Source organism: Sminthopsis crassicaudata, chromosome 1 (assembly GCF_048593235.1).
Source record: "Sminthopsis crassicaudata isolate SCR6 chromosome 1, ASM4859323v1, whole genome shotgun sequence".
NCBI lineage: Eukaryota > Metazoa > Chordata > Mammalia > Dasyuromorphia > Dasyuridae > Sminthopsis > Sminthopsis crassicaudata.
The window spans coordinates 122,688,413-122,832,591 of NC_133617.1; positions in this window are offsets into that span (position 1 = coordinate 122,688,413).

Genomic DNA, 144,179 nt, shown 5'->3' on the forward strand with positions numbered 1-144,179 from the left:
AGGCAAAAGGATTCACATTTTCAAAAATGCTTGAAGCAGACTTTTTTGTAGTGGCAAGAAACTGGAAATTGAGTGCATGCCTATCACTTAGGGAATGGCTGAATAAGTTATGGTATATGAATGTAATGGAATACTATTATTCTATAAGAAATGATGAACAGGCTGGTTTCAGAAAAGCCTGGAAAAGCTAAACATAAACTGATGCTGAGTGAAGTGAGCAGAATCAAGAGAGAAAATATTGTTCACTGTAACAAAAGATTATATGACAAGCAACTGTGATGAATTTGTATCTTTTCTAAAATGAGGTGATTCGAGGTAGTTCCAACAAACTCGTGATGGAAAGTCATGTTCATCCATAGAGAGAACTATGGTTACTGAAAGTGGATCAAACCATAGTATTTTCACCTTTGCTGTCATTATTGTTATTGTTTGATTGTTTTATTTCTGTGTCATTTTTTCCCCTTATCTCATCTCTCTTGTGGAGCATGATGACTATGAAAATATGTTTAGAAGAATTGCACATATTTAACCTGTATCAGATTGCATGCTGTCTAGGGGAGGAGGGAGAGAAGTGAAAGGGAGAAAATTTTGTAACACAAGGTTTTACAAAGGAGAATGTTGAAAATTATTTTTGCATGCATTTGCACAAATAAACAATTTAAATAAAAATGCTATCTATTCTCAGAGAAAAAAAAAACTGATAGTGTTTGAATATAGACTGAAGCCTTCTTTTTAAACCTTATTTTTCTTGAGTGTTTATTTGTCTATATTTTCCTTCACAACATGAGTGTAATAGAAATATTTTGCATAACTACACATGCATGACCTATATGGAATTGCTTGGATTCTCAATGAGATGGGGTTGAGTGGGTGGAAGGAATACAATCTGGAACTCAAAATTTTAAAAACAAATGTTAAAAATTGTTTTTATAGGTGACCATGGAAAACATAGTAAATTATATTATCAAAAATACTCACAAATTACATATCAAATAGCTATGATTCTACAAATGATAAAAAAAACCCCAGCACCTAGAATGATGTCTGATACTTAATAGCTCTTTAGTAAGTTCTTGCTTGTTGAGTAATTGAAATATGTTTTAAAAAATCAATAAACTTCTATCTTGTGCAAAAAGAAGAAAAAGAAGACTACTTTATCCTGATAAATTAAGTATAATCTGAAAGGTGATAAAATTTTTGAAAAGAACTTTTAATGGAATAAAATATGTTAAAATTTTTCTAATGAATAGAATAGGATGGAATACAAATTTCAAATTTTTTCAAGTCAAGCAAAAAATGTGAAATATAAAATTTTTTAAACAATTTAGATTACATAATAATGTAGAAATAATATTATATGGAAAAAAATACATTTTTCTTAAGAACTTTAATAACTTCAAACAATACTGTAAGAAGTTTTTTTTTTTTTTTTAAGATAATCTTGAAGTAGTGGTAGTGATAGTAATTCTATTATGAGTATATTAAGAGGGGGAAGAAAAGGAAAAAGGGATACTCATATCCCTTGTGCACCTTTTATGGAATCGAAGAATTTGAACTATTTCTGATGAAAACAATAACACTGAATACTAACTTCAAATGAAAACATTGTCAAAAGTGGAACTATATGATTATTTGATTAATTGGGATTAGTCATTTCCTTCTCCAAAGAATTAAGACAAACAGAGGTTGAGTGACTTGTCCAGAGTTACACAATTAGTATGCATCTGAGGGTTATTAAACTCAGGTATTTCAGATGGAGCCATCTTAAGACCCTAAGAGGCATGAATTACCCACATTTCAATAGAGAAATAAAGACCTTAGTTTGCAAAAAAGGGCATATATTTGGGGACATGGCTAATGTTTTAATTTTTTTTGATTAATTATGTGTATTTGTTAAAAATTATTTTACCCCTTTCAGGTTTTTTTTTTTTTTTTTTTTTTTTTTTTTTTTTTTTTTATGAGTATGTGAAAAGAAAAGTTGTGGTGGTGGTGATACTGGTGTGGTTCAAAAATTTCCAAACTTTCAATATAATATTGTACCTCAGGAACATAGATCAGTAAAAAAAAATAAATAAGACAGGAGAACAGAGATCCTAATGGAACAAATCAAAAAGGTCCAAAGAAAGACCCCATGACTCAGTATTACAAGAAGCTAGGAACCTGGGCTCAGACCTAATTAGGCTCAGAAAAAGCCTCTGCCCAAAGCACAGGAACTTTTCCATCCAGGACAGCATGGGGATTGCTAGCCTAAATCTGAGTAGACTGAGAAACTGATTGGGAACACCAGACTCAGCAGTACTACAAGCACAGGACCCCAACTGAGAAGAAACCAGCACATGAGGCAAGGATACTGCCATTTGTGAGCACTTTCAGGAGAGTGTAGCTATTGGTTTGGAGTTCCAGCTCAGAAGGGAGAGCTAAAGTAAAGCTAGAAACACTATTCTAAGATTAAAAGTATGTATACTAATAGTTCTCATCCAAAACAAATATGAACATGAAAAGAAGAAAGTACCCAACAATAGAAAGTTATGATGAGAATAGGGAAAATCTTCAGACAAGAATAGAGAAGTTTTTAAGATTAATAGAAGGGGAAATAAATTACTTCAATAGCCTCATTTTAGAAAAAGAAATTGAGGGGCAGCTAGATGGCGCAGTGGATAGAGAACCAGCCCTGAAGTCAGGAGGACCTAAGTCCAAATCTAACCTCAGACACTTAACACTTCCTAGTTGTGTGACCCTGGACAACTCATTTAACCCCAATTGCCTCAGCAACATAAACAAACAAACAACAAATGAATGAATAAATGAATAATTAAATAAATAAATAAAAATAAAATAAATATAAATAATTTTTTTTAAAAAAGAAAGAAATTAAACAAGCTATTAATCAGCTCCCTAAGAAAATAGAGGACCAGATAGATTTACATCTGAATTCTACCACACATCTAAAGAACAATTAATTCCAATACTATACAAACTATTTGGGAAAACAGAGAAAGGAGTATTACTAAATTCCTTTTATGACATACATATAGTGCTAATACCTAAACTAGGTAGGGTCAAAACAGAGAAAGAAAATTATAGATCAATTTCCTTAATGAATATTGATGCCAAAATCTGAAATAAGATGTCTGCAAAGAGATTATGGCAAGTTATCCCCTAGATAATACACTATCATAAAGTGGGATTAATGCCAGGAATACAGGGCAGGTCCAATATTAGGAAAATTAATAACATAATTGACTATATAAATAATAAAACTAACAAAAATCATATTATTATTTCAGCAAATGCAGAAAAGCATTTGATGAAATCCCAAAGTCATTTCCATCAAAAACAATAGAGAGAATAGAAATAAATGGAGTTTACTTAAAATGATCAATACATTTATTTAAAACTATCAGCAAACATATTGGAGACACAATTGATAATTTCATCCAAGAGAATGATAATAGTTAGACAACATACCAAAATTAATGGGAGGCAGGCAAAGCAGTTCATAGGTAGTTTTTTTATCTCTAAATGCTTACTTGAATGAATTGGAGAAAGAGAAGATCAATGAATTGGGCATGCAACTAAAAGAGCTAGAAAAAGAACATATTAAAGGCAGCTAGGTGGCACAGTAGATAGAGCACCAGCCTTGAATTCAGGAGGATCTGAGTTCAAATCTGGTATCGGACACTTAACACTTCCTAGCTGTGTGACCCTGGGCAAGCCACTTAACCCCAGCCTCAAGAAAAAAAAAAAAAAAAAAAAAAAAATATATATATATATATATATATATATATATATATATATATATATATATATATATATATATTAAAAAACCCCAATTAGATACCAAATTTGAAATTCTGAAAATAAAAGGGTAGATTAATAAAACTTAAAATAGGAAAGCTATTGAATTAACAAACAAAACTAAGAGTTGGTTTTATGAAAAAAAATAATAGGCTAAGTTCACAAGACACTAAACAATAAGTATTGTAATCTAGTGTTTGGTAAACCCAAAAACTCTAGCTTCTGGGATAAGAACTCACCATCTGACCTGATGAGAAAATTGGAAATTAGTATAGCAGAAACTAGGCATTGACCACATCTAATACCCTATAACAAGGTTGAAATGGGTTCATGATTTGGACATGAAGAATGATAATATAAGTAAATTGGAAAAACAAAAGATTGTTTACCTCTGAGATCTATGGAGAAGGAAAGAATTTATGGCCAATGAAGAATTGGAGTACATTACTGAATGAAAAAATGGATTAATGTAATTATATTAAATTAAAGAGATTTTGTACAAACCAAACCAATGCAGACAAGATTAAAAGGGAATCAATAAACTGGGGAAAATTTTTACATTCAAGGGTTCTGATAAAGCCCTCATTTCTAAAATAAATAGAGAACTAACTCAAATTTGTAAATGGTAAATGGTCAAATGATACAAACAATTTTCAGATGAAGAAATTAAAACCATTTCTAGTCATGTGAAAAAGTGTTTTAAAACAGAATTGATCAGAGAAATGCAAATTAGGACAATCTAAGGTACCATTAAGCAGCTCTTGCATTGGGTAAGATGAAAGGAAAAGATAATGAAGAATGTTAGAGCAGAGATGGGAAAACTAGGACACTAACAATGCTGGTGAAGTTGTGTGTGAATTAATTCAACCATTCTGGAGAGCAAATTGGAATTATGCCCAAAAGGACTATTAAACTGTGCATACTCATTGATCCATCAGTATTTCTATCGGACTTGTATCCCAAAAAGATCAGAAAGGAAGGAAAGGGAGCCACATGTGCAAAAATGTTTGTGACTGGCCTTTTCCAAGTGACAAGAAACTGGAAACTGAGTGGATGTTCATCATTTGAATAATGGCTGAATAAGTTATGTTATATGAATGTTATAGAATATTATTTTTCTATAGAAATAATCAATAGGATGACTTAGAGAAGCCTGGAGAGACTTACATGAACTGAAGCTTAGTGAAGTAAGCAGAACTAGGAGATCATTGTACACAGCAACAGAGTTATATGATGATAGACATGGCTATTTTCAACAATCTGATTCAGGCCAGGTCCAATGGTCTTGTGATGAAGAGAGCCATTTACTCCCAGAAAGAGGATTGTGGGGATTGAATGTGGATCACAACATAGTATTTTCACTCGTTTTGCTATTGTTTCTGTACATTTTTTTTCTTTCTAATTTTTTTTTCTTTTTTGATCTGATTTCTTTTGTGCAGCATGATAATTGTGGAAATGTGAATAGAAAATGGCATAAGCTTAATATATATTGGATTACTTACCATTTATGGGAGAGAATGGGGAGGAGGGAGAGAAAAATTTGGAACACAAAGTTTTACAAGGATAAATATTGAAAATTATGCATGTTTTTGAAAAAAAAGTTATAATAATAAAATTAATAGAAAATTTGAAATATAAGTAATATAAGAACTGGGAGAATAGATCAAGCAAATATAAGAATAATTCAACTATCTGAACATTGCGACCCACAAAAGAACTTTGATACAATAATATAAGAAACAATCAAAGAAAATAGTCCTGAAGTGAGAAATCAAGAGGGGGAAATATGAATACAACACAAATCCACTGAACACTACCCCAAAGAGATCTTACAAGTAAAACACATCTTTATGTTCAGGAAATAAATTTATTGAGAAAAAAAAAGTAGGATTAGTAACCTCTGATCTCAAAGCCAAACATAAAGATTCAAACAAGAAAGAAATATTCATTATGTATCAGTCATATCAATATTGACTTAAATGAATGCTTATGTATTGAATATGGATATGTATATATGTATAAGTACTTGTGTGCATGTGTATATACAGATACAGGTATATATGTGGGTTTTTTGTATGTGTATATATTTATACATATAGATATACACACATAGATATGTACATTTGTGTATACATTATACATACATACATATATATATATATATATATATATATATATATATATATATATATATATATATATATATATATATATATACTTAAGTGTAGTCTGCTTAGGGGAGATGAGCAGATAAAAGGGAAACAAAAAAAAATAACCTATAAGGAAGCAAATAAATGATGGATAATAATAACTATAATGTCTTCTATATCATTTATTCTTTCTTGAAGTGGAAATTTATTGTTATATATTTTTTATTCCTTTCTGATATTCACTGGGCACATGACTTTGTTTTTGTTTTTGTTTTTGTTTTCCTCTTTTTGTTTTTCTTTTCTTATTTTATAACTATGTTTTAAATAAGTAAATTAAAAAATAAGTACTATGAAAAAGAGAGAGCAACATAAACATTTTAAAAATGCACCAAATAGAATGGAAAAAAATAAAGAGAAGCACTATACTTTTGAAAGTAATCTGTGGTATTTATTATATACATTTGTTCTTGTTTCTTTATAAAAATCAAGTGCTCTGAAATGATCTTCCCTGTAGTGGAAATAATACACTTTTTGTGTCCTCTGCTTATTGACAATTTTATTTTGGAGTGTAGATTTATGAGAAAAAAAATTAAATTAAAAAATGAATGAACTATTTTATTTTTTATTCTAAAAATAAGAATTTATTTTTAAATTATATTAACACATAAATTATACAGTCATATATTAGAGATGGTGCTTGAACAAATAGTAGGAATTCTACAATGTGGAGAAATTGACATCAGTGTCAAAATTTATTCATTCTAATGTATTGATGTATTACCTATTTCATGTGGTCATTTAAATGTATTTACTGACTAAGTTTAAGTTATGTAATTTTAGCTATACTAACCTACACAAAATGAATATCATAAATGATACTTCTTGAAAGAATTTTTTGATTGAATAATAAATATGTTAAAACTGGCAAGAAACAAAATAATAATAGAATTGATACTTTTATTCCTAGTGTCAACTATCTGTTAATTATATAAAAAAGTAAAAATGATGATAATTTAAACCATTCTAAAAAAGTTGGCTGAAATATATATATACGTATATATGTATATATATACATACACATACAATATCTAGATAGATATAGACATATACAGACATATACATACATATCTAAAATATACTGATATAGATATATATCATACACACATATATGATTGTGTATAGCAAGGATGGTGCTACATGTATGTATATTTATAATGTATATTTATATAGATACATGCAGTACTATCCCTATTATTCTTTTATATTACTATAACTAGTATCATTACTTGTGAATTTTTTTGTAAGTATGTTTTGTTGCTAATGATAGCATAAATCTATAGAGATGAGCAAGGCAATTAAAACAAAGATTTTTTTTTTCCCTTCTGAAAATGTGTCACTTTAAATTTGAAAATGGAATTTCCTTATTAAAAATTTCAAATTAAGGTCTAAAAAAGGTTTGCACTCATTTGATAAAATCTTTATAAACATATAAAAATGAATGAACTCACAATAATGATGGTTTTATATAAAAATTTCATCCCAACAAAATCTTTTCCCTAATATACAAATAAGAAAATTATTAATTAGTAAATGTAAACATCAGTGAATTTCTCCCTTGGGCCAGTACATCTTTCTGAATTATAATCATGTAAACAAAATACCAGAATTGAATTTAGTGCCATAAATTTCAAAAAATAATAACTTATATGGAACTACACTGCATATATTAAAGAAATAATTGATATAGAGAGAACAACTTACTTCTGCTATGAAATAATAACATTATTTTTTCCCTTTTACCTTACTTTTAGATATGTATGTATGTTTATATGTATGACTATTTCTTATATATACAGTTATTGTAACTCTTCAGTCCTTATTTCTTGTTACTATGATTGTAAAATAAAAAATCACCTGTTGAAGGCCACCTTAAAGTGAAAAAATGATAAAGATAAAATAACACAATATTAGGATGGTGAATCATTAAGTGAGAAATACACAATATAGCTGAAATTTTTTTCAATGCCATCAGCCTGGTACATATTCACCTAAATAAATCAGTTCAGCATAGGGCATATGGTCAGTTTTCTCAAGTATTAGAAATAACCATTTATTGAACAGAATATACTTATGCCAATGCAAATAGCTATAGACTTCATTATGTCAAATCAAATTTGATCTGCGAAATAATTCAGGTCAACAAAGTATTTTTAATAAGATAAAACATAGTTTCTTTACTGGATAAAATGCCTTAAAAGCTGATTATGATTCAAATAGTCTATTCATATAAACATAAACTTATGTTCAACAGAAATTGCCCCAAAATATTAATTTGTTCAAGAATTGTCACAATATTCCTGTGACAATATTTTCCCCTCTTTCCCTAATACTAGAAAACTTGCCTAATGGATTTATTACTAAACTTGTAGTCTTGTGCAAAAATAACGGATTTCAAATTCTGCCTCTGATATAGCTGTAAAATCATGATCAAATCACATAAGTTTTCATCTTTTTTTTTCTCAGAAAGATAATGTTTAATTTTTCTGGGTAGTTGATTCTTGACTGTAGTCCAAACTCCTTTGCCCTCCAGAAGATCATATTACAGCCTCTTTGATCTTTAAAGTGGAAGCTATTTGGTCTTGAGTAATTCTGATTGTGATTCCTTGATATTTGAATTTTTTTTTTTCTGGTTGCTTTCAATATTTTCTCCTTGAGCTGATAATTCTGCAATTTAATTACAATATTACTTGGAGTTTTCATTTTGGGGATCTCTTTCGGGAGATAATTGATGTATTCTTTCAAAGGCTATTTTATCTTCTAATTCTAGGGAATTAGAGTAGTTGTCCTTAATGATTTTTTGAAAGATGTCCAGGTAGTTTTCAGGTAGTCCAATAATTCTTAGATTATCTCTCCTGGATCTATTTTCCAGGTCAATTGTTTTTCTGATGAGATATTTAACATTTTCTTCTATTTTTTTTTCTTTTTGGTTTTGTTTAACTGATTCTTGATGTCTCATTGAGTCATTCACTTCCATTTATTCAGTTCCAATTTTTAGTGACTTATTTTCTTCAGTTAGCTTGTTTACCTCTTTTTTTAATTTGGCCAAGTGAACTTATAAATGATTTGTTTTCTTCATTGGATTTTTTCCCATTTCACCAATTCTAATTATTTTAGAGAATTATTTCCTTTTCCCATTTCACCAATTTTGTTTTAAAGGAAGCATTTTCTTTTTCCATTTTTCCAAATTTATTTTTATGGAGTGAATTTCTTCATATCATTTCTTTGTTTTCTGCACAACTTTTAAACTTTTATTTCTGTTCCCCATTTTCCTCTGAACTCTCTTTTGTGATTCTTTTTTAATTCTTCCAAGAGAGCCTTTGGAGTTGGAGAATAATCACCCTTTGAGACTTCATCTGGGGATGTTTTGCCTGTAGGGTGCTCAAGTTTTGAGGCCTGCCCTGTCCTGTGTTCAAGGTATCAATGGTTTTGCTCATTCTAAAGATTGAGATCTGCTCCTAGGACAAAGGGAAGATTTTCCTAAACTTCCTCTACAAGCAACAATGGTTTCATTGTGCTCATGGGCTCATACTACTGGTTTCCTTTCCAAGGTGCCAAATTTTACTGGGCTTCAGGGGCTCCCTATTTTCCTCTTGTAGTTGCATTGGAGATCTCACATAGTCTGATGATCCACTGGCTTTGAAACGGGAAAAAGTAGCCAACGTTGCTGTATTTTAACTAAGAGCTTCCCATTAAATTCCCTTGGAAGATCTCAGAGGACTCTCTGCCTTGGACCTCCCTGACTGCACCTGCATTAGACTATGTTCCCCATACCTTGTGACAGACATTTTCCTGAAGTTTTTCAAAAATATCTTCCACTAGAAATTTATCACACTCCAAATATTTGTGGATTCTGTTACTCCAAAACCCATTCAGAGACCTGATATGATGTTGATGCTGAGGGAAGACAGGAAGAGCTCAAAGACTGTCTATTTTCTGCCATATTGGCTCCACCCCATATATGTTTTTACATCCTGTTTCCTCATCTTTAAAATGGAAGTAATGATAATCACAACAGGGAAAAAGGATCAAATGAGATTGTATGTATGTGTGTGTATGGTGCTTTGAAAAACCTAAAGAAACATATCAATTTAAATGATTAATTTTAGATTTCCTCATAACTTGCCAAATATATTCTAATTTTCTTCATACATTATTAATGTTATTGTCCCTGCCAAGAATCTAGATGAAATATACTCTCTGGTGCTGAGAAGGAGAATGTGATTTTTAAATTGCTGTTGGTGATCTTTGAAAGATTGTAGGGTAGTGAAGAAGCAGCAAAAAGCTGGAGCAAAGATATCATATTTTGTGAATGGGAAATAGGAGAGTCTATAATCTATTAATTAAATTGACTTTTATCTTTGAGTTGCTTTTAAGATCCTTAGGTTTGTGAATACTTGAGAAAAAAAGAAATAAAGGCAATATCTGGCCTAGTTTAAAAGAGAATGGGTCATCCCAAAGTAAATCCTTTTCTAGTTTTTGGTTTTGGACTGGATGATTATATTTATAGATGAGGGTAATGTAATAAGCATTTTGAAATTTAATTTGAGTGATATATTTGACAGATTCTTCCCATGTTCTTTTGGACAATTTGGATAGTAACTGGGTAAAGGAAAAGAGAGATTAGTAGATTTTGTACCTACTAAATGAACAGACCCAAGGAATAGTAAATTTACTTAAGGCAAAATGAAACCATTTTGAGATATGCAGTGTTCTTTCCTTGTTTCTGTACTAGACATAATTTTTATCCAAGATTAAGAGGAAGCCAAAGGAAGTATGTCTGTGAATATAAAATTTTTGGTATAACTGTGCTGCATAAACAACAGACTATGTGACAGAAGGGATTCAAAAATATTTGAGCAGGTAAGGGTCATAGGCTGAATCAAAAAGATAAGATAATCAAAGCACTATTATTAAGAAACTATTTGACAACAGAAATTGTGGCCTAGTTCATAGATAACTGGATTTGAAACAACAACAACAAAAATCTGATTCTTTTTTCTGACACATGCTGATCATTGTAAATTCACCTTATCTCTCATGATCCTAGGCAACTCTCTAGCATGACAAATTGCATAAAAGGTGCTGAATACATTTTTAGGAGATTTTTTTTTTCATATTGTGAAACACTATACCAATGAAATGATAGATATAGTTCCTATCCCTATATTATTGTAATACTGTTTTTAGAACTATATAAAGACAAAAACAAAATCTTTCCTGCTGTTAAGGAGCTCATATTATAATTGAAGAAAATCATAGATTTCAAGACAAAATCTACTAGAAGACAAAAAATATAGGAGGGAGAGAATTCTGGGAATGAAAATAATTATTGGAAAAAATGGAAACAGGAGGAAGAATAACATGAGACTTGTTTCATAAATAAAGTGGTATTACCAAACTATTAAGTACATGAAATAGACTAAGTATAGGGGGAAAATAGAAAGGTAAGAATGTCATTGAATGTGAAAATATTAAATGCCAATAAGTAGTAAAGAGACTACAGAAAATAAGGGTGATGTCTTCAGAATTACTCTTTAGAAAATTCACTTTTATGGCTATATTGAAGATGTATTAAAGTGGGAAGAGATGACACCCAGACACCAAATAAAATACAATTTCAATAGTCAAGGTGAAATATAATGAAAAAGTGGCTTTTGGGTGGTAGATATCTGATAAAATATAAGTTATATGCAAAAGCTATTGTGAAATGATAAATGATGAGATTTGGCAGCTGATCAAATATTAAGGATAAGTGATATTGAAAAGTTGAGGATGACATTGGGCTTGGTAGGCCCAAATGTTCTGGAGCAAAAACAAAATAAAACAGAACAGTAATACACTTCAAGATTACCATACGTGTTTTCAGGCTGTTCTGTGTAGTCATACTACTCAGGATACAATTCTAATGGAGGAAATATGTCCCATGTCCAAATATTGAACCACTGCTATTGATAGAAGAAGCATGTCAGTGTCAGTGAAACAACAAAGGAAAAAGGGGGAGAGTCAGGTGAAACTATTGACCCCAATCTCCCTTGGGCTATGCTCTTGGGGCAGCCCAAGATCCTAAACACAAGAACTCCAGGAATATCAATAACTTCGGACCACTCATCCTACTTCTAGTGTAAGACTACACAGCTGCTTTACAAGCAAATAACTCTTGGGGAGGTAAAACCTGTCAAATGAAAGTTGCTGCATAAACATCTTCCTTGCCCTTCCCACTTCTTCCACTTTACATAAATATCAAGTGATATTTACACACACACACACACACACACACACACACACACACACACACACACACACCCCTGCACAGTAGCCATTCAATCACCAGAGTTATTGAAGACTGGAAATGAAAGCTTTTGAAAGAAAAGTTTTGGAACAGTCAAATAATTCAAAAAATTTTAAATGGATTTTTTTCAATACAAATGACACTAAAGTGGTTGAATTAGTCTCTGCTTTGCTAATTGGATTTTCTATCTACTTGCCTTTAAAACATCCTATAAAATGTTTCAAATTCTCCAGGCAGTTTTAAGTCATTGATATATTAGTAAACTACTAAAAATTAAAAGTGCACTAAAAGTTTGATAATATCCTGTAGTTTTGTCATACTATAAAAATGTCAGCTCCTATTTTATCTATTTGGAAACCAAGTGTATAGGATGGCATTTTGTTTATAGAAAATGTTTAAAAATTATTTTGTATTCATTGTTTCAAGCATTCAAGAGAAACTTAAACTACCTCTCTTTTATCAAATGACTTTGACTCCTATATTATTGGCATTGAAATCATTTCTTCCCAAAATATATCCTCTTTAACTTTCTCATTCTTTTTAAAAATTTCATATTTAATATTCTCCTTTAACAGCTACTCTTTCTCTGCCAGTTTTTAAAAGAATGTGTCTTATGTTTTAAAACAAAATGAAAATCAAATAAACAATATAATAAAACTTCCCTGAACTATCTCAACATTAAACTACCATTTTATATATCTCCTTTAAATCAATTCTGTTTAGGAAGTCGACAACTATCCTAACTAAAACTGTAGAAATTTTAATAGGACAAAATATACACTTTAAAAAAACCTTGGGTTTATATTGCTTGATCCTTTGATTTAATAAGAAAAGACAAAAGAGAAAGTCTTTTCAATAAAATTGTCCTATGAAAATAACATAATAAAAGATTTAATGAAATACATAGACTGTGGAATGGTTCTCTTTAGTAGTATTTCTTTGAGTTACTCTTTCTTGTAATGAAGACCCTTTAGTGTACCTACAGAGATAGGTGATAATTTTTTTCTAACCTTGAGAGTAACCCCTTTTACCAAATTCAGTGATGCTCTTAGAAGATTGTTACTTAGGTTATTTAGCTACAGTAAGTTGTTTGCAGTACTTAAAATAATGCTGATCTCATTGTCACATTGTGCTTTCTATTCCAGTAAGTACCTCTTTTGATAGAATTATACCACTGGAAAAACCACAATTGTTTGTCTCTTTAATGTAATTAGCAGAACTACTACCATCTCAGACATACTGAGAGAATGTCAGGAGAACAAGCTGACCTTATTGGTTAAGGTATCTGATCTAGTTATATATCTAAGATGTGCACCACCAAGATTTTCTATTTTTCTACCTGATTAATTTTGTTTCTAATACAAATTCAAAAATAGAGGAATGACTAGTAAATAGTTAATGATTAGTGGGCATATCTGATATTTACAATTGTAAATGATTAGCTAAACTTCCCCTTAGGGGAAAGTGTAGAAAATACATATGAATGCTATTTGGAAGTAGAGCTGTAATCTGTGTTGTTATAATTAAAATGAAACATATGTTTCATGGATAACAAGCAAACAGTTATATTCTTCTGGCAAATGATCATAGGATCATATTTTTCACACTGGAAGAAATATCAGGTGTCATCCCAAGCTATCCCTAATTTGCGGAGATAAGGAAACTGAAGCATAGGCATTTTAAGTTACTTGCTACATTGCTTTTTATAATTAAGTAAGTAGATATAAGTTGATGTAAACTATTTTAGACTATCAATTTACTAATGATTAACTAGATGGGACTATGAATTGAATACTGGATTAGAGTCAGAAGACCATAGTTCAAATTTGGCCTGTTACCAGATTTGCAATTGTAAGTCACTTAAACTTTCCTTAGACTGTTTCCTTAACTATAAAATGTGGTTAATAATAACAATTATCTTACAAGGTTGCTGCTAAGGTTAAATGACTTGTTATTTATAAAGCTGCAAAAAGTTTATCTTAATGTTTAAAAAAAAAAAAGGAATAGGATCCTAGATTAAGTAAACAAGTATAATTCATCAGGCAAAAACAACATAGTTTTCTGAAGAAAAAACAAGCTTAATTAATCCACTCAAAGTTTTGCAGGGGAAACATAAAGATGTGGTCAAATGTCAAACTTACAAATATAATTCAGTTAATTTCTCAAAAAGATTTTGACATATTTAAAAATTAAAATCACTCAAAAAGAAAATAATGCTTGGATTAGAATATTAGTTGTTATGGATAAGAAAGATGCTTTAATCTCAGAAACAAAGCGAAAAAGGAAATAATTGGAAAAATATGAACAATTGGGCCTTTCAAAGAGCAGTACTGAGATTTAATATTTTTATACCAGATATAGACAAAGAGGTACTTAAAGAAACTTTTTGGTTTTCAGATAACACTAATGTCTTCTAGTAACTGAACCTAAAACTTGACAGAGATACAATTAAGGAGGATTTTGTAAGTATCTTGTGAGTGATCTCACATATTGAAGACAAGTTTCAGTGTGAAAATGAAGTGGGAAAAAAAAATCCAGATATTACCAATGTCAGTTGTGGCACAAAGCACCTAGTACTTTCCAAGTCAAAAGAATGCTTACAAAATATATTTGCAGTGAGGAGTTGGGGGCAGATGTTATGTAATATTCAAAATCAAGCAACAGATATTTATTAAGTAAGGATTTATTAATTACAAGATCTGGGGTAAGCACAAGAATATAAACATAAGTAAAAATAAAGGATTTGCCCTAAAGGAATACATGTTGTAATGGGAAAGACAAACACCTAAAAGGAGCAAAAAGTAGGTCAGGGATATCACCAGCTAAGTAATATGTTGCTAAAATTTAAAGAATGAAGAATGCCTGATCCAGAAACTTCCTAAAAATGGAGCTATAGAAAATAATTTACAATTAGTAAATAATCAATTTTTAAATATCTCCTATATGTCAGGCACTGTGTTAATGCTAATAATACAGAGAATAGTAAAAAGATAATCCTTGCTATAAAAAGGGACAATGTGAAATATCTATTTAGAGACAGGATGTATATAGACTAAGTCAGTAATAATTTCAAAGGGAAGACACAATGATCATTGAGGAATAGGAAAGTCTTCTACTAGATAGTGATACTTTGTAGCAGAGTATTGAAGGAAGCCAGTAAAACAAGAATGAAGTGATGAAAAGGAAAATAATTCTAAATATGAGAGATAAACAGTGACAAAATGCAGAATTAGGAAATGGGATATTCTATGCAAAGAACAAAGAGATCTCTTCACACATGAGTATGAGCATATTAAAAAAAAAAAAAAAAAAGAACCACATCTTTAAAAGGTAAAGAGAGAATTTTTTTTTCTTTGACCATGTCTTTAAAAATCAAACACAGATTTTTATATTTGATCCTTAAGTCAATAGGAAACCCTTGGAGTTGATTCAATAAGGAGAAGAGATAGTTTTATACTTTAGAAAAATAAGTTTGACTGGTCAAAGGAAGATTGACTGACTTGGGGAGAGATTTGAGGCAACTAGACTAACTGTTAGACTATTGCAATAGTTTGGGTTTGAGAGAGTAAGGTCTTCTATTAGGGTGATAGCATTGTTAGAAGAAAGATGAAGGAGAAATACTTAAAATATGTTAGCTATGTAGAAATGGTATATGTGGATTTTTCAGAATAAGTGAGAATATACAGAGTCAAGGATGACACCTAAGTTGTGAGCCCAGATGACTGGAAAATTGAGAATTGATTTCAAGGGACCTGTTGACACCAAGTGAAATAGTACCTATAGAGAAGAGAAGATCCAAGATAGAGCCTTTCAGACACTTAAGATTTAATGAGATTAATTTGGTTGAAGATCCCAAAAAGGAATAGATAAGAGAAAACTCAGGAGATAGAACTATTAAGAAAATGTAGAAAGATGAGAGTATCTAGGTGTAGTAAGAGAATTATTGTTGTTGTTCATCTTTCATTCTTGAAATGGACTATAGTAAAGAATACAGAGGAGACCTGAAGGATAAGAATTGAGAAAAAGTTATTATATCTGTTGACTAAGAAATCATTGGTGGAAAAATGCTAGACATATACAGAAATGCAATAAAAAAATATGTAGATAATTCAATCAGTATATTACCTCAATTTCATGATGGCATGCTTTCATGTGCTCATGATAATGAAGGACGTTCTCAAACTTCCCCAGTTACCAATGTAGTGAAACAAGGTTGTGTGCTTGTTTCCATTCTTTTTAGTATGATATTAGAAGTTTTCAGTGAAGATAAAAATAGCATCAATTGAAAAATGGCATAAAAGTGCCCTCCTGGCAGTTACAATTACTAGTCTGTCCAAGGCCCAATAGAATACCTTTGACCACTGACCTTTGCAATGTCAACTCTACTCGGCTCGCGTCCTCTGAGGCCACAATTTCTTGAATAGTAGTTTAATAACCAATAACATGCTCAAGAACAGCCACGTGTAATCTTAAAAGACTTTATTATACCTACTCACATAATGCCCTGACTTAATGCCCTGACTTGTTAGCTCCCTAGTGAACACCTGGTCTGAAGACCCAAGTGTTCACTACCAAATTCCTTACCTCTCTTGGCTATCCATCAGCCAAAGACTAAAAAGACATTTAGCAAAGACTAAAATGAAGCAATTTATAAAAAAATTCTTAGATGATTGTGCACTCAGTGGATTGTCTGAGACTGTAAAAGAAACTGCAAAAAAGAATCGATCAATTCTCAGTTACTTATGCTAATTTTGGCCTAACAACACTAAGAAAACAAACACAGGTTCTTCACTAGTCAGCACCATATTATTCATATGTGGAGCCATCAATTATTAAAAATTGAGAAAATGTGATTACTGTGGATAAGTGCATTCACCCTGGCAGTATACTTTTCAGATATGAACAAAAAGATGGTGAAAATGTTGACACATTCATTGCCAGAGCTAGCTAAATATTTGGGAGACTGAAGCAAAGTGTGGGAGAGAAGAGATATTAAGCCATATACCAAAATGATTTCAGAGCCATTGTGCTGACCTCAGTGTTGTATGTCTATGAAATCTGGACAGCTGACCAGTGCAATGCCAGGAAACTGAATTACTTTCCTTTAAATTATTTTAGGAAGATTCTGAAGACCACTCAGCAGAATAAGGTACTAGATACTGAGATCCTTTTCTTAGACTAAACTGCTAATTATTTAAACTCTACTGCAGAGACCAAAACTTCTAGGCTGATAATATTGTTTGAATATCAAATGTTTAAAGAGAACTCAAGCAAGCAGGCAATTCACTGACATGGAATTCAGAAGAAGCAATACAAGGACACTTCAAAGTCTCTCTGAAAAAAATTTTGGAGTTAATTGCATTACATGGGAGACACTATCAAAGGAGAATCCATCATAGCACACATGTATCAAAGAAACCATTGTGTTCGGTGAGCAAAGAAGAAATCTAGTGGATGAAAAGAAACATAAGATGCACAGATACAAAGACACCTCCACTCCAAATGTTCATGTGGAATGTTTTTGAACAACCAGTGGTAGAGCCTTTTGGATTTATATTGATCTAATCAACCACAATCAAATCCCCTGTACCATGATTCTAACATATGATGTAATTTTGATCTTCTTTGAGAAGGAAAACAACTAAACAAATTTGGTTCATAAATTGCAATTCTCTTGCCTCCATTAAAAATCTTAGTTCTTGCTACTTTGGCACTTTTATTTGTTTAGGGGTTGCCACTGGCATAATAACAATCATTCCTGCAAGATTTACATGACTGGCTTAAAAGAGATTTAAGTCACATTTCTTGGAGCTGTATTTCTTCACTGCTCTGGAAAAGAAGAAGTTAATTACAGGATTAAAATTGAAGGGTGGTGATTTTGTTGTTGTTGCTATTGTTTTTTGTTTGTTTTCTTTTCTTTTGTTTTTGCTGTTATAAAGGGAATTTGAAGTCTTTCTGGAGAATAGCATGGAGAGTGAGAGAGAGAGAGAACTGTGTAGAGTAAGAAGCATACTGAGACAAAGAAGTTGAGAACTAAAGACCTGAGTTTGAAAGAATAAGTAGCAGAAAGAATAATAAAAGGACAAAAAAGCACAAGATCTGCATCAGGAGTTAGAGACAGGGATCTTAAGTGCATTTTAGAGCAGCAAAGTGGTTTGAAGTCATTAACTTTTAAACCCAACTTTTCAATAACTGAAGGAAATTCTGAAAAAGAAACTGAATTAGTAAATAAAATGTAATCTATATTGCTGGATAAATATAACCTTCAAATCTATCAATTGTTAATGACTGAGAATTTATGGGAAAGTTTTATGAAACAATCACTACACAGCTTTCTAGGAGAGAGATTCTGGAGTATGAGCTAGATCAGGAGTGAAAAGTATGGAATGTACCCCTCTGACATTATATGTAAATATGTAGGCATAAATATATGTACATATATGCATGTGTATGCATATATGCAAAAATCTTGTAAAATTTAGTTATTGTTGTTTTGAATTATTCCTTTTCTTAGAGCTTCCGTTAGTCCTCCAGGCAATATGTAAAAATATTGACATCAATTTGAGCCTTCTTCAAAGCACCTATAGAAATGATGACTCTTTAATTTCCACCTTTTCTGTTATACCTTAGTCCTACTTTTTCTTTATTTTTTTCCTAGAACTTCTGGCTTACCTTTTAGTACACAAACCTTTTCCACTAAGCTGTAAAATTTGAAAATCTCTTCTCATTTCTGAAATAGCTTCAGCTTTTATCACAAGGTTTTAAGGATGTGACTGGATCCTTTAGTCCCCAAGAAAAGACTTTCTATTAAATCTAATTGAAATATCAATGACAGATTCAGAGGTACCTAAGCAGAGTTAATACATTAATCAGAATACTTGATTCACCTATGTACTTTTACTTAATAGAGATAATTGTAATTAAGTGGGGTGGGGTAATCAGTGGGTTGACCCTGACAAGGACCAAAGATTCAGACCTACTGGAAATCTTAGAGGCATTTAGTCCTTTTCCCTCTCTTTTTACAGATGAGAGATTTGAGGTTCAGAGAGGTTAAACTATTTGCATCAAGTCACAGAAGAATTAAGTTAATACCTACCAGGTCTGGGATTCAGTTCCTTTGATTTAAAATCTTCTTTTTTTTTTTTTTTTTCTTTTTCTGAGGCTGGGGTTAAGTGACTTGCCCAGGGTCACACAGCTAGGAAGTGTTAAGTGTCTGAGATCAAATTTGAACTCAGGTCCTTCTGAATTCAAAGCTGGTGCTCTATCCACTGTACCATCTAGCTGCCCCTCCTCTCATTTAAAATCAAGAACAGTTCCTATTGCATCACAAAGCTTTTTCAGTGACAGATAAACTTATTGACTGTTAGGGGAAAAAAAAAAGACAAGCATTTTTACTATAAATGAAGCTAACAGACAACTTCATAAATAAATGGAAAGATGATTTTCCTTGGAATGGTAAATTTAAAAGGTGGTAGATTTGCTTTCATTATATATTAAAGCAATAGGAAATAAAATATTCTATTACGATCATCCCAAAATAAAAAATCTCAGGGAGATCACAACCAAAATTCAGAGTTTCTAAGTCAAAGAAAAAGTACAAAAATTAGACAAAAGAAAAGAATTTAAGTTTTGAGAAGTCACATTCAATCTTGTATACAATCTAATTTGTAACCATTACAAAAGAATAGGAGCTTGGGGATAAAATATTTGAGAAAGCAAAGTACATGGGCTTTAATGTCAAACAAGCAATGTACCACTGAATATGAATGTATTCCTATGTAACTGGGGGAAAGAAGGAACAGATCGTAAATGAAATATCAGACTTCTAATATTTCCTAAAGAAAAGATTATTGCTAAAAAACAAATTAACAAAAAACTTGGAGTGCAAAAGCAAAGAAACAAAGAAAAGTATGAAAAGGTAAAAATGAGTAAGGAACTAAATGACCATAAACTGTTATCTTTCTATTAAAAGAAGATGATACATATTTTCCTTCAGAATTTTATCTTCATCAGGGTCATTGAAAAAGTCTAATTAGACAAAAAGTCTGTGAATGATCCTGTTATGTGCTGATGATATAATATAAAACAATAGAAAAGAGTTAAAGAGAAATAATCTTGGTTGGTGAGGAAGAGAAAATCATTTCACATAGGTTGGGTATGGAACTAGAAATATAATACAGACAACTGAAAGGAGTGGGCAGTAAGTGTGACCATTTAACCTTAGTGTCATATATACTAATTAAATGATGGAAACTTATAAAAACATGGTTGGGTACAGAAATATATTTCACACAACAGGAAAACAGGGAAGAAAAGAGTAGAAGGGGAAGAGGATAACAAAAGTATATATAGGTTATGGAGGTTTTATTCCTAAGTAAAACAAACTGTAATAATATCTTAAAATATTTACAAATCTTTTTTTTTTCTCACTATGGCATAGAATTGAAATTACAGAAGTACCTACCTGCCAAATGGGAAATGGTAGGACAAAAGATGAAACAAAAATGTGATACTATTGTGCTATAAGAAATGATGAAAGAGATGGTTTCAAAGAAATCTGAGAAGATTTAGAGTTAGATAAACAGAACTAGAAGAACAGTTTATATAGTGACAAATATCATAAGGACAAATAATTTTGAAATGCTTAGGAATTCTGGTCAGTGCAAAACTAATGAGAGAAGAGTGTGTATAATGTTTCTTGAAAAAGCAATCAATAAACATGTATTAAACAATTACTGTGTGTCAATGTCATTGTTAAGTACTGAGGACAGAAAGAGAGGCAGAAGGCAATTCTTGGCCGTAAAGAGCTCACAATCTAATAAGGGAAGATAACACATAATAAGAAGCTGAAATATGGCTGTTAGTAGAAGGCAGCAAGAATATGGGATGTGATAAAAACTAGCAACCCAGTTGGAAATGATGAAATGGCTACTCTGAGCCACCTGCCTATATGGAGGATTTGTGAAGAACTCTTTAATATTTGCCTTCCACTCTTTCCATGGGGAACAAGGGAGAAATCCCAGGGCTAGGGAGTACTGAAGAGCTATGAAGAATTTCTATAAGAAGACTATCCATACTTACAAAAAGATGGCTTCTGGAAACATTGTGGTAAATCTTATTCTCCTCATCTTGATGCTCATCTTGATGTTACTAGTTGGCAGTTAAGTAACCTGATAAATAATCCTTGCTAAATATTTTTTCAGATTACCTTCTGCCTTATCATATATATTTATTAGTGAAACATTATAAAGTGCCAACTTTATGTATTCATTTTAGAGTAAGCTAAGCGGCTCAGTGAAAAGAATGGTAGACCTAGAAGAAGGAAGATCTGACTTCAAATCCAGCTTTAGACATTATTGTGTCAATGTGAGCAAGTCATTAAACACTATTCTTCAGTTTCTACATCTATAAAAAGGGAATAATAAAGTGCCTATTTCCCAGTATTGATGTGGGAATAAAATCAGATATTTCTAAAATGCTTTGCAAACTTTAAAACACTATAATTTGCAGTTACTATTATATATACATATATATGTATATAGACATGTATATGTATATATATATACAAATATGTGTAATGTATAATAGACATGTATATGTATATATATGTGTGTGTGTATATATGTATATATATATATATATATATATATATATATATATATATATATATATATATACAAACATGTGTAATGTACATAAACATATGTTCCCTGCCCTAATTTAAATATGTTTCGATATGGACATTTTTTTGAATTGGTAGTAATAAAACAAGACCTAACATATTGTAAGTGCACTCAAGAATCTAAGCTTGCTAAAGGAAATTTGGGGCAAAACTTTATACCATCCTTCATTTCCTATCCCATGCATAGTAAATGTAACATCAGCTGAAATGATGGAAGTTTAAACCTTTAAAGATAGATACTTGCGATATTAAGTAAGATTTAACATGCAGTAGATGGGGTTTAGTCACTGGAGGTATGTTATATCACCTCTCTGGTCTTACAGCTCTCACATTCTATAATGCTGTAAAACCAATTTTAAATCTGTAACCATCCTAATCCATATCTATATTTTCCTGCATGATCGTTTCTCTCATTTTTAGCCAATTAAAGTGATGATGCACCAATTTTTTACAAACTATTCCTATTGTACTTTATGTTCTGACTGGAAATATGGTGTCATAGTTCCAATTCTCTGGAGGCTATTGCTTAAAGTTTGTCAGTCAGCACTCCCTGTTGCTGAGTCTTTTTCTGTGATGTGCTTAAATGTGACCACTGCCCCAGGCTCTCTGAAGAGCTGTGAAAATGTCAATCTAGAAGCTAAAATTTTATAGGAAGGGGAAAAAATAATCAGTACTCCACTTGTGTGTGAATATGTCTGAAAATTGGTCCAGCAAAATGTTCTGAAAGTCAAAAGAGTAAGTGCTTTCCTTTGTAGCAACAGGAACTCCACTGAGAGATGAAAATCCTCAGCAAATACATTTTACCTCACATCCACCTCTTAGAATTCCTAGCATCCTTTATAGTTCAAATGTCATCTCCTATGAAAAGGTCTTTCCTGAACTTCAAGCTTCTAATACATTCAACAAAGTACTTATTCATTTTTATATTGTTTCTTTTAATAAATCCTAGTTTCTTGAAGACAGGGACTGCATTTTTAAATATTATTTATACTCAGCATACAGCACAGTACCTAACTCATGGTCCACATTTAATAAATATCAGTTAAGGGATTGATTGTTCTCTCCATCAAATGAAGTTAAGAAAGACAGATTAAAAATTACAGATTAAAAAAGACAAACCAAAACCAAAACAAACAAACAAACAAACAAAAAAAAAAAAAACAGATATTAGATGTTCAATGTCACCATGCTGAAAGGATTTCCTGTGGAACATCCTAGGAGTGTATACATTTGTCCTTACTTTTTACCTTTTTTTTTCCTAAACAAATTAAATGAATGCATATATGGAATGCTTATTAAGTCTATAGGTAATAGGACTATAAGAGAGAAAATTAACACTAGAAAATAGGATCTATTTTTTAAAACTCTTGGCAAAATGAGACATTGCTTAAGATGTTCAATAACATAAAATTTCATAATAAATGTTAAGTGTATCCTTCAGTAAAAAAAAAAAAAACAATATTAATTTTGTAAATACAAGATAGAGCAGGGATAGGTCATGATTAGATAAAAACTCTAGGAGATAAAAACAGAATCTTGGAAATTTTGGTGGACTTTACTTTCAATTCAGAGCTTTAATGTATCAGAGAAATGACCTAATATGATATTAGGTTTACAATAAAATAATGTCATACGGGTGAGATTACTTCATATTTACAATGTGTAAAACTTGCAAATACATTGTTGCTTGGGTGTTATACTGTATATTAGAATATGAGCTTCTTAAAGACAAGAGCCACATTTTTTTGTTTGTTTTTTGCCTTCCTTTTTATAACCAGTGTTTAAGGCAAAGCCTGACATATAGGAGACCTCTAATACTGATGTACTGGAGAAAATGCATACTATATTAGCTAGGATGGTAGAAACCAGTTAATATTATAAAAGACTTGTCTAGCATAAGAGAGAGCTTGTGTCTTCTAATTAGAGTTTAGTGTAGAAACAATGCTTTAGAAATGTCATGAGGTCAGGATTATGCATTATATAGGGCTTGAATTAAAGAACATTGAGTTAGGTAAAGAGGATGTCAAAGCAAGAGAAGAGAAAGTATTAGCAAGATTGAAATCAGTGAGAAGAATTAGAGAGGAAGAATAAGAAGGGTGCACAAAAGAATATGTCATCAGAGAAAGCATCTCCCCTGTATGAGAGCCCTTAAGACCCATGAGCCTCAACTTAAACATGACATACTCAAATTATGCTTCTGGACTTTGTATGGGGTCAGAGCATGGATAAAGAAATAGGTTCAGAATTATATAAAGAAAGAAGCCTCTGATACATTTAGCCTCCAACAGACCATATGTTCAGAGAGCAAGTGTCACCTGAGTTTCAAGATCTGACCTACTTGTATCTCTCCTTAACCTGTGAAATCAGAATCACATCACAATTTTCATTTGTGAGAATCATGATTTATATGATTTATTGGAGGATTTTGAGTCATTCTGTTAGTGAAAATATGTCACCTTCCCTTGCAAGTTTGTTCAAATGTAATAGAAAAATTGATGGGATAAACCATTTGGCATTTTTTTTCTGGAAAGCAGTAAGTGTTAAAAAGGTTCTTTTGCTCTGTGGGAACATAATGTGGCTAGTGCAAAGACTGACTTTCCCAATCCCAAAGGCAGCAAGAAGAATATTGGTTTTACTCTACAGAAACATTCAAATTGTTGGAAGCTGCTCATCATTTCTACCCAGAGGCAGATTTTGCATACATTTTTTAGATAAATGATGACTGTTTAAACCAAGAGTGTTAGCTGATAGCATAACTATTTCTTATTATCTGTCTTTTTCCCTATGTGTAGCAAAATATCATCCAAGATTTTTGGGAGGAGTGGTTTTTCCCATTATCCTCTTGCTGCTACTACAATACTTTTAGGATTAAAAGTAAGTTCTTTAGCTCCCAGAAAAAAAACAAGATCATTTCTTTAACTTTGATATCACTGTGGTGACTATTTTTGAGATATCTATTTAAGAATAAAGAGTTGTAGAGATTCAAAAAATAAATAAACAAAGAAAAACAAAATGCCATTTAAGGATCAATTGAAGGAACTAGAAATATTTAGCCTGAAAAAAATAAGTTTTTGGGTTTAGGATTGGAGGAAATAGAACATGATAGTTTTTTACAAATATCTGAAAGATTGCCATGTGAAAATGTGCTTGCATTTGTTCTATTTGACTTCAGAGGGAAGATTTAGGAACAATAGGTTGGAAATATAAAGAGATACAGTTAAATTTAGTACAAAGAAATACTTGCTAACAATTAGATTTTACATAAATGTCAAAATGGAATGGACTGCCTTTACAAGTTATAGGATAATTGATATAATGTTCAAAGAGAAATGAGATGCCATAGAATATAGCTTCCTAATTTTAGTAAAGAGAAAACTAAAGTCCAGAGAAACTAGATAATATTCCTAAACTTTGTTTCTCTTCACTGGAACAATTGATAGATTGACAGATAAATTATAGAGGGGATTATTGTTTATGGGAAAATGAAATAGATGCTCATATGTTATTTCTATGATTCATTAAGCAATGATAGATTCCCTATCTCTCTCTGCTTATGGCAGAGACAAATAACATCCAAGTTGAATTTTATATTTATATGAATGAGAAATAAAGCTTCACACAAATTTTATCCACAAACACTGAAATAAGCTGGCTAATGTTTCCAGGTTTTTTTGTCAATGTTTAGAATATCCTAGAATGTGGTTAGAGATGGTGAATGCACAAACCTCTCTGATTTGATGCTAGTTTTGAGATTCATTTGAAAATAAGTTTATAGCCTTATAGCTAAAAGAAGCTTTAGAGACTAAGTCCATTCTAGTAATTTTATATGTGAAGATAACATACTTTTAACATCACAAAATAATGCTTAATATGAAATTTATAGAATGCAGAGTAAATATAGATTGGAAAAAATCAACATATTAGACTTGATAAGACATAATCTCAGTAGTTTACATGTCTTTAAAATGAGGTAGAGGGATTTACTCTTTTTTAAAATTCCTTAAAGATTTAAGTGATATAAATAATTATTTTTGCCCCAATATTAGCCAATAAATCTGATAATCTAAGTGAAATGGATGAATTCTTTAAAAATATACAGATGGCCCAGAATAGAAGGGGAAAAAATTACCTACACAGTTCCATTATAGAAAAAGAAAATTAACAAATTATCAAATCCCTAAGAAAAATTTTTCAGGGTCAGATGGATTTACATGTGAATTCTACCAAACATTTAAAGAACAATTAATTTCAATACCATGGAAATGATTTGGAGAAATAGGAAAAGAAGGCGTCTCACCAAATTCTTTTTATGACACAAATATGGTGCTGAGCCTAAACCAAATATGGTCAAAACAGAAGAAAAAATATAGACCAATTTCCCTAAGGAATATTGATGCAAAAATTTTAAATAAAATATTAACAAAGAGATCACAGCAAGTTATCCCCTGTATAATACAACACCAACAAGTAGGATTTATATCAGGAATGCAGAGATGTTTTCGTATTAGGAAAACTATTAACATAATTGACAATATTAGTACCCAAACTAACAAAAATCATATGATTATCTCAATAGATGCAGAAAAATCATTTGACAAAATCCAACATTCATTCCTATTAAAACCACTAGAGACTATAGGAATAAATGGAGTTTTGCTTAAAATGACCAGTAGCATCTATATAAAACCTTTATCAAGCTTCATCTGTGATGAGGATAAACTAGAACCATTCTCATTAAGGGTGAAACAAGATTGTCCACTATCACCATTACTATACAATATGGTATTAGAAATGTTATCTTTGGCAATAAGAGAAGAAAAAAAGGTTTAAGAAATTAGAGTAGATAATGAGGAAACCAACTTATTACTCTGCAGATGATATGATGATAAACATAGAGAATCAACTAAAAACTACTAGAAACAACTAGAAACAACTTTAGCAAAGTTTCAGGATACAAAATATGTTCAAATAAATCATCAACATTTTTATATATTATAAGAAAGTCTAGCAGCAAGAGATACAAAAAGAAATTCCCTTAAAATAATGTAGATAATAGAAAATATTTGGAGTCTACTTGTCAAGACAAAGTCAGGAAGTATATGAATACAAATACAAAACACTTTCCAAAAAATAAAGTCAGATATAAACAACTGTAAAAATATCAAATGCTCATGGGTAGGGTGAACTAATATAATAAAAATGACAATGCAACCTAATTTAATCTACTTATTCAGTGCCATGCTAATTAAACTCCCAAGATATTATTTTACAGAGCTAGAAAAAATAATAACAAAGGTTGTCTGGAAGAACAAAAGGTCAAGAATTTCCAGGGAATAAATGAAAAAATGTAAATGAAGATGACCTAGCTGTACCATACCTAAAACTATATTATAAAGCAGCAGTCATCAAAACCAATTTGCACTGGCTAAGAAATAGAATAGTGGAATAGGTTAGTTTCACAAGACACAATTGTCATTAATTTAGTTTTCTTATTTTGTTTTGTTTTATTTTTACAAACCCACAGACCCCAGATTCTGGAATAAAAACTCACTATTTGACAAAAATTGTTGAGTAAATTGGAAATTAGTATAGCAGAAGCTAGATGTTGACCCATACTTAACATCCTATCCAAAGATAAGACTGAAATGAGTTCATGATTCACACATAAAAAAATGATACCATAAGCAAATTAGAAGAACAAAAACTATCCTGCCTCTCAGATCTGTGCAGAAGGAAGAAATTTGTGACCAAAGAAGAACTAGAGTACATTATGGAATGCAAAATGCATAAATTTAATTATATTAATTGTTTTGTACAAATGAAACCAATGCAGACAAGATTAGATGGGAAAACAATGAATTGGAATAAAAAAAAATTACATCCAGACATTCTGATAAAGACCTCATTTCTAAAATATATAGAGAATTGACTCAATTTTATAAGAATTCAAGCCATTTTCCAATTGAAAAATGATTAAAGATATGAACAGATAATTTTCAGATGAATAAAGTAAACCATTTATAGGCAAATGAAAAAATGCTCTAAATCACTATTGATCACAGAAATGCAAATTGAGACAACTCTGAGATACCATTATACATTTCTCAAACTGGCTAATGTGATAGAACAAGATAATGATGCATGTTGTAGGGGATTAGGAAAAACTAGGACATGAGGTGTGGATTTATCCAATCTGTAGAGAAATTTGGAACTATGCCCAAAGGGCTATCAAACTGTGCATATTCCTCAATCCAGCAGTGTCTGTACTGGACCTATATCCCAAAGAGATCATAAAAAAACAGAAAATGATCTACAAGTTGTAAAAATGTTTATAACAGTCCTTTTTGTAATTTCCAAGAAACTTGAATGTGAGAGCAAGCAAATCATTTGGAGAATTGCTGAATAAGTTTATGGCATATGAATATTGTGGAATTTTATTGTTCTATAAGAAACCATCAGCAGGATGTTTTCAGAAAGGCCTGGAGAGACTTACATAAACTTATGAAAAGTGAAATGAGTAGAATCGGGAGAACATTGTACACAGCACCAACAAGATTATATGATGATCAGTTCTGATGGATGTGGCCCTTTTCAACAGCAAGATGATTCAGGCCAGTTCAAATGGACATGTGATGAAGAGAGCCATCTGTACCCAGTACTCTGTGTGAATCTCCTCTGAGCATGAATCACAACATAGTATTTTCACTTTTATATTGCTGTTTGCTTGCATTTTTTGTTCTTTCTCATTTTTGATATGATTTTTCTTGTGCAACATGATGATTGTGGAACTCCCTATTGAAGAATTGTACATATTTAATATATATTGGATTACTTGCCATTTTAGGGAGGGGGTGGGATAAGGGAGGAAAAATTTGGAACACAAGTAAGAATTTTTCAGACTTACTTTTATGGATGTATGATCTCACTAACCTGTCAAATGAACTTTACAATTGGGTAAATATCCTCATAGCTTATGGTATACAGGTCCCTAACCTCCTGCATTTGGGAAACCAACTGGGTATAATAGTAATAGTGTTGTCTTTGTAGTACTTAATTTGGACTTTAGTTGGAATCTTTGAACTACAAATGAATACGTCTGTAACTTTGGACAAATCTTTGAATTTTGTTGTTGTTGTTGAGTTGTTTCAGTTATCTTCCATTCTTTATCACCCCATTTTGGGTTTTCTTTACACAATTACTTGAGTGGTTTGCCATTTTCTTCGTCAGCTCATTTTAGAGGGTATCAACTACCCTATCTACAAATTGAGATTTTGGAACTAAATGTCAGTCAGTCAATGAATAACCATTTATTTTGTCAGGAAACTGACCATAACTTTCTGGGATAAAAAAGATACAAAAACAGTGAAAGAGTTCACATTTTAATTGGGTACACTACATACAAACAACTGTATATACAAAATAAGCAAAGTTAAAGTGAATGGAAGATAATCCCAGACCAATTCTTAGCAATAAGGTGAATAAGAAAAACATAACCATAGAAAGTAGACTTTGAAATAAGCCTTGAAAGGAAACATAAAAGCCAAGAAATAGATGCTCTAAGTACAGTACCCAGAGAGAGAACATTCCAGGAATAGATTAAAAGCCAGTGAAAATGCAGTCAAAAGATATTGTCATGTGCAAAGAAGAATAGCAATTAGTCCAGTGACAATGCACCACAGTGTATTTGTGGAGTGGGATAAAGTGTAGGAGGATTGGAAACATGGAGAAACCAGAAAACAAAGGGTACCTTAAATGCCAGAGAACATTAAATATATAAATAAAATATGATTATGGAGACAATAAACAGCCACCAGAATTTATACAGTAGGGGAGTGAAATAGAAATATCAGTAATGTAGGGAAAATGTTTTGGCAGAAGAATATAAAATGGATTGTAGTCAAGAGAAGTGAGACAGAGAAGTGAACTAGAAGGCTTCTAAATATTTTGAGTATGAGGTTGTAAGGATTTGTATCTAGCAGTGGTTGTAGACATTAGGGTAACTAGGAATATGGTGATGCCTTTGGCAATAAGAATATTTTGGAAGAGGCGAGTGTTTCAGGAGAAAATTATTGATTTCTACTTCTGTTATATTTACTTTGAGTTATCTATGGAATATCAATTTGAATGTGGTCAAGAGGTAATTTCTTTTGATGACCCATCTAACTTTAAAATATATGTACTACTATGATTATGCCTATAGTATCCTCCATGTGCTAGTGACTTTCCTTAAGATGGTTTAGCTTTGCTATATAAAGACATATCATCTTTTATATATCCCTTACCCTTTCCACATGAGCAGACTCCTTGCTTTTTCATTCATGCGCTATCTTTTCATACAATTAGCTAAAATGCCAAACGTAAAAATATTCTGTTGAATAAAGCAATATATGTTCTAAAGGTGCCTCTATCTCACTGATATGTAAAATAAGCAGAGAATTATTCTCTGCCCTAGAATGTCATTACTTCCAGGATTTCCAGGATAATCCATTTTCATTTTCATTACTTCAAGCATTAGATATGCTAAATGGGGCTAGAACTACATTGAAATCTCAATCTTTTGTATTTGTTCTTAGATTTCATTCAGTGACTTCCCTTTGAAAAGTCTCAGTTCTGTGGGTAAAACTTAGAAGTAAAATGTTTAATGCCTTGAAGTTAAAAGGAAAGAATAAAAGGGGAGGAAATAGGGCAGAGATAAGGAGTGAAACTAAAAAGGGAAAAAAGGGATAGATAAAAGTATAACAAAACTTCCACTAAAGAGACTGCAAATTTGCTTGTTCCCAAGTCACTGTGAGTTCAAGAATTTCACTGTGCAACTTCTATACTTACCAAAAATCTGAAATATCTGCTTATTGCCTTGGTTAGTCTACCGACAATAACACATATATAATGAATGAGTGTTCACACATACACATGCACAGAGAGGTAGATAAGTAGGTAGATAGATGAATCAATGAATGGGTAGATACACACACACACACATACACACACACATATATACATCTATATCTATAGATGTATCTATCTATAGGTATATAGATATGTACATATATATCTAAAGATATATATACAAATCCATATAAATATATCTATATCTATTATATATGTGTATATATATATATATAAATTATATAATATATATTCAGAGAGAGAGAGAGAGAGAGAGAGAGAGAGAGAGAGAGAGAGAGAGAGAGAGAGAGATGGATTAATTGCATTTTAGTAAATTATTTTCCTTTCAGGGATTCTGGGTGATAAAATCAAAAGACTTTATCAGTCTGAATTGGCTAGTTCTTTCACAAAAAGGTAAAATCTATCCTGCTCTCAAGGAATTCACAATCTAGAAAAAGAAGGAAGGGACAGTATGAAATTATTGTTTTTAACTAAGCTATAGAAGGAAGAAATAATTGGAGGTAATCTCAGTGAAATACTAGCATTAAAAGTAATTAATAAAGGATTCTTGCAGTATCTAGAAGTTTAATTGACATTTGGTAAAAGCCAAAGAAACCATGAGACAGTGATGAGAAAAGAGAGAATGTCAGGCATGAAAGACAGTCAATGAAAATGCAGTATCTTGGAGAAATGATGTCTTTCATAAGGAAGAGTGAAGAGGCCAGTCACTTGATTAGAGAGAAGGTAAATAAGAGTAATATGTAAGATGTTCCCAATGTAAGAAGGTCCCAAGCTATGATGGAGTTTAAAAATAAAACAGAAAATATTTGTTTGGTCTTGGGGTTATTAAATATTAAATATTGGAATATTATAACAAATTACTACATGCAATGAATTACTGGAACATGTTAAAAATGAGGACCTCTTTAAAATGCAAAAGAAAGCATATGCATGCACTGGTTGTTGTTCAGGACTGTCCAATTCTTTGTGATGACATATTAAGTTTTCTTGGTAAAAACACTGGAGTGTCTTCTCCATTTCCTTTTCCAGCTCATTTTATAGATGAGGAAACTGAAATGAACAAGATTAAGTGACTTGCCCAGGATCACACAGCTACTCAAGTATCTGAGATGAGATTTGAATTCAGCTTACATTCTACTAGTGAAATACAGCAGATTCAAAGATAAAGTTGATTCAAAACCAAATAAATACTCAGGAATATGAAATACTAACAGATAAGGAAATAAAAAAAGATCTTTTGAGATTATCTCACTTGATCTAAAATTTGAAAATTTTAGGAGTTTCAAGAAATGTAAATGAGGAGGCACAGGGAATATGCTGGATAAAGTCATGGATTTAGAGGATAGAATATTATAGATATGGAAAAATGACTATCACATTGGGGTTTGCAGCACAGTAAAAATTAATGAAAGTCCTGTAATTTACTTATATAAGTAAAATGATTTCATATTGTAAAAGAAAAGAAATTTGTATTTTATCCAGATGGCAATGGAGAAACACTGGATGTTTTTTGACAATGGAGAGATGTAGTTAAACTTGAATGCCAATAATGTTAATTTGATAGTTGTGCAAACAATACATTAAAGATAAGAGTTTGTATATAGACAGATGAAAGAATTAGGGACCCTTTTAAGGTACCTTATACAGAATAGATACCACTTAGATCTCAATATTGATTGATTGGCTTAACAGATTTCTCCCTTGGGAGTGTATATATAGGACACTAGATGGTTCTCATAACATTTCCAATATTTTCATTACACACAGAATTGTTCAAATAGTTCATGCTCTCACATCTCAAGAGTCTACCTTTACAAATAGTATTTCAGACTCCTTTAACAAACAATATGTAATAACAGGGCATTTCTTCTAAAGATTAGGACTTGACATAGTAATAGATCCTGCCAGGTTCCTTTAGAGATACAAAAATAGCAAAGATGGCATCTTTGCTCTCATGTATTTAATGTTTTGTAAAATAAAATGAAATAAAATAAATTTGAATCAAAGACTGTCAGATAGAGAGGATATTATGTGGTACCAAAAAAAAAAAAAAAAAAAGGTAAGAAAATAATTCATACTCAATCAACACACCTTTACTTGAATATCTTCCATAAGGAAAACTCCACTAATTCTGAGGTGGCCCTTTTCCTTTTGGATCTCACCAACTGGGTTATATTTCCTTACATCGATCCTAAATTTTAATCTGCAGCTTGTGCCCATTGTTCCTAGTTCTGTCTCCTGAAGACTAAGTGAAACTAGTCATATCCTTCTACATTCCAGCCATTCCAAATGCCTAAAGGTGCCTGTCATATCCAGTGTCCACCTCAAGACCTTTTTTGTTTAATTATTTTTTGTCCCCAGACTCAGTTCCTCCGAGTAATCTTTGACACAAGAGTTCCCTAGCCTGGATCTTTGAAAAGGACATTTTTTTTTCATTGTCTAACACATAAAATCAGGGTTGAGGAAGATTAAATAAAGTAATTAGGGCTAACTGAAAGGCAAATACATATATTAGCGTATTAAGAAAGTTTGCTTTGCTTGGTAGCAACTTCAACTTTTGAGGTAGAGATTGAGTTTTTATAGCTTTATTGGCTCACTTAGAATACATTATCAATCAGCAGCATTGATGGCAAGAAGAAATGGAGGAAATGTGTCACTGTTTGAGTTACGAGAGTTGCTAAAGGTCAGATTTTTTTCTTTTTTCCCCTTGGGGAAGTGATTTTTTTTTTCCCCTCTGTGGTTACAGATCAGAATTCCCTGTGTTAGTAGGAAATCTCTAAGATGATAAAGGTTAAATTTTTATTTTAAAATATTTTTAAAATCTATTTTAAAATAGAATTATTCTTGTTTATACTGTTATCATTAAGGAAGAAAGTAAAATATAATCCTAGTAATTGTGTTACCTTAGCATCAAAGGTTTCTTTATCTGAGAAGATGCCTTCCCCAAAGTCACAATACTAATGGTCATTCTTCGCTACATCCCCATATGACTTATCTCAACGTCATTCACCATTCTTATAACCCTACTCTTTCTAATTCAAAGGAGAATATAGCTAATTCAAAAGAAAAGTACAATTAAAATCAGGGAGAAATCATTTTTATCCAATAAATCAATAAAAACCTTATTTTAAAAAGTTGCTTTTGACTTTAGTCTTACAAGGTGCATAGTAAAATGTTTCCTTACTATTGAAAGTTTTGTGTTTTATCTCTTGAATTATCAATATTAATGCTTCATGGATTAGCTTACATTTTCCCTTCTCTGTCACACTCTAAAAATGAGTAACTCTTGTTAAGTTCTTCTCTTCTAACTCCTCACACACTTTAAGTTTCACTATAGGGGAATTTTAAATTGAACTGAAGTTTTCTAATTGATTTATGTGAAGAGATTTCATTTGCTAATTACATAGAAAGCTTTAAAAAAATATTTGGGATGAAGTTTTCAATAATCGTCATAGAAACTAGCAACATAGTATAATTGCTTGCTTAAGAAATTAATTCTTCCTCCTTCCCAATACAATACTCAACAGCTTTCCCTGTGGTTCACTTATGGACATAAACAATAAGTCATATAATTCTTAGGTGGATCCAGTGATGAGACTTCTATTCATGGCTTTATGTTTAAACTGGACTGTTATATTTTAAATTTCATCAAAAGGCAGATAATTTTATTTTAAATGACTGGAAAGGCTCTTCAATCATTCTTAAATTACTTCCTGTTGCTAACCCGCAGAGTTTAAACCACATGCATTGTCCACTCAGTGGGCAGTCTAATGAGGATGGTCACTACCTTTACATTACTCACCACTCCTGTAGTGCTCATCTCTGTAGGGGATTTATTGTAATGTTTTGTTTAAATGGATTTATCTGAATGTGCTATTTTCCAGGTTTTTGCTTGGCTGTAGTATTTCTTTAAAATAGTATTGATAATAATAATTAATAATAATGTAAAATTATCTAGTAAGTAATGGCAATTTAGCTGCTACAAAATACATTATGTAAAAAGTAAAATAGCATTTTATGGAGTTTAAGATTTGCATAGCTGTGATGATTTAGACTTGTACAGATATGGATTTTTTGTTTGTTTGTTTTGAAAATAAATGATCCAGGGGACAGATAAGTGGCACAGTGGATAGAGTACCAGCTCTGAAGTCAGGAGGAACTGAGTTCAAGTCTGGTCTAAGACACTTAGCACTTTCTATCTATGTGGCCCTGGGCAAATCACTTAACCTTAATTGTCTTAGGGGGAAATAATAGAAAAGAAAATAGATGATCAGATGGGAATATTCGAGCCAAACTTACCTTTCAAAGATTATCCTAACATTTTAATGAGTTGTATTTTGTGTATAATGCATTAAATTAATATGTTCTTTCTCCTCTAAGACTACTAATCTTTAGATTTTAACTGTATAAAATGTTATTTTAATTAATCCTTACAAAAGATCAACAAAACTAACTGTAGAATCACACAGAAGACATTATAGCAAGCTACCATGTTTCTATATGATTTTCATTGGAATAGTTCTCTTTATGGTATGTTATAGCATAATGGAGTCAAAACATAATGGCAAAAATTAAAGCACTGAGAAATAAAAACAACAAATTACACTTTTTATGTCAGTGCAGCTATTGTTTTATTAATGTGAGTTCTTTCAACAATTTTGTTGTTTAGTCATTTCAGTCATCTTATCCTTTAGGATTTCATTTTGGGATTTTCTTTGCAAAGATAATTGAGTGATGTGCCATTTCTTTCTCTAACTTGTTTCATAGATGAGAAAACTAAGGCAAACAGAATTAAATGACTTTTCCAGGGTCACATAGCTAGTAAGTGTGTCAGGTCATATTTAAACTCAAGAAGAGGAGTCTTCCTGATTTTAAGTGCAATGTTCTATCTATGGCACCACCAGTAGCCTATTGGCCAGGAAAGTTATTATACTAAAAAAACAAACAAACAAACAAAAAACAAACAGACACAGGGCGGAGCCAAGATGGCGGAGAAGAAACACACGACTCAGTGAACATCCTCACTCCCTCACAACCAATTAGATAAATTAAGTCTCAGAATTAGCTCAGGACTGATAGATACCACAAGGACTGGAAGCACGACTTACCAGCTGAAGAGAATCTGGAGTTTCAACAGGAAAGGTCAGTCCCCAGGGGAGGAATAAGAAAGACCAGCACAGACGGTGGGGTAGGGGCACACTGCGCCCATTGCGCTGGGAAGGGCTCTGGGATTAGAGAAGCCACTGAGGTAAAGGAATCTGGCACAGGCTGTTAGGTCTTCTCTGCTAATTATTTGGCAGTTCAGAAGAGAAAGCCAAAATATTTTAAAACTCAAGTTAGATTTTCCCCGATCCTGGGGGTGACTCAGCAAATCTCTTGGCACCAGGGGGTGTGGCCTCAGCTACCTCCTGAGAATAGGTAAGAGATTGACAAGTGGGTGGATACGGCCCAAGGCAGCACACACTGCCTAGTTTAGCTGGAGGGAGTGGAACTCAGCTCCAGGAAGTCCCAGAGAAGCGGAACCTTTGAACTAGGGACCGGGGTTTCTGGCAGACACTTCCAGTTTGAGCACAGGGGCTTCTCACGTCACCTGCTGCAGACATCCACTCCCCACCCGGACACATAAGCTGGGCTTCGTGCTGTCTTCAATATTCTACGCCCTCGAAGCACAGTAGTGCTAATCACCTCTGAGGCACTTCCAGGGAGGGGGTGGGGAACTCTCTCCCAGAGCTCTCTCTTAGCTCAGGCGCAGGGGCCACTGCATCCATCCGGTCTGGGAGGAAGCTGGTAAAGAAGTAAATAATTTCCTACCCCAGGGACAGACCCCAAAACATTTTTTTAAATATGAGCAAAAAAGCTAGAAAAACTATAGATTCCTTCTATACAGAGAAAGAGCGGGTATCCAACCCTGAGGAAGTTGACAGCAGAGAATCAGCAGAAAACAACCTAAAGGGGAACGATTCCTGCCCCCCATCACATAACTCTCTCCTAGAAGAAGCTCTTTAAAAATTGAGGGAGATCGAAGAAAAATGGGGAAAGGAAAGGGAAACTATGATAGAGAATAACAACGTCCTGAAATTGGAGTTGGAAAAAATAAAGAATTCACAGGAGATGCAGGGAAACAAAATTAGTGAATTAGAAAAGGTTAAAAAAACACAGGAAAGTAGGATTTCTGAATTGGAAAAGATAAAAAAGTCTCAAGAAAATAGAATTTCTGAATTGGAAAAAGAAAATAATTCTCAAAAAAAAAATTAGGGAAATGGAAAAAAAATCAATAGAGCAAAATAATTCATTTAAAAACGAAATTGGGCATTTACAAAAAGAACTAAAAACTGTGAAAGAAGAAAATAACTCCTTAAAAGTCAGGATGGAACAAATAGAAATGAATGATTCACAGAGAACCCAAGAATCAGTCAAACAAAACAAAAAAAATGAGAAGCTGGAGAACAACGTCAAATACTGGGAAAATCTATAGACCTGGAAAATAGATCTAGGAGAGGTAATCTGCGGATTATTGGACTTCCAGAAAACTATGACCAAAAAAAGAGCCTAGATTCTATTTTACAGGAAATTATCAAAGAGAACTGTCCAGAGATAATAGAAACAGAAGGGAAAGTAGATGTGGAAAGAATTCATCGAACTCCTTCTGAAATAGACCCTAAAAAAAGAACACCACTGAATATAGTATTACCACACAAAGGAGAAAATCCTGCAAGCAGCTAGAAAAAAACAATTTAAATACCAAGGTGCCACAATAAGGGTCACCCAAGATCTGGCTGCCTCCACATTAAAAGATAGAAGGGCCTGGAACCTGATATTCCGTAAGGCAAAAGATCAAGGACTGCAACCAAGAATGAACTACCCAGCTAAGTTTAGCATCTTTTTCCATGGAAGAAGATGGTCATTCAATGAAACAGAGGAATTCTATATGTTTCTAAGAAAAAAACCAGACTTAAACAAAAAATTTCATCTACATCCACAAGACTGAAGAGAAACAGAAAAAGGTACACAGAACCCTTGAGAACTGTAACTCTGTTGTGGGTATATAAAAAATACTCAAGGATAATTTGATTTTACTGATATAAAAGAAAAAAAGGGGGGTGTAGTAAAGGGAAGGAGGTCGGTTCAGAAAAAGGGGAAGGAGTGATAAAAAGAGGGAAACTACATCCCAGGAAGAGACATAGAAAATACACCATATCTGAGGGAAGTTAGTGAGGGGGAGAATCATTGTGTGAATCTTACTCTCATCAGAAGAGGCTCAAAGAGTAAATAATTAACATATTTGTTTTTCAGAGAATTTTCTCTCACCTCATTAAAAGGGGGGAGAGGAAAAGGGGAAAGGAAAAGGAGAATAAGTGAAGGGACTTGGAGGGAGGGGGGAGGGATCCTAAAAAAAAAAATAAAGAGGGAGGGTTGCGCGTTGTAACGAGCTGTCGTCTCCAGAAGCTGCTGGATCGCTCTCTGGGAAGAGATCTGCTGTGTCTACTCAAATCTCTCAGACAGATTCTTCTTCCTGTAACGAACCGTTGTCTCCAGGCAGTTGCTGTTAACTCTTGTCCAAAGAAGTGACTTCCCTTCCTGCAGAGAGCCCCGTCAGGCCTGATGTAATACAGAGAGTCTTCTTCTTGAATCCTGGCTCTGAATCTCCTCCAACTCTTATCCTTCTTCAGGCCGATCTGCTGTCTGCGCCCAGTGCTGTCTCTTTTTATCCTCCCAGAGAATGGGCGTGGGATAATGCAAGGGCTTCTGGGAAGAACCACCCCAGCCAATGAGCTTGCCCCCTCTATCAAGTCAACCTGAGTTCTCACCTTGTAATTGTCCAGAAAACCTGAATTCTCACCTTGTCACCATCCAGACAACCTCAGTTCTCACCTAGTAATCCCAACATCTCCCCCTTTCTTTTGATTTAGAACATAGGACAGTCATGACCTTGAAACATAAATCCATCAATATGGGAAGTATTACAGATAATTACATAAATTACATAAGCACATAGTAACATAGTAACATAACACATGCTAGAAGTATATAACATAATCATAATCATAAATTGAAAATTTATAAATGTCCATAAGTCCATTGTCCATTATTCTCATCTTGTGTGAGGAAGTCCAATGATTCCTGCTGGTTTTTAAGTTCTTTAACAGTCTTCTTATTATCCATGCTCTTTCAGTGTCAGATGTTTCTTAGATCTTCTCCTTTATTTTGAGGTCTTTCTCTTTTTCTGTCTCTCTCTGATGGACAAGGCGAATATGACTTGTTGGCACCCATCTGATTCCTTCTCCTGCTGAAGAAATACAAGCAAACCCTCTCTCCCAGGCAGTTAACCTATCTAATTTCCTTCTATTTACCACTTTCTAAATCTCTTCTCATCATCTGACAATTACATTGGAGTTGTTTGCACTGGGCACAGCCCTGTTGGTTTAAAAGGCCTGTATTCTCCCCAAGTGTAATCCATTTTTGCAATCTGATTGCCTTTTGGCTCACTTATCAGGTAATCCCTTTCTGCCATGTGATTGCTTTTCTGCTGGTTGATTACATCAGAGTCCTGACCTTCTAAAGGCTCTTTGGGTGTAACATCAGCTGCCATCATGCCCCAAGTCTTTTTTGCCTGGGGCCCTGGACCTGGGCCCCTCATCCCATTTCCCTGAATTATTCTACACTCTGATGCCCAATGGAGTCCTCTGTTGCATTTTGGACATGGGGTTTTAGGTCTTCTTTCACCCTGTCTTCTCCCTGTATCTCCATACCTACACTGAGCTCTTATATGTCCAACTTTTCCACATTGAAAACATCGCCGAGTTTCTCTAGAAGTCCCTTGCCAGGAGGGACCCTGCCTTTCCACATTCATCATTGTCCGGGTGTAAAAAGCATTTGTTCCCACTGTAGCACAGCGTCTTATGATCTCCTCTAAAGGAGCATCTTTGTCTAATCCCCATATAATTCTTTTGCAAATCTCATTGGCATTTTCCTTAGCCAGATGTCTGGTCATTATTTCTGTAGCTGAATTTTCTCCAATAGTTCTTTTGACAGCAGTTTGCAAACGTCCCACAAAATCTGCAAAAGGTTCATTGGGACCTTGCTGTATTTTAGTGAAAGCCTCTCCACGATCTTTCTGTCCAGGAAGGACACCCCAAGCTTTTATTGCAGCCTTAGCAATTTGTTCATATATTGTCATGGTATAATCAGTCTGTTCTGAATTCTCTCCATACCGACCTTCACCAGCCAAGTGCTCAAAAGTGAATTGTGTGTTAACTCCTATTTCCAAATTGCATCTGACTTGAATTTTACATAATTCATGAAATTCCGAAAGCCATAATAAATTTTCTCCAGGTTCCAGGCATATCCTTGCTATGGATTTCCAATCATTCGGGGTTAGGACTTCATAAGACAAACCATCTAGTAACATTTTAACATAAGCTGATGTAGCCCCATAAAGGGTACAACCTTTTTTCAAATCCTTAATTTTATTCAAATCTAAAGGTGCATATCTTCTCCTTTTTTTACCTACAGAGTCAGTATTTTCAATCACAGGATATGCATGTATAAAATCACTTATATCCTGTCCTTCTCTCTTAGCTTTAACCAATGCTTTTTCTAATCTTGTCATAGGCTTAGGCTGCTTCACAGGCAATTCTGTTTGTGTTTCTGCCTCTTCCTCTCCTCCTTCTTGCTCTACCCATGAAGGGTTAATTGAGGGAGGAGATGGGAGGTGCTCCTGTTGCTCAGAATTGTACTTAACTTCATTGTTATCTGATTCATCCTTTTCACCTAGTTTAGTTGACACCTCCCCATTTTGCTCCTTCATCTCTTCCTTTAGAATAACATTTTTTAAAGCCATTTGGATTAAATTGTAGGTATGAATTGTATCTTTGGAAACTGAGTTTGGTCTGGAACCAAAGGGTAAAATGTCACAAAGGCAATTGTAGTGCTCACCTAATTGCTCTCCTACTAATTTCCGCTCATCTGGATCCAATTCTTTTTCCAGAGAAAAAGAAGGACATATGACCTTCACAGTTCTTAAAAGTTCAGTAATCTCCTCTAAAATTATAATCAAGCCTTGGCTTTTCATAACCTTGATGATGCTCTCTAAACATTTTCCTTGAACAGAAGGTGTTTGCCCCATTTCACTATAAGAGATTCCTGGTTTAGCCCTTAACAAGTTCCTTATTTATCTATTAGCACGCTCACTTAATCTTTAACAAAGTTTCCTCGTTACTCACGGTTCTGGGTCAGAGAGACTGAGATCTGGATGGGAGGCTTTTCCACTGGAATCAGGACCGTGTCTGTCCCTGTTCGGGCGCCAAATTGCGAAGGTCTGGTCTAGCTCCTCTTGTCAGAATAAGCAAAAGTCCTTGCCCCACGTTGGGAGCCAATTGTAACGAGCTGTCGTCTCCAGAAGCTGCTGGATCGCTCTCTGGGAAGAGATCTGCTGTGTCTACTCAAATCTCTCAGACAGATTCTTCTTCCTGTAACGAACCGTTGTCTCCAGGCAGTTGCTGTTAACTCTTGTCCAAAGAAGTGACTTCCCTTCCTGCAGAGAGCCCCGTCAGGCCTGATGTAATACAGAGAGTCTTCTTCTTGAATCCTGGCTCTGAATCTCCTCCAACTCTTATCCTTCTTCAGGCCGATCTGCTGTCTGCGCCCAGTGCTGTCTCTTTTTATCCTCCCAGAGAATGGGCGTGGGATAATGCAAGGGCTTCTGGGAAGAACCACCCCAGCCAATGACCTTGCCCCCTCTATCAAGTCAACCTGAGTTCTCACCTTGTAATTGTCCAGAAAACCTGAATTCTCACCTTGTCACCATCCAGACAACCTCAGTTCTCACCTAGTAATCCCAACAGCGCGTCACAAGGGGGGTCTGTAAATTAAATATCGGGGAGGGGGATCAGGGGGGTCAAGGGAAAAAAGTATAATCTGGGGATAATACGATGGCAGGAAATACAGAATTAGTAATTTTAACTGTAAATGTAAATGGGATGAACGATCCCATCAAACGGAGACGGATAGCAGACTGGATCAAAAAGCAGAACCCTACAATATGTTGCCTACAGGAAACACACTTAAAGCAGGGAGATACATACAGAGTAAAGGTAAAAGGTTGGAACAGAGCATATTATGCTTCAGGTAAAGCCAAAAAAGCAGGGGTAGCTATCCTTATCTCAGATCAAGCAAAAGCAGAAGTAGATCTCGTTAAAAAAGATAAGGAAGGAAACTATATCCTGCTGAAAGGTAGCATAAATAATGAAGCCATATCAATACTAAACATATATGCACCAAGTAGTATAGCATCTAACTTTCTAAAGGAAAAGTTAAGAGAACTGCAAGAAGAAATAGACAGTAAAACTATAATAGTGGGAGATCTCAACCTTGCACTCTCAGATTTAGACAAATCAAACCACAAAACAAACAAGAAAGAAATTAAAAAAGTAAATAGAACATTAGAAAAACTAGGTATGATAGACCTTTGGAGAAAACTGAATGGCAATAGGAAGGAATATACTTTCTTCTCAGCAGTTCATGGATCCTATACAAAAATTGACCATATATTAGGATATAAAGATCTCAAAATTAAATGTAGGAAGGCAGAAATAATAAATGCCTTCTTCTCAGATCACAATGCAATAAAAGCTACATTCAGTAAAAAGTTAGGGGTAAATAGACCAAAAAGTAATTGGAAACTGAATAATCTCATCTTAAAGAATGACTGGGTGAAAGAGCAAATTATAGAAACAATTAACAATTTCACCCAAGATAATGATAATGATGAGACATCATATCAAAATCTTTGGGATGCAGCTAAAGCAGTTATAAGGGGAAATTTTATATCTTTAGAGGCTTATTTGAAGAAAATAGAGAAAGAGAAGATTAACGAATTGGGCTTACAACTTAAAAGGCTAGAAAAAGACCAAATTATAAACCCCCAACCAAAAATTAAACTCGAAATACAAAACTTAAAAGGAGAAATCAATAAAATTGAAAGTAAAAAAAAAACTATTGAATTAATAAATAAAACCAAGAGTTGGTTTTATGAAAAAGCCAATAAAATAGATAAACCTTTGGTAAATTTGATCAAAAAAAAGAAAGAGGAAAATCAAATTGATAGTCTTACAAATGAAAAGGGGGATCTTTCCACCAATGAAGAGGAAATTAGAGAAATAATAAGGAGTTACTTTGCCCAACTTTATGCCAATAAATTTGATAACTTAAGTGAAATGGATGACTTCCTCCAAAAATATAGGCTCCCTAGATTAACAGAGGAGGAGATAATTTGCTTAAATAGTCCCATTTCAGAAAAAGAAATAGAACAAGCTATTAATCAACTCCCCAGGAAAAAATCCCCAGGGCCAGATGGATTCACATGTGAATTCTACCAAACATTTAAAGAACAATTAGCCCCAATGTTATATAAATTATTTGAAAAAATAGGGGATGAAGGAGTCCTACCAAACTCCTTTTATGACACAGACATGGTACTGATACCTAAACCTGGTAGATCGAAAACTGAGAAAGAAAATTATAGACCAATCTCCTTAATGAATATTGATGCTAAAATCTTAAATAAGATATTAGCAAAAAGACTTCAGAAAATCATCTCCAAGATAATACACTATGATCAAGTAGGATTTATTCCAGGAATGCAGGGCTGGTTTAATATTAGGAAAACTATTAATATAATTGACCATATTAATAATCAAATTAATAAGAACCATATGATCATCTCAATAGATGCAGAAAAAGCATTTGACAAAATCCAACATCCATTCCTACCAAAAACTCTTGAGAGTATAGGAATAAATGGACTATTCCTTAGAATAATCAGGAGCATATATTTAAGACCTTCAGTAAGCATAATATGCAATAGAAATAAACTGCAACCTTTCCCAGTAAGATCAGGAGTGAAACAAGGTTGCCCACTATCACCATTACTATTCAATATAGTACTAGAAACGCTAGCCTCGGCAATAAGAGCCGAGAAAGAGATTCAAGGAATTAGAGTAGGAAATGAGGAAATTAAACTATCACTTTTTGCAGATGACATGATGGTATACTTAGAGAACCCCAAAGACTCTGCTAAAAAGCTACTAGAAATAATTCAAAATTTCAGCAAAGTGGCAGGATACAAAATAAATCCACATAAATCCTCAGCATTTTTATATATCACTAACAAAATGCAACAGCAAGAGATACAAAGAGAAATCCCATTCCAAACAAATGTTGAGAGTATAAAGTATTTGGGAATCCATCTACCAAAGAAAAGTCAGGAATTATATGAGAAAAATTACAAAACACTTGCCACAAAAATAAAATCAGATTTAAATAATTGGAAAGACATTCAGTGCTCTTGGATAGGCCGAGCGAATATAATAAAGATGACAATACTCCCCAAACTAATCTATTTATTTAGTGCTATACCAATCAGACTCCCAAGAAACTATTTTAATGACCTAGAAAAAATAACAACAAAATTCATATGGAAGAATAAAAGGTCAAGAATTGCAAGAGAACTAATGAAAAAAAACTCAGAGGAAGGTGGTCTAAGTGTACCTGATCTAAAGCTATATTATATAGCAGCAGTCACCAAAACCATTTGGTATTGGCTACGAAATAGACCGGTAGATCAGTGGAACAGATTAGATACAAAGGACAAAAAAGGGTACATCTATAGCAATCTAATCTTTGACAAACCCAAAGATTCCAACATTGGGGATAAAAATTCATTATTCGGAAAAAACTGTTGGGAAAACTGGAAATTAGTATGGCAGAAATTAGATATGGATCCACACTTAACACCATATACCAAGATAAGATCAAAATGGGTCCATGATTTAGGCATAAAGAGGGAGATAATAAATAGATTAGAGGAACAGAGGATAATCTACCTCTCAGACTTGTGGAGGAGGAAGGAATTTATGACCAGAGGAGAACTAGAGATCATTATTGATCACAAAATAGAAGATTTTGATTACATCAAACTAAAAAGTTTCTGTACAAATAATACTAATGCAAACAAGATTAGAAGGGAAGTAACAAATTGGGAAAATATTTTTAAAAACAAAGGTTCTGACAAAGGTCTCATTTCCAAAATATATAGAGAACTGACCCTAATTTATAAGAAACCGAACCATTCTCCAATTGATAAATGGTCAAAGGATATGAACAGACAATTCTCAGAGGAAGAAATTGAAACTATATCCACTCACATGAAAGAGTGTTCCAAATCACTACTGATCAGAGAAATGCAAATTAAGACCACTCTGAGATACCACTACACACCTGTAAGATTGGCTAAGATGACAGGAACAAAGAATGATAAATGTTGGAGGGGATGTGGGGAAATTGGGACACTAATACATTGCTGGTGGAGTTGTGAAAGAATCCAGCCATTCTGGAGAGCAATCTGGAATTATGCCCAAAAAGTTATCAAACTGTGCATACCCTTTGACCCAGCAGCGCTACTACTGGGATTATATCCCAAAGAAATACTAAAGAGCGGAAAGAGACATATATGTGCCAAAATGTTTGTGGCAGCTCTTTTTGTTGTAGCTAGAAACTGGAAGATGAATGGATGTCCATCAGTTGGAGAATGGTTGGGTAAATTGTGGTATATGAAGGTTATGGAATATTATTGCTCGGTAAGAAATGACCAGCAGGAGGAATATAGAGAGGCCTGGAGAGACTTAGGTAAACTGATGCTGAGTGAAATGAGCAGAACCAGAAGATCACTGTACACTTCAACAACAATACTGTATGAGGATGTATTCTGATGGAAGTGGAAATCTTCAACATAAAGAAGATCCAACTCACTTCCAGTTGATCAATGATGGATAGAGGTAGCTACACCCAGAGAAGAAACACTGGGAGGGGAATGTGAATTGTTAGCACTAATATCTGTCTGCCCAGGTTGCATGTACCTTCGGATTCTAATGTTTGTTGTGCAACAAGAAAATGATATTCACACACATGTATTGTACCTAGACTAATTGTAACACATGTAAAATGTATGGTATTGCCTGTCGTCGGGGGGAGGGAATAGAGGGAGGGGGGGTAATTTGGAAAAATGAATACAAGGGATAATATTATAAAATATATATATATATATATATATATATAATAAAAAAATTTTTTTCAGAAAAAAAAAATTTAAATACAAAATATTAAAGGAAAAAAAAAACATTGCCCAAAAGCCTATATAATAAATATGACACATTGTGTTCAGAAAAAAAAAAAAAAAACCAAAAAAAAAAAACAAGCTATTGGCTAGATTTGACACAGTCTCCAACTATTTCTTATTCTTGTGTTATTGATTAGCTATGTGACATTTTAAGGGTGCTTATCAATTACCATGTATGAAAATTGTAGTGAAAGTAGTTGGCACATTGCTAGGCTAGGAAACAGAAAGACCTGAATTCAAATGTGACCCTAGGCATTAAATAGCCGTGTGAGCTCTGTCAAGTGACTTTAGCTCTGTTTGCCTCAGTTTCCTTTAGTTTAAAGTAGAAAAATAATTTTATTCATGTCCCAGAGTTATAGTAAGGATCAAATAAAATACTACTTCTGAAATGTTTAAGGATAATGTCTGGTACATAAAAGGTACTCAGTGGATTTTCCTAAGTTGTGGTGAGGGAATCATTCTAGGAAGTTGGGGGAAAGTTTATTTCTAATAGCCACTATCTCTGCATTGCAATGGTAGACTTATCCTAGAATAAATCCTCATTTCAAATATAGGAAATAAGGAAAGCAAAACCCAATATTTTAATTTTTGAGAGTTGAAACCCCTGGCTTTATTTCTTTTGTTTTTTGCTTTTTATTTTCAAAATACATTTGTAGTTTTGAGCATTCACATTTGAAAAACCTTGTGTTCTAATTTTTTTTCCTCCCTTCTTCCATCCAAGTCTCTTCCTTAGACAGCAAGTAATCCAATATATGTTAAATATGTATAATTCTTCTATACATATTCCCACAATCATCATGCTGCACAAGAAAAATCAAATTAAAAAAGGAAAAAATGAGTAAGAAAACAAAAATCAAGGAAATAACAACAAAAAGGTGAAAATACTATGTTGTCATCCACTTTCAATCTCCACAGTCCTTTCTCTTGGTATACTGGATTTTTCCATGACAAGTTTGTTGGAATTGATCTGAATCACCTCACTATTGAAAAGAGCCAAGTACATCAGAAATGATTATCAAATAATATTGTTCCTATGTATAGTGGTCTTGATTCTACTCACTTCACTAACCATCAGTTCATTTAAGTCTCTCCAGGCCTTTCTGAAATCATCTTGCTGATCACTTTTTATAAAATTATAGTATTCAATAACATGCATATGCCATAACGTATTCAGACATTCTCCAAGTGATGGGCATCCATTCAGTTTCCAGTTCCTTGGCACTACCAAAAGGTCTGCTAAAAACATTTTTTGCACATGGGTCTTTTTCCCTTTTATGATCTCTTTGGAATACATACCCAGTAGAAACACTGCTGGATCAAAGGGGAGGCACAGACTGATAGCCCTTTGGGTATAGTTACAAACTGCTCTCCAAAATGGCTGGATCTTTTCAACATTCCAACAACAATATATTAGTGTCCCAGTTTTCCTGCATCCCCTCCAACATTTGTCATTATCTTTCCCTGTCATCTTAGCCAATCTGGGAGGTGTATAGTGATATCTCAGAGTTGTCTTAATTTGCATTTTCTGATCAATAATGATTTAAAGCACTTTTTCATATGACTAGAATTATTTTCAAATTATTCATCTGAAAAATTTCTGTTGATATCTTTTGACCATTTATAAATTGAAGAATGTCTTGTATTATGAATTTGAGTCAATTTTCTATATATTTTAGAAATGACCTTATCAGAACCTTTGGATGTAAAATTTCCCTACAATTTTCTGCTTTTTTTCTAATCTTGTCTACATTGGTTTTGTTTATACAAAAACTTTTTAACTTAATATAATAAAAATTATTAATATTGCATTTTATAATGTACTCTAGTTCTTCTTTAGCAATAAATTCCTTCCTTCTCTGAAGATCTGAAAGTTAGAATATTCTTTTTTTCTTCTAATTTGCTTATATTATCATTTTTAATGTCTAAATCATGAGCCTATTTCAACCTTATCTTGATATAAGTTGTTATGTGTGGGCCATTGACTAGTTTCTGCCATACTATTTTCTAATGTTCCTAACATTTTTTGTCAAATAGTTAAATTTTTATCCTAGAAGCTGGGGGTCTTTGGTTAACCAAACACTAAATTACTATAGCCATTGACTATTGTGTATTGAGAACCTAACCTATTCCACAGTTCTGATACTCTATTTCTCATCCAGCAGCAAATGGTTTTCATGACTGCTGCTTTATTATATAGGTCTAATATGGCAAATATAATTTATGCCTGATACAGGAAAGTCCAATATTTTATATAAAAGCAAGATATTTTCACCCAAAAGATTATGAAAATTAGTATACAGAGAGATGATATGATACAAGCAGAAGCTGTGTAGGTTATCCTGGGCTGCCTATGAAACCAGTTGATTCAATAAGTTTGGGACTTGGAAACACTTATGACCTAAGTTTAAATCTCAGTACTTAAGCTTACTTTATTGTGCTCCTAAGGAAGTTAGGCAACATTTCTGTGCCTTTATTTCCACATCTGCAAAATGAAGGGGTTGGGACAGATAACCTTAAAGTTCTATTTCTGTTGCTTATTTATCATTCTATCATCCTAATTCATCTAACCTTTCGTCAAATTAAGAGTATAATAATTGAGGTCCTTGGCACACAGTGTGATCTCCCTAGTGCCCTGGGTTGACCTAACTAGTAATAACCTTGCCAAAATTTCTCTGATTCTGCTGTGTTATTATTATTGCTCTGTGACCTTCAAATGAGGTGCTTTTCATGCTTCCTGATCTATAATGGGTTTGATGCCCTTAAGTCTAAGTTGAGATGATCAAGCAGGCAATGGTAAATTGAATTGCCCAATATATGCTGTCTCCTATCTTTCTCTGGGTACCTTGCTACTCCAATTATGCTAAATTGTCTCCAATTTATCTCTAGTTGGTACAAGGAAATTTCAAAGAGAAACTAAAAAAGAACCCTAAATTCATCTAGACATTGATGAAATATGTACACCAAGGGAAGTGTTGCAATGAAAATGCAAGATATAAAATATACATAAACACATACATGTGTAGTTTTGTCTTTTGAAATTACAAGCTGTTATCTGAACTGGAGGAGATTAAAGAGTTTCAAAATTAAATTGTCATGCTATAGTTAATTAAGGATGATAGAATCTTAAGACATAGAAAATAATATAGGAAAGATATAGGGGAGAAAATGTTGAGTATTGGCAGTGAGGTATAGGAGAAAAAATCCTGAAAAATGCATGAGTAGAAGAAGATAAGGAAAACTGGGAGAAGCTGAGAGGAGGGACCTTTATAACACTGGTGTTATACAACCTTCATTTTTGCATGAACCATTCATGATTCCAGGTGGTTTTATGTGCCACTGACCAATATTTTTGAAAAACTAAGGACAATATGCAGACACTAGTATATGGGAAGAATCTATCCCTGAGAAATAATGTGTAATGGTATCTGATAATCCCATAATATGAGAGATTGAAGATTAATGTATCTAGACATAACATAGCAATCAGAAGCCATGCATATTCACTAGGGTACCTTTTGTATACATTGAGAAAATTCACAAGATTATTTAAATCACAAGAATTATAGGAATCAAACCACTTCAAGGTTCAATTAAAAAATCAAGAAACAAGGTCTGGATTTTACTTTTATGAGATAGGACATCTAAATGTTAAAGGAAAAATAGTAATGGGTTCATTTCAAGAGACTACATACAAAGAAATAAATCTTATCAAAAGTAAAACTGTGAATTATAGATGTCACTTAATTGTTCTGATTATCAATTTTCTTTTATATTTTCCTCTGAAAGAAAAATGTAGAAAGACTAGATTATCTCTAAAGGCCTTTTCATCTCTAAATTCTGAGCTTATATCATTTTATTTTTAAAAATATCATTAAGTGAGAAGAAAACAAAGGTATCATCAGTGCTTAATACAGTTTATATAATAAGTACCAAATAAACACTTGCTCATTCATTGAATAAAATATCTCAATTAGAAGGAAAATGTCAACTACAGAAGTCAAAACACAAACAATTTTTTTAGTGACTAAATAGTTTTGTCTTGGAATTCAGAAGTTAAAAGTACAAACTTCTTTGAATTTGTTTGTATCCCTGGGGGGCAGGTCCCCACTCCTCCAAAATGTTTTATCTTGATTTTTTTTTTTTGGTCTTTCTCTGAATACTTTTGGAAGACCTAATCAAAGATTCGGAGGTCTTTCCTGCTTTTAAAAGCTTCTTTGTCCAAAAAATGGAAAAATACTGTTTTGGGAGTTCCTTAAGCAAAGTGATTCAGTGCTTGAGAGTGTAGGTAAACAATTACAATATTACCAGAGATACAAGGGATCACAACTCCCTTTCATAAAGACCTACTTAGTGACCACCAGATAAAAGTAACTCCCAGGGAAATATACTCTGATACAAGAAATCTTAAACTCGGAGGTCTAGAAATAATTATCACTCTAAAAACTCACGCCTGATTTTCAAGTCAAGGAAGGAAAAAGGAAATTAAGCTAAACTAACATTGGTTGGTTCTATGTCAGGATCCAGCCCACAACAGTTGATGTATAATCAATAACAACAATAATGACAAATTACCTAAAATCACAAATGAGTTGGGACTTGTGAAAAAAAATAAATGAAAAATAATAACAATAATAATTTATTTTTGTTTTTATTTTATTAAACTAACAATAGCATCTGGACTTGGTGGGGTTTATTATTATAGGAAATTTCTGAATAAGAAAACTTCTATTAAAACAAAGCTTAGACTTAGAATTGCTTTAGTATTGTGAAGTTAAATAACTTGCCCAGGAACACACATAATTAACATTTGTTTGAGGCAGAAAACCATGTTACTATCTACTGACTACACTGATCTGCCTCTCCCAGGTAAGAACTTGTAAAGAATAAAGATAGAGAAGATGTTCATCTTGGAAAAGTCATATATTAGCATATTGCAAAGAGAAGGCAAAACTACTCAATTTAGTTTATTTCTTTTCAGCAAGAGACAAGACTCCAGATGAGACCAACAGAGTTTGAGGTATTTTCTAATTTTCTGAGTTATCAATCATTTGTATCAATCCAATACCAGGCAAGCTAATAACATTTTTTTGTAATGGCAAGAAATTGGAATTTGAGTAGATGCCCATCAATTTGGAAATAGCTGAATGAATTATGGTATATAAATGTAATGAATATTAGTGTTGTGTAAAAAATGTTGAGCAGAATTATTTTAGAAAAGCCTAGAAAAACTCACTTGAATTGATGCTGAGTGAAGTGAACATAACCAGGAGAACACTGTACCCAGTAACTATAATAGTCTTTACTCTTCTCAACAATGAGGTAATTCAAAGCAATTATAATAAATTTGGGCCAGAAAATGCCATCCACATCCAGATAGAGAACTATGGAGGCTGAATGTGGATCTAACCATAGTACTTTTACTATTTTGTTGTTTATTTGACTTTTCTTTCTTGTCAGTCCTTCCGTTTTTCGTCTGATTTTTCTTGCACAATATAACAAAAAATGGAAATACATTTTAAAGTACTGTGCTTGTATAACTAATATCAGATTGCTTGCTGTCTTGGGGAATAATAGATTAGAGGGAGTAAGGGAGGATGGGTGAAAAAATTTGAAACACCAAATCTTATATAAATGAACATTAAAAAAGATATTTACATGTATTTAGAAAAGTAAAATACTATTGAGAAAAATTAAATTCCTATCCTTTCATTTTTTCTTTTGCCTTAATACTATATCTATTATTTCAATTTCAAGTCTCTCAGTACTCATTCTTTTCTATTATTATTTTCCATTATTCCATCAGACCTGCTTTGGTCTCATTTTCCTGTCTTCATAGCCTTGAAATTATGGTTGTTTGTTTCATACATATTCTATCTTTTAGTCTTTAATTATTTTTTCCCTTGAATTCTCTAAATATCTCTTCAATTACCTTCATCTTCTGCCTCCAATATTCCTACTGAATTGCCTCCCTCTTTTTCTACTATCTACCTATTCAAATTTCTATTCAGTTATGGCAGCTGTGCATATTATAAATTCTTGTTATTTTATCCCTATTAGGAACTCACTATTCTAGGATATTCACTTAAGTCTTTCCTGGTTGGCATACATATTTTAGACAAAATTGGGGGATCTACAATTGCACAGTGGTTAAAATACTGCATTTGAAGTCAGGAAGATATAAGTTGCAATGTGTGCTTATACTCTTACTAGATGCATAACTGTTAGGCAGTTCACTTTTATCAGCCTCAGTTTCCTCACATGCAAAAATGAAGATAATAATATTTCCTCCTCAGGATTGTGAGAACAAAATAAGGTAATATTTGCATAAAACTTTGCAAGCTTACTCAAATATCTTAGGCCTTTATAGACAATATGAAGTCATATCAGAAGCCCCTTGAGAAGGTCTATCTTTGATTTCTTTCTGGATCTACATTATTTCTCTTAGTTCTGTGAAGTTAGCTTTAAGTAAGCTTACATGCAGGTTATCTATATTTATATCCTTTCAATCCTGACCTTTCTTCTCAGCTTCAAAGAAAGATTTCAATTGTCTTAAAATTTCTTTTCCTATTTTCCTCTTGCACTTAAAATTCAACATGTCCAAACTTTGCACTTAAAATTAAACATGTCCAAAAGCAAGCGTATTATCTTTTTTCATTAATTTCCTCCTCTTTTTGACTTTACTGTTTCTGTCATTGTCATTGATATTTTTGCTATCTTCCATATTTGAAATATTTGAATTAATCTCATATTTAATCAGTTAGCAATTTCTGTTGCAAAATCTTACTTTCACCTATTCCTTTCTATCATCCTAATACCTAGCCTACTAATGAGTTTCCCTTCTTCCAATATTTTACCTTAGATTCATTATTCTAACCATCACCAGTCTTTCTAATAATCAGATAGAGCCAGAAATTTTGTGCTAAACATAACAATAAATAAACATGCAAATGCAACTTGCTTTACTCCTTTTTATGAACTTATCTGAACATCTGCAGTCTGGTATCATCCAACTTTCCCAAACTTGTATCAAGGTTACCTTGCCTCATTTACTTTACTTATTCCAAATCATAATGTGTTCTCTTATATAAATCACATGCTTTCCAGCCTCTGTGACTTTGCTCACACTGTTCTCCATGTCTAAAATATCCTCAACCTCTTCCACTGTGGTTCTTGAATTCAAAATGATTCTTTAATTCACAAATCAAAAGCTGCTTCCTGTGTAAAATCTTTTCTAATTCCCCCTGCGTGGCAGCTGAGAATAACTGTTTTTCTTTTTAATCTTGATAAAACACATTTTATTTTTATCTCTTTGATTAACATATTTTCTTACATACTATAATTATATAAATGTCTTATGCCCATGTACATTTCATTAGGGCAAAGATTATACTTTATCTAAATGTAAGTTTTCCAAATCCTAGATTCTATTATGAACACAGTAGGCACTTAATAAATGTTCATTGAATTTTGTTTAATCCCAAATTTCACCTATATAGACAGAGTATATTTATGACCATTCCTAATAATTATGATATTTCTTAAATTAGGAAGCAGAGAGTAATTAGTATTCTGGTACCAGTCATTATAACCCTCTACCATTGGAGTTTATTATTTTCAGCTGCTCATAGGGTGAACATTTGTTATGCACTGGCAGTTGACTTTCTTTTTCAATAACTTGAGAGAGTATTTTCAGTTTTAAAATTCTACTGCAAACATTATTTATAGGCAGCTAATACCATCAGAATGGGGGGAATGTGAGGGATAATGTGAGCAGGTTGATGGCAAAGCTGCTATTAAGTTACAAAAAAAGAAAAGAGGAAGTAGTAAAAAGAAATTGATAAACATGTATTTTTATCATCTATTATTTTTCCCAATTTTGAAACTATTAGCAATTTGTACCAATTAAATTATTAAAATAGTGTGATTATTTATTAATTAAATCCTTTCTCCTAATCTAGTATATTTCCTCAAAGGTAAAATTAAATACATATTGATTTTCAAGCATTTTTGCTGGATGAAAGAATAACAAATATATATTAAAAGAGTAAAGACAATTGGGAATACATCCAAACATTCTGGAGAGCAATTTGGAACTATGCTCAAAAAGTTATCAAACTGTGAATACCCTTTGACCCAGCAGTGTTACTATTGGGCTTATATCCCAAAGAGATCTTAAAGAAAGGAAAGGGACCTGTATGTGAAAGAATGTTTGTTGTAGCCCTCTGTGTAGTGGCCAGAAACTGAGTGAATGCCCATCAATTGGAGAATGGCTGAATAAATTGTGGTATATGAATATTATGGAATATTATTGTTCTGTAAGAAATGGCCAGCAGGATGATTTCGGAAAGGCCTGGAAAGACTTACATGAACTGATGCTGAGTGAAATAAGTAGGACCAGGAGATCATTGTATACTTCAACAACAATACTATATGATGATGATGAACTGAACCAGCTACGCCCAGGAAAAGAACTTTAGGAGATGACTATAAACCACTTCATAGAATTCCCAATCTCTGTAATTTTGTCCACCTGCATTTTGGATTTCCTTCACAGGCTATAATTATATACTATTTCAAAGTCCGATTCTTTTTGGACAGCAAAACAACTGTTTGTATTTAATTTATACTTTAACATATTGAACATGTATTGTTCAACCTGCCATCTGTGGGGGAGAAGGAGGAGAAAAAATAGAACAAAAGGTTTGGCAATTGTTAATGTTGTAAAATTACCCATGCATATGTCTGGTAAATAAAAACTATTAATAAAATTTTAAAAAGAAAAAAAAAGAGTAAATACAAGTAAGAATTCAAGTAGGCAGGATAATACTAATAACTCTTCAAATAAATCAATTGTTAAACAGTTTGGTTTTATTTAATATATGTATATTTTGCATATATTTTATGTGTGTATAGGTTAACAATATTTCAGTATAATTGGTTTCCTTTGTAAATTTATGTATTTTATCTGAAGGATTTAAAATAGTATTCTAAGGAGTCCATAGACTTTGCTAGATTAGCAACATATCTATATGAATATATATGATTGTATTTATATCAATATATATATGTATATATATATATATATGTATATATATATATTTATTTATTTGTGTATGTATATTCATTGAATTTGTGTATATATGTATATGCAGTGCATATATACATATATATGTATATATTCATTGAATTTTGATAAACTCCATACAATTTCAGATAGATAGATAGAAAGATAGCAGATAGATATAGATATAGATATATAGAGATATAGATACAAAAGGCAACCACTTTAGAAGCTTACACTTTTCTCTGACAAAATTACTCAGAATTTAGAAATTACTAAGTACTCAGGAAAGCAAATTGCAATAAATTTTTAAAGGAAAATGTGTTAACTGGAGTCCATTATCTACCAATAACTACTAGTTACACTGAGTCATTAATTCCACAAATATTAATTTACCAAATGCTATGGGCAAGAAATTGTGTATAACAAATCATAATGTGCAATAACTATTGTGTTTCAAGTTTGCAGTAACCCACATTTCCCTGGGGTCATATGTGATGCTACCTTTAAATGATTTGTCAATTTCCAAGTTTGCAGTGATTTGTATGATTTCTTAATGACACTAATGACATTCCATTGCAATGACAAATTAATGATCCTTATTTCATTGCTTCAATAAATACTTTATTAAAAATGAGATGACTCTGGACATTTCCAAGTACAATGTATTTGTTTAGTAAATACTTACTGATTGATTACTTTTTTTTCTCTTCCAAAGAGAATGATCTTTGGGCTAGAAGGGATTCTATCAAACATTGTTAAAAGGAAATTAATTGATACTAAATATAATTAGAGAGAAGAAGAGATTCCTTAGCTCTCTTTAATAATTTCAAATAATGAGACCTAGATGAATACTTCACAGAGTAACAGTGGTGAGTCACTGTCATTCTTTTTTTTATGAAATGATAGAAAGCAAATGAGGTACTTCAGAATTGAAAATAGGTAACTGATGATTTAGCATTTGATGTGGCAGATAGAGAAGAATAGGTAGAGAAGAATAAGTGTCGGATTTTGTGTAAGAGAGATATAGAGACAAAAAGAAAGACAGTAAAGACAGAGAATGATGGACAAACAAAAGAGTGAAAGACATACATACAGAGACAATTGGAGCAACTGAAACAGAAAGAAATAAGATGACACTGATTATATGAGTTGATAAGAGAGGAGAAGGAGGTTAAGGAACAGAGAATTCTTGAAAATAAAATACTACGGTTTCATATTTGAATGACTAAGGAAAAGATGAGGATTCCATGGACACAATTGTGGGAGTTGAAGAACAACATGTTGGAGGTGGGGCAAGAAGATGAGTTCAGTTTTCTACATCAGTTCAGCTCAAGGGCACTGATTTGGAAGGCATATTTTTTTCTGGTTGATATAAAATACATCTGGAAACACAATGCTATTTATTATCATGGTGACCAGCTAGGTAGTTTCATTTAGTATGATACTAAAAATACCTAACAGATGGATGTTGATGACAATGTGCACACCCCTTAGGAGAACCTCTTTGTACTTGAGGCAATGGCAGGTTAGGGCATTTCAAGCCAGATGTATTCAGAGAAGCTGTGGGTTTTTCTAATAGTTATTCTCTCTTCCTCACTATGAATAAATAAATAAATAAATAAATAATATGTATATATATATATATATATATATATATATATATATATATGCATGCACCAAAATGCACAAATAGATTAATAAATGCATTTTACTTATGATTGTCTGATAAAGTGATATTCCTTCAACCTCTGACTCTCAGAGGGCCAAAAATGCTAATAATAGAGCATGAAATCTCCTGTAGGTCTCTAATTTTGCTTATTTCTAATTTGTTTTAGTTCTTTTATATCAAGAGGGAAAAAGGCCTTGTTCATATTTATCATAGACATGACATTTAAGATCATTGAAATTGTTCCTGCATATTCTTAACAACTGACATGTTTACATGATTCATATCTAAATATAACTACAAAGAATGATGTTTTGCCAAATAAAATAAAATGATAATCTCCTGCAAGATTATTTTAAGCAGATTTAGTAATTTGCTTTCTTAATTCTCATTTATATCCACAATATCTATATATAAGTATATTATCTATACATCTACAAATTTTTTTCATTCATATTTATATCTGTATTTATCTATATCTATCATGTCTATATTTATCTGTAAATATGATTGGATTTTTAAATGAATATCCATCACAGATTTCACTAAGTATTATTTCTAAGACAGAAACATACAATAGTTATTTAGATTGTTGAAATCTCTGATTTTGTATCAAAAGTTTACTTTTCATGGAATTAATTTTGTGACTTTTCTTGACACTACTACTATGTTCTATGATTTAAATTGAGTAACCTTTATTCTCAGAATTAAAACTCAAGTGGAAAAATAATTTATAGAATGATCACTTCATTGTGCTAAACACAATTAATCTATCTTTTCCACATTTACGGTGTATAATGTGCATTGCTACGTGCTGAGATTGTTTGTCCTTTGTTCCTGAAGAGGACCTTGACATAGGGAGGTGGTGACATGATCTACAAATGACTTGGTTTTAAATGATGTGGGCTGTGCAAAATTACTGTCCTTATTTTCTCTTCCAGTGTGTTCTGGATCTAGTGTCAATATATAGATCAGGATAGCTAAAAGTGGCCCTGGATGCAGTGGGAGATCTTGGACTTTTTAGGGTTTTAACAGGCTTCACTTTGACTTAGTGATTAAAGGTCAAGAATCACTTATCAATGGTGCTATGGAAAAACAGTTTATCTGTCTTTTATGCTGGAGATATTGAAAAGATTTGAAAGGGAAAGTCAATATACAGTCTGTAGTAACATTAGGATGGAATTCCAGTAAGGGAAAGAATACTTTAGGAATTCCTAGTGATGTACAGCTGGCCTCTATTGTTAGTAACTTTAATCCATCTATCATATTTTCAGCCTCTGAGACTTGTACTCACTTCTGTTCCAAATTTTCCCCTTCTTCCCTCCATCCCCTCCTCTAGATGACAGACAGTCCCATACATGTTAAATGTGTTATAGTATATCCTAGATACAACATATGTGTGCAGATCCAAATTTCTTATTGCACAGGAAGAATTGGATTCAGAAGGTAAAGATAACCTGGGAAGACAAAAATGCAAACAGTTTACACTCATTTCCCAGTGTTCCTTCTCTGGGTGTAGCTGATTCTGTCCATCATCGATCAATTGGAACTGAATTAGATCTTCTCTTAGTTGAAGATATCCACTTCCATCAGAATACATCCTCATACATTATCATTTTTGAAGTGTATAATGATCTCCTGGTTCTTCTCATTTCACTTAGCATAAGTTCATGTACGTCTCTCCAAGCCTTTATATATTCATCCTTAAGTGTCAGCATTTCTTAGCATCTACAGGTATACATAGGTTTCCTTTAATCACTTCCAGCCAAACATCCCAGTAATATGTAAAATCTGCTCATTTGTCACCTAGCTATACTCATTTTGGACTTTCTTCACTTCACCATTTCTTCAGTAAGTTCATCACTTGGAAATCTCCCCAGCTTACAAGATGAAATCAGTCTCCATAATCACATTTTAAAAGCCTTCTGCCCCCTCTGAATAAATAAATAAATAGCTCCTCAAAGTGAATTTAAGGCTAGATTAGAGGAAATAATATTCAGATATTTTCTTAGTTGCCACTATACTGCATCATGTTGGACTTTCATGTGTGGATTTCATTCACCATCAATTCCTATGTGCCTTCTTGGTTTTTTCTGAAATAGCCTGTTCATTATTTCTTATAGAATAATCATATTATGTTACATTCAATACTATAATATATTCAGCCATTCCCCAAACGATGGATATCCATTCAATTTCCAGTTCCTTGCCACTATAAAAAAGAGATGCTACACATTATTTTGCACATGGGTCCTTTTCCTTCTTTTATGATTTTTTTTGGATACAAAACCATTGGTGAGACAGCTGGATCAAAGGATATGTACAGTTTTAAAGCCCTTTGGGCATAGTTCCAAACTGCGATTCAGAAAAGTTGGTTCATTTCACAACTTCACCAACATTTAAGTGTTCTAGTTTTCCTACATCCACTGCAATATTTAACATCTTCTCTTGTCACCTTAGTTGATCTGAGAAGTATGAAATAGTACATCAGAGTTGTCTTAATTTTCATTTCTCTAATCAATAATTATTTAAAGATTTTTCATATGACTAGAAAAAGCTTTAATTTCTTCATCTAAAATTATTTATTCATATCTTTTGACCATATATTAATTGCAGAATCATTTATATTAAAATTTGACTCAGTTCTATATATATTTTAGAAATTAGGCCTTTATCAGAAACACTGATTTAAAAAAAAATGCTTTTCCCTTCTTAGCCTGGCTTTGGTTTTGTTTAAAAAAAAAAAAAAAAAGTTTAATTTAATGTAATCAGAATGATCCTTTTCATTATGTTCCTCTTTAGCTATAAATTCCTCTCTTCTCCAAAATCTGACAAGCAGACTCCTCCTTGCTCTCTCAATTTGCTTATAGTATGATGCCTTATGTCTAAAGTATGAATCCATTTTGGTTCCTTATCTTTGTATATGGTATTAGATGTTGGTCAGTGCCTAGTTTCTGCTGTACTATTTTCCAATTTTCCCTAAAATTTTTATCATAATGGGTTTTTATCCCATAAGTTGGAATCTTTGTGTTTATTACACATTAGATTACTATAGTCATTGACTATTGTGTTTTATTCCACTGATCCACTACTCTACAGTTATCCTTTATAGTGGTGTGCACCTAACTTAATCCACTGATCCACTACTTTATTTCTTAGCTTTCCCAAATGATTTGGGACTATTACTTTATAATAGAGTTTTAGGGTTGGTATGCTTAGGCCACTATCCTTTTCATTTTTCCCCCTTTAATTTCCCTAATATTTTTGACCTTCTGTTCTTTCAGATGAATTTTGTTATTATTTTTTCTAGCTCTAAAAAGGAGTCTAATTCAGGTAGAATTGTCATTTTTGTCACATTAGCTTGGCATGTACATGAGTACTTTATATTTTTTTCCAGTCATTTAGGTCTAATTTTATTTGAGTGAAAAAAATGTTGTATAATTTCATTTATATGGTTCCGTTTTTATCTTAAAGGTAGACTCCAAAATATTTTATATTGTCCATAGTTATTTTAAATGGGTTTTCTTTTTCTATCTCTTGATGCTGAGATTTGTGGATATTATAGAAATACCAATGATTTACATTGCAGATAATTTTATCTGCAAAGAATGACAATGTTGTTTCTTCAATACCTAATGAAATTCTTTCAATTTATTTTTCTACTCTTATTGCCAAAACTAACATTTCTAGTATTATATTGAATAATAGTGAGCAATTTTATTTCACCCTTGTCTTACTGGGAATACTTTTATCCCTATTATATGTAATGCTTGCTGAAGGTTGTAGATAGATGCTCTTTATCAATTTAAGGAAAACTCCAAATATTCTTATACTCTTCAGTGGTATTATTTTTCAGGAAAGAGCCTTGTATTTTGTTATTTTTTTTCTACATCTATTGAGATAATCATTTGATTCCTATTAGTTTTGTAATTGATGTAATTGATTATAGTGATAGTTTTCTTGATATTAAACCAGCCCTACATTCCTGGCATAAATTTCAATTGATCAATATGTATTAACCTGCTTATGACCTTCTATATTCTCTTTTATAATATTTTATTAAGATTTTTGCATCAATATTCATTAGGGAAATTAATATATAATTTTCTTTCTCTGTTTTGGCCCTTCTTGGTTCAGGTAACAATGCTATATCTGTGTCATTAAAAAAAATTGGTAGGACTCATTCATTTTTCCAGATAGTTTATATAGTAATTTTAATCAAGTGTTCTTTAAATGTTTGATTGAATTCACTTGTAAATCCACCTGTCACTACAGATTTTTTCTTCTTAAGGAGTTCTTTAATAGCTTGTTCAATTTATTTTTTTCTTAAATGGGGTTAATTAAGTAATTTATTTATTTTTCTATTAAACTGGACAATTTATTTTTTTTTTTGTAAATATTGATCTATTTGAATTAGATTGTCAGATGTGTTAGCATACAATTGGGCAAAAAAGCTCCTAATTGTTTAATTAATTTCCACTTCATTGGTGATAAGTTCAACTTTTTCATTTTGATGCTGGTGATTTTAATATATGTTTTCCTTGTTCTTATCAAATTAACCAAAGGTTTATCAATTTTGTTGGGCTTTTCATAAAACTAACTCTTAGTTTGACTAATTAGGTCAATAGTTTTTTTTTTTTAATCTTCAACTTTATTAATCTCTCCCTTGATTTCAGAATTTCTGATTTAGTATATAATTGAGAATAATGTATCTAGTTCTCATAGAGGGAGCTTGAGATCCCTCATTACTGTAGTATTAATATTTATTTCTTCTTGCAAATCACTTAATTTCTTCTCTAGAAATTTGGATGCTAGTGATAACTTGATGCATGTGATAACTTGCATGTGCATTAATTACTGATATCACTTCATTATCTATTACCTTTTAGTAAGATATCATTTCCTTCCTTATATCTTTTAATTAGATTTTTTTTTTCATTTTGCTTGATCGGAAATCAGGATCATTATCCCAGCTTTTTAAATTTCAAATGAAGCATAATATCCTCTCCTCCAGTCTTTTACTTTTGCACTATATGTTTATCTCTGCTTCAAATGTGTTTCTTTCTCTACAATATATTGTAGGAGTCTGACTTTTAATCAGCTCTGCTATACACTTCTATTCACATTCACAGTAACTCTGTATTTCCCACCATTCTATTTTCCCTGTTTATATCTTTTCTTTCTCCTGTCACTCCCTCATCATCAATCTTTGCTTCTGACCCCCCAGTTCCTTCAATCTGCCCTCCCTTTTATCTGCTACCCTGTTATACCTTTCCCTTTCTTAGAAATCTTCTCTCCTTTATGTTATCTTCCCAATTTTTTCTCTTTTTTTCCTCTTGCTTCCCTATAGAGTAAAACAGATTTGTATATCAAACTAAGTATGATTGTTATTCCTTCTCTAAGCCAAATTGATGAAATTAAGATTCAAACAATGCACATCACCCTTTCTCTTTTCCTATACTGTAATAGGGTTTTGTGTCTATTTGTGTGATATAATTTACCTTGTTTTCTTCCTTTTTACTCTTTTACAAGTACAATCATTTTTCCAACTCTCAAAATATTTTATTTTTATATCATCACATTAGTCAACTTATACTCTGTCTATGTGTACCCCTTCTAACTGAATTGAAAAAGATACCATTCTCAAAAGATAGAAGTATCATCTCCCCATGTAGGGATATAAGCATTTTAACTTTTTTTAAAAAGTATTGTTCTTTCTTGTTTATCTTTTTATACTTCCCTTGAGTTTTGTTTGAACGTTAAATTTTCTATACCTCAATGGTCTTTTTATCTGAAATGATTGAATATCCCACATTTCCTTGAATATTTGTCATCTCCCTTGAAAGATAATGCTTAATTTTGTTTGGTAGTTAATTTTTGCCTGTTGTTCATGCTCCTTTGCCTTTTAAAATAACATATCCTAGGATCTGTGAGCCTTTATTGTGGAAGCTGCTATGTCCTGAGTAATCATAATTGTGCCTTCTTGACATTTAATGTTTTTTTCTTTTTTTCTTTCCATCTACTTGCAATATTTTCTACTTGATCTATTAATTCTTAAATTTAGCTACAATATTTCATGTACTTTTTTTTTCTTTTAAGATCTCTTTCAGGAGGTGATTGGTAGAATCTTTCAATAACTATTTGACCCTCTGTTTCTAGGACATAAGGGCAGTTTTCCTTGATTTCTTGAAAGATGTTTTCTAGAACCCTTTTTTGATGATGGCTTTTAGATAGCCCAATAATTCCTATAATGTGTCTCCTGGATATATTTTCCAGGTTGGTTGTTTTCCCAATGAGGTATTTTACATTTTCTTCTTTCATTTTCTCCTATTTTGTTTCAATGATTTGTGATGTCTCATTGAATCATTCCCTTCCATTTGTCCAATTCTAATTTTTCATAAATTATTTTCTTCAGCTAACTTTTTACTAATTTTTGCATCTGATCAATTGTACTTTTAAAGTAGTTGTTTTATTCAGTGGACTATTTCCATTTCACCAATTCCATTTTTTGTAGAATTATTTCCCTTTTGCCAATTCTTTTTCTTGTGTGTATGTATGTATATATACTTATTTTTTTAAGGAATTATTTTCTTCAATCTATTTCTGTGCTTCCTTTTCCAAGCCATTGGCAAATCCCTTGATTTTCTGAATCAGGACAGATTAGCCAATACTTCTATACTTTGATTAAGAGATACCTGCTAGATTCATCATAAAGTACTTCTCTTCCCTGTACCTGCATAAGGCTGTATACCTTGCTGCCTAATTTTGATTACCCTTTCTTGAAGTCCTTGAAAATATCTTTTTTTTTCTGGTCATTTTGTTAATTTTTAATATACTTTGCTTTATGAATTATGTTGGGAGAGAAAAATCCGAGCAAAAGGGAAAACCATGGGAGAAATTAAAAAAAACAAAACAAAACAAACAAACAAACAAACAAAAAAAAAAACAGAAACAAGAAGTGAACATAGCATGTGTTGCTTTGCATTCAATCTCTCTTAGTTCTTTTTGGGGGTGCAAATGGTATTTTCTGTCCAAAGTCTATTGGGATTGCTTTGGATCACTAAACTGCTGAGAAGAACCAAGTCTTTGATAATGGATCTTAGCACATTCATTGTGTACAATATATTTTTGTTTCTATTTGTTTCATTCAGGATCAATTCATATAAATCTTTCCAGGACTTTTAAAATCAGCTTGTGCATCATTTTAATAGAAAAATACTATTCCCTTACCTTCATATAGCACAACTTGTTCAGCCATTCCCCAAGTGATGGGTGTCTACTCATTTTCCATTTCTTTGCTACCACAAAAAGAATTGCTGTAAACATTTTTTCAGGTGTGGATCCTTTTCCCTCTTTTGGGATTTCCTTGGGATCCAGAACTAATAATGACATTGCTGTGGCAAAGTGTATGCAGAGTTTTATATCCCTTTGGGCATAATCCCAGATTGTTCTCTAGAATAGTTGGATCATTGTCAAGGTTCGGGTTAGCTCCTCTGAAGGGCTCAGAATAATTCCTAGCCCCACGTTTGGGTGCTAAATGTAATGTCCTGATGTCTCTAGATTATAATCCTTCTCTTGGGAGGAGGTTTCTTTTCTGTATAATCTTTTCCTCTGTGAGAAGTTTTCTTGGGAGGCTTCTGCAGTCTCCAGCCAGAGTGAAGGTAGAATCTCGAATTCACTTCTTCTGCTCCAAAAGTGTGTAATTGATGGACTTGTGAATCTATGGGATGTCTTCTCCTTGACCCAATCCAGAACTGACTCCTTCCCAATTGCCCTCCTCTTTTATCCTTCCAGAGAATGGGCTTGTGGGTATTCTAAAGGTGTAAACTCCTTTAAAGGTGTAAACTCCTTTTAAAGATGTGAACTAAAGGTGTGAATTCTGAGCTAGAGAATTGCCAAGTACCAACGTACCACCTAGTAAGAACCTAACATCTCCCCCTTTCTTTTGATTTAGAACATGGGGTGGTCATGACCTTGAAACAGGTATACATAAATTCATCAATATGGGAGATACTACACATAATTACATAAATTACATAAATACATAGTAACATAACACATGCTAGAAGTGATGTAACAAATAACATGATCAAATACTCATAAATTGAGAATTTAGATATGTCCATAAGTCCATTGTCCATTAGCTCATGTGCCAGAAATCCAATAATTCCTGAAAGTTTTAAAATCCTACAATAGTCTTCATCAACAATTTTTCACCTCAAGGAATCCAATGATCTCTGCTAGTTTTCAAGTCCTTTTAACAGTCTTCTTATCAATGATAGAAGAGAGATGTGAAATGATACCTCAGAGTTGTTTTAATTTGCATTTTTCTAATCAATAGTAGCTTAGAGTTTTTTTTTTTTCACATAAATATAGATGGCTTTAATTTTTTCATCTGAAAAATATCCCCTAAGACCTGCTTTGCCTGCATCCTATAGGTTTTCATATGTTGTTTCATCATTGTCATTCCCTTGGATAAGTATGGATTGTTTCTGTGATTTGTTGTTTTACCCACTCGTTTTTTAGAATTAGATTATTTAATTTCCAATTATTTTTAGTCTATTTTTTGCTCTCTCTCTATTCAACATAATTTTTATTGTATTGTGATCTGAAAAGGAAGCATTTACCATTCTGCCTTTCTGCATTTGATTGTGAGGATTTCGTGCCCTAATACATGATAAATTATTGTATAGATGCCATATAGTGCAAAGAAAAAGGTTTATTTATTTCTGTACCTATTCAGTTTTCTCCAAAGGCCTATCATATCTAGGTTTTCTAGTATTCTATTAAACTTCCTAGATTTCTTCTTGTTTATTTTCTGGTTTGATTAGTCTGAGTTTGAGAGAACCAGCTAAAAATACTTTTGCTGTTTACTTCTTTCTGTAACTGGTTTAAATTTTTTTTCTAGGAATTTTCCTGTTCTACCACTTGGTATATACACAGTTAGTGTCATTTCTACTTCATTACTTATGGTACCCTCTATCATGATGTACTTTCCTTCCTTATCTCTTTCAAAAAGATCTATTTTTTATTTTTGCTTCATCCAAGGTCAGTGTCTTTTTTTTAACATTAGCTGAAACATAATAAGTTATTTTCCTATATTTTCCCTTTACTCTGTATGTGTCTCTTTGTCCAAATTTGTTTCTTGTAAACAATGTATTATAAGATTCTATATTTTAATCCACTCTGCTATTCACTTCCATTTTATGAGAAAGTTCATCTCATAGACATTCACAATTATGATTACCAGCTTTGTATACCCCCTCCATCCTATTTTCCCTTCTTTATATACTTTTCTTCTCTCTACCCTGCCCTAAGTCATTTTTTTTAACCCATCCTTTCATACCTTATCTCTTATCACCCCTTCTCCTTCTCTTAATAATGTTTTTTTTTTAACTCACCCCACCTAATTTCTCATCTTCTATTATCCTTCCCTTCTTCTCTTACCCACCTTCTTCTCCACCCACCATCTTATCTTCTATCACTCCTTGCCCCTTCTCTTACAGTTTTCCTTAATGTATTCTTTAATATTTTGCCCTCCCTTCTATCCTGCCCTTCCCTTCACTTTTATTTTTCTCTGCTTAATTCTTTTTAGGTTTAGATACATTTCTATACACAATTGAATGATTAAATTATTCCCTCTTAAACTGATGATATCAACTTCAGACAACACTCATCCCCTTTCTTTTCCTCCATTGTAATAGGTATTTTGGGTTTCTGCATTGGAACTAATAGTGTATTATAACTCCCCATTCATCTTTTTCCACTACAGACATTTTTTGCACCCCTTAAAGTTTTTTTTCTTTGATGTCATCATAATAGAGTACATTTACAACCAAACCTACAGTCTATGGGATGCCTCGCACTGTCTGTTCCAGTTTCAGGTACAGTTCTCAAAAGTTACAGATATCATTTTCCCATCTAGGGATGTAAACAGTTTAATCTTTAAGTAGTATATATATTTTCTCCTGTTTACCTTTCTATACTTCTCTTGAGTTTTGTATTTGCAGTTGAAATTTTCTGTTTAGTTCTGTTTTTTTTACAATAAAAATAATTGAAAGTCTTTTACTTCATTGAAGTTCCATTGACTTTCTGAAAGATATTGCTCAATCTAACTGTATAATTTACTCTTGGTTGTAAACTTAGTCTTTTGCCTTTCAGAATTTGTCATGCCAGGCCCTCCAGTTATTTTTTTTTGGGGGGGGGAGGGAAGAAGATGCTAAATCCTGGGTAATCCTGTTTGTTGCTATTTGATGTTTGATTTTTTTTTTTTTATCTAATAGCTTGCAGTATTTTTATTTTGTATCCTGCAACTTTGCTAAAGTTCTGAATTATTTCTAATAGCTTTTTAGCAGAGTCTTTGGGGTTCTCTAAGTATACCATCATATCATCTGCAAAAATTGATTGTTTGATTTCCTCATTACCCACTCTAATTCCTTGAATCTCTTTCTTGACTCTGATTGCTGAGGCTAGCATTTCTAGTACAATATTGAATAGTAATGGTGATAGTGGACAACCTTGTTTCACTCCTGATCTTACTGGGAAAGGTTGCAGTTTATTTCTATTGCATATTATGCTTACTGACGGTCTTAAATATATGCTCCTGATTATTCTAAGGAATAGTCCATTTATTCCTATACTCTCAAGAGTTTTTAGTAGGAATGGATGTTGGATTTTGCCAAATGCTTTTTCTGCATCTATTGAGATGATTATATGGTTTTTGTTAATTTGGTTATTGATATAGTCAATTATGCTAATAATTTTCCTAATATTGAACCAGCCCTGCATTCCTGGTATAAATCCTACTTGATCATAGTGTATTATCCTGGGGATGATTTTCTGAAGTCTTTTTGCTAATATCTTATTTAAGATTTTAACATCAATATTCATTAAGGAGATTGGTCTATAGTTTTCTTTCTCAGTTTTCAATCTACCTGGTTTAGGTACAGTACCATCTCTGTGTCATAAAAGGAATTTGGTAGGACTCCTTCAATCCCTACTTTTTCAAATAGTTTATATAGCATTGGAGTTAGTTGTTCTTTAAATGTTTGGTAGAATTCACATGTAAATCCATCTGATCCTAGAGATTTTTATTTAAGGAGTTGGTTAATAGCTTGTTCTATTTCCATTTCTGAAATGGGACTATTTAGACTTACTTCTTCCTTTGTTAATCTGGGCAACCTATATTTTTGAAGGTATTCTTCCATTTCATTTAAGTTATCGAATTTATTGGCACATAGTTGGACAAAGTACCTCCTAACTATTGTTCTAATTTCCTCTTCATTAATGACAAGTTCTCCCTTTTCATTTTTAAAACTAACAATTTGCTTTTCCTCTTTCCTTTTTTTAATCAGCTTTACTAAGGGTTTGTCTATTTTGTTGGTTATTTCATAGAACCAACTCTTAGTTTTATTAATTAATTCAATAGTATTATTACTTTCAGTTTTATTAATCTCACCTTTTATTTTTAGAATTTCAAGTTTTGTGTTTGTCTGGGGGGTTTTAATTTGTTCCTTTTCTAGCATTTTTAGTTGTAAGCCCAATTCATTGACCTTCTCTTTCTCTATTTTATGCAAGTAGGACTCAAGAGATATACAACTTCCCCTTATTTCTGCTTTGGCTATATCCCACATTTTTTGGTATGATGTCTCATTATTGTCATTTTCTTGGGTGAGGTTATTAATTATGTCTATGATTTGCTGTTTCAGTTAGTCATTCGTTAGTATGAGATTATTTAGTTTCCAAATATTTTTTGGTCTATTTTCTCCTGGCTTTTTATTGAATGTAATTTTAACTGCATTTTGGTCTGAAAAGGATGCATTTACTATTTCTGCCTTACTGCATTTGGTTTTGAGGTTTTTGTGTCCTAGTATGTGATCAATTATAGTATAGGTTCCATGAACTGCTGAGAAGAAAGTGTACTCCTTTCTGTTTCCATTTAGATTTCGCCAAAGGTCTATCATATCAAACTTTTCTAGTATTCTATTTACCTGTTTGACTTCTTTTTTATTTATTCTGTTGTTTGATTTATCTAATTCTGAGAGTGCATGTTTGAGATCTCCCACTATTATAGTTTTCCTGTCTATTTCTTCTTGCAGCTCTCTCAATTTCTCTTTTAAGAATTTAGATGCTGCACCACTTGGTGCATATATGTTTAATATTGATACTGCTTCATTATTGATGCTACCCTTTAGCAGGATATAATGTCCTTCCTTATCTCTTTTAATTAGATCAATTTTTGTTTTTGCTTGGTCTGAGATGAGGATGGCTATCCCTGCTTTTTTGGCTTTATCTGAAGCATAGTAGATTCTGCTCCACCCTTTTACCTTTATTCTGAATGTATCACCCTGTTTCAGGTGTGTTTCCTGTAAACAACATATAGTAGGTTTCTAGCTTTTAATCCAATCTGCTAACTGCTTATGGGGGAGGTTACCCTATTCATATTTATGGTTAGAATGACAAATTTTATATTGCTTGCCATCCTGTTAAACCCTACTTATGCTATTGTCCTTTACTTCCCTCTTACCACCCTTCCCAGTATTAAACTTGTGAGGACCACTTGCTTTTCACAGCCCTCCCTTTTTAGTATCCCTCCCCCACCTTAACATTCCTCCCCCTATTTTATCCCTTTTCCTCATAATTTCTGTATTCCCTTCCCTTTAGCTTACTCCTTCCCTCCCACTTTTCAATAAAGTGGAAGAAGTTTCACCATCAATCAAATATGTCTATTGATACACACTATGTTCATCTCCCTCCTTTCTTTCTCTCAGATATAATAGGTTACCTTTGTCTCTTCATGAGATGTAGTACCACCACTTTACCTCTTTTTATAATATAATTTCCTTTCCACATCTAGTTTCTGGGACAAATTATATATGCGTTCTTTACATATCTTTATGGCAGAAATATAGTTTTCAAGATTTTTTTTTTTACCTTTTTGCAAATCTCTTGATTTTAAGATCAAACATTTTGTGTAGATCTGTTTTTTTCATCAAGAATAGATGGAATTCATTTATTTTCTTAAATGTCCATCTTCTTTCGTGGAAAACGATGCTGATTTTTGCTGGGTAAGTTATTCTTGGCTGCATACCAAGTTCCTTAGCCTTTTGGAATATCATGTTCCAGGCTCTTTGTTCTTTTAATGTGGATGCTGGTAGATACTGGGTTATCCTTATTGTGGCTCCTCCATATCTGAATTGCTTTTTTCTAGCAGCTTCCAATATTTTTTCCTTCATCTGATGGTTCTTGAACTTGGCCACTATATTTCTTGGCATTTTGATTTTTGGGTGCCTTTCAGTAGGTGATCAATGAATTTTTTCAATGTCTATTTTACCCTCTGTTTCTAAAACATTGGGGCAGTTCTCTTTGATAATTTCCTGGAAAATAGTGTCTAGGCTCTTTTTTTCCTCACATTTTTCAGGGAGTCCGATGATTCTCAAATTGTCTCTTCCGGGTCTGTTTTCCAGGTCTGTTGTCTTCCCAATAAGGTACTTGACATTATTTTCAATTGTTTTATTTTTCTGGTTTTGCTTGACTACTTCTTGGTTTCTCCTTGAGTCATTCATTTCTACTTGTTAAATTTTAATTTTTAATGATGTATTCGCTCACTTTTATATATATATATATATATATATATATATATATATATATATATATATATATATATATACACATTTTTTTTAAGTGAGTTTTTTTCTTCTATGGAATTTTTTATTCTTTTTCATCAATTTTATTTTTTAGAGAGCTATTTTCTTTTTCCAAATCATTAATTTTATTTTTCAATGATTTGATCTCTTTATCCACTCTATATGTCTTCTCCAGACTCTTTTGCCAAGCTTCCCTTTCCTTTTCCTGTTTTTCTTCTAGCTCTCTTGTGAGAGCCTTTTTGATTTCCTCTATGAGAGTCTTGTGTATTGAGGAGCAGATCATATCCCCTTTAGAGGATTCCTCTGGAAACAGTCTGCTTTTAGTCTCCTCAGGGTTTGAAGTCTGCTCTCTATCCATTAAGTAGCTATCAATGGTTACAGCCCTTTTAAATTTTTTGTTCATTTTGTCAGAGCGGAATCCAAGAAAACCAACTGACAAGAGAAACAATTGGTCTGTTTCTGGGTGGGGCTGGGGCTGGATGGGGTTACTGGGCTTCCTCTACAGACTGTGGGAGACAGCAGCGAGGCACTAGCAGGACAGTGATCACTGTGCACTGTGTATGCACTCTGAGGCTCTAAAACCACTGAGTCACTCCGGGTGGGGGGGGGCAGTAGCCAGGTCCCCAGAGACATTAGCTTTCTGGGGTTTTATTCTTTACCTCTGATGTTTACACCTTCTCTGCTGATCCTGGCTTGCTGCAAAGACAAAATATCCACATTGGGGTAAAGGTCATTCAGCAGAAATGGCAGAGATCACACCCCTCCCTCTATGATCTGAACATTGTGAGCTGCCTGCCTTGCTCTAGCTGCTTGCCCTCAGCCTGTGCCCAGTCTGTTCGTCCCCTTCCCCAAGCAAACACAGACCTTTTCTGGCGAATTTCAAGGATGTCTTCTATTGGTAATTATTTGTAGCTTTTTTTTTTTTTTTCTGCATTAATTCCTAAGCTTTTCATGAATTAAATTCTGAGAGAAAAAGTGGTGCTCAATCAGCTGTGCACCTCATCGCCACTATCTTGGTCAGAAGTCCAGCTTGCTGTATTTTTTTTTTTGGGGGGGGGGGGATTGTACTTTAGGAGTATCACAAGAATGTCCCTCAGTGTTATCCTTTTGGGATCTTTTCTTAAAGGTGATTGATAGATTCTTTCAATGCATATTTCCCCTCTTTTTCTAAAATACTGAGACAGTTTTTTTCTTAATGATCTCTTAGAGAAAGTTATCCAGGTTATTTATTATTATTATTTTTTTTTTGTCATGGCCATGAGGCAGTTCAATAATTTTAAAATTGTCTCTTTTTGATATATTTTCCAGGTTTGCTGTTTTTTCCAAGTACGTATTTAACATTTTCTTCCATTTTTCAATATTTTTCATTTGTTTGATTGATTTTTGTTGTCTCACAGAGTAATTAGCTTTTACTTGTCCTGTTTTAGTTTTTAATTTGTGATTTTCTTCAGTTAGATTTTGTCTGTTTTTCCTTGTGGTTAATTCTACTTTCTATTCAAATTTTTTCCTTCCTTTTCCAAGCTGATGAACTCTCTCATGTATACTTCTCATTTCTTTTCTCATTTTTATTTCTACCTCTATTATTTGCCTTGTAAATTCTTTTATGAACATTTCCAAAAATCTTCTTTGGGCTTCAGGCCAACTAATATTATTCTTTGAGATTTATTCTGTGCACATTTTGTGCTTGTCTGAATTAGTGTTTTGGATTGCCCTGTCACCACAGTAGCTTTCTATGTTCAAGGTTCTTTTCTTTTTCTTGCTCATTTTCCCCCTTTTCTTTTAGCATATCCTTTTTTTTTTTTTTTTTTTTTTTTTTTTTTTTTACTTTTATCATTGATCTTTGTTACTGGGATAAAGGGGATACTGTCCCAAATTTCCCATGCAGTTCTGAGCCTTGGCTTTGAGCACTAGCCCCTTGTTTTTGCAGGAGGTAACTTTGCTTACTCTTTCAGGAAGCAGCCCAGTTTCCCAGAGTTTACCTTCAGAGCTAAAATTGGAAGCTGGCCCATTGATTTGCTCTTATACTGAGCCAGGACATTGGGTCTTAGTTGCCAATTTCCTGTGATTTAGCCTCTCTCACCGGTTTTCCTAGAATCTATCTGAGCTAGGTTTAACACCTTTTCACCCCAGCGAGACTGACATTTCTTAATTTTTCCCAGTGTATGTTGACCTGGAGTGTGGTTTCATTCCATCAGACTCTGTTCAGTGGTTTGGTTTCATGTGGTTTTTGAGGGAAACTGGGAGAGCTTGAGCAGATTCTTGACTTTACTCTGCCATCTTGGTTCACTCTAAAAATCCTTCTAGAAACTCCAAAATATCTTAAGTTGAAAAATTATTACATTTTGAATGTTTATATGTTCAGTCCTTCTAAAAATACATTCAGAGGCTTGATCTAGTTTTGATTCTCTGGGAGACTGTGGAGAGCTCAGGTAATGGCATGGCTTCTCCCTCTCCATCTTGGCTTTACTACTTGAAATCTTTAAAGCATAATATAAATATTGGATATGTTTATTGTTTTTAACTCTTTATTGATTTGCTGAGAGATTGCTTTACAAATACTGTCTTGGAAAGACACCTAGAACCCTTATTTACATGACTTGTCCCAGATTACAAAGACAAGATGAATAAGAGAGGATATTTGAACTGACATCTTGGGCCTCCAAGTTCAGTTTTTCAAAGTCGACACAAATCTGACTTGCTTTATTTCCTTTCTCTTTCCTCTAATGTTTAATTTATAAAATCCCAAGAAGCTCATGGCACTGGGATTTCCAATGTCATCTTCATTGCCTGGTCTGCATGATAAATATTTATTCCTCCTCCAAAGCACCAGAAAAAGCACCTATTTACTCTACTAATAAGTAATGACAGCTAGAAAATTCTTTAGAGCTTACTCTTGAGCACTGGGATAGACAAATGCATTAGTTCTAAACTGAAGAAAAGAGTCTAGTATTAGAGATTTCTTGTAAATTTTACTTATACACTAACTCTCATGAATACTAGATTTCCCCCACTTCACTGAAAATTCAGATTTCCTTTAGTTCTTGCTTATTCAAACTCAATTTCTAGAAGTGCATATGGGCCTCCTTTTTATCTTTGATTTCAAACCCTTGCAAAGACAAATAAGTATCACGGATACTTACATTATGTAGTAATAGCAGCCACAGATGAACAGAATTGACTTATTTTCCTCATTGGTAGCCATATGGGAAGCATTAAAGAAACTCCCCAAAGGAGTCAAAGGACAGAAAAAAATAATATTTCTTCTCTATTCTCTTAAATATAGTAATATTGGATAATTGAATTTGAGGACTAGAATGTCTCTACATGACTAGTCACAATGAAAATGTTTTTTGAGGGCCAGTCATTCAATAAGCATTTATTAAATCCTTAATCTGTACCAGAAACTGTGCTGATTATTGTAGATTCAATGAAAGACTTTAACAATCCATATTTATATTCTAGTAATGAAGACAACATTCTAACAACAAGATACATTAAGTAAGATTGTTCGCAGAAATGGAAGATTGCATGAGAAAGATATAATATATCTATATTCTAGATAGACAGATAAACAAATAGAAAGATAGAATCTTAAAAGCCTTTTATAGAAGGTAAGATTTGAAGGGAAATCAATTTGAAGTCTTGCTATGCTTTGATGATTAATGCTCCGCAAGTTTTAGTCTTTTCCTAATTATATTTCCCTTTATGAATTGTTTTCAGTTCATTTTATTAGAGATTTCACAAGTTAAAATTTATTAGTGGTAATAATCACTATTTTTTCTTAAAATTCAAATTTATCAGCTATGTATGCCTTATTATTGATTGGTTCATTTAAATAAGCTTCTTCCTAAAATTGGTGCTTTGAATGAAAAGGATAATCAAGGAGTGTGACACATATTAGAACACAGTGACATTTTGTGTGGAGTGCCACTACAGTGTGTGTATAAGAGAGAGAGGTGACATATCTTAGGAAGTGAGAAAATTTGAGATTCTCAGGACTATGTAAGCGGACTATTTAAACTTGTAAATGTTTTGAAAAGAATATGATAATTTATCAAAGCAGCATATGTATCTTTTAAAAAAAATTTGCCTAGGATATCTAAATGAATAGCTATGAATAAAAATATAGTTGTAGAGATATAAAGGTAAAAAAAAATAAGCTGTACAAGAGAGACTGTAGGAAACAAAATTGACAGACTTAGTGATGGCTTAGTTTCTCTGTCATTTCCTGCCTCTCGTATCTATTTCTAATTTCTAAAACAAATCTCTTATATTTTGTCTTAAATAAAAACAAACCAAAAAAATGAACTTATCTCAAATGTACCTAGAAACATGATTCTTCTTAGACTTCTCTATGAAGTTATTCAATGTCTGCTAATGTCTAGATTCCTATTTTTAAGTACCATGTTTTGTTTTGTTTTATTTTGTTTTCTATTTTATGGAGTCATCTCCTCAATGGAAAGGGCCACTTTGGGAACAAAATTGTTTTAAAATGTGAAAAATAAAATTCTCCCCATTCCAAATCTTGTCATGTGGTCTATTACTGATCCCTCCATCTAGACATATTGTTCTACTAAATAAAAAGTCTAAGAACAGGATTGATAGCATCAAATCATTTTATGACTATAATATACTGATAAAGTTGCTCTATGTAGTTAGTTTGAGTTTCCTTATTTATAAGGGGGATTTAAAGACTTATTTCACAGGATATTTGAAAGATTATGTCTCTAAAGCAATTTGGAAAACCTTTAGGTTCTATGACAATAGTTAATTATTACTATTATTTTCCTTATTATTATTTTAAATAGCATCCTATTAACACTATAAGAAGACAACAAGCTAATAAGTCAGTAAGAGAATGGAAGCACAAAAAAGGAATAATTTTGACTTCTCCATTATAACCTAGGACTTCTCTTACCCTCAAAGGTTGAAGTGAAAATAAAGACTGATTCATTACTTGCCATATGGATTAATATGTGTTAGTATGAGTGCCCAAACCTTCATCAAATAAGAATTAGATTAGAAAACCAGAAAAATTCCAATGTAAGACCAGAATTCTGTTTACTCTGATAAAGCTGAATGGCTAGAAGAGCTGGTATATTACTTTTCAACATTAATAAACTATTTCTCTACTAAAATCACACCCTGCAGTTATTCTGTTTGTAATGATGTACTTTTCTTCTGCACAATGGAGAAAAACAGAAACAAAAATTTGTATTTCTCAGATGACTAAAAAAATTTCCTAGTGAATTAGATTGTCATTAATAATTTTCAGTTTATTAAAGTCATAATTAAGTTGAAAGTAACAATGTTTTCTCCTCTGTGTTTAAAAAAATAGAGAATACAAAATGTAGATAATACTGAAAGAACTAAGTCATTTGGTATGATAAGGTGAGGTACCTCTTATATTATTTTACCCTTCACTCCAACATTGCTCTCCTCAGAAATAATCTTGAACAGATATACAGGGATCTTTTTGTTCCCCTTCTCTTATACTCCACATGGGTTGGTGTAAAGGGCTGAAACTCTGAGCAGATACACTTGGACAATGGAGCACTTAAGGTTAATTAACGATTGGACAATACTCTATTAGCATATGCTTGGAGAATGGCCTTGCCCACTATTCTGTGCTGGCTCAATCTGCTGGTGTGTAGAGAGAATTGTAAGAGTGATTGGAGGGTGGAGTAAGACAAGCAAGAGTTACTTTTTGGCAGTAGAGAGAGAGAGAAAGAAGGTGTGGAGATTCCTGTGTCCATTTCCCGCTCTGCTACTCCAAAAGACCAAGAATAAAGATCAAGGACTTTTTCTTATCCTGACTCCAGCTGATTCTAAAGAATCCAGGGTGCTAACTCCGTTTTCACAGGTTGGTACTAACCTCTTCTTTAACCAATGGTGTCATTCAAACCTTTCCCCATCTCAGTGAACATTGTATCTTTTACTATGGATAGAAACTCTCTATACTTTGTTGCCACTAAATTCTGCGATCATTTTTATGACTGTACTATTTAAAGCCTAGAAAAGCAGTATGGATATTTATCATGGCTGGGAAAAGCCTAATTTAAATCTTTGCTGATACTGATGGTTCTACTGGATATCTGACATTTCTTCTTCCTTGCAGTTAAAATATTCTATAATTCTCTGATCATGGTGGTATGGGAGAAGTGACTGCAAATGTAGGACCCAGAAATGTCCTTTTATAAAGTAGCAAAAATAGAACCTTTCATGTAATAAAACTCTTGAGTATGTATATGGAAAATGTGGACAAATGTAATTTTAATGCAAATGCTATCATTTCCTGTTTCATAAGAATTTTTATGAAGAAATGGACAGTGAATAAGCTTGCAAACCAGCACAAAACCAAATTCGAAAATGACAAGTAATATGTCAAAAGTGAAAGTGCTGACACTATGAAATATTCAACTAATATGTTTATTCCATCTTCTTAAAAATCAAATTCCTTGGCTCAATATTCAAATATTAACTACAAGATTCTAATTCCATAGATGTTGAAATTGCCTGCATTTATCAAACACATCTACATTACATTTGCATACTTCTCATAATATTAATGAGACCACCCCATGTATTTAATCAGATTATGAAAATTCTGTGCAGACTCAAAGAATTCTTATAATCTCTCATTCCTCCTGCCTTGTGCCTATAAGAAATTTATATAAAAGCACCAAGTCCTACAATATTTTTTATGTCAACTCTTGTTATTTTTTTTCACCAAAATCCTTATAGTAAATAATCTCTCAGACAGACAGACAGATAGTTAGATATAAAAAAAAAAAAAAATCTTCCCAACCTCAGGATTTTCTTCATTTGTATTTTAAAATGAATATGATAAGACTCTTTACTCTGATAGTTTACTTAATAAACATATATATGAAACTAAACTAATTTTAAATAGTAGGGTCTTAGACCCTTGAACTTACATTTTTGGTTGGATTATTAAACTAGAAAATGAAAGAAATGCTGCAGATATATGTTAATTGGCCAAGCTTTTAAAAAAGTATTTCCATTCTTGAGTGTAAAATAACAAACACGGATTAGGCAAAATATCATTATGTAGAGGCAAAAACCAGTTATATGGCCAGGTTTAAAGACAAATTGTGACAAATTGCCTAATAGAGATTCTCATAGATTTGTTCACTCTGTCCTAACACATGCTGTTTAACATTTAATCAATGACTTAGATCAAGGAAAAGATGGTATGTTCTTTAATTTTGCTGATTACACAAAGTTAATACATTTGGTGATATATTAAGCATAACAAAGGATCTTGGCAGGGAAGAACATTAAGTTGAATATAATAAAGTGAAATTTAATAGGAATGAGTAGGAATTTTGACTTGGAAGGGAAATCAACTTTACAAGTGAATAATGGAGTCCTTATCTCAGATCAAGGAAAAGCAAAAAATGATCTAATTAAAAGAGATAAGGACAGAAACTATATCTTGCTAAAGGGTACCATAGAAAATGAAGCAATATCAATACTAAATATATATGCACCAAGTGCTAAATATATATGCACCATTAACTTCTTAAAGAAGAAGGTAAGAGAGTTGCAAGAAGAAATAGACAGCAAAATTACAATAGTGGGAGATCTCAACCTTGCACTCTCAGGATTAGATAAATCAAACCACAGAATAAATAAGAAAGAACTTAAAGAGGCAAAGTCGTAGTATTCAAAATAAAACCATATATGTCATCAGCCTTCTTATATATCACTAACAAAATCTAACAGAGTTACAAAGAGAAATTCTATTTAAATTAACTGCTGATAGTACAAAATATTTGAGAATCTATCTATCAAAGGAAAGTCAGGAACTATATGAGCAAAACTACAAAACACTTTCCACATAAAGTCAAATCTAACTAACTGGAAAAATATTAAGTGCTCTTGGATAAGCCAAGCAAATATAATAAAGATGATAATATTACCTAATCTATTTATTAAGTGCTATTCCAATCAGATCCCCTCCCCCCAAAAAAATACAAAACTATTTTAGTGACCTAGAAAAAAATAGTAACAAAATTCATCTGGAAGAACAAAAGGTCAAGACTTTCAAGGGAACTAATGAAAAAAAAAAAAAAGAAAGAAAGAAAAAAGAAAGAAAAATCAAATGAAGATGGTCTAGCTGTACCAAATCTAAAACAATATTATAAAGCAGTGGTTACTAAAATCATTTGATATTGGCTAAGAAATAGACTAGTTGAACAGTGGAATAGGTTAGGTTCAAAGGACAAAACAGTCAATAACTTTAATAATCTAGTGTTTGACAAACCCAAAGACCCCAGCTTTTGGGATAAGAATTCATTGTTTGACAAAAACCACTTGGAAAATTAGAAATTAGTATGGCAGAAATTAGGCATTGATTCACACTTAACACCATACACCAAAATAAGGTCAAAATAGGTTAATGATCTAGGCATAAGGAATGAAATTATAAATAAATTAGAAGAACATAGGATGATTTATCTCTCCAGCCTTTGGAGAAGGAAGGAGTTTGTGACCAAAGAAGTACTAGAGATCATTCATTATTGATTAAAAAATAGAAAAATTTGATCATATCAAATTGTAAAGGTTTTATACAAACAAAACTAATGCAATCAAGATTAGAAGGGAAAGGGACCTGTATGTGCAAAAATATTTGTGACAGCCTTTTTTGTAGTGTCTAGAAATTGAGTGGATGCCCATCAGTTGGAGAATGGCTGACTAAGTTATGCTATATGAATGTTATAGAATATTGTTGTTCTGTAAGAAATGACCAGCAGGATGTTTTCAGAAAAGCCTAGTGAAACCTACATGAACTGATGCTGAGTGAAATGAGAAGGAACAGAAGATCATCATACATGCCAAAAAGAAAACTATATGATGATCAATTCTGATCATGATTCGTACTCTCTTCAACAATGAAATGAACCAAATCAGTTCCATTTGTTCAATAATGAAGAGGACCAGCTATACTCAGTGAAAAAACTATGTGAAATGAATGTGAACCACACCTTAGCATTTCTACTCCTGTTTTTGTCTGCTTGCATTTTTTATTTACTTCTCAGGTAATTTTTACCTTATTTCGAAGTCCTATTTCTCTTGTGCAGCAAAATAACTGCATGGATATGTATACATATATTGAGTTTAACATATATTTTAACATAGTTAATATGTATTGATTTACCTACCATCTAGGGAAGGGTTTGGGGGGCAGGAGGGGAAAAGTTGGAACAGAATGTTTTGCAAGGGTAAATGCTGAAAAATTACCCATGCATATATCTTTTTTTTATTAAAACTTTTTATTTTTAAAATATATGTGTGGATAATTTTGCAACACTGACTCTTGAAAAACCTTGTGTTCCAAATATCTCCCCTTCCTTTTTTTAATTAATTTTTATAATTATAACTTTTTTTTGACAGTACATATGCATAAGTAATTTTTTTTTAACAACATTATCCCTTGTACTCCCTGCTGTTCCAAATTTTTCCCCTCCTTCCCTCCACCCCTTCCCCTAGATGGCAGGCATTCGCATACATATTAAATATCTTAGAGTATATCCTAGGTACAATATATATGTGCAGAACCGAATTTTGTTGTTGTTATTGCAAAGGAAGAATTGTATTTGGAAGGTAAAAATAATCTGGGAAGAAAAACAAAAACAAATAAACAAACAAAAAATGCTCACAGTTTACACTCATTTCCCAGTGTTTCTTTTCTTGTTGTAGCTGATTCTGTCCATCATTGATCAATTGGGATTGGATTAGCTCTTCTCTATATTGAAGATATCCATTTCCATCAGAATACATCCTCATATAGTATCATAGTTGAAGTGTATAATGATCTAGTTCTGCTCATTTCACTCAGCATCAGTTGATGTAAGTCTCTCCAAGCCTCTCTGTATTCCTCCTGTTGGTCATTTCTTACAGAACAATAATATTCCATAACATTCATATACCGTAATTTACCCAACCATCCTCCAATTGATGAACATCCATTCATTTTGCAGTTTCTAGCAACTACAAAAAATGCTGCCACAAACATTTTGGCAAATACAGGTCCCTTTCCCTTCTTTAGTATTTCCTTGGGATATAAGCCCAGTAGTAGCACTGTTGGGTCAAAGGATATGCACATTTTGATAACTTTGGGGGCATAATTCCAGATTGCTCTCCAGAATAATTGGATTGTTTCACAACTTCACCAACAATGCATCAGTGTCCCAGTTTTCCCACAGCCCTTCCAACATTCATCGTTATTTGTTCCTGTCATGTTAGCCAATCTGACAGGTGTGTAATGATATCTCAGAGTTGTCTTAATTTGAATTTCTCTGATCAATAGTGATTTGGAACACTCTTTCATATGAGTGGAAACAGTTTTAATTTCATCATCTGAAAATTGTCTGTTTATATCCTTTGACCATTCATCGATTGGAGAATGGCTTGATTTCTTATAAATTAAAGTCAATTCTCTATATATTTTGGAATAAGGCCTTTATCAGAACCTTTACCTGTAAAAATGTTTTCCCAATTTGTTACTTCCCTTCTAATCTTGTTTGCATTAGTTTGGTTTGTGCAGAAACTTTTAAATTTGGTGTAATCAAAAATTTTTATTTTGTGATCAATAATGGTCTCTAGTTATCCTTTGATCATAAATTCCTTCCTCCTCCACAACTCTGAGAAGTAAACTATCCTATGTTCCTCCAATTTATTTATGATTCCATTCTTTATGCCTAAATCTTGGACCCATTTTGATCTTATCTTAGTATGTGGTGTTAAATGTGGGTCCATGCCTAGTTTCTGCCATACTAATTTCCAGTTTTCCCAGCAGTTTTTGTCAAATAATGAATTCTTATCCCAAAAGTTGGGATCTTTGGGTTTCTCAAACATTAGATTGCTATTTTTATTCACTATCTTGCCTTGTGAACCTATCCTATTCCACTGATCAACTAGTCTGTTTCTTGACCAATACCAAATGGTTTGGGTGATTGTTGCTTTATAATGTAGTTCTAGATCTGGTACAGCTAGACCACCTTCATTTAATTTTTTTTTCATTACTTCCCTTGAAATTCTCGACCTTTTGTTGTTCCATATTAATTCTGTTGTTATTTTTTCTAAGTTATTAAAATAGTTTCTTGGGAGTCTGATTGGTATAGCACTAAATAAATAGATTAGTTTAGGGAGTATTGTCATCTTAATTATATTCACTCGGCCTATCCAAGAGCACTGAATGTCTTTCCAATTATTTAAATCTGACTTTATTTTTGTGGCAAGTGTTTCATAATTTTGCTCATATAGTCCCTGACTTTCCTTTGGTAGATATATTCCCAAATATTTTATACTATTGACAGTTATTTTGAATGGAATTTCTCTTTGTATCAATTGCTGTTGGATTGTGTAAGTAATGTATAAAAATGCTGAGGATTTATGTGGATTTATTTTGTAACTTTACTAAAGTTCTGAATTATTTCTAATAGCTTTTTAGCAAAGACTTTGGGGTTCTCTAAGTATACCATCATGTTATCTGCAAAGAGTGATAGTTTGATTTTCTCATTTCCTACTTTAATTCCTTGAATCTATTTCTCGGCTCTTATTGCCGAGGCTGGCGTTTTTAGTACTATATTGAATAGTAATGGTGATAGTGGACAACCTTGTTTCACTCCTGATCTTACAGGGAAAGGTTCCAGCTTATCACCATTACATATGATGTTTACTGACAGTTTTAAATATATGCTCGTTATTATTTTAAGGAATAGTCCATTTATTCCTGTACTCCCAAGCGTTTTTAATAAGAATGGATATTGGATTTTATCAAATGCTTTTTCTGCATCTATTGAGGAAATCATGAGGTTTTTATTAATTTGATTATTAATATGGTCAATTATATTAATAGTTTTCCTAATATTAAACCAGCCCTGCATTCCTGGTATAAATCCTACTTGATCATATTGTATTATCCTGGGGATGATTTTCTGAAGTCTTTTTGCTAATATCTTATTTAAGATTTTAACATCAATATTCATTAAGGAGATTGGTCTATAGTTTTCTTTCTCAGTTTTCAATCTACCTGATTTAGGTATCAGTACCATGTCTGTGTCATAAAAGGAATTTGGTAGGACTCCTTCAATCACTATTTTTTCAGATAGTTTATATAAGAACTCAGGTTGTCTGGACAGTGACAAGGTGAGAATTCACTTAGTAATACTAACAGCATTGGAGTTAGTTGTTCTTTAAATGTTTGGTAGAATTCACATGTAAATATATCTGATCCTGGGGATTTTTACTTAAGGAGTTGGTTAATAGCTTGTTCTATTTCCATTTCTGAAATGGGACGATTTAGATTTACTTCTTCCTCTGTTAATCTGGGCAACCTATATTTTTGAAGGTATTCTTCCATTTCATTTAAGTTATCGAATTTATTGGCATGTAGTTGAACAAAGTACCTCCTAACTATTGTTCTAATTTCCTCTTCATTAATGGCAAGTTCCCCTTTTCATTTTCAAGACTAATAATTTGCTTTTTCTCTTTCCTTTTTTAAATCAGATTTACTAAGAGTTTATCTATTTTGTTGGTTTTTTCATAGAACCAACTCTTAGTTTTATTAATTAATTCAATAGTTTTTTTTTTTTTTTTTTTTTTTTTTTTACTTTCAATTTTATTAATCTCACCTTTTAGTTTTAGAATTTCAAGTTTCGTGTTTGTCTGGGGATTTTTAATTTGTTCCTTTTCCAGCAATTTAAGTTGTAAGCCTAATTCATTGACCCTCTGTTTCTCTATTTTATGCAAGTAGGCTTCTAAAGATATAAAACTTCCCCTTATTACTGCTTTGGCTATATCCCACACATTTTGCTATAACATCTTATTATTGTTATTTTCTTGAGTGAGGTTATTAATTATGTCTATGATTTGCTGTTTTACCCAATCATTCTTTAGTAAAAGATTATTGACTTTCCAATTGTTTTTTTGGTCTATTTTCCCCTGGCTTTTTATTAAATTTAATTTTCATTGCATTGTGGTCTGAAAAGGATGCATTTACTATTTCTGCCTTACTGCATTTGATTTTGAGATTTTTATGCCCTAGTATCTGATCAATTTTTTATAGGTTCCATGAACTGCTGAGAAGAAAGTATGCTCCTTTCTGTCTCCATTTAGCTTTCGCCAAAGATCTATCATATCAAACTTTTCTAGTATTCTGTTTACCTCTTTGACTTCTTTCTCATTTATTTTGTGGTCTGATTTATCTAATTCTGAGAGTGCAAGGTTGAGATCTCCCACTATTACAGTTTTGCTGTCTATTTCTTCTTGCAGCTCTCTTAATTTCTCTTTTAAGAATTTAGATGCTGCACCACTTGGTGCATATATGTTTAATATTGATACTGCTTCATTATTGATGCTACCCTTTAGCAGGATATAATGCCCTTCCTTATCTCTTTTAATTAGATCAATTTTTGTTTTTGCTTGATCTGAGATGAGGATGGCTATCCCTGCTTTTTTGGTTTTACCTGAGGCATAGTAGATTCTGCTCCATCCTTTTACTTTTAATTTGAATGTATCACCCTGTTTCAGGTGTGTTTCCTGTAAACAACATATAGTAGGATTCTGACTTTTAATTCAGTCTGCTAACTGCTTCCTCTCTATGAGGGAGTTTACCCCATTCACATTTATGGTTAAAATGACTAATTCTATATTGCTTGCCTTCCCGTTAACCCCTGCTTATGCTTTTCTCCTTTCGTTCCCTCTTATGCCCCTACCCAGTATTAAATTTGTGAACACCATTTGCTTTTCACAGCCCTCCCTTTTTAGTATCCCTCCCCCACCTTAACATTCCTCCCCTTATTTTCCCCCTTTTCCTCACAATTTCTGTATTTCCTTCCCCTTAGCTTACTCCTTCCTTCTCACTTTTCAAGGAAGTGGAAGAAGTTTCAAATGTGTCTATTGATACACACTATGTTCATCTCCCTCCTTTCTTTCTCTCAGATATAATAGGTTATCATTGTCTCTTTATGAGATGTCATACCACCACTTTACCCTTTTTTATGATATAATTTCCTTTCCACCTCTAGTTTCTAGGACAAATTATATATGTGTTCTTTATATATCTTTATGGCAGAAATATAGTTCTCAAGATTTCTTTTTACCTTTTTAGAAATCTCTTGAGTTCTGTATTTAAAGATCAAACATTTTGTGTAGGTCTGGTTTTTTCATGAAGAATAGATGGAATTCATTTATTTTGCTAAATGTCCATCTTCTTCCCTGGAAAACACTGCTCATTTTTGCTGGGTAACTTATTCTTGGCTGCATACCAAGTTCCTTAGCCTTTCAGAATATCATGTTCCAGGCCTTGTTCTTTTAATGTGGACACTGTTAGATCCTGGGTTATCCTTATTGTGGCTCCTCCATATCTGAATTGCGTTTTTCTAGCTGCTTCCAATATTTTTTCCTTTGTCTGATGGTTTTTGAACTTGGCCACTATATTTCTTGGCATTTTGATTTTAGGGTCTCTTTCAGTAAGTGATCGATGTATTTTTTTCAATGTCTATTTTACCCTCTGTTTCCAAAATGTCTTGGCAGTTCTCTTTGATATTGTCCAGGCTCTTTTTTTCCCTCACATTTTTCAGGGAGTCTGATTATTCTCAAATTGTCTCTCTTGGATTTGTTTTCCAGGTATGTTGTCTTTCCAGTAAGGTACTTGACATTCTTTTCAATTGTTTGTTTTTCTGGTTTTGCTTGACTACTTCTTGGTTTCTCCTTGAGTCATCCATTTCTACTTGTTCTAGTCTAAATTTCAATGATGTATTTTCTTCTATCACTTTTTTATATCTTTTTGTAATTGTCCAATTTAGTTTTTAAGTGAGTTTTTTTCTTCTATGGAATTTTTTTCCATTTCATCCATTTTATTTTTTAGAGAGCTGTTTTCTTTTTCCAGCTCACTAATCCTGTTTTCCTTAGAGTTGTTTACCTTTTCTAACTCACTAATTTTATTTCTCAATGATTTGATCTCTTTATCCATTCTGGATAACTTCTCCAGACTCTCTTGCCAAGCTTTTCTTTCCTTTTCCCATTTCTCTTCTAGCTCTCTTGTGAGAGCTTTTTTGATTTCCTCTATGAGATCTTTTTGTATTGAAGAGCAGCTCATATCCCCCTTAGAGGATTCCTCTGGGGACAATCTGCTTTTAGTGTCCTCCGTATTTGAAGTCTGCTCTCTCTCCATACAGAAGCTGTCAATGGTTAGAGCCCCTTTAAATTTTTTGTTCATTTTGTCAGAGCAGGAATGGAAAACAAATTGACAAGAGAAACAATTGGTCTGTTTTGGGGGGATGGGGCTGGATGGTGTTACTTGGCTTCCTCTACAGATTGAAGGAGAAAGAGGAGAGGTATTAACAGGACAGAGATGGCTGTACTGTGTCTGTGCTCTGAGGCTCTGAGAATGTGCTGAGTCACTCCAGGTGGGGGTGGGGGTGGCTGGGTCCTGGAGAGACACTGGCTTTCTGGGGTTTTATTGTTCACCTCCAGTGTTTACACCCTCTCCTCTGCTCCTGGATTTCTGCCAGGACTAAGTATCCACACTGGGTAAAAGTCTTTTTGCAGAAATGGAAGTGATCGTACCCCTCCCCCCTAGGGTCTGGGTTGTGTGAGCTGCCTGTCTTTTTCTGGCTGCATGCCCTCAATCTGCTCCCAGTCTGTTCGACACTCCCCTTAGCAAACACAGACCTTCTCTTGTGAATTTCAAGGATGGCTTCTGTTGATTATTATTTGTGGGTTTCTTTTCTGGTCAAGCATTAATTCTGAGGTTTGTCATGAAGTAAGTCCCGAGAGAAAATGTGGAGCTCAAGCAGTTGTCTGCCTCCATGCCGCCATCTTTCCCATGCATATATCTTGTAAATAAAATCTATAAAAAAAAAGTGAATGATGGAAGATGTATAGATAAATAAAAAGTCTAAAAAAGATTAAAAGGCGATATGTAATATATGTAAATATTTGTAAATAGTTTGACATAGTATGCAAAAAAAGTAGATGCTACTTTAGATTGCATTAAGAGAACCAAAGAATGTAGGATTGGGAAGCTTACAATTCATTCTTTACTTTTATCAAATCAAACCTTATTTTGAGAATTGTATCCTGTTCTCTGTATGAAGACTAAAAAAAAATAATAGAAAACAGGAGAGTGGCCAGAGGAAGTTGATTAACAAGGTGAAATACCTTGAGTTCATGTCATACAAAACTTGATTGAAGAAATTGGGAATGTTTATGCTATAGAAGATTCACATGGAACATGATAGTTAGCTCCAAGTATTTGAATAACTACCAAGTTCAACTAGACTGAATCTCTTTGATATGAAAAGGAATAGGTAATAAGTAAGCAATAGGTAAAAAATAACAAAAAAGAATTTTAGATTCATTCAATAGATTTAGTCAAATAATTAGAGTTGGTCATAAGTTGTAAGGGCCCTTTAAATGGGCGGGCACAGCGCAACAGGATATCGATGCCTGGAAGTATTCTCTGTGCATATAGGACTGCCCTGTGGGTGGGATCTGGCCATATTGAGATAGCTTCTTGATGGGTGATGACTCTCTTGCTGGTTGGCTGTGTGTGTGACTTCACAGGTCCTTTATAAGCCCACTGCAGACAGCAGTCGCTCTCTTTAACCTGGTGCTCTTTAACCTGGCTCCCTAACCTGGGTCACCAAGCCAAGCTGATGGATAGCTGAGAGAGGTAAGGAGTTGGGTAGAGAAAAGTGGGTCTTTGTAACATGCCCTCCTGGCAGTTACAATAAGTAAACTGAACTGCCATAAAAAGTGATAGGGTTTCCTTTTTTGGAAGTCTCCAAGCAGGGACTATACAACAATTTTCCAGGCATCTAGATTTTGTATAGAGTGTTGGTCTGAGGTCTAGAAGACCTGGCTTTAAACTTAATGTCAGATGTTTACTAAGTCTGTGACTCTGTCACTTAATTTTTTATGACTCAGTTTTCTCAATTTCAAAATGGGGATAATAATAACACCTAACTCCCAAAGTTGTGACGTTCAAATGAATTTGTAAATTACTTGGCATAGGGCCTGGACTACAGTATGTTTAACAAATGCTTATTGCTTCCCCTTTAGGTGGAGATTCTGTTTATATATCAGTTAGCCCAAAAGGCTAAGATCCTTCTGAGATCCCTTCCGTTATTCAATTCCTGTGATTATGTGATTTTGTTATTTGTGATATAACAAATGCATTGTTTTTACTTCTTTTTTGTTTTTGTCTTTTGACAAGGCATTTGGGATTAAGTGTCATACAGAGTCATACAGATAAGAACTGTAAAATGTCTGAGACTGTAGTTGAACTCAGGTTTTCCTAATTTCAGGGCTGATGCTCTATCCACTGTGCAATCTAGTTGCCCAAATGCACTGTTTTTAATAAATTTTAAATAGTACATTTGTTATCTTTTCTTTATCATTTAAAATATTATTATTGTTGTTTGAGGATGACTAAAGTGACATCAATAGGCTATATTCAAGCTAGTATGTCCAACTGTAGCAATAAATCTCAGAAAGTTTTACTACATGTCAGATCCAGATAGCTCTTTTGAACATTTGGAATGGAGATGTTTCCAAACTTTTGAATCTTATATAATAATTATATATAGTGTCTTTCAATACATGCATAAATTAGTTTTAAGTGAGTCAGAGTTGCAAGAAGTTAACAGTCTCATTATCTCTTCTAGTCATTAAAATCAAGTGGTAAGGCAAAAGTCAAACTGACTGCTGATGGTTCAGAATGAAGTGGATATCTTTGGTATTTTTGATATGTAACTGAGTAGTAAGCAATCCATGGCACCTACTTCTACCATGGCAATTATAAATTGTTCACATCTGTCCTTTCCTCCATGAGAAGTCTTCACATGTTTGGGGTAAAACACTCTCATAATTTGCCTATTGGCTTCAGGCCCATGTATTGTATTCCATTTTTTTAAAATCTATCTGCAAAAATGTTTTAATTGGGTATGACTTTTGTGCCTCTCTTAACTTTTTGGAGTCAGAGATAAAAGTTGGATGGCAGGTGAATATTAAAGGTGAAAAAGGATTTGGCAGCACTCAGACAAGAAGTACTAATATTCTTGAAACCTACAATCCTTGGGTTACACTAAATATTTACTTAAGGTTTACTTTTCTTATTCTTTGACTAGATTCTTCACATTCTCCTGTTGGATCATTAAACTTTCAGGTTAAAATTTAAAATTCCCTAAAGGTTTTTAAATGGTTCATTTAAAGGAGTAGAGCCAAGATGATGGAATAAGGCAGGTACAAAATTTCACAATTCCTTAAAAATTAGAATTGAACAAGTGGAAGCTAATGTCTTTATGAGAAATCAAGAAACAATAAAATAAAGCTAAAAGAATGAAAAAAAAGAAAACAATGTGAAATATCTCATTTGAAAAGCAACTAACTTAGAAAACAGATCCAGGAGGGATAATTTAAAAATTATTGGTTTCCCTGGAAGCCATGATCAAAATGATTCATTTTTATTGTTTGTATATTTAAAGTCTAAACCACGGCAATATTTGGCAAAGCTTTTTAGCACACCTAGAGGTCTATGCAAGATCAGTCTATAACTTACTGAAGATCTCCCTAAGCTAAGGCTTGAGAAAACAAATTCCTGAATTTAGAAGACTTCAAAAAAGTATTTATACATAATGAAAGTTTCTATGGAGATAAATATCCTTGGACAATAAGCTCAGTATATGTAAAAATAACATTCCTTCTTATCCCACAGGTCCTGCTTCTATTTAGTACATATTCTACAGTCAATCTCCAGATACATATATATATATATATATATATATATATATATATATATATATATATATATATATATATATATATATATATATATATATATATATATATATATATATATATATATATAAATATATATATATATATATATATATATATTTAACTTTCTATCTTAACAATTAATCTATGTAATGATGCTCTATCTTATTGGAGGGTTCCATTATTCAGCATTTCAGTTCCATTCCGGATTTCACCAACTTGATTTTCCCATATTCATCATATTCTATAGTTTATTGATTTTGAGTAGAATCTTATCATTTAGAAAAGGACATTGACTTCTCCCCCCACAAAAGTGCATAAAATGGGAGATTGGTGGCCTTAAATTTATTTGAGTGATGGCCACAGCAGTATTTTTGAGTGTCTTCCTTATTTGACTTATGAGGTAATTGTTCATTCTGCTGATGAGGGTGGAGCAAGGAACAGGATACAGAGATATCAGAAACCTACAAGACACAGTTACATTAGCAGAAATATATTAACATGCCATGATCTCTCTAATAAATATTGCCTGGAAAACCTTTTTGTAATTCTTTCCCCCCCAATTTATTACTTTGGGGTATTGACCTTTTAGACTCAATGTAGGCTTATGTTCAATTTTGAAAATTCCTTGCTATGAAGAACATTCATGTATTTTCAAGTATTAATATTGCATAATAACTTATTCTGGTTTAAGAACCAAAAAGGGGCTGAGAGTAGTTTGCCTAATGCTAGAAATGTTGCTGATGCAAAAACTTATATCAAATCTAGTTGAATTTATTATTGATTGTTCTGATTTCAATCCCCTGAAATGTCTTTGAAACATAATTTCAACAATATCTAAATTGTCCCTATATATCATCCCCATATTTTAACATGGGATTATTTATTAAAAGAATCAACAGATACATTTATTTTTTTTTAATCCTTTGCTTTCAGGAACAAGTCCAATTTCCACCATTTATTTTTACATGCACTAAACTGTTAATTTTTTTTCTTTGCCTTTATTCAATTTCGTTTTCCATTTCACCTATTGCCATAAAATTAATATAGCTCTCAAACTAGGGAACTATATTGATAGGGGGTAGGGAAGGAGGAGACAAGGTAGAGAACTAAACCCATCCAACTACTTCTTTCAAGTTAATTTGCACATCAATTTAATCAGTCCCCAACCCTCTGTCATCTACAGTATAAAATATTTCCTGGATTTGGACAGTGAGGTATGTTTCCTCATTTTAGTATGTGTAGATTTGTGGGCATATATCCAATACAGTAAGGGGGAATACAACTCTTAGTTTTTAATCCTCTTTGACATAAATAGAGAGTTTTTGGAAGTGGTGGTTGGCAGAACAAGCTACTAGAGGGCCAAGAAATGGAGATGTTAGACAGATATATACACTGTGATATTTTGCATATGGGTTACTCTTAAGTTTTTAAAATGTTTTTAATTCTAACCATCTTTGTTATAGAATATGTTCTTTGTTTATAATATTAACTTTGTTTAGGCTAGTTACAAAATTCTAATGAAACAATTAAAAGAATCTTTGAAATAAATGATTTGTGTTTTCCTCCCTCATCCCAGCTGAGAACTAAAGCTAACATCAAAGAGAGAGAGAGAGAGAGAGAGAGAGAGAGAGAGAGAGAGAGAGAGAGAGAGAGAGACATGATAAGCCATGTTTCTTCATAAGCCACCTATACCTTTTGCTTTATTCCAACTTCTTTCTTAGAAAGAAGATTTTTGGGATTTGGAGGCTATGCAGAAAGGAGCTGACTTATGAATTCAAGTCTTTACTACCAATTAACCAAATACAGTACTCAGTCATGAAATTTTCCATTAAGTACTTATTAGGAAAATCACTCTGTAGTTATTAAAAACAAATGGAAGGAGTCAAATGGGATTCCAAGTCAAATATTTTAAAATTATCCCAACAGTCACACACTCTATGCTTATTGAATGGAAAGCAATGTTTTAGTTGAAAATGACTGTGGGTGTGAATGATAAGCTGCTTGAGTTTAAAAGTCTCCAGTACCCTGTGACTTTGCAATTTTTGGTCAAAAATTTTTTTTGAATCTTTTATGTGAATTCAAATCTGGTTTCAGAAACTTTCTGGGCTGTATGATTTGGGGACAAGTCACTTAGTCTCTTTCTCCTTTAATTTCCTCTGAAGTAAAATAATGATAATAATAGTCTACCTCAAGTATTTTGTAAATCTGAAAGTGTTATATAAGTACTAACTATAATTATTGTCATATTATTTTTCATACCTGGCTCAACTGACACTTCTACTAGAATTAACAAAATCCACATTCCAGTAAACCTCCCACCTAGATCTAATGAAAATCAATTAAGTGTTTATTAACCCTGACTGAGTTCTAGGCACTGTGGTAGCTTATGGGCTATAAAGGCAAAAAATATTTACCATCAAATAACTTAAATTCTGTCAAGGAATGTAAACTATATGTATATATGCATATGTGTATACATATATATATATGTACATATATACATACATATATATATAAAGTATATGTAAAAATTACTAATAAATACAATAAAATTGGAGGAAAAATAATTATTGATAGCTGGAGTCATCAGAAAAGGCCCTATGGAGGAGATAATGCTAGGATGAAGATCTGAAGGAAATCAAGAATTCCAAGAAATTCCAAGAAATAGAATGAGAAGCAAATGCATTCCAAATGTGAGGGACAGTTTTTGAAGAGGAAAAGAGATTGGGAAATGAAATGTTACTTTTGGATAAAGTTCCTTTTCTGAAAAACCACAAAAGAGAGAACAATAATTATGATATATGATATATAGTAAAATCGTTTATACATTTAGATTACAATTATATAGAACTATATATTTATATAGAATGTTTTGATATTTGATATAAATATGTTCATATTTATATCATGGTGCTGAGTGCCAGGCATAGTGCTTTATGCTCTATAATTATTTTGATGGTTTTTTCCTCTTAACAAATCTTGGGGGAAAGTGCTATAATTATAACCTTTTTTACAGATGAGGAAACTGAGGCAAATAGCAGTTAAGAGACTTGTCCAAAGTCACATTGCTTGTGAGTGTCTGAAGTCTAATCTGAACTCAAGTCTTCTTGATTCCAGACTTAGAATTCTATCCACTGCACTACCATACTATCCTTAGAAAGAATCATTTCACTCATGCCTGGAAAAAAAATGACTATTGTACAGTGCTTGGTACATTTAGTCAGTCATTTTTCATTTCCTGGGGACACACATATATCTAAATGTCTGAAGTCAGATTTGAACTCAGGAAGATGAGATTTTTTAACTTCACGTCAGGCATTCTATCCATTATACCATTTAACTTAAAAGTAGTTAATGAATGCTTTTACATTCATTAATTCATTTTCCTCAATAGCCAAAATGTGAAACTAAGATTATTCTGAGTGACTTGACAAACTTACTATAGCTACCATACCCAATTAGATTATTTTTCTTTAGTTCACAGAGTTTATTAGCACCTAAATGATTGTTCTTTCTGAAAAATGTAACAATTATGTATTTTATTTCCTGATGCAGAATGAAAAAAGAAACAAGAGTAAATATAAATGGAAATTCCAACAATATAAAGGAAAAGCTCCATAAAAAGAAGCTAGATTCATGGAAAACATCCTGTAATGGTCTTGGAGAGCAGATAATGTTAAAATCCTTTTTCTTAAAGTAGAGAAGTATGGAGCCATGAGAATAGAATGGTATACACATTATCAGATATGTCTTGATATTGAATAATTTTCTTACTGGTATGATTGTGTTGTAAGTTAAAGTTCAATTGGAAAGTGGGAGAAAAGGTATTTCCAGATATGGCTTGTGATATAGAAATAAAAATAATCTAAAAATTTATTTGGGGGAGAGGAGTTGTTAAATAAAAACAAAAGCTACTTTTAACAAGTCAGGTTATTCAAACAAGAACTTAATATTACACTCCAGAACTAATTTTTTTTTTTTTTTTTTTTTTTTTTTTTTTTTTTTAAAAGGCTGGGGTTAAGTGACTTGCCCAGGGTCACACAGCTAGGAAGTGTTAAGTGTCTGAGGCCAGATTTGAACTCCGGTCCTCCTGAATTCAAGGCTGGTGCTCTATCCACTGCGCCACCTAGCTGCCCCCGTCCAGAACTAATTTTGAGTAATTTTGACAAAATTTTAAAACTAGGCTTTGCAATTAAAATATCTACAAACGTTTAATTGTAGGTGAAAAATCAGATTTTTTTTTTTTTTTTAAATAAGAAAGAGCAACATGCCTTCAAATACCCCTTATGCTTTCCTTGAGTTGTGGGCTTTGTGGATTGTTTTCTATAATATTTGGTTGCTGTGACTCTTTTTTTTTTTTCTGGGATAATATCAGATTCAGAAGCTACTAAATGAAGAGTTAAACATTATATACATTATCAGTATTACATTTCAGCTTTCAGCACAACAGGAGTAATTACTGGGAAAGGGATTTTTTTTTCCTACCCCATAGGCTATCTTCCACTCACATACTAAGCAAACTTCACACATCTCTACAATAAAAAGGAAGAGAGGCAAGGGGGCCATATATACTGTTCTGGTGCTATATGACATCTTAAAATACTGTGATTGGAGTCATTTCACACGGGGTAAGATATTTTAAAAAATGCGTTCACTGGAGAAGAAGTTTGTGGGACCATAAAAAAAAAAAAAGACAATTGTGGGGAATGAATTAATTCTTATGCATGCCACTTTAACTTAGTTCATTAACATATCACATCATCTCATTTTGTTAATTACATATTGCCCAAGTCCTCCAAGTTCTGTTCTGTGATTATTTAATGACCTCTTTCTCTTTTTTAACCTTTTAATCTTTTACATGCCTCCCTCCAGCCCCCCAAACCCTATTTCTGCATCATCTGTCTCTATACTCCCCATTCAGGTTGTCTCTGTACACTGTGACATTTATTTCTATACTCCCTATGTTTATTAAACTATGAATGAAGCATTATTTTCCCCTTGATTCATCATAATTTTTCCCAGTGAGTATCTGAAAAATGGGCACTTACATAATATAGTAGATAAAGGGCTTCAATTCAGGAGAAACTGAGTTTAAATCTGGCCTCAGATTTATTAGCTGTGTGATCCTAGGTAAGTCAATTACCATCTCAGTTCATTTTACTTCTTTTGTGGGGAGAGACTTCTTTATTATTGGCTCACAATAAACCAATTAACAATTTAATAAATCATTTAGCAATTCATGTTTCCTGGATTCTGTTCTCTGAAATTTAGAGGATAAAATTTACTTAAAATTATAATAGTATAAACTCTTCATTTTTACAGGTGAGAACTGATTATACTAGAAATGTTAAGGGACTTTCCTGGTACCTTAAAAGTAGTTAATTTTAGAGCCAACATTAGAATTCAGAATTTTTGAGCTCCAGGTTAGTGTTCATTCTACAATAACACACTATCTCATGGTAAGCGTTACTCTTTTTTCTTCCCTTCCCTCCTGTCTTCCTCTCTCTCTATTTCCTTCCCTCCTTTCTTTTCTTCTTTCCCTCATTTTCCTTCCTTCCTTCCTCCCTTACCTTTGTTCCTTCCTTCCTTCTTTCTTCCTTCATTCCTTTTTCTTTTTTTTTCAATTTAAGGTACTTAATTCTTCAATTTGGCCTTAAATTCGTAGACCAGGGATTGGGTGAAGTGCATCTGGTGAAGTAAAATCTAATTTTGAGAAAACCTCGGTGGGCCCAATGAGCCTTTGGTACTGTACCCAAGTAATTATATTGCAAATAGCAAAAATTCCCTGAGAGGTATATAGTGTTCTTCAGCTCCAATTGTACCATTGCCTAGAACTCTTTATCCTAAAATAGTTACCCAATATATTTCCTCTGAACTCCCATTCTGAATTTTTCCCTGGTTTATTAATAAGCAAGAAACAAAGAAACAATTGAAGATGAAATATTTATGTTACTAATCAAGATGATTGAAATGGGAATTCTCTGAACAGCAGCAAGTTTTGGATTAGCAACTTAAAAATCTGCTCTTCAAACAATAGAATCTGTCCCAGATGTGAGGAGATAGATTACTCAGAGGAAAAAGAGGGGGAAAGAAAAAAAAAAATGTATCTGGCTCACTAAAGGAGTTGAATTTGAAAATTGCTAAGAGATCCAAAGCTGGGAACATTTTTGAATACATATTTTATTTCTAAGGTGGGTGGGTAGGTGTGTGCAGTAAGTAAAGAATATCATGGCAATATCTTCTAGTTTCAGTGTCCTGTTAAAATACAAGTTGAGGGACCTTTGGAAAGAAGGAAATGAATCAGTAAGTCAACTTCTTTGGGAGACTAAAACACTGAAATCCAACACAGAGCAGAAAAAGGTTAACAAAGAAGGAGCATTTATAAATGGACAAAACAAGATGTTTGTATATAATTTAAGAATTTTCAAAATGATTATTATTCTCATATTACAGATGCGACAACTGAAGGTCAGAATTTCCCCAAGTACATAGGGCCAAGTAAATGGTACCAAGATTTTCTGTTTTAGAGTCAAAAGGGTTAGACAAAAATCTCTGCTCTTCTCCTACCTGTGTGACCTTGACAACTCATTTAATGTTTCTATACTTCAGTCAATCAGTTAATCAACAGAATTTATTAAAAATCTATTATGTGGCAGGCACTAGACTAGGCCCTAGGAATGTTCTTTCAAGGATTTTAAATCTAATTTGGGGAGATAACATATGTGTGTGTGTTTGTAATAGCTATGTGTGTTTATTTGTGTTATGAATAATACAGAATAAATATGAGGTGATCTCTGAGCAAAAAGAACTAATAGCTGGGGGTATATATATATATATATATATATATATATATATATATATATATATTATATATATTTATGTATATATGTAGAAAGTGGTATCTAAGCTGAGCCTTGAAGGAAATTAAGGGTTCTGTGAGGCAGAGACAACACAAAAATGCATTATAGATATAAGGTATGTCTATACAAAAGTACAGATTTTGAAAATGGAGAGTGTGGCATGAGAACCAAAAAGAAGAAGTTTATACTACACCCTCCCAAAAGTGTCCAGAATATCCTTTGGATATTTTTTTCTTCACCATGTTTCCCATCCAAAAAGAGACCTTGTGATTCACAAAGTCTTGAAAGAGTGCTATATGTACACAGGCTTCTACAAAAGAAAGTTATATATATATATATATATATATATATATATATATATATATATATATATATATATATATATATATATATATATATATATATATAAATGTTGTGACCCTGGATATCTTAGAAACAGCCGGAGTGTCAGGATAAGCAAAAGTCTTTATTCTTGGTCTTCTGGGGTCCCAGTCAGGGGATTAGATGTCACAATCTCCACACCTCCTTCTTCTCTCTCCACTGCCAAAAGAATGATCCTGCCTGTCCTACTCCACCCTCTCATCTCTTTTTTCCTTCTTTGTCCACACCCATAGATCCAGCACAGAATAGTTGGGGAGGGTCATTCTCCAAGCATATGTTAATAGAGAATTGTCCAATTGGTAATTAGCCCTAAGTGCTAGGTTACCTTGCATCTGCTCAGTTCTAGCCCTTTACATATATATTTGGTCTGAATAGAAAGAAAATGGTTACATTTTTCTCTATTATAAAGGATATTGGGGGCAAAATATAAAATACAAATAGGAGTAATCTAACTCAGAAAAAAAAAACAGTAGCAAAAAAAAGTGTCCTGTTATCTTCTTTGGATGGCAAGAAAATAAGCAATGGGATGATGAAATATTAGAGAACTTAGCATACAATAGTAATGATTAATGAAGTGAAAAATGTGTAATGAGGAGAGAGATTGGGATAGAAAGCAAAGGGGAAGTGTTATATTGATTATTCAGTGTCTGCTTTTAGTAAATAAAGGTCATCCTTAAAAGTCTCCAGATTTCTGAAAGTTCTTTGGATTTTGGAGAAAAGAAACAAGTGATTAATATATTTATACATCTGAGGAAAGGGAATGGTGACATGATGAATCAAACTCAGAACTTATTTGGGTTGCCAAGCTTTTCTTTTGTTTTTTTACTTTCCTTTGTATTTTATTTCATTCACTTTCACAGAACAAACCTTTTAAATTGCTAATTTTCCCTAATTTGAAAGAAACACAACAATAAAATAGGTGAGACCTAGAATAGAATTAAAAATAAATTAAAAACACTCCCAACAAAACTAATTTTCAAATAGCAACTGATTATGAGACTCCGAAATTCACAAAGGACCTCCAAGAACTTCATTCATCTATAACCAGATGACTCAGTGGATAAAGTGTTCAGACTGAAAGATCAGAGATCTGAGTTCAATCAGTAGATCCTTATTAGCTGTGTGATTCAGGACAAATCACTTAACCTCTATTACCTTAATCCTTTGGAGAAGTAAATGACAAACCACCCCAATATCTCTGCCAAGAAAGCCCCACATTCTGTATTGGCATACTAGGTCCATAGATTCACAAATAGGTAAACACAACTGACCAAGAAAAGAAGATATATAGATATAAAGATATTGAGATAGATATATAGATATAGATCTATCTTGAGAATTCCACCAGTATTATCAGACATCTGCCATATCTCTACCTGTTAATATATCTACCACATCTAATTCATCATATCCCTCTAAAATATATACTTCATCCCTAATTTCTCTCCTTCTATTTATAGCCCTATATCTTCCTAATTATCCAGGATAGAAAACTCAAAATAATATTTGACTTTGCCCTCTTTCTCATTTTCCCCCTTATTTCTACTCAATTGTCAAGTCTTGTCAACTTAATCTTTCCATTATCACTTGCATTCTTTCTATTCTGATATCATTGACATCACCCTAACTCAGGATGAAATCTCTTCTTATGTAATAGTCTCACATTTGTCTTTTTGTTCCCATCCTATCTATTTTACACAATTCAACAAGAACATTTTAAGTCTTTAATTTTCTAAACACTATAAATGGATGTGATAAAAATATATATTTTTTTGTTTTCCTCCTGAAATTTATATTTTACTAGAGGGAAAAAATAAGGAAATACAAATTAAATTTAAACATTTGTGTAGAGCAAAACAACTAGAGAAAACAAGAAAGGTCTATTAAAAAGATGAACTTTAAGCTGAGTTTTAAAAGAGTATTAGGATTGTATTTTGTTTGTTTGTTTTTCTGAGGCTGGGGTTAAGTGACTTGCCCAGGGTCACATAGCTAGCAAGTGTTAAGTGTCTGAGACCAGATTTGAACTCAGGTCCTCCTGAATTCAAGGCTGGTGCTCTATCCACTGCCCCACCTAGCTGCCCCGAGTATTGGGATTGTAAAAGGCAAAAAAGAACATTGCAGGAATTGGCAACCAGCTTGAATGGAAGTCTGAAATTAAGAGGTGTAATGGTGTGTACAAGATTTAACTAAAAAGCAAATTCAGTTGGAATTTGCAGTGCATAAATGAGAGTAAAGTGAAATCAATCAAGATTTGTAGAGGGCTGAAACTCTGAAAAGGTGTTCTTGAATCAGAGAGCAGAGCATTTAAGTTTAATTAGCTATTCTATATGAGATAATGGTTCTATATACATATATTTAGAAGAGATGGTGATGTATTAGATTTCTTCATAATTGCCTCTTGCTGAATGTGTGATGGTGAGATAATCTTAGGGAAGGATTGGAGGGCTGAGGGAGAGAGGTCAGGGTCACATGGCTGCAGAATGAAGAAGGGAGCCGAGCGACTCCAGACTCCAGACTCCAGAATCCAGGATACATCTTTGGCAAGCCACATGGCAGCTTTCCTGCCTCCTTTACTTTCCCCTCTAAAGACCAAGGATGTTAATTGATCCTGCAAGAACTTGAGGCCCTCCAGAGAGTTCGCCTGGATTTTATAAAGAATGTCAGTTGAAGCTAGATTATGGAGGACTTTACATATCAAAGAATATTCCAAATTGAGAATCCAGATCAAGTCATTCCTCTATTTTGAAAACAAAACAAAAAAAAACAAAAAAAAACAACAACAACAACAACAACAACAACAACAAAAAAACCCTTCCATAACATCTCATTACACATGGAATAAAATACCAATTTTGTTTTTCCACCCTTCACCTGAAATTTATTTCTGACTGCCTTTCAGCCTTATTTCATGACTTTATAAATTTTATCATCCAACAAATCTAATGTTTACCCTTTCTTTTAAAGGACTTGTAAACTCTTATTCTGCTCTCTCCCACCTACATTTTCATTTTTGAGCATTATCCAAATGCCTTCTATTGACTTCAACTATATTTCTATGTAAAAGTCAATTTTTTTCTTCATGGCAAAACTCTGGCTTGAATTTTTCAATGAAATTTCCCCCAGAAACCTGTTTCTTTCTGAGTAATTTCAGTACTGGGGAACTGATAAAGAGAAAACACTTATCCTCTCTATGTTCAGTAGAGGACTGGGTTAGAATGATGTGGAAAGAATTTATACTGTTATAGGCAGTTACTTACAAAAAATAAAAAAAAAAGTTTTGCTTGTTTTGCTACAAGGAAGGGTTCAATGGGGAAATGGCTTATGTAAAAATGAAGGGCAACAATAAAACTTCTTTTTATAAAGCTAAAAAAGAAAAGAAAAGATTCTTTATGTAATACCACCTGACAGTGGCTAGTCCCTCAAATATTTCAAATACTTTTAGTTCTTTTATTTACACTAATGTCTTATCCCACTCTTCTTCCAACCTCCATATAAGTTTGTAAGTTTTTTGAAGGCCATATCTATGGTTTACTTTCTCTTTCTAATTTAAGTATCTAAAAGTATGCCCTATTTGTTGAGTTATATTTAAAGTTTGAAAAGGAATCTCTAGCTGATTTTCATATATTTTAACATTATTTTTGAAAATGTATACAAAAGTATATTTTATCTTCCTCCCATTATTCCCTCCATTGAGAAAAAAAAAAGGGAAGAAATAAAAAAAAAATCCATCTAACAAATATGTATAGGAAAACAAATTCCTACATTTACAAATATATATTTGTATCTTCTGAAATTGTGACTCATTGAATTTTAGACCAAAGTTATTTTAGAGATAATGTATTACAAGGAAAGTGAGTCCCAGGAAAAAATTATGATTTTTCTAACTTCATCCAACTGGTAGAGCCAAGAGTAGTCCTGGTTTCTTTCTACCATGCCACACTGTACCATCAGGCTTCATGATATTTTTCTTTTAAGTTATCTGCAGTTTCCAAACTTATTTCTGTTTTACAGACTGTTTGACTTAACCAGGTGAAATATGCAAATGTGACCATGAGGTAACTTCCCTGGTCTGACAGCTACTCTACCTATCCTGTTCTCACTATAAAAGGTCCTTCCATTCAGGATATATTCATTTGGTATAGATGAGATTAAATCTCAGAAGTAGCCCTCCCTAAAGAAAAGGGGATTAAAACTTTTCTCCCAAAAATCTTCAAAGAACTTTTCTCTGATGCTGTCTAAACTTTCCACAACTTGCTCAACCATTGCCAAGTTTATTGATATCCCTTCAATTTTCAATTCTTTGTGACCTTAAAAAGATCTGGCATAAATATTTTTGTAGATTGGTTCTTTTGTTTGGTTTTTGGGGATCTAAATCTAATAGAGCTATTTCTAAGTCAAAGGTTATGCATAGTTTTCTAGTACTTTGAGCATATAGCCAAATTTTGTTTTTTTCATAATGATTGCTTCAAGTCACAACTCCATCTATAATGTATTAATGTGTCAATATTTCCACATCAATATCCACATATTTGCCACTTTCCTTTTCTGTCATATGAAACAATCTAATAAGTATAAGGTAATACCTGACAGTTGTTTTAATATTTATTTCTTTAATTAACAATAATTTAGAGCATTTTTCATATGTTTATATATAGCTTTGATTTCTTCTTTTAAAAACTGCCTGCTTGTATTCTTTGACCATTTTTTTTTAATTGGAGAATGGACATTTTTAAAATATAAATTAGATTCAGTTCTCTATATATTTGATAAATGAAAACTTTATCTGAAAAATCAGCTGATTTCTTGCTCTCCAGTTTCCTAGTTTCCTTCTAATCTTGGCTACATTGATTTTGTTTGTGCAAAACCTTTTGAATTTCATGAAATCCAAATTAACTATTTTATTTATCATGCTCTTGGGAGGTAAATACTTAAAACTCATTAAAAGTTAAAGCAATTTATGTGTCTTTTGACTAGGCATTTAAATTAAATTTTCAATATTTTGTTATATATTAATTTAAAAATGGCTAGACTTGGGTCTTTTTGTCAAAGGTCATTTTCTCTAACACCACTAGTACAACTTCCAGAGTCTTTCTTCTCATTAGCCCCAAATATCCAGACTTCTCATATTCATATCTTGTAAAATTGGACATGTCCATCTTCATTCCCATAAGGTCATAAAAATTAGGAAACACACCTAGGGTCCCATGTATAGGTTTATTTGGCATTTATTATTTTTGTAGATGTTCCCATGTTGCTTTGACTGAAGGCTAGCCCTTATCCATTCTTCACTGAAAGTGTCACAGATACATAAAGTTAACTAGAAAGTTGTGGGTTTTTTGTTTTGTTTTTGTTTTTTAAGTGAGAGAGAGAGATGCAAGGGGATGTTGTTGTTCTTTTAACAAGACACAATATTCTGCCTCTTCAACATTGTTAAAAGGCAAGGGTACCAAGGCACCATTCAGATTTTGACAAATCTTGTCATAGCATGGCTAGAAGCATAAAGAAATTTTGTTATCATAGATGTGATCAAATACAGGATCACACATGTGCCTCCATTCCCTGGAAATTTCCAGGGATACTTTGGTTCATAATCCTTGGGATAGTCCAATAGGCCATTTCAATATTTGGTACAATAGGAAATGTTTCTCTCTTGGCTTTCTTTTTTTGTCAATACCTATTTAAAATTCTACCTACTACAAAATGTTTTTTCCCTATCCCCCTTAATGTTACAGCATCTTAACCTTCTTGATTACCATCATTTGTAGAGCTCTTACTTGTATGTGATTGTTGGTTCTTTGTATTGATTAGAGTACTTGAGATCATTATCTTGTTTTGTTTTGTTGTTATTGTTTGTTAGTTTTATCCAAGTTTGGCATTTTAACTATAGGATTATAATATTTTTTGTTGTTTTTCATATCAAATTTTGTTTTACTTATATGAAGCTTATGTCGGTCCCTCCTCCCTTTTTCCCTCTCTTGTTTTATTTGTCTTTTTTCTCCTTTATATACTCTAGAATCCATCTAACTTGATCTATCTGCTATTTCTGGAAAAAGATACTGTGCTTCAAGACTCCAAGAATTAGTATTACAAGTTTTCAAGGCCTGGACTATTATGCTTCCCTACCTTCATCTTCCCTGGTCTCTTTCAAAACTCAGCAGAAATTCCACCTTATTCAGAAATCTTTTCTGTCCCCTGTCCCTAAATGTTTTGCCTTTTCTCTAAGACTGCTTTCTATCTAATCTGTATATGTCTTGTATGTAACTAATTATTTATTTGTTGGCTTCCACATTATAATAGGAGTTCTTTAAGTACAGGGTCTGTGATTTTGCCTATCTTTATATCCATAGCCTTTAAGGCAGTGTCTGCTACTTACTAAGGGCTTAATAAATACTCAATGACTTGCTTACAGCATCCAAACTGAACTTAAGGCTTGAACATTTGAAAACAAGGGTATTACTTTACATTCATCCTTACTATCTTTAAGCTCACTCAATTTGGGTGATACTTTTGAATTGATAATTTATGAAATTATGAAATGGAAGTGAGCATACCTATTTCATGGAAAGATCACATCTAATAATGGAAAAGGGTGTAGCAACAACACTTCAATTAGGCACGGAGAATCTGGAGAGAATAAAAAGCACAGAAAGTATAAGGACAAGCAGCAAAAAGGTATGGGAACAGGGATGGGACAGTGAAAAAAGTTAGGTAGTATGGGGAATAGGATGGGGAGGGGAAGAGGTGGAAAATAGTGTTCACATAACAATGGATTAAAAACTGGGAGCACTAGAATACATGGATTCCATGGAGATGAAAGAGAACTGAGGATATGGAGATTTTATTGGGATTTTTTTGGGAAAAGAATATCTTGTCTCTGTCTCCAGGAATTCAGCTCATTTAACATACACAAATCATTTTAAAATGTTGATAAAACTCTAAAGCTAACATGTTTACATCATATCAAAATTATCAATAACATTTGGGATTCTGCTAGTTTTACTGTGGATATCTATAAATAGTCTGAGAATTATAAATCATAGAACAAAAAGGCCCTACAAAAGAGTCTAGATGTCTTTCTTTGATTCCACACTTATTTTCAGGATATGAATTTTGGTTAATAAATATTTTTTTAAAATTATATTCATTTGATATTTTGGATGGTTTATAAATCACTGCTTTATTCAGTTTCCTCATCTGTAAAATGAACTGGAGAAGAAAATGCCAAATCACTGCATTCATTATCATTGCCAAGAAAAACCCCATTTAGGGTCACATAGAATTTCATGACAACTACTGAATGATAATAACAAATTATAGCACTGATAATAACAATAAAATGACAAAAATAATTTGTGTTTATTTTTTAAAACGGTAATTGAAGGTGAGCTTTTATTTTTAGTCATAGAGAAATACACCAATATCATCCCAAAAGAATAAGTCATCCTTACAGATGCTCCTAGCATGATGCATTTGATCTGAGTTTAAGTCTCCCTGACATAGCTCAGAATATGTTTTATATGGAATTAAATTCTTTATCTGGAGTCCAGCTCAGCAAATGGATCATATATTAAGAGATGACATGCAATAGATTTATATGACAGAGGACAAATAATCATAAAAGTCACTTCATGTATTAGAGAAAACTTTCATTTACTTTGTACTTTTATAAATTCTAATGAAATTCACTGTTTTGCAACAACATCTCAAAATTAATACAATCAAAAGAGAGCTTATTGTCATTAAACCCATTCTTTTTCTAAACTTCCTTTTTTATTTTATTTTATTTTATTTTATTTTATTTTATTTTATTTTATTTTATTTTATAGTACCACAATTTGTCTGTCTCAGGTTGGAATACCAGTTACATCATCAGCTCATCATTCTAATGTATTTCATATATTCAATCAACCGCCATATTGTTACTTTTCAACACAATATTCCCCACTTAAGCCCTTTTTACTATGCTCACACAGCCATTACCCTAGTACAGTTTCTTAACACTTTTCTCTTGTAAAATATAATAGTCTTTTAATTGTTACCTCTGGATCAAGCATCTATCCATTCCAATTTATACCCAACAGATAAGAAAATATTTTTTTCCAGAGAAACAGGTCTGATCATGTCATCTTCCCCACCCAACAAACTTTAATATCTCCCTATTTTTACTAGTAGTGGTAAAATAATTAAAATAATGAAGATAACAATGAATTATTAAATGATGGCATTGTCCAGAGCATTGTGATCTAGGTATACAGATAAAAAAAAAAGCAAAATTATTCCTCTTTTTGAATAGCTCACAATCTAATAGAGGTTTCTTCTACAAGATAAATGGAGTATACAATGACCTTTAGGGTGCAGCAGCATCCTAGATAAAAGTGTTATTTTCACTGATAAAATGATACCCATTTCTAATGCTGAAAAAAAAATGACAACAATAAGGCCTTTCATGCCTTTCATTGTTGTAAGGGTCACTGGTTCAATTAATTAATCAATTAATCAACTAGAGACTTGTCTTAGGAGAGAGAAAGGACAAACCCAGTGTTGACTATAAAACAATGTTCCCAAGGGAATGCAAAGGTGAACAGTTCTAAGTAAGTTTATATAGATTCCAAAGCAGAGTCCCCATTCACTCCATGGTTCTTCCCTCACATTGGCTGGGCTTCAGAGCTTACAAGAGAACAAGAGAAAAGGACATGAAACAAAGATGTTTGCTGCCCCCCCCCCCCCCCCCCCCCCCCCCCGACTTCCCCCACCAAAGAAGGAGGTTAGGGCCCAGAGAGGGAGCAAGGTCTGGTCATACAGGATGTGGTGCATCATCCTTCTCTTATCTTGAGTCACAAGGGAAGGTGTGGTATAAGAATATATAAATGTACTGAGGAGACTTCAACATCTCAGGCCACCATCCCAGATTCCAAAAGTCAGTCCCTGCCCCCAAGGAGTTCGCATTCTCATATTCTATTGGGGGAAGATTACCTCCACCCTTGATTATTCTTTGTTGTCCTTGTGGGTTTCAATTTTCTAATTTAATTTTCATTTTTCCAGTATAATTTTCATAATTATGAAAACTAAAAAAATCCATTTATCACAATGATAACAGGTTTCTTTTCTTTGTCTTCAGTAGCTTTAGTTGGTGAGGAGATGAAGCCTATAGCAACTGCAGATATAGTAGCCAGGCAACAACTCCCCCAGGGACTGTTTTCCTTACTTTTTGATTTTCCAGGGCTCTTGGGGCTATCGGGTATCATTAAAGTGGTAGGGATGGATTGATTTGCCTGGAATATGTTGCATTTTGTGATGATGATGATGATGATGATCATACTGCATTACAATAATTCACATTTATATACTTCTTTAGGATTTACAAAATATCTTACTTTTATTATATAACTTGATTGACTATACTAACCCACTAATAGGATGCAAACTCCTTATATTTTGGAAATTTCACTTTTTTTCCCTCCTGTATTTCAAATGTCTATCATAGTACTTAGGACATTACAGCTGCTTAATAATTGCTTTTTGATTGATTGATTTGTTGGGGGTAATTGAAACACACCATTTATGTTCCCATTTATGTGTTCAATCCATATCACCATGTAATATGAGTACCCAGTTATATACTTTGCTTCTCCTTGTAGTATCGAACAGTTTGAACATCAAAATGATGAGAGTTAGGAAAGGGGGAACCTTTTTTGGTTTGGTGCAAGGATACATCGTTAAATGAAGTCTAGTGATGATGCAGAGTCCCCTGTAAAGGAATTTACAGGCCTGAAACCTAGATTGATAAAAAAAAAAAATGTTTATTTGGGGTTTGGAAGTAAAGGTAAAGGGGGAAAGACGCCAGGGCCATAGGTGGTCTCTGGGCAGACAGGAACCTTTACATGACTGGAAGGATACCATATTTGCAGGGCTCCTGCAAAGAGTAGACTTGAAGGGTTTCCCATTTTATAATCTTGAAGGTGGGTGGAGTCCCAGACTCCTGGCTGATTTGAGCCAGGGTTAACTTTGAATAGAATTCAATGAGTTTTTAGATAAGGAAGAAGCTGTTTATGGGGGTTGGGGGAACCTGAGCAAATAGTGGGGGGCTGGTTAGCTCAGATCCAGTGGGGGCTGGGAAAGCCCGGATGACCAGGATTTATAAATCAAAGGTCAGCCATGGGGGTTGGGGATCAGAAAGGAGTCTTAAAGGGACCTCAACGGCCATCAAGAATATGTTAGAAAAAATGCTAAACTGAAGGCTTAGTAAGGTATTTCAAATTCCACTTGGGACACTACTTACATAACCTTGGATATGTCATTTAAGAAAGATTAGCTTTTGTTTCTCCACTTTAAAATGAAACTTCATCAACAATAATTTGAGAGCTGGAGAGGATTATACATGGCCTATTAGATGTAAAGCTGGAATAACATTTGAATGAGAAATAAATCTTTAAGAGTAGATTCTTCCTGTACTGTGATATCAGGAAATATTTAATGTCTGCACATCCTGTCTTAACTTAGTTTGATTTTTGGGACATGAAAAATCACATTCTCCAAATAAAATCTTTCTTCCTCTTCTGGTTAATCAAATATACTGATAAATTGTGACTGAAAAGTAACAATAGCAGTAGAAAGCTTTAAAAACCAGGAAAAATATATATATATAATATCAAGATTCAAGATTCATAAACTAATTTGTCTTTAAGAATATTTCTTACAAAGTAAGCTTACTGAGACATTTCTTCAGTATTGTCCATTTTGTGGTGCTTCAGAATTAAATTGTATTATTTTTTTTTCAATTTATATCAGTGTTAGTATAGTCTTTTAAAAAAATTAGTATAGTCCTTTTTTTTCAAAGAAAATATTTAATGTCTATAAGTTCAAAGATTAATAGTAATTGTGGTGGACTGTATGTGTCCCAAATTTAAGATATATTTTTGTCCTCCAGATGTGCCTTTTGTTTTGAAGTATTGAAAATAAATAGAATATTATTTTAATTTTACCCTGTACAAAGTATTTGTTTATATAAAGATTGCTGAGATCTTGTCAGACTATATTATTGTAGCTTGTCTTTTTAAAAATTTTTCCTACCTATGGATCTCTACTTATTTAAAAAAAAAAATTAAGTTAGGTGGTATAGCTAAGTGGTATAGCAGATACAAGTCTTGAAGTCAGGAGGACCTGAGTTCAAATCTGGTCTCAGCTATTTAACACTTCCTGGCTGTGTAACCCTGGACAAGTCACTTAAGCCCAAATGCTTCATCAACAAATAAATAAATAGATAGATAAATAGCTAAACAAATAAATAAATAAAATAGTAAGTTATTAAAAAAAAAACTTAGAGAAAAAAAGTCTTAATATCCTTCTTTGTTCAATGAAATGATGGTCCTGTTTACAACATTATGAAACCTTTAAAAAATCACTTAATCTTCCTCATTCACAAAATGAAGAAATTAGAGTAGATGATACCTTCCAGTTCAATATATGATCTTATTATCCTTCCCTTTAGAGAGAAATAGTTGGGTTCAGATGTACATCAATGGAGGAAACTCCTACTTAAGTGAGACCATAAATACTTTGGAGAATTGAAATCTATTTTTAATTACTAATTACAAAGAGAAGAACATAAAGATAAAGGCATCTTTTTTCTCTAATTTATCACTGAAGTAGTGAATTTTCATAAGATAATGTCTGAAATTATAACCTGTTACAGACTCAAAAATCATTCTGGAAGGTCTGGAAAATAGCCTTTGCAATACTTTTTGAAATGGAAGACAGTCTTTGAACAAAGACTTCTATGAAAAGAACTCTGTCAGAAATGAAATCAAAGACTAAAATATAATTGACTGGAACAAGCAAACAAGGTGTCTTATCTTCCTTTTGATTGAAATATTATTTCATGTTCAATGGAATGACTGGGAAACCAAAAGAGGAAACTTGTGAGAATATCTATTTAGTTTTCTGAAAGCCAAAACAGTATTGTTTGGAAACCTTAATTTGTTTTCATTCTCTCAGAATATCCTGATACTGCCTATGAGTTCCATAATGTAAAAATAAGATTATAGGAAACAGTAGTATCTATCAATACAAGCAAAAATTAAAATCATAAGGGCTGAGATTTTTCATGTCTCTTGAAAAGTTTCTTTTAAAAGTTTCAGTTATGTTCCTTCATCTTTCTGTGTGAAACAAAACTTACTTAGAAGTATGAACTTCTTTATGACTGTTCATAACAGTACATATTTTCTCTAGCCAATTTCAAAATTCTTTTGAAAATTTGATGTTAAAAGTTTTCATTCATTTAAAAATTATCTCATTCATTATTCTGTTACGTTTTCCTCTTTTTAATATGTAAACTTAAACCTGGTAGGTAACTAAATAAACTATTTGTACTTTGAAAAACTTCATTTTAAATTCTCCAGAGTACGATACTTTTACTGCTAATAGGCCAATGCAGGACAAGAAACAAATCTAATCTTCAAGGAAGAAAAGATATTATTATTTCTTGGGAAGTTTCCAATCTCCAGAACTGAATAAATATTCAGCCCACACAAAGAGAGAGGCAAACCCTGCCAAACAGCCAAGATTAAATGGAAGGAGTTCTCAAACCAAAAGAAGAAGCAGAATTAGGAATGAGAGGGAGATGGGCTGCTCAGAGGGAGGAGATTGGACCTGGCCTTAATGACTTCAATGACATTACAACATATATCATTAAGTATTTGCAGATAACCTTATTTATGAATTTGATAGACCTTCCAGGAGAGAAGACTAGAAATAACAGAAGCCTAATTTTTACTTTTAACCTACTCTAAAAAAAATATTAAACCTTGTTTTTTCTATTCTATTTATATATATACATATATATATGTGTGTATATATATATGTATATCTATATCTATATACACATGTGTATATTTGTATATCTTTCTATATCTAGCTATTTTTCTTTATAGATAACTATTTAGATGTACACACAGACATGGAGAAATGTAATCATAGGTATTTTGATGGTCTTTTTTATTATATTCATGAGTCTATTCTTGCTGAAATAGCAAATGGAAATTGGATGGAATATTAATAGAAAAATGAAGAAAAAGTTAAAGAATGGATTCCTGATTTGTATTTTTGTACCTTTCATTTTCTTTTGGTGCAGCATTTCTCCTGAAGGAAAGCTGCAAGGACCTTGGCCAGGTGTCGTCTAGCTATCCCAAAGCAATCATTACATATGTGTCAAAACAAGGCAACTTCTACTCCTTGTGCTAGCCCAATTTCTTAAATTTGATGTGAAGAATTTCCAGTGCAAAGAGGAGTGACTTTCCCTTGAGCATCAGGCCATCCATCTTCTGATACACCTATATTTTTAGATAAGGGGAAGAGCAATATTTATATGATATAGGATTTTTTTTGTGTGTGTGTGTGTAAGGGAAAAAATAAAAATCTCTTTAGCTATGCCATTCTCCTGCCTTAATCCACAGTCTTTTGAGGAAAAAAGAGTTTTGAAGTGAAGGTCTCTTCTGTAATCTTTGACCATGTGCCTCTCCTCTCCTTTTGTACTAGCCTCCATCCAGAGCTTCAATCTCTATTGAGAAAAAGAGTGGTTCTCTCTATTCAATGTTGAACATTCTCATGCCTATTATATCCCAATGATTATGAAACCCTGTAGATCATCATCCAAAACCCATTCCACATTACCTCATCTGATGTCACATTTCCATCCCCCTCAACCTTTGCATGTCAAAATTAAAACTAGATAACACTTCTCCTCCCACTATGCCCCCTGCAATACCTGTCTCACAGGCAAGAAACTTCTATTTGGCTTTTTTTTTTCTTTTTCTTTACCTTCCCTTTCTATTAAGTAGCTATTCTTTTCTTTTTCTTTCTTTTTTTCCCCCTGAGACAACTGGAGTTAAGTGACTTGCCCAGGGTCACACAGGTAGGAAGTGTTAAGTGCCTGAGGCCACATATGAACTCAGGTACTCCTAACTTCCTGGCTGGTGGTCTATCCATTGCACCACCTAGTTGCCCCTAACTAGCTATTTTTGAAATCTGCTTTCCCCAGGTGACATTGCCTCCCTGGCTCCTTTTTCCAGTCCTAGTTGTTCATTTATTTTTCTAGATTCACTGCTCAAGATAAGGGAGTTTGAATATTTCTGTTCCCCATTGATATTTCCAGATTTTTCTCTAACTCCATCATTTAGTAAACTTTCTTCCTTTGAGGTTCATGCTACTCATATTTATCACTCAATCAAAATCATGATAACTATGGTCCATAAACCCCAAGATCAAGCCCCTTCCTTCCTCAATTATATCAATACTTAGTTCATCTTTTTTTCTTCTTCCTCAACTCCTGTGCTTATAACAATAGTAATTTAGCATACATATTGACTCTCTCTTTAATCCTTGAGTCCTGCACAAATATGGTCATAATTTAATTTTGTGGATGTAAAGGGCTAGAACTGAGCAATGCACTTGGATGATGAAGCACGTGAGACTAATTGCCAATTGGACGGTTCCCTATTAACTTGTTTAAGGTTGACCCTCCCCAGCTGTTCTGTGCTGACTTGATTGGTGAGAAAAAGAGAGGGAAGTGACTTGTGTGGGAGGAGCAAGAGAAACTTGGGTGGTGGAACTCAAGCTCACTTGCACTCGTGACCTGGCATTGGAGGCGACAGTAAAGATCTAGAATAAAGACGTTTAGTGATCCTGACTCCTGCTGATTTCTGGAAAGATAGAGTTCCAGCATTTGGCGCCCAACGTGGTGGACGCATCAGGAATTATCAGGTTTTGAAAATATTTAATATTCAGAATTAAGATTCTGAAAGATGCGGTAGAAACGCCACTTAAGAGGGAAGACAGAGAAGCAATATGGACCCAGGTAAATCTGGGATCAGACTCAAGGACACAGCTGAACATAATGCTTATATCAAGAGGTTAAAGAGCCAGATGGAAGATCTTTTAACAAAGATCACCACTGAAAAACAGCAGGAAGCTTGTAATCAAGCTCCCAGAAGGCTATCCCCACACCTATTAGATATAGCTTGGAGAGGGAGCAACCTAGAGCTAATGCGATTGTATGACAGTAGAGAGTATAAAATGCCACAGCAAGAGTTGCTGGAATTGCAGGTTAAACTACAGATGGAGATAGAGAAAGAAGAAAAAGCTAGGTTACTACAGATAGAACAGGAAGAGCTCAAACCAGTGGCAGAAACTAAGGAAGGAAATAAACGAATCACATGGACTTCAGTTGTAGAAATTCTTCTTAGCGTTTTGTTGGTTTACACCACATCGAGTCTGCACTGATTGTGGGGAGAGTCACCACTAATAGCCTCTGCGTTATTGCTATGTGCTTGTGTAATAACTCCCATGCTGATGGGTTTGTGCATACTTGTCTCTAATAAGGCCCTTCAATCCAGAAACCCGCTAGCAAATCCCCACTTCTCTTTGGTGCTTCTCATCTCCCTTCCTGAGATGTCAGGGAGGGCGTGATTATCTCCTTTTTAGTGCTTTCATCTCCCCTCCTGAGAAGTCAGGGGGGGGCGTGATCACCTCCTTTTTGGGGTTCTCATATCCCTGAAAGGTCAGGGATGGCGCGACCTCCTGTGGTCTAAAATAAAAGAAAGCGGGAGATGTAAAGGGCTAGAACTGCACTTGGATGATGAAGCACGTGAGACTAATTGCCAATTGGACGGTTCCCTATTAACTTGTTTAAGGTTGACCCTCCCCAGCTGTTCTGTGCTGACTTGATTGGTGAGAAAAAGAGAGGGAAGTGACTTGTGTGGGAGGAGCAAGAGAAACTTGGGTGGTGGAACTCACGCTCACTTGCACTCGTGACCTGGCGTTGGAGGCGACGGTAAAGATCTAGAATAAAGACGTTTAGTGATCCTGACTCCTGCTGATTTCTGGAAAGATAGAGTTCCAGCATTGATCACCAAAAATGTACCATCTCTTTTCAAGAATTTTCAAATCCCTTTATCCATCCATAAACTCTTGCTTTTAGCCTTTACTTTCTCTTACAAAACCCCTATTCTTGGACTTCATCATGACCTCCAATTGCTTATTTCCTCAATTCTCTTCTACTTAGTCCATTTCCACTGCACAAACGCCTCACTCTTTTTTTTCACAGTTTGATCCCTCAGTGAATTAATTCAACTTTACATATTGCTCCTCTCTTGAATCCTTAGCCACATTAGAATATTGATGAGTCACTAAGTCACTCCCATTATTAGTCACCTTCACCATTTTTTCTGGGCCTATGGCAAACTTATGCAATAAAGCATAATGGCAACAAGGCATAATATAACAAGGCAAGGCATTTAATCCTCTTTACCTCATTTTCTTCATCTCTAAAAAGAGCTGGAGAAGGAAATGGCAAACAACTCCAGTATTGTTGCCAAGGAAATCCTAAATATGGTCATAAGAGTCAGACATGACTGAAATGACTCAACAACAATGATTTCCTTGGCTGAATCTTTTTTCCAATAATGCCCTCTAAATACAGTTGTCCCTCATGGAAGAGTCCTGAGCCCTTTTCTCTTTTCCAACTATACTATATCACTTGATGATCTCATCAGCTTCCACATATTTTATTGCAATTTTTATGCTCAGATCTACCTATTTTAACCACATATGTTAGAGGGGATGATGGGGAAAAGGGAACACCAATGAATTGTTGTTAAAGTTATGAAATGATTAAGACATTCTGAAGAGTGATTTGGAACTATGTCCAAAGGCTATAAAACTGTGCATACCCTTTGATCCAGCAGAGTTACTACTGGGTCTGTATCCCAAAGAGATCATAAAATAGGGAAAAGGATCCACATGGGCAAAAATGTTTGTAGCAGCCCATTTTGTGGTGGCAAGGAATTGGAAACTGTATAGCTGCCCATCAATTGGGGAATGGTTGATTTAGCTATGGTTTATAAATGCAATTGAATATTATTGTTCTATAAGAAATAATGAGCAGACTGATTTCAGAAAAATCTTGATTCATATCAACTAATGCTGATTAAAGTGAGCAGAATCAGTAAAACAATGTACACTGTAACAGTAAGATTATGTCCTGATCAGTCATGATACACTTAGCTCTTTTCAGCAATATAATGATTCAAGACCTTAATACATTTGGAATGGAAAATGTCATCCTCATTCAGAGAAAGAATTATGAAGACTGACTGCAGATATTTTTCTTTGTTGTTGTTGGTTTTCTTAACAGTGATTTCCCTTCTGTTCTGATTTTTCTCTTACAATACAAGGTTTTAATGATTTCACATATATTAATCTTTATCAGATTGCTTGCCATCGTGGAGAGGGGGAGTTAATTGAGGAAGGGGTAAAAAATTGTAATTCATAATCTAACAAAAAATGAATGTTGAAACTTATCTTTACATGTAAGTGGAAAAAATTTAAAAAAAAAAACTACTGCAGGGGAAAAAAGAGATATGTCTATCTTGTCCCATACTCACTAATCTCATATCACCAATTGCCTTTCATATATCTCAAATTGGAAGCCCAGTAATTCCTTGAAATTCAATATCTCCAAAACAAAACTATATCTTTATCCCTGAATTGTCTCCCATCCATACTTTACCTATTACTTTCCCTATTATTATATATGGAAACTTCATCCTCCCAGTAACAATATCATAAATCCTTCTGGGCTCCTCAACCTCTCTAATCCCACTTCCATCCCTGCCAAATATCCAATCTGTTTTCAAGGTCTGTCTTCTTTAGCAATATGCTTCCTTTTTGTCCTTTAATATTGTCACCTCTCTAGTGTAATCTCTCTTATTATCTCATACCTGGATCACTGTATTTATTTGCAGATATATTTGTCTGCCTCAGTTCTCTCTATATTGGATTATTTTTTCAAACACTAAAATGAATTTTCTAAAGAGCACATCTCTTTATGTCAGTCTTCTACTCAGTAAAACCCAGTAATTTCCAATTACCTTTATAATTCAGACCTTCATAAGCAATCCCTTCTCCTACATTTGCAGACTTCTTGCACTTTAATTCCTTCAATGTATTCTTTAATTCACTGAGATTGGAGTCACTGCTGGACTAACAAGACAATCCATCTCTCTACTTTGGGCATTTTGTCTTGTAGTCCCCTGTTTGGAATGCTCTACCTTTTCTGTTACAGCCACTAAACTACTCAGATTCCTTTAAGTCCCAATAAAAATTCATTATTTTTTTTTTTACTGAAAGTCTTCCTTACTCCCTCTTAATTCTAGAATATTTCCTTTACAATTTTTCTTTCTTATTTATCTTCTATATGGTTTGTTTTGTACCTACTTGTTTGGTTGTCTTCCCCCTTACAGTACAAGTTCCTTGAGATTAGGGAACACCTTTTCTTCTTCCTTCAGTACTTACCACAGTGTCTGGCACTAAATAAACACAATAAATGTTTATTTATTAATTGATTCAAATCAAAGTCAAAGTCATCAGTCTCCTTTGAAAACATGTCAGGCAATTTCATCTCAACTGGACAATTCTACATGGTATCAAATTCCACAGTCATAGCTATTCTGATGAATTCGTAAAGCAAGGTCATAATTTTACAACATTTTCCTACAAAATTTGGGAAGATTACTGATACCATAACTACTTTAGGGGCCATTATCTTCCAAAATTAAGGAACAACAATTTTCTTCCACAAAGAAACATGTAACATTTTCTACCTTTAAGTGAAATTCTTCACAGTATGTCATTGAATAGTAGCCATATTGGCAAAATAAATAAATAAATAAAAGCTACCCTAAAATATTGTATATCCACATGAATGAAGCAAATAACCCACGTTTGATTCTACATGTGATTTTCTTTTTTTTTCCACATGTTAAATGGAACATGATACTCTTTGGGTTTCTGTTTCCTCAACTAAAATGAAAAAATGGACTATGACCACTTCTGGCTCTAAATCTGCAGATCTACTGTCTTTGAGGGGGTTGAGGAAGTAGACAAGTGGACCACAAAAGTATGTTTCCCTTAGGTTGGCCTTTCTAACAGTGATAAGGATGACACAACAATAGTCTGGTGATATAGTGTACTTCAAATCCTTATCATGTGGGGAAGGGGCGTCTAATTTTCTCTCCAGTGGAAAACTAAGTACTTCCCATTTTTCCTTCTGTCACAAAGTATGCAGTGCTTTTTATTTTTCTTTTGAAGTAGAGCAAATTCTGCCTTCTTAGTAATAATGTCATTATGTTCAAATTTATTTTTGATTAGTTCCTGTCCAGTGGCTCATGGTTTTCGTATTTTTTTTCTAGCAAGCATATACCCCAGAGTCTGTTTTCATCTTTGGTTCTTGAGTTTTTAGAAAAATGTTGACATTTTTAAAAGAGAGAAGACCAATGATTCTGCTCATGATAAATGTTTTATATGTTTTCGTTATTACAGAGAAGAACTCTAAAGAGAGTTTGCAGCTTTGAGGTATCTAAAATCTTTCTTAACTGTTCCTTAAACTTTGTATTGAAAGGCTAGATGAAATCTGCATGTAATGTAATGAAGAAAAGCCATCTCCAAAGAGCTTTATAGATTTGTCTGAGACTAACTGTACTTCTAAACATTCTACATTAGTAGAATGTATATTTAATTAACATTAGCAACAATGATTAACTGTAATACATAAAATAACTTAAAGTATTACTCATAACATTTATACCAAAGGGCATCTTATTTTCCCATAGTAAAATTCTGTAAGATGTGAATCATATTCAACTTTTCCATGAGTAATAACCAGATTCCTTATACTAATAACAGATTATTGTTTTACTGAATGCACGTATTCATTCAATTATTCATTATATTTATTCACCATCTATTTATGTATATCTATATCTACATAGATATAGATATATCAATATATCAATCTCTCTTTCTATATCTATATATCTCTATCTCTCTCTCTCTCTCTATCTATCTATCTATCTATCTATCTATCTATCTATCTATCTATCTAATTGTCTGTCTGCCCATCTGCCATAAGGTTTAATGCAAAGCCCTAAAGTATATGTTACTTAAAATCATTTTGCTAGATTGGGCATTATGGAAGATTAAATTTTCTTATCTTTACTACTTCTTCCATCTAGAAGTTATGTTGCAACTATCACTTTACTCACTTCTTGTTACACTAATCACAAATGATTTTTTTTTTTGTAAATACTGCATTATGGTAAGGGGAAGATCTTTATAAAACAGTTTCAATATTAAAGATCTAAATCAGTAAAAATATTTATTAGTATTATTATAAAAATTTATTAGACTTTGTAAATAAATCTTGTGGGAGATTAGTGGGAAAAAAGCCAAGAATACCACTTACATGTTCATTAAGATATATGTGAAAAATTGAATCTAAGTTATTAATTAAAGTATAAAGTATTGATAAAATGTCATAATTACAAATATACATAGTCACTGCATTAAATGCATTCCTGTAAAAATATGCACGTTTCTATATCAATACAAACGTATAGTGTTTATTTTTCTAAATAAAATAGAAATAGAGAAAATAGAAAAAAGGAAAAAAGAATTAAAAGGGGATAAAACATAGAGACAGAAAAAGAACTAGAGAAGCAAATTTCTAGAACTTTGATTTTATTTGATAATGATATAGATGAGCAATTCATTTCTAAATGATAGTGTCAGTCTGGATACACTGAAAGAACAGGTACTTAGGCCATAGTTATTTAGACAGTATGTTCCTGAGATAAAATTTCTGTGATTTCAAAACCAGCTATCTATCCAGCCACTATACAATACTATTATACAATATGTATATATATATATATATATATATATATATATATATATATGTATGTATACATATATATGTATATATAAACATATTTATTTATGTATATATAAACATATTTATTTATGTATACACATATGTATTTGCTGATATATTTTCTCTCTCTCTCTCTCTCTCTCTATATATATATATATATGTGTGTGTGTGTGTGTGTGTGTGTGTGTGTGTATAAATATATATATATATTTCTTATATTAGAATATTTTCCACTATGCTCAAATTTCCAGTGAAAGAAGACCAAAGAAAAGCCTTCTCTATTTGTGTTCCTCATATCCTTGTAATTTCTTTGTTCTTTATTTCAGGCAATTATGCATACCTACAACCACCTTCAGACTCTGGGTCCTTTAAAGATATAATCCTTTCAATATTTTATTCTATACTTTCCTTTCTGAATCCCATTATATATAGTCTAAGGAATAAGCAGATAAAAGAGGCTATAAGAGTGGTAATGAGGAGAAAGTTTGAGGGGGTTTGAGGAAGTAGACAAGTGGACCACAAAAATATGTGTCCCTTAGGTTGGTCTTTCTAACAGTGATAAGGATGACACAACATATATGTACATTTTATATATATATATATATATATATATATATATATATATATATATATATATATATATATATATACATATATATATATATATATAAATTATGTATATATATACATATTCATAATATGATATATACTATACCCACTAAACTTATTATAAATGGTTAATGAATTAAATATAGATCATACTTAGAATTAGAACTGTTATTTAATGTTAAAAAAAGTTCCAGATAAAGAAATTAACTTTACCTGTGCAGGTCAACACTTTCTATGATACTCTAATAACAGCCATCATTTAAGATTTGAAAAGTACTCTGTATATATTACCTTTATCTGTCCTTCATAGCCACTCTGTGGGATAGGTACTATTATAATCGCCATTTTACAGATGAGGAAACTGAGACAGGTATTTAGTGACTTATTCAGGGTGATAGAACCAGAAGTCTTTCTGCATTTAGGTAAAAACATTCTATTCACTGAAATATCTAGCTGCCTTTAAGGCATCCAATATTAGATTGTTATCTAGAGCATTGAATCACTAAGTGATATCCCCAGAATCATAAAATTAGTGTATATCATAATAGGACTTGAAGGCATATACAATATGCAAAACAATGGTAAAATGGTCCTTACTGATGTACTTCATACTTCTCATCTATATGCCTTTGTATTGTTCTTCCTTTGTTCTAGAATTTCTTTTCTATTCCCTTCCACCTTTTAGCTCATATGATTTCTTTCAAAACTCAGTTCATATACCAAAATATCTTCCCTGCCATCTCATCCCTCAACATCTAGTTCAGGATTGAGGATCCTTTATATCATAGAATTTTTTCATAGTCTGAATAACCTTATGGATCATTTCTTTTTTTTTTTTTTGATCATTTCTTAAAATAATGTACATTGACTGTGTCCATAATTGATTGAGATCCTAAGTTAAAGGCTAGTGATAATAAAGATGTTTTTTGTTTTTTCCTCCTTTAAGTTAATGAATCTATCAAAAACTATTAGTGAAGTCTGGGTTAAGAACTTATTGATTAGTACCTTTTCTTCTGAGATTACTTTCTGTCTACTTTGTATAGCTATTTAGATGTTTTCTTCCCTATTTGAATGTGAGACCCATAAGAGCAGGAAATGTTTTTATCTTTGTCTAGCAATTAGCATATTATCAGAGTCTATCAATAATCACATGAAAAACGTTCTACAAATCAGGAATAATCAGGATGAAGTAAATTAAAGCAAGGCTGAAGATATACTTTGCACCTATATTATGAGTAAATTTGCCAAAAAATTGCAAGTGTTGGAAGAACTATAGAAAAATAGTCAAACAAATACACTCTTGTGGAACAGTGAGTTGATTCACATTTTGTTAAGAAATTTGAAAATAAATCCCAAATTTGCTAAGCTCTTTTAAAATAAGCACTAAGTAAATGTTAATTATTTTCTTCTCCCTCTTCTTCTCTCTCTTTTTATTGTAAATGATATATTCTTTACCATAAATACCTTATATTCTTTACTAGAGGGATATGACATTTAAACAGAGTACTAAATTAAAAGGTCTAGAGAAATATCATTAGAAAAAAATTAAAGGATAGAAAACTTTCAATAGTAGGTACTAAAAAGTCTTTATAGAGCCTGTGATGCCAAAGCTAAACCTTGAGGGAAGATAAAAAATTCTGTGAATGGCATTATGAATCCTGTCTCTTTTTTCAACACATGAGCTGTCCTTCTCAGGTTAGTGGCATCTATAAATAACTATGACAAACATGCTGTTTCATCCAAATCTTTTTTATTATTATTATTAAAATGATGAACTAAATAAGTTTAAAACTACACATTTAAATTGACTTATAAATTATTATGCTTGTGTGCTATGAATTCAATTGATCCTGAATTCATCTAACTGTTTTGTTGTCTAATCTACATCATTCTTATTTATAAAACTAGAATTTTGTCAAATGCTTTCCCCAAATCTCTGGAAATCATGCATATAGCATTCCTTAGCAGTCTAAAGTGAAGAAAATCTAAAATTCTTTACAACCTAGTGCTTCCCCACCATTATTACCTTCTTATTCCCATTCCCTTATGTGTATTTTGCAGTCAGTCATATTCACTTTCAATTTCTTAAATGTGATACTCTCTCTTCATTTTCTTTGTCTTTACAATTTATTAGACATCACAGAGAATTTGTTCAATAATATGCATAGCTGGGGCAGATCCCAAACTTTTAAAGTGACGTGGACCCAGGATTCAAAAAGAGAGGAGGCCAAGAAAAGAATAGGTGGAAGGGAGAATTGAAAGAAATAAAAAGAGTTAATAATTATACATTGCTTTAAGATTTACAAAGTATTTGCAGGCATTATTCCATGATATCTTCACCATGACCCTGGGAAGTAGATATTATTATTATGCCTAGTCAATCAATAAATATTTATTAAATGTTTTCTATGTGCCAAACACTATGGGTATTTCTGTGCACCTGCATGCCTTTGCATGTGGAACACTGCGCATGAAAAGAAAGATTAATGAGAGTCCATATTCTTAAGGAGTTCACAGTCTAAGGTGGGAAACAACATACAGACCACTATGTACTGCAATTATGAGGGATTGGGAAAGTTTCCATGAAGTAGGTTTTCTCTAATAGAGAATAACAAAACAAAACAAAACAAAACAGAAATTAGGAGAAGGAGATGAAGAGAAAGAGCACTCCAGGAATGAGGTAAAAACACTAAAGTGCTTGGAATCAGAAGATGGATTTGAGGAAATAGTAAGAAGGCAAATGACATCAGATAGAGAAGTACATGGCATGGAGGAATATAAAGGAAAAGAAGATTGGAAAGGTAAGATTGGGGGAAATAGGTTATGAAGGGCTATTAATATCAATAAGAGGAAAATTAATCTTTCATTCTGAAATTAACTGGAAAGTATTAGAGTTTATTAAATAGGGATGATCTGAACTTGAGGAAGATCACTTTGATTTTCCTCCTGGGATAGGAAGGAGCTTGTAGCAGGAAGACTAATCAGCAGGCCATTGCAAAAGTCCTGGCACTCTGAAAGGGTGATTAAAATGTTTAAGAAGAGGAGAATAAATGAAAGTTTTTGCAAAGGTAAATTTTACATGCCTTGGCAACAGGTTAGATGAGGATGGGGTGAAACAGAGAAGAAGTCTAAAACATCTAGATTGCTTATCAGGGAGAATGGGAAGATGGTGTTTTCTTTGACAGTAATAGGAAAATTGAAAAGGGAGGGAATTTTTGAAGAAATGGAAACAGAAAGAGACTGTCTGGAATCATACAACTGGTAAATAGATTTGAACTCAGATCTTCCTAACTCCAAGGCCAATACACTGTCTATTATAATACCTAGGTGGTGGAGGTGGGAGGCAGAAGGAGGAAACTATTTTACTGTTTTTAATCTTGTCATTATAGTTGAGACTTCTCATGACCACCCCCAGCATCTAACTCCAAAGAAGTGAAAATGAAAAGGCAATGGTAAGGAAAAATCACAGATGTGAGCAGGCTGTTGGCAAGAACAAGGAATTACAGCATAAATAGATAGATACATAGATAAATAGGTATGTAGGTAGATAGGTAGATGTGATATCTATAGCTATAATCTTCTAACAGTGTTTGTGATATGAGGAGAAATTGAAGAAGATATCTAGCAAATTGAATAGAATCCCAATTCAAGTGTTTGAGAAAATAGAGACAAGTATCACAAAATGAGTGGATGTATGTATATATATATATATATATATATATATATATATATATATACACATATATATATACATATATATACATATATATACACATATGTATACATATGTATATATATATATATATATGTTGTTAGTTATAATTAGAATTCCTGAATTAGTGAGGTCAGTTCCATTTCAGAGAATATTTGCACACCTTTATCTTTTGCTTATTATTATTAAATGATTATAATTCAAAATTTCAATAACAGGGAATTCCTCAAAATGGTAATCTAAGGAAAGCAGGGCATGGGGAAAGATACATATAAACCTTTAAATGGGAAGTGAGAATGGATATTACAAAGCAATATTTCGATGCCATAATGACTTTATCTTCATTAAAATATTTGTAGCAGTATACAGACATGAATACCTCATTATGTAACATTTTAATATACATATAGATGAATTTCATATAAATATAATTATATTCTATTCTAATATAATATAAATTTAATATGTTATACTTTTAAATCATTTAATATAACATAGAATCTATGAATTGTTATTGGAATTTATCCTTTTTTTTCAAACTGACCAATTATATTGGGGGTGATATGTTGACTCATTCATGAATGTATTTAAGCATTGCATAAAGTTGTCAATTTCACTCCTTTAGTACCTCAAATACCCTTTCTTTTAACAATAAAGTATTTGAAGGAAATAGGCAAAGTACAAATCTTCATGAAACTCTTGGAATTTGGGAAGAAAAATAAATGACAAAGAATAGGCAAAAAGAATACTTTTTTACTTCAAGTCTAACATTTCTCTATCTCTGGTTTCATTCTCTTTTTTATATTTCTCCCCTCCTTAGCGTCTTTTGTCCCTTTTTCCCCTTCTTTTTTTTATACAATTGATTACACATTGAAGAAGTAGGCAAAAAAGAAAGTGGCCACCTCCTGGATGTTTTTGTTTATTTGTTTGTTCTGTTTCCAAAGGGAGATTAATTTGATGCTTCCTGTTTTTTTTTTTTTTTTTTTTTTTTTTTTTTTTTGTTTTTTGTTTTTTGTTTTTTGTTTTTTTCCTAGATAATAAGTATTCCTAGATATGGGATTCATTTGCTGTTGTAAATAATAATTTAACAATTTCCACATTTGGAAACTCAATTCTGTAGAACTGGAAAGAAGATATGAATAATTTGTATCAATACAAACTGTTTTACAGTCACAGATTTCTGAAAGAGAGCCAGCTGGTTGAAAAACACAGAAAATCCAATCAGAAAAGTGTAAATTATCCAAAGTCTACCTGTATTGTTCAACTTTTTTGAAAATCCTTCCCTGACCTCTGTGAATTCCATTCTATACTAGATAAGTGCTCTAATACTCCTGCTTTCCTGGAAAATATTTCTGTTATACCTCCTATTCTGGTTTTTATCAGGTTTCCTGTTTTCCCTAGACTACCACTACTAGGAATCCCTTTAGAGAAAAACAAACAAACAAAAACAGAGAGGAGGTAGCCACTTTACTTCTTGCCTATCTCTTCAAGAGTAATCTCTGGCCAGCTGCTCTTTATCACTATAGTCAGTTTGTTTTTGAAGAGGGATCCCTCTCATTTTTCATGCATCTCAGCATGAACCAGAACAAAACATAAATAAAATAGACATAAAACAAAAATTATGAAATACAGTTTTTGTAAACACTTTGTTCTGTACCCAGCTGCCTCATAATAGAGCTCTCTTCCTAACCAAATTCTTATTAGTTAGTAAGGATGGCATCAAATAATACAGAAAATCAGTTTTGTTTCATTTTCATTAATAAAGGCATCTTAAAATTAGGAATAATATATTTTGTTAAACTAAATCCTTAGCATTTTGTTATAGACATTAATAGATGTCTACAACTATGTGTTAATGCTAAGAATTTAATTTAACAAAATGTTACCCATAATTTTAATTTTATGTGGATCTAAAAATATCACTATATTTAAGTCAAATTATTTATATTTAATATCCATTGAATCTTATGGCCATATTTTGCATTAATAATTAGCTATAACTAAGAAAAATACATTATCTAGTCAAAAGAAGTGGATCTTTATTTAAAAAGTTTATAAAGGAAACATTTTTTAATTTTTTAAAAATGTAAAGACAGAGAATAAAATTAAAATAAGTAATTTAATTAATAAAATAAATTCTTGCTTATGAATGAAAATAAACATAAACATCATAAAGACATGATAAAATGAAAGCTTCAGCTCCTGCTACTCTTTAGAGTAAATATTTGAATTTGATAGTTCTTCCTTGCTTAGTTATTAGAAACTCATTAGTACTGTTGTTACTATTCTTATTTTAATTCTTATCATTATTAATATTGTTACATGAGGCAAATTTTTTATGGTGTTAAATTTAAGATTTACTAGGATAGATTTCTATCTTACTATTCTTCTATTAGCCAGGTAATTTTAGTCTATAGGTATCCTTAAAAATGGTCCCCAAAATCCATTTATTTATTCAATTATTCATTTATTTATATGAATTCTCAGAGACACTATAAAGATTGTATTTTTAGTGAGGGAAATTGCTATCAATTTTTAAAAGATAACAACTTTCTGATGTTTAATTCTAGCTACTAGGAATTATATTGATAAGTATTTGGTAGATGCTATTTTTAAAATTATCTGTAATGTTGTGTTGTACAGTTTTTACAATTTCTTTGAATATCAGTATTGTTGCTGCTGCAACTACTATTTCAACTATTAAGGATTTTATATTTTGTCCTAGAGGCAAAAGAGAACCACTAGAGATTTCTGAATAGAGGAATGACGTGATCTCATCTGTATGGGTTGTCAGTTCCAAGCATGTAATTGGATGCGTAACTTCTCAACATAGCTTTTATCACTGCAAACATAACTGACTAAAATTTTTATTTTTTGTTAGTAATGTGTATTGCAAAAGTGCCTAATTTATAATCTGGAATATTAGAATTTAGATACAGGGAAAAAGCTATTAAAGTACATAAATTTGGCAGACTACTTATTGCCATTACTTTTGCTGCTTTTGATAAGCTGTATGCAGAGTAGATTGAGTACTTGAATAATAGTTATGAAGACCTTTATCTTTCCTATGATGCTTATCATTTGCATCAACGTGAACAATTCCTTTAAACTCTCTCAATTTCAGGCAGTTCTTAAGGACACTCTAATGAATTATAGAATGGTTGTTATCTCCTTTGGAGTAGTAAAAATGCATATAGAACCTGAAATCCCTGAAAAATTGATTATTGTTGTTGTTACCTGGATTAAGCCGTTAAATTTTATTTTGGCTGATTAATGTAAGACTAATTAGACCACAGTCCCAAATTCAATATTACCATGGATAAATTTGCAATCTTCTATTCTATCACTATAAACTATGTGTATAATATGTATAGAAGAATCACACATGTTTAGCATATATAGGATTACTTGCCAGCTAGGTGTAGGGGTAGAGGGAAGATAGCAAGAAAAAAAAAATTTGGAACACAAGGTTTTGCAATGGTGAATGATGAAACTATCTATACATATGTTTTGAAAATAAAAAAAAAAAAACAACTTTAAAATAAAAAATTAAACTGCATCTATTTTACATGAATGATTCATTTTTTGTTTCCAAAAGTAATGCATAAAACATAGCATATTTTTGATATTTATGTGTTTTTCTAATTACAACATTACATCAAACATATTTTATGAAAAAATATCATTCATTAAATATCTTACGATGTTCAAGAAGCAAAGAATAATATATTACTGCCTTCTTGATATTTTCTTTTTCTTTTGCAAAGTGTTATAGGCCTTCAATTCTTTATGAATTTTGGAATCCTGGAATAAAATTAAATTGGGAATACTTCTCATATATAGGCCACCTCCACCACACCTTTGATTTCCCTTGAGCTGAGAGTTTATTCTGATTGTATTTGAAGATCCTCTGGGATTCTTGTCTAACTGAGTTTAATTTCCTTGTAGTTGTTCATTTTAAAAATGAAGTTTATATTTAATGACCTGGATAAACACAATGGGGTTTCCCATATAGAGTATAGAACAATGGTATAGTTAATCACATTAGACTCTGAATTGCTCATATGAAATTCTCCCATCAGAAAAAGGGTTCTATCTAAGGAGCTTTCAGTAAATCTGACCTACTGTACCTAATATATAAAACACTGCCAATAACCAAATTAAACCTCTTATCAAAGCCATTGTCTTTTATCAAAAATACTTTCTTTTTATGAAAAGGGAAAGATCACTATTAATACTTTCTAAATAATAGAATGTTCACATTTAAAATGTTTGACTAGCAAAAAAGAATAGTACTTTATCCATTCAATTGAATTGAATAAGCCCTCTCCTAGTCCTCTCAGTTTTTGATTCTCCCCTCCCCCATCTCATATTACCTTTTATCAACTTTGGTAAATATCTTTAACTAGTTATTCTCACAATGTCTTCCTCAGTCGGTTGTAGCTTTATGGGATGGAATTTATTTTGGTTTCCTTGTTTCATAGATGCTGAGTAAAGTGACTAGTACATAGGAAACACATAAATGTTAATTGATTGACTATTAATTTTATTTGAGTCATTTTTTGTTCATGTCCATCTCTATGTGACCTTTTCTGGGGATTCCTTGGCAAAGATATTGAAATAGTTTGCCATTTCCTTTTCCAGCTCATTTTACAGACAAAGAAACTGAGGCAAGCAAAGTTAAGTGACTTGCCCAGGATCACAAAGCTAGTAAATATCTGAGACCAGATATGAACTCAAGAATATGAATTTTCTTAACTACAGACCCAGAACTCTATCTATTGTGTTACCTTGTTGTCCTATCACATGCTTAGTGCTATGTTTGGGTCTGGAGGACAGAAATGAATCATAAGAAGTTGTCCCTATTGGAAAGAAGTATACTTTTTTTTTTTTCTTGGAGAGCATGACTATAAATGAAGTAATTTTTAAAAATTCCTTGAAAATAAGGACATTGTTTTGTCTTTCAGTTCTTATCCATGCACTGACCTCAGTAATCTTCTAGAAAATATTTGTTGATTATTTTTGTAATTAAATAACAATGCTAGGCAATATCAGATAATATCAGATCAGCTGATATTAAGTGGGACAGAATTTCAGAATGTTCTTGCATGAAACTATCAGAAACACTTTATGGAAGAAATGGGTCTTCAGTTAGACATTAAAGTATAAAGATGCAGAAAAATTCATTGTAGAACAATTTTATTTTGTTTTTTATCAGTTTTCTTTTTCTATCTTGAGACTAATGCTGCCTTGTTTTATGATTATTCTTCTATAAAAGGGATTTAATATGCAGTTCAAAAAGTAGGTGCTTGTCTTATGCTAATCTGAATTTAGAAGGAAAGTGGTCTGAAGAATGTTTTATAATAAGATACTTAGACTAAGGAAAAGAAAACTAAACCTGAATCACTTCTTATTGTGAATGCCCCAGGGTTGTTACTTGATTCTGTTTGGCATAAATTAGATGGTCTCAAAGATCTTGTCCATTTTGTGTCCATTTCTGAGATATGTTGCTCCTTTGTTTCAAAGCTTTCAGTGACTGCATATTACATAGAGGAAAAAATATTTATTTTAGCTCAGAACTTAAAGGGTCTTTTCTTTTGCAGACTCAATTATCTTTGCTCCCTTCAACACACTCCATATTCTATCTGGATTGGAAAAGTATCTGTTCTTTCATCTGATCCTGAACTATTGCATATCTGTGCATTTGTGCAAGATCCCACTCACAACTCTTCATTCCTTATCAGATACTGAAGATTTGACTTCCTTTAAGGCCCTAATAAGGAAGCGTTATTACCTACTTTACGTTGTTGTGGAAAGGAGTTTCACAAATGTAAAATGGCTATATAAAAGAGATGATGATGATGATATGACAATGACGATGATGCTGATGCTGATGATGATGAAGATGATAATGAATAAATTTAATATGATTTTTGCTGGATTAAAAAGATTTACAACCCAAAGTGAAAAATTATTTTTTGATAATTTCTTTATAGTCTGCCACAGTTGTTCTATATCTGTAGTACTGTGTTCATTTCAAGGTGCCAAAATTTAAAAGGGACATGGAAAAACTAGAAAGCATAGGAAAAGAAAGGCAGTCTGATGAAGATTTTGTTTCATTTCATATGAGAACTGGTTAAAATAAACTATATAGGGTTATTTGGCCCATTAAAGAGAAATTGAGTTGTTGATAAGGAAGTATAGCTGATTGAGGGCTTGTCTGAACTCTTTCTGACTTCCCTCAGACCAATATCAAATCAAACCTCTGAACTTCTTTTGGAATGACAGAACAAACAAGTATTTTGAGCTTTACAAATGTCCAGCAAAGGATATTTTTGAAGAACGTCAGAAAAAGTCTGTTTCAATGATGTAGTGAGGCAGTGACCATAGGCTCAGAGCAGAGACCCAGGGCAGAAAGGCCTCCATATAGATCTACTAGGAGGTTCTTAGGCAAAATACAGCAGCATTGACTACTCTCTCCTGGTTTAGAAGGCAATTAATCAGTAGCCATGAGACATTGTCAAATCACATTTCAAAGGCAAATAGTGAGTCCCTGAACCACAGAATTGCATGGGGCATAGCCATGCTCATCCAGCAAGAGAAGGAAGCCAGCAGCACGGGTCCGTAGGCAATGTAAAGCCACTGTGTCCTTTAGAAGAAGCTTGGGAAAATATCCCCTTTACATTAAAAACATATTTTGTCCTTTAAAAAGCAGGGGAAACAAAAAGAGTTCTGTTGAGGGTTTTTGCCACACCCCTTGTTGCAGTCTCACTGGAAACCAAAAGTTTCTTACCGAGCGCTTCTAGCTTCCACCAGCCTTCAGACGTCTCCGGCCCCGCTCTGGAGACAGGAGCGGGGAATAAGCAAACAGAGAGTCAACATGTAGCAGAGCTGTTCTTTATTGTCTGCTCCCCAAAATGTCTCCCCGAGCCGTTGCTGTTCCCTACTTTTATACAGAATCTTCTTGGACCCTCCCTGATTCCTCCCTTCGTGGGCGGGGCTAGTTCCTTCAGCAATGCCTAGCCGTTTTTCTCCTTATATGGCCAGGCAACTCATAGTTCCACGCATCTACTGACATGTAGCTCTATTAGTCAACCCGGAACCACATCCTGGAGATGACTGACATTAGGGCGGCTCCCTTCCACACAGGGGGATCAGTTCCAGGCCCATTACAGAGTTCTAACCATTAATAGATTTTATAATGACAGGGAAGAACATTGTTCAAAACCTAGGGACAGTAAAGGCAAAATGTAACCAGATAAAGCTACAAATGGTGAAATGTGTTGGTCTCCATCTCACAAGTCTCTCAGAAGAATTCAAAAAGAATCTCAAAAGAGAGTTAGAAGGAAAAGAGGGAAAGAAAATGAGAATTTTGCAGGAGAGTTTGGAAAATGAAACATAGAAACGATCTGAAGAAAACTCATTAAAAATAAATTCAACAGAAGAAGCTAGGTGGCACAATGGATAGATCACCACCCCTAAAATCAGGAGGATTTGAGTTCAAAGCTTACCTCAGGACCTTAACACTTCCTACCAATGTGACCCTGGGCAAGTCACTTAACACCAATTGCCTTGGCCCAAAAAAAAAAATAGATTTAACAAAATGGAAAATAAATATGTAACTCCTTAAAAACAGACTTGATGAAATGGAAAAAAAAAAAAAAGAAAACAAGTCCTTGAAAAACTGAATTTGTGAAATGGGAAAAAATCCAATGAACAAAAGAATTCATTAAAAAGTTCAATTGGCCAAGTGCAAAAGGAAATAAAAAGCTAATTAAAGAAAATGGAACACTACAAATTAGAATTGAACAGGGGGAAGTGAATAATTCAACGAGACATCAAGAATCAACAAAACCAAAAAAAAAAAAAAAATTAGAGAAAATTATAAAATAACTCGTTGGAAAAACAAATGACCTGGAAAATAGATCCAGGAGAGACAACACAAGAATTATACAACTACTTGAAAACCATAATGAAAAAAGAAGCTACAGAACATCTTTCAAGAAAACATCAAGGAAAATTCCCCTGATGCTCTAGAACCAGAGGGCAATGTAGCCATTTAGAGAATATAAGGAAAGGGGAATCAAATTGAAAGAAAGAAAACTGAAGATGGTGGAGACACCACACATTTCTCTATGATCTTCTCTACAACCCTTATACTAATTATGAAATCCAGTTTCTGAATTAGCTCTGGTCCAGCAGAACCAACAAATATTGGGAGTGCAATATTGTCAGGAAAGATCTGTTTCTTTTTTCTTTTTCCCCTGAGGCTGGGGTTAAGTGACTTGCCCAGAGTCAGACAGTTAGGAAGTGTTAAGTGTCTGAGACCAGATTTGTACTCGAGTCCCCCTGAATTCAAGGCTAGTGCTCTATCCACTTAGCTGACTCAGGAAAGGTCTGTTTCAATTGGAAACAGGAGGAAGGCAGCTAGCACAACCAACTGAGTACAAACAGCAGTGTAGAAAGCTCAGAGTTCTAGAGTGGTACAGTCTCCATGTTATAGTGCAGAATCTGCATGGCAGAGAATCTACAGGGAGAAAACATACCAGAAAAAGATCAATTTCAATTGGAAACAGGAGGGAGGTACCTAAAACAAACAGTTGACCATAAATAACCAGCACAAACAGTGTAGAATCTCAGGGCAATGCTGACTCTGATGGAATATCAGGCTCCACATGGCAGAGAATCTAAGGAAAGGAATCTACAGGAATCTAGAGCAGTGTTGGTCACTGTGCCCTGGTTGCAATCTAGTAGATCACAAGAGAAGTTATAACACATCCACGACAAATGGAAAAGGTAAATAGTAAACCCCAAAACAATAGAATCTCAGGAGACCTGTAACACTCACCAAGCACCTGGAGTGAATCAGTATATATATATATATATACCTCATATAGTCTTATTGTTGCCTTGTTTGATGATCTCCTGGTTCTGCTCATTTCACTTAGCATAAGTTCATGTAGATCTCTCTAGGCCTTTCTGAAATCATTCTGCTAGTCATTTCTTACTGAAAAATAAAATCCCATTACATTCATATACCACACGTTATTCAACTATACTCTAGTTTATTGGCATCCATTCAATTTCAAATTTCTAACCACTACACAAAGGGCTGCCACCAACATTTTTGCACATGTGGGGACCTTTCCCTTCTTTAAGATCTCTTTGGTATACCACTAACAAAATGCAACAGCAAGAAATACAAAGAGAAATTCCATTTCAAACAAATGTTGAGAGTATAAAATATTTGGGAATCCATCTACCAAAGAATAGTCAGCAATTATATGAGAAAAATTATGAAACACTTGCCACAAAAATAAAATCAGATTTAAATAATTGGAAAGACATTCAGTGCTCTTGGATAGGCCGAGCGAATATAATAAAGATGACAATACTCCCCAAACTAATCTATTTATTTAGTGCTATACCAAACAGACTCCCAAGAAACTATTTTAATGACCTAGAAAAAAATAACAACAAAATTGATATGGAAGAATAAAAGGTTGAGAATTGCAAGGGAACTAATGAAAATAAAGTCAGATGAAGGTGGTCTAGGTGTACCTGATCTAAAGCTATATTATATAGCAGCAGTCACCAAAACCATTTGGTATTGGCTAAGAAATAGACCAGCCGATCAGTGGAACAGATTAGATACAAAGGACAAAAAAGGGTACATTATAGCAATCTAGTCTTTGACAAACCCAAAGATACCAACATTAGGGATAAAAATTCATTATTTGTAAAAGAAAAACTGTTGGGAAAACTGGTAATTAGTGTGGCAGAAATTAGATATGGATCCACACTTAACACCATATACCAAGATAAAATCAAAATGGGTCCATGATTTAGGCATAAAGAATGAGATCATAAATAGATTAGAGGAACAGAGAATAATCTACCTCTCATACCTTAGATTACTGACCCTAATTTATAAGAAATCAAACTATTCTCCAATTGATAAATGGTCAAAGGATATGAACAGACAATTCTCAGATGATGATATTGAAATTATATCCACTCATATGAGTGTTCCAAATAACTGCTGATCAGAGAAATGCAAATTAAGACCAACTCTGAGATACCACCTGTCAGATTGGCTAAGATGACAGGAAAAAATAATGATGAATGTTAGAGGGGATGTGGGAAAACTGGGACACTAATAAATTGTTGGTGGAGTTGTGAAAGAATCCAACCATTCTGGAGAGCAATTTGGAACTATGCCCAAAAAGTTATCAAACTGTGCAAACCCTTTGATCCAGCATTGCTGCTATTGGGCTTATATCCCAAAGAAATACTAAAGAGGGGAAAGGGACCTGTATGTGCCAAAATGTTTGTGGCAGCTCTTTTCATAGTGGCCAGAAACTGGAAGATAAATGGATGTCCATCAATTGGAGAATGGTTGGGTAAATTATGGTATATGAAGGTTATGGAATATTATTGCTCTGTAAGAAATGACCAGCAGGAGGAACACAGAGAGGCTTGGAGAGACTTACATCAACTGATGCTGTGTGAAATGAATAGAACCAGAAGATCGCTGTACACTTCAAATGTTGTATGCAGATGTATTCTGATGGAAGTGGATATCTTCAATATAAAGAAGACCCAACTCACTTCCAGTTGATCAATGATGGACAGAAACAACTACACCCAGAGAAAGAACACTGGGAAATGAATGTAAACTGTTAGGACTACTGTCTATCTACCCAGGTTACTTATACCTTTCTAATACTTAATCTAATACTTAATGTGCAACAAGGAAATGGTATTTACGCACATATGTATTTTATCTACGTTATATTGTAACACATGTAAAATATATGGGATTGCCTGTCATCAAGGAGAGTGAGTAGAGGGAGGGAGGGGATAATTTAGAAAAAAGGAATACAAGGGATAATGTTATAAAAAATTACTCATGCATATATAATGTCAAAAAAATTATGAATAAAATTAATTAAAAAAAAAAGATCTCTTTGGGATGTAAACCCAGTAGTAACACTGCTGGATCAAAGGGTATGTACAGTTTGATAACTTTTTGAGCATAGTTCCAAATTGCTCTCCAGAATGGTTGGACGCATTCACAACTCCACCAACAATGTATCAGTGTTCCAGTTTTCCCACATCACCTCCAATTTTCAGCATTATCTTTTCCTGTCATCCCTGCCAATCTGAGAGGTAAGTAGTGGCATGTCAGAGTTGTCTTAGTTTGCACTTCTTTGATTAATAATGATTTGGAGCATCTTTTCATATGGTTAGAAATAGTTTTGAATTATTAATCTGAAAATTGTCTGTTCATATCCTTTGACCATTTATCAATTGGAGAGTGGCTTGATTTCTTAAAAATTAGAGTCATTTATCTATATATTTTGAAAATGAGGACTTTATGAGAACCTTTGACTGTAAAAATGTTTTCCAAGTTTATAGCTTCCCTTCTAATCTTGTCTATATTAGTTTTGTTTGTACAAAAACTTTTTAATTTCATATAATCAAAATTTTTCTATTTTGTGATCAATAATAAACTCTAGTCCTTCTTTAGAACTTAACTTTTTTTTTTAATGAGTAAAAAAGTAAAGAGAACTGTGACAATAGATGGCTTCTATGGTGAAAGAGAAGAACAGATTTCAAACTCTAAGGATACTAAAGGCAGACTGTTTCCAGATAAATCCCTAAAAAGCAATATAACCTGCTCCCCCATCACACAAGGCTCTTCTAGAACAAATTAAAAAGGATCTTAAAAGAGAACTAGATGAAAAATGGTGAAAGGAAACAAAAAAAAATTGCAAGATGATTTGGAAAAGGCAATATAGAAACTATCTGAAGAAAATTTACTACAAAAATAGACTTAGTGAATTGGAAAAAGCATATAACTCATTAAAAGATAGATTTGAAAAAATGGAAAAAAAGCAACTCCCAGAACAACAGATTTTGTGAAACAGAAAAAGAATATGACTCCTTAAAAAGCAGAATTTGTGAAGTGGAAAAAGAAAATAACTCCTTAAAAACAGAATTTGTGAAATGGAAAAAGATTATGTAGAACAAAACACCTCATTTAAAAATTCAATTGGACAAATACAAAAAGAAGTAAAAAAGTAAATGAAGAAAATAATTCATTAAAATACAGAACTGAACAAATGGAAATGGATGACTCAGTGAGACAACAAGAATCAGTAAAGCAAAATCTAAAAAATGAAAAAAGAGAAAAAAATGTTAAATACCTACTTAGGAAAACAACCAATCTGGAAAATAGATCTAGGAGAAACAATCCAAGATTTACTGGAATCCCTGAAATATATGATGAAAAAAAGAGAGCTTAGTCACTATCTTTCAGGAAATCATCAAAGAGAATTGCTCAGATATCACAGAATCAGAAGGTAAAATGACCATTGTAAGAATTCACCAAACACCTCCTAAAATAGATTCTACACTTAAAACCTCAAGGAATATCGTGGCTAAATGTCATAACTATTGGACCAAGGAAAAGTATTATAAACAGCTAGAAAGAAACAATTCAAATACCAAGGAGCCACAATAAGGATTACTCAGGACCTAGCAGCTTCCAATTTAATGGATCAAAGGGTTGGGAATCTGATATTTCAAAAGGCAAAGGAACTTGGAATGCAGACAAGAATAAATTATTCTGCTAAACTAAGCATTTTCTTACAGGGGAGAAGATACACATTCAATGAAACAAGTGAATTCCATTTATTTTTGATGAAAAGACCAGAGCTAAAAAAAAAAAAAAATTGACCTCCAAATATGAAATTTAAGAGAAGCATAACAAGCATAAAATAATATATTAAGCTAAAAACAAAACAAAGCAAAAACCTCTTGAGAACTGTATTTCTGTTATAGGTATAAAGAGAGAGTACATGTATAATCTGATTTTACTGTTATAATATAATAAAGAAAAAGGTGGAAAAGAAATTGTAACAGAAAAAAGGGGAAACATGTAAGTAAAATGAGGGAAATTACATCTCAGGAAGAGGCAAAAAAATCTATTATACTTGAGGGAAAGAAGGGAGGGTGATGAATATTGTGTGAATCTTACTCTCTTCAAATTTGGCTCAAAGAAAGGATATTAACTATGTTTGCTTTCACTGATAAACTTCTCTCACCCTATAGAAAAGCAGGAAGGAAAATGGGAAAAGGGAAGGGGTAGGTTAAATAAAAGGAAAAACAGAAATAGTAGGGAAAAGGTATAAGAAAAGGGGAGTGTTTCTAAAGGGGGAGGACTGCTTGAGGCAAGTAATGATTATGAGTAAAATACCGGGGAGAAGGGAAAGGGGAAAAGGAAAGAGAAAAGTATAATTTAAGGCTGATAAGATGTCAGGAAATACAGAATTAGTAGTTTTAGTTGTAAATGTGAATTTGTGTATTAGAAAAGATTTTTAAAAATCGCAGGAAAGTAGGATTTCTGAATTGGAAAAGATAAAAAATTCCCAAGAAAGTAAGATTTGTGAATTGGAAAAAGAAAATAACACTAAAAAATAGTGAAATGGAAAAAATTCTACGGAGCAAAATAATTCATTTAAAAACTCAATTGGACATATACAAAAAGAACTAAAAAATATGAATGAAGAAAATAACTCATTAAAAATCAGGACTGAACAAATAAAAATGAATGATTCATTGAGAAACCAAGAAGCAGTCAAACAAACAAACAAAAAAACAAAATGAAAAGCTGCAGAATAATGTCAAATATTTACTGGGAAAATCTATAGACCTGGAAAAATAGATCTAGGAGAGATAATCTGAGGATCATTAGACTTCCTGAAAATTATGATGAAAAAAAAAAAAAAAAAGCCTAGATTCTATTTTTCAGGAAATCATCAAAGAATGACTGGGTGAAACAGCAAATTATAGAAGCAATTAATAATTTCACCCAATATAATGATAATGATGAGACATCATACCAAAATTTGTGGGATGTAGCTAAAGCAATAATAAGGGGAATTTTTATATCTTTAGAGGCTTATTTAATAAAAGAGAGAAAGAGAAGATTAATGAATTGGGCATGTAACTTAAAAAGCTAGAAAAAGACAAAATTAAAAACTCCCAACCAAAAACTAAACTTGAAATTCTAACATTAAAAGGAGAAATCAATAATATTAAAAGTAAAAACAAAACAAAACAAAAATTATGGAATTAATAAATAAAACCAAGAGTTGGTTTTATGAAAAAGCCAATAAAACAGATAAACCTTTGGTAAATCTGATCAGAAAAAGGTAAGAGGAAAATCAAATTGTTAGTCTTAAAAATGAAAAGGGGGATCTTGCTACCAATGAAGAGGAAATGAGAGAAATAATAAGAAGTTACTTTGCCTAACTTAATGCCAATAAATTAGATAACTGAAGTGAAACCGATAATTACCTCCAAAAATATAGGCTTCCTAGATTAACAGAGGAGGAGGTAAACTGTTTAAATAGTCCCATTTCAGAAAAATAAATAGAACAAGCTATTAATCAACTCCCCAGAAAAAAATCCCCAGGACCAGATGGATTTACATGTGAATACTACCAAACATTTAAAGAACAATTAGCCCTAATTTTGTATAAACTATTTGAAAAAATAGGGGATGAAGGAGTCCTACCAAACTCCTTTTACAACACAGACATGGTACTGATACCTAAACCAGATAGGTTGAAAACTGAGAAAGAAAACTGTAGACCAATCTCCTTAATAAATACTGATGCTAAAATCCTAAATAAGATATTAGCAAAAAGACTTCAGAAAATCATCCCCAGGATAATACACTATGATCAAGTAGGATTTATACCAGGAATGCAGGGCTGGTTCAATATTAGGAAAACTATTAGTATAATTGACCATATTAATAATCAAAATAATAAAAACCATATGATCATCTCAATAGATGCAGAAAAGGCATTTGATAAAATCCAACATCCATTCCTACTAAAAGCACTTTAGAGTATAGGAATAAATGGACTATCCCTTAAAATCGTCAGGAGCATATATTTAAGACTGTCAGTAAGCATAATATGAACTGGAACCTTTCCCAGTAAGATCAGGAGTAAAACAAGGTTGCCCACTATCACCATTACTATTCAATATTGTATTAGAAATGCTAGCCTCGGCAATAAGAGTCAAGAAAAAAGATTAAAGGAATAAGAGTAGGTAATGAGAAAATCAAACTGTCACTCTTTGCAGAGGATATGATGTTATACTTAAAGAACCCCAGACATCCTAATAAAAAGTTATTAAAAATAATTTATAACTTTAGCAAAGTTGCTAGAAACAAAATAAATCCACATAAATCCTCAGCATTTTTATACATCACCAACAAAATGCAACAGCAAGAGATACAAAGAGAAATTCCATTCAAAACAAATGTCGAGAGTATAAAATAGTTGGGAATCCATCTACCAAAGAAAAGTTTGGAATTATATGAGGAAAATTACAAAATACTTGCCACAAAAATAAAGTTAGATTTAAATAATTGGAAAGACTTTCAGTGCTTGTGGATAGACCGAGTGAATATAATAAAGATGACAATACTCCCCAAACTAATCTATTTATTTAGTGCTATACCAATCAGACTCCTAAGAAACTATTTTAATGATCTAGAAAAAATAACAACAAAATTCATATGGAAGAATAAAATGTTGAGAATTTCAAGAGAATTAATGAAAAAAAAAGTCAGATGAAGGTGGTCTAGCTGTACCTGATTTAAAGCTATATTATAAAGCAGCCATCACCAAAACCATTTGGTATTGGCTAAGAAATAGACTAGCTGATCAGTGGAACAGACTAGGTACACAAGAGAAAATCGGGTACAACTATAGCAATCTAGTGTTGGACAAACGCAAAGATACCAACATTTGGGATAAAAATTCATTATTTGAAAAAAACTGTTGGGAAAACTGGAAAGTAGTATGGCAGAAATTAGATATGGACCCACACTTAACACTATATACTAAGCTAAAATCAAAATGGGTCCATGATTTAGGCATAAAGAATGAAATTAGAAGGGAACCATAGAATTCAGAAAATATTACATGTAAAGGTTCTGATAAAGGCCTCATTTCCAAAATATATAGAAAACTGACCTTAATTTATAAGAAATCAAACCATTCTCCAATTGATAAATGGTCAAAGGATATGAACAGACAATTTTCAGATGATGAAATTGAAATTATATCCACTCATATGAAAGAGTGTTCCAAATCACTATTGATCAGAGAAATGCAAAATTAAGACAACTCTGAAATACCACTACACACCTGTCAGATTGGCTAAGATGACAGGAACAAATAATGATGAATATTGGAGGGGATATGGGAAAACTGGGACACTAATGCATTGTTGGTGGAGTTGTGAAAGAATCCAACCATTCTGGAGAGCAATTTGGAACTATGCCCAAAAAGTTATCATACTGTGCATACCCTTTGATCCAGCATTGCTGCTATTGTGCTTATATCCCAAAGAAATACTAAAGAGGGGAAAGGGACCTGTATGTGCCAAAATGTTTGTGGCAGCTCTTTTTATTGTAGCTAGAAACTAGAAGATGAATGGATGTCCATCAGTTGGAGAATGGTTGGGTAAATTATGGTATATGAATGGTATGGAATATTATTGCTCTGTAAGAAATAACCAGCAGGATGAATACAGAGAGGTTTGGAGAGACTTACATGACCTGATGTTTAGTGAAATGAGCAGAATCAGAAGATCACTATACACTTCAACAACAATACTGTATGCAGATGTATTCTGATGGAAGTGGATAGCTTCAACATAAAGAAGATGCAACTCACGTCCAGTTGATCAATGATGGACAGATAGAGCTACACCCAGAGAAGGAACACTGGGAATTGAATTTAAACTATTAGCACTACTATATTTCTACCCAGGTTACTTATACCTTCAGAATCCAATTCTTATTGTGTAACAAGAAAATTGGATTTACAAACATATATTGCACCTAGGTTATACTCTAACACATTTTATATGTATGGGATTGCCTGTTGTCTATGCAAGAGAGTAGAGGAAGGGAGGGAAAAATTTGGAAAAATGAATACAAGGGATAATGCTATAAAAAATTACTCATGTTTATGTACTGTCAAAAATTTTATAATTATAAAATTTATAAAAAAAAAGAAAACCATAATCAAGAATCATATTTAATGAGGATAAATTAGAACCATTCCCAGTAAGATCAGGGGTAAAACTAGGTTACCCACTATCACCCTTACTATTCAGTATTGTATTAGCAATGCTAGACTTTGCAATAAGAGAATAAAAAGAGATTAAAGGAATCAAGAGTAGGTAATGAGGAAACCAAATTGTCACTCTTTGCAGATGATATGATGGTATACTTAGAAAACTCAAGAGAATCAACTAAAAAGCTTTTAGAAATAATTACACAACTTCAGTAAAGTTTCAGTATACAAAATAAATCCACATTAATTGTCAGCATTATTATACATCACAAACAAAGTCCAACAGCAAAAGATACAAAGAGAAATTGCATTAAAATAACTGTTGATAATATAAAATTTTGGGGAATTTATCTGTGAAGGGAAAGTCAGGAACCATATGAGCAAAATTATAAAACATTTTCCATTCAAACAAAGTCAGATCTAAGCCATAGGAAAGATATCAAGTGCTCATGGATAGGACAAGTGAATATATTAAAGATGACAATACTCCTTAAACTAATCTATTCGTTTAGTGCTCCACCAATCAAACTCCCAAGAAACTATTTACTGAACTAGAAATAAAAACAGCAAAATTCATCTGTAAGAACAAAAGATCAAGATTTTCAAAGGAACTAATTAAGAGAGAAGCAAATAAAAGTGTTCAGATCTAAAACTATATTATAAAGCACTAGTCATCAAAACCATTTGGTACTGGCTAACAAATAGAGAAGTTGATCAGTAGAAGAGGTAAAGTTTATAGAACAAAATAGCCAATGATTAAATCATTCTAGTATTTGACAAAGCCAAAGTCCCCAACTTTTGGGATATGAAATCATTATTTGACAAAAACTGCTGAGAAAATTGCAAACGAGTATGGCAGAAAGTAGGCATAGACCCCCACCTAACACCATTTACCAAGATAAAGTTAAAATGGGTTCATGATCTAGACATAAAGAAGTACACAAAGTAGAAGAATATAAGATAGTTTACCTCTCAGATTTCTGGAAGAGGAAGGAATTTTGTGACCAAAGAAAACTAGAGACCATTATTGATCATAAAAAGATAATTTTGATTATAATTAGTTAAAAAGTTTTTGTACAAACAAAACTAATGTAGACAAAATTAGAAGGAAAGCAATAAACTGGGAAAATATTTTTACATCCAAAGGATCTGTTAAAGGCCTCATTTATAAAATAGATAGAGAATTGACTCAAATTTATAATAGTTCAAGCCATTCTTAAATTGATAAATGGTCAAAGAGTATGAATAGACAATTTTCAGATGAAGAAACTGAAACTATTTGTAGCCACACATAAAGGTGCCCCAAATCATGATTGATCTGAAAAATACAAATTAAGACAACTCTGAGATGCCACTAAACACCTGTCAGATTACCTAAGATGACAGGAAAAAATAGACAGATGTTGGAGGGGATATGGGAAAACTGGGATACTGATACATTGTTGGTGGAACAGTGAATGGATCCAATCATTTGGAAAACAATTTGGATCCATGCTCAAAAAGTTAAACATGCATACCTTTTGATCCAGCAGTGTTTTATTGGGCTTATATCCCAAGGAGTTCCTAAAAGAGAGAAAGGGACCCACATGTGTAAAAATGTTTGTAGCATCCCTTTTTGTTGTGGCAAGAAACTGAAAACTGAGTGGCTGCCCATCAGTTGGAGAATGGCTAAATAAATTGTGTTATATGAATGCTATGGAATACTATTATTCTGTAAGAAATGACTAGCACCATTATTTCAGAAATGCTTGGAAAGACCTAAATGAACTGATGCAAAGTGAAATGAGCAGAACCAGATCATTATACATGGGAACAATAAGTCTATATGATAATCAATTCTGATAGACATGGCTCTCTTCAACATTGAGATGATTCAAAGCAGTTCAACTTGTGCAGTGATGTAGAGAGTCCTCTACACCCAGAGAAAGAACCATGGGAACAGATTATGAAACACAACATAGCATTATCACTCTCTCTGTTGTTATTTGCTTGCATTTTGTTTTCTTTCTCAGTTTTTCTTTTCCTTCCTTCTTGATCTGATTTTGTTTGTGCAGCAAAATAACTGTTTAAATATGTATACATATATTGGATCTAACATGTGTTTCAACATATTTATTTAACATATATTAGACTAGGGGAAGGAGGGGAAATTTTTGGAACAAAAGGTTATGCAAGGGTCCGTGTTGGAAAAATTACCCATGCATATGCTTTGTAATAAAAAGCTTTAATTATAAAATAAAATAAAGAAAATAACTTTAAAAAACAAAGGAAAACATAGTTCTCCCATTCTAATGAAAATAAAAATGCGCAAGTATAGTGTTCTGTTTCTCTAAGTTGCAATCGTTCTCTGGAAGTAGATCTCTTGGGGACTTTCTGGAGCCAGCCTTTATTTCAGTTCAGTTCAATAATCCCAAAATTCAGTCAGGAGTTAAAGTCCAGATCCTTTATTGTGTCCTTCAAAATCCTGAATCTTTTTCTGTGCTCCGTTAGCTTTAATTGAAACCTATCTTTCTTTTTTGTCTCCCAAGAGCTCTTCTCAGAATGTCTCCAGTCAGCACAAATGTCAAAGTGGGAATAACTCAGACTCTACTTGCGAGAGTGGGATTGTGGCTTACTTTGGGCTTGTGGAGGCTTCTAGAAGTCGATCCTAGTTGTGAATCTCCCAAAATCCTCTCCTCCGAAGTCCCCTGAAGTTCTCCAGGGAAGTCCTCTCCTTGACTGAATCCTGGCTCTCTCTCTCTTCCCAGTGAGCTTGTCCTTTTATGTGCTCTCTAAAGGTGTGAAGTCTAATGTGTGGACCAATGAGCGAACTCCTTTAAAGGTGTAAACTCCTTTAAAGGTTTGAACTACTTTAAAGGTGTGAACTAAGTACGTAAGTACCTTATAAGAATCCTAACACTCAAGGAAAATTAAGTTAAAAATAAAGATAGAGATAGAGTAATAAAGAATGTTTTAATCTATAAAAAAAGGAAGTAAGAAAATTATTGGATGAAAAAACAAAATTAAGAGTTGTTTTGTGAAAAAAACAACAACAAACAAAATAGATAAACCTTTAGCTAATTTGATTAGAAAAAAAGGAAAGAAGAATATCAAATTATTAGCATTAAAAATGAAAAAAGTGAACTTTCCACCAATGAAAAGGATTAGTAGTTATTTTGCTCAACCACATACCAATAAATCTAATAATCTAAGTGAAATATATGAATACTTACAAAAAATATAGCTAGCCTAGGTTAACAGAGGAGGAAATAAGTTACCTAATCAGTCCCATTTTAGAAAAATAAATTGAACAAGCTATTAATCAACTCCCTAAGAAAAAATCTCCAGGGATAGATGAATTTACATATGAATTCTACCAAACATTTAAAGAACAATTAATTCAAATACTAAGTAAAATATTTTGAAACAAAAGGAAAGAAAGAATCCCACCAAATTCCTTTTATGACATAGATAACTAAAACAGGTCAGAACAGAGAAAGAAATTCTAGACAAAATTCCCTAACACATAAATACCATGATAAAGTAGGATTTATACCAAGAATGCAAGTCTGATGCAATATTCAGAAAACTATTAGCACAATTGAGTATATTAATGACAAAAATAACATAAATCATATGATTATCCCAATAGATGTAGAAAAAGCATTTGACAAAATCCAATATCCATTCCTATCAAAAACATGAGAAGTTATATAAATTAATGGAATTTTCCTTACAATGATCTATAACATCTATTAAAAATCATCAGCAAGCATCATATGTAATGGAGATATATTAGAACCATTCACAATAATACCAGGAGTGAAATTAGTTTGCCTCCTATTACCCTTACTGTTCAATATTTTATTAGAAATGTTAGTTTTAACAATAAGAGAAGGGAAAGAAATTAAAGGGAGTGAGTAGGGAATGAAGAAAACAAATTATCACTCTTTGCTTATGGTATGATGGTATATGTAGAGAATCTTAGGGAATCAATCAAAAACTATAAGAAACAATCCACAATTTTAGCACAGTTGCAGGATAAAAAATAAGTCTATATAAATAATCAGCATCTCTATGCTACTAACAAAGTCCAGCATCAACAGGTACAAAAAATTCATTTGAAATAACTGTAAATAATATAAAATATTTGGGAGTCTACCTGCCAAGACAAAGTCAGGAACTATATGAAAACAATTACAAAACACTTTCTAAGCAAATAAAGTCAGATCTAATCTATTGGAAGAATATCAAGTCCTCATGGGTAGATCAAATAAATGTAATAAAAAAAGATAATTCTACCTAAACTAATCTATTTAATTCAGTGCCATAAATCAATCTGCCAAGAAATTATTTTCAGAGCTGGAAAAAATAATAGTTTTCTGGAAGAACAAAAGGTCAAGAATTTCAAGGGAATTGATGAAAAAATACAAATGAAGGTGGCCTACCTGTACCAGATCTAAAACTATATTATAAAGCAGCAATCATGGAAAGATTTGGTACTGGCTAAGAAATAGACTAGTTGATAAGTGGAATATGTCCAATTTACAAGACACAGTAGTCAATGACCATATTAATCTAATGGTTGATAAACATAAGGCCTCAGCTTCTGGGATAAGAACTTGCTACTTAACAAAAATTCCTGGGAAAATTGGATATTAGTATGGCAGAAACTAAGTATTGACCCACACTCAACACCCCATACCAAGATATGATAAAAATGGATTATATGATAAAAATGGATTTATTATTTACACATAATGCCATATGCAAATTACAAGAACAAAGGGTAATACTTCTCAGATCTGTGGAGAAAGAAGGAATTTGTAGCCAAAGAAGAACTAGAGTTCATTATGGAATACAAAATGCATAATTTAGACAATATTAAGCCCAATATTCAAGATAAAAATATATATTTCTTTGTACAAACAAAACCAATACAGAGAAGATTAGAAGGGAAACAGTAAACTGGGAAAATTTTTATACATAAAGGTTCTCATAAAAGCCTTATTTCTTAAATATATAGAGAATTAACTCAAATTTATAAGAATATATGCCATTCTTCAACTGATGAGTGGTCAAAAGATATGAACAATTTCCAGATGAAGAAATTAAAACCATTTCTAGTCATATGAATAAATACTCTAAATAACTATTGATTAGAGAAATGTAAATTAGGACAATTCTGAGGTGCCACTACACACCTCTCAGACTGGCTAAGATGATGGGAAAATATAATCATGAATGTTGGAGGGAATGTGGGAAAACCAGGACACTAATACATTGTTGGTGAGTTATGAATTGATCCAATTATTCTGGAGGGCAATTTGAAATTATGCCAAAAGGCTTATCAAATTGTATGTACCCTTTGATCCAGCAATATCTCTACTTGCCCTGTCTCCCCGACATGTGCAAAATATTTGTAATAGTCCTTTCTTATAGTGGTA